We start from the raw sequence: 120,101 nt of genomic DNA, 5'->3' as shown, positions 1-120,101 counted from the left end.
ACACCAATTCTAACAGTTTTTATTAATAATGGCTTTTCCAACCTATATGGTTTGGCTCAATTCAAATATCTGATTCGGAAATCATCATATCATAGTCCTATGGTGGTGTATACAAATACGTCTTTCTCCTGGTATGGCATTACCCCATTTCGGTTCTTGAATATGTGGAGCTCGCATGATATGTTTTTGTCGCATGTTAAAGATGCCTAGATCAGGAATAACTCGGCCTCAGGTCTTCTGAAACTTACTATTCGCCTTAAGAGAACTAAAGTTGCATTACGAACATGGAATAAAAATGTCTTTGGGAGAGTGGAAGAAAATTTAAAAGCTCTTGAGGAAAGGATAGAATATTTAGAATATCAACTAGAAGTAGGTTTTTCTAAAGACGTCGAAATTGATTACTTGACTACTAAGTTGGAGATTCGGGTGTGGGAGAAGAGGGAAGCATCTTGCCTAGGACAAATTGCAAAAAAAAAAAATGGTTGACTGAGGGTGATCAAAACTCTAAATTCTTTCATTTAGTTATCAATCAAAAACGAAATAAGAGTCGTATAGACCGTATGGTTCTAAACTATGGGAGGATATTGGAGGGTGCTGAAGCAATTCATAATGAGGCAACTATTTTTTTCCAAAATTTTCTTTCAGAGTCTTCAGAAGTTGAACCATGCGATCTCTCCGAGTTAATTCAAAAGCAAATTTCATATGTTGATAATAATTTCCTCTACGCCGAACCGACAGAAGAAGAAGTTAAAAGAGTGATGTTATCCATTCCCAAAGAATACAGTCCGGGACCGGATGGATTTCCTCTGAAATTTATAAATCTTGCTGGGACATTGTAAAAAAAGATCTTTTGGATGCGGCAATGGATTTTTTTCAGAGCACTACTCTTTCCAAGTTTTTTTCCTCTTCATTTATTATTTAAATTCCGAAGGTGGATAATCCTTCTGGCTTTGATAAATTCCGGCCTATTAGTTTATGCTCTATGGCTTATAAAATTATTTCCAAGATTATTGGTTTTAGACTAACCGAGGTTGTTGATAAGTTGGTCTCGTATGAACAAGGCTTTTTATTCCTGGGCGAAGTATTTTTGAAAATATTACACTAGCTCAAGAAATGGTTCAGTCTTTGCACAAAAAAATAGTTAGCGGCAATGTGATGATAAAACTTGATATGGCTAAGGCTTATGATATAGTGAATTGGAATTTTCTTGTGGAGGTTCTTAAGGCTTTTGGATTCTCTGAGAGGTTTTGCAAGCTCATTAAAAATTGTGTGGATTCCCCACGATTTTCTGTTTTGATGAACGGAACCTTTAAAGGGTTTTTTCAATCTACGAGAGGCTTATGGCAAGGGGATCCACTCTCTCCTTATTTATTCATCATAATGGAGGAGGTTTTGACAAGGTTGCTTAGGAAAAACTATGAGAATGGTTGGATTGGTAAATTTAATCGTCTGATTAGGATCCCATTGGTTTCGCATTTGCTATATGCGGATGATATTCTTATTTTTGCAAATGGTGGGAAGAGGTCTATTAGAAATTTAGTTTATGCTTTGAAAATGTATGAGAAGTGGTCGGGTCAAAAAATTAGTAAAACTAAGTCAGCGTTATTCCTTTCAAAATACATCATTCCCGATCGGAAGCGTGGTTTATTGAGAATCACGAGTTTCATGGAAAGTAAATTCCCAGTTATATATTTGGGTGCGCCTTTGGTGTCTGGAAAATTATCTTCGAGGACATTGGAGCCTCTTATGGAGAAGATTAGAAAGAAAATTGCAGGGTGGAAATCTAAGCTACTCTCGCAAGGTGGAAAATTAATTTTATTAAGACATGTGTTATCTAGCATGCCTATTCATTTGATGTATGTTATTAAGGTTTTGCAGGTCACATATTCTTACATTAACTCTCTTCTTTCTATTTTTTTATGGGGAGAGGTGAAAGATAAAAGAAAGATTCATTGGCGCTCTTGGGGGAAAATTTGTAAACCTACCTCGGAAGGGGGTCTGGGCCTGAAAGATCTTAAGGAAGTTCAGAAATCTCTTCTTATGAAATTTGCCTTCATATTGCTCACTTCTAACAATTTGTGGGCAGGTTTTTTCATGGCTAAATATTGCAAAAATGATCATTTATTAATAAGGAAAGGGAGACCAAATGACTCTCGGTTTTGGAAATCAATTATGGCCACCATTCCAGAAGTTATGGATAATGTTAAAATTTTGGGGAGAGATGGGAACTCTTCTTTTTGGTTCGACAAGTGGTTGTCATCAGGCCCATTATCTGTGAGCACTGAGGATATTTTGAACAAGAAACTATGTATTAAGGAGTTCTAGTTAAATAATAATTGGAACTCTGATTTAGTATGAGAGTTTGTTGGTGCTGATAAAACAAAGGAAATTTTGCACTAGGTGTCGACGGGTAAAAGTGGGTAGGATATTTTTTTCTAGAAGCCTGCTCCGGACGGTAATTTTTCTACAAAAAAAGCTTGGGAGGCAGTGAGGAGCAAAGGTGATATTTTTTTGTGGAATGACTGGTTTTGGCATTCTTTATTGCCCAGAAAAATCTCAATGTGTTTATGGAGAGTCTGGTTTAGATGCTTGGCTGTAGATGATAGAATTCATGCCAAAAGAATATTGATGGCTTCGGCTTGTGATTGTTGCGTTCAGAAAAGTCAAGAAAACGTTGATCATATCCTTTCTTTAGGTGAGGTGGTTTCAGAGGTTTGGCGTCGGGCTAGTATGGCGTTAGGGATTCCTTTCCAACGATCTCTTCCCTGGAAAAATAAAATGGCAAATTGGTTCCACTACGCTCAAAAATCGTCTATTAAAAGTATTTTAATCTGGCTGATTCCATGTTTGATTACGTGGTACTTCTGGAATCGAAGATGTAAAGCAAGAATGGAAGGAGTTTATCAAAGTGCAGATCAGATGTGGAAAAGTGTTCGATTCTGGGTTAGTTTTATTACTGAGAGCACCAATTCTTTTCAAAAATTGAAGAAGTCGAACATTAGGATTTTGAATGAGTTTCAAATTAAGCATCAGAGAGTTTGCGACAAGCCTGAAAAAATTATTTCGTGGGTTAAACCTCCAGTAGGATGGATAAAACTTAATTGTGATGGGAGTTATAGGGGCAATCCGGGTACGTCAGGAGGTGGAGGAATTATTTGGGATTGTTATGGTATGATAAAAGCGGATTTTTCAAGTTATTTTGGTAATGGTACTAATAATAGTGCGGAATTAAAAGCTATCGGTGAAGGAATTCATTTGTACAAATGTTTGCATTATGTAAATGTGATTATTGAAAGTAACTCACGAATTATAGTTGATTGGTTTCGGAAAGGTAGATGTACTTTGTGGTATTTTTGAGAATTTTGGGAAGAGTTCGTGGCAGAGTTAGAAGGAGTGAATGTCATTGTGATGCATCAATATAGGGAAGGCAATAGGGCGGCTAATTTTCTTACTAAAGAAGGAAAAATTGGAAATAATATAATTTACAAAGAACAACATTTTCTACCACGTTATCTGAAAAATATCCTTCAAATGGATAGACGGGGTCTCGTTGTCGTTCGTCGTTAAATCAACTCTAAAGTTTTGTTTGGTGTATTTCGTTTTTGATGTTGGTTGTTTTTATGTTTTTATCACCTTTATTAGTTATGTTTAGGTTTGGTTGTCATAATTTGGTTAGTTTGTTTTAACTTGTAACCACGGTATTCCTCCGTAAAAAGTGGGGTATATTAATAAGATATAATCTTAGGTGTTGTTCAATCAAAAGCTTTTTCATTAATTGGAAGAGTATGGACAAATTCTGCATTTCGATTTTCAGTCATGCATGGAAAAGCGAGATCATTTTGATTTAATTCTGTCTGATGCAGTGTCTATTTTACAGAGTGAGACAAGTACAACAGCGTGGTCTCTCGGCCAAGATAGACAGAAAGAATGGACCATTAGAGGACTGCTCAAGTCTTTTGAGCCACTTCATATATTCAAGCAGAGATTCGGTGGCCTAAGTAGATAGACGACGAGAAATTTTTGAATTGCAGTGCGCCCACGCGGTTAAGGGTATGGCTAGTGGGAACTCTTATTGTGAAACCTTAGGTTCTAATCTTGAAGTTAAATTTTGATTTGTGTGAATTTAAATAAAATTTAATAAACTTTGTATTCTATTTAATTGGAATTCACTTAAATAAAAAAAATTTAGGGTCCTTTAAATAAAGAATTTTACTTAAGAAAATAAAGAAACCGAAAATAGGAGGAAGTTTATTTTTCATTACATTTTTTTCTCTAATAAATACCATTAAAAATGAAAGTTTATTTTCTTTTTCACTTTCGTTGATAACCAAATAAGAAAATGTAAATTCTTTGATACTTTTATTTTATTTTCCTAATAATATTTAGATTTCAAACAAAGCTTTAAGGGTCCAAACAAGGGAAAAAATTTTGGAGCAGCCTTGTATTAATTTTCCTTATCAATTTTAGATTTTGAATATGGTTTCAATTTCCTATAAATAGTCATTCAAAACACAATTACTCTCATTTTTTTCACTTTTTCTACTCTCTTATTATACTCTTATTATCATATGTTAGAATATTTTCTCTCTTGAATAAAAACGGATTATCAGAATAATTGACCCGTTATCTTATTTTAATGACAACACACAAGTTCGCTAGTTTTTTCCTAAATATAACATTTTACACCAAGTAATGATCATAGAAACACCAAATAAGCTTTAAGGTTTAGCGGTCTTTCCACACTTTTTGGTCAATTTATTAGTTTATTATAGTTATTTTTATCATTTTTCATTAATCTTAAAGCCAAATTTCTTAGCTATTATATAGATTTTTTCAATTGGTTATGCCATTTAAAGTTTATGGTAACAATGTTTCACTATTGATTTCATTCTTTCTGCTAGTTTGTTGCGCTTCTCTTTACATATATATATAAGTTATGTTTCAAAACAATATCTTTTTGTCAGCCCATCACAACATCCCAAAGGGCCACCTCCTATTGGAGGGGGTGAATTTCAATTCACCTCAATCAAGTGGTAAACTTGAAATCAAACAAGGATGTAATACATGAAGTGAGAAATGGATCAAATACATAGTATAGTAGAGTTTCCACCAGTTAACCTGTTTTTGCTCTAGGGAAAGTTAGAATACGTATTTAATATAATACTAGTTCATTGGTTTTTAAGTTACACCTAAGTCCAAAGAAACCAATAGTCAATGGTTTAAGTTCTCAGGTAGGGTTCGGGAGCACAATTATTGCAAAGGGCAGACACTAGCACCCCTTCACAGTTGTCCAGTAAACAATACCTAATTAGCCTACGTTTACTTTGAAATCAGTCGATCAACAGCAAAGCCTAGAAATATTTGATAGGCTCGCGAAGTATGGAAACTACCCTCACTCAAGTTTCTAAAGGCGTGCAAAGACACAACTCTTAATGATCCCCCACAAGGATTTGTTTATTGTGTTTTCTCCATTTAAATGTTGCGTTTATGTAACCTTTAAATATTAGAAGGTCTTGCAAAAGACAAAAATTCCCCTCATTGCCAGTTTCTTAGAGGCATGCGAAAACAGAACTCCTAAGATTAGAGGAAAGTTCATTATGGATGTTGGTTTATCACATCTGAATGACACACTGACACATGTAATGACAAAAGAGACATGCATGAAAATATGCTAAACTAACACACATGCAAACATAACAACAAGTAGACATGCAACACACATATCAAAATGCACACAGTTACATATACAAACATATACGCAAGGCATACAAGAAATGTGTGCACAAAAGTCAGAGAGTCTAATAAAACTAACATCGAATGAAATCGAAATAATTCTACTACACCCTCCTCCTCTCAACAAATGATTAAGAGCTACATAACTTCATTTTATTAAGTTCCTCTTCATAAGGGTGTGCATGCACATACACACATAAGCACACAAGCATACATATCCATAAAAGAAATAGTCATGCAATCAAACATCTAGCAAAATCATGCAATGCAAAAACACCCGAAGTCAAAATATGTTGAAATTTGATCAACAACACACGAGAAAGGTCCTAGAATTTTATTTTATTTTTGAATTTTTCTTTATTTTTTAACATTTTTCTATAATTTTTAATGACTTTTAAAGAAATATTTCCTTATTTTCCCTATTTTGATAATTTATAATTTAATTATTTCTTGCACTTTTTGAATTTTGAAACTCCTAAAATTTCCAGAATTTTTTTTTGTATTTTTTTATTTTAAAAATTTTTATGAATTTTATTGAATTGTTATGGTTTTTTTAGGTTTAAAATATACCTTCAAATAAAAATTAAATTAAATTAAATTAAAATTAAAAAATAAAATAAAAAGGGGGTCAAATGGATCAATCTGATCATACCGAGTCAATAAGGTTCAAGTCGACCCGATCAGCAGGTCATCCGGGTCAACTCAAAGTCAAATGGGTCAACTCGATCGGTCAATTGAGTCAACTAGATCAATGTCAAGTTAACCCAATTAAACTGAGTTTTTTAATCTAAATTTGATTTTAACTAAAATTATTCGAAAACGGTTCAAGTGGATCTTTATTTCCAAAATTGATGCGTCCAAAAAAACGCTAGATGGTTTAGTGTTTTTTAAAGAAAAATGTGACAACCTGAATAATAATGGAATTTAAAGAATAAAGAGAGAGGGAAATAGAAACGGAAACAGAAGGAGGCCATAGTTCACGTTCGTCGACCACATTTCATTTGGGGAATAAAAATAATTTAAAGAAATTGTCTGGACTCGTCGACGAACACAGGGTTTCATCGACGAAGGCTTTAAGGATTTTGTCGATGAACACAGGGCTTCGTCAACGAAGAAATACCAAGAGGGGTTTTGGTACCGACTGAATTTCGTCGATGAAGACTGAATTTCGTCGATGAAGGCTGAATTTCGTCAACGAAATTAACGAGAATTCGTCGACGAAGGATGCGGCTCGTCGACGAAATCCCCTGTCTATATATATATGTAAAAATCCAAAATTTAACTTCATTCTTAAGCAACCTCTCTTCTCTCTCTCTCCTCTTCGGTTTTCTCTCTCTCTCTCTCTCTCTCTCTCTCTCTCTCTTCGATTTTGGGCTAGTTTTACGCCGGATCGAAGATTTGAGGCTACCAGGACACTCCTGGCGAAGTTCTCTACAAGTTTGCCGGAGCGGATCGTTGGGGAAATGAAGTTGGAAATCATCCCTAAGTTGAGGTAAAGTTTTTTAAGCCAAATTTGGTATTGTGGTAATTATAGGGAATGATGTACGTATGAAAATACTTAAGTTTAACACTGGGAATTTTCAGTTTCAGGGTATTGAACAGGAAATCCTACGAGGGTCAGGTTAGGATATTTTAGAGGCTTTCTCAGTAGTCAGGTAAGGGAATAAACTAAAGCAGTCATTTTCATACAAATTATTATTATTTATGAGAAAAGTTATATTTGAAAAAGCATGTATTACAGCTATAGATTACGAAGGAATATGTACGTTTGAGAAAATACTGTTATATATCGAAATGTGTATATATATGTATGTAATGCCAGAAAGTATGATTTTAAAATGTATTGTATGGTTCTATACAGCAAATGTGTGGCATGAATATTATTTTACATAGAAAAAATATTATATTATGATGATGATATGAATGCAGTATGATTTGAGAAATTATGAAAGTATACAGTACATTATGATTCTGACAAATACATGATAAATGATTTACTTTCAGAACGATATTCTGATATGTTTGGCGTAAGGCCGTAATTTATGTTATGTTCGGCGCAAGGCCGTAATTTATGTTATGTTCGGCGCAAGGCCGTAATCTATGATATGTTCGGCGCAAGGGCGTAAATTATGCAATGTTCAGCACAAAGCCGTGATATATGAAATATTTGGCGCAAGGCCATATTTATGCAATTATGAAAGATGCTATATGATCATGTACTATATGTTATCAGAACTCGGATGTTAGTTTAGTTCAGTTTAGGGGCTCGGTACCGTAGCTATGTGTAGATCAGATATCTATGTTCAGACTTGTGCTAACCACCTCACAAGGGGGTGGGAGATGGGTAGTTGATGTGGCTTTCAATGTAGAGTTGTAGACATCCACCTGGCAGTCCGGACCAGGATGCTGCGGACCCATCGTACTTACAGACATATTTGACTCGGCAGTGGTCGGTCAGCCATTGTCGGGTCCCGCCTTCGGGCTGCACAACCCGTCATGGGGGGTAATACATGACATTAGCTAGCTATTCATCCTGGGTATGTTTTCAGTATTATCAGTTGTAACAGATGTTTATTTATGTTATGATTTATTAATAAATGTGAAAGTTTATGAAAATAAAGTATGTTATGATGAATGTTTACTGATAAACGAAATGTACTGTATAAGTATAATTGTATTAAATATTCATGTTGCCACACAGCTGTATTTAGTTTATTTTCCCTTACTGAGAAGTGTCTCACCCCCGAACCTTAAATGATTTTCAGGAAACCTAGAGAGACTGGCGGGTCAGGGCCGCCGTTGAGTGATTGGAGCTTCCCTACTAGAAGGGTAAGCTTTGTACTAGGATCAGTAGATTTTTGTTGTATGGTCCTAGTGTCATTTTGATATTTTGATGGTTGTATATAAGTACAGTATTGGGAGATGTAGTAAACTCTAATATTATCTTTTTGGTATTATGTTTTATGGATGGATGCTTGAGATTTTACGTTTACTGCTGCTTAGGTTTCCGCTGTGATTGACAGGTGTCCCCGTTACCCACGGGTACGGATTGAGATTGTTATTATTTATGTTTCATTTATGTTAAACTACGCGGGATGTTACAAAAAGACACTGGACCATCCAGCGTTTTGGTTTAAAAGACGTTGGATGGTTCAGCGTCTTTTGTTCAAGGTGAGGGTCACCACCAACTAACGCATAGAGATTAAAAAACGCTTACTCAAGTAGTGTTGTTTGCTCACGTAGATCATGTCTACCTCCTTCCTCTTTGTTTTCAATTCGCAAAAGAGGCAGAGAGCGGAAAGATCCGAGAGGGGGGGGGGACGCTAACAGACTGAAGTAGATTTTGTAGGTGAATTGTTAGAATTGATGTATTCCCATGAGGAGGGGTGAATTGAAATTTTAAAATATATTCCTAGTTTTAGCTAATCTAACAGCAATATATTCGCAACCTAGGGCATGTCTATGCAATTCCAAATGCGCAGATAAATAAAACGTACAGCAATTAAATTATGCGCAGCATTCACAATATGACATACACGTGCGATAAATAAATTGCAGAAACATAAAGAACATGCACAATATGTTATCGGGATTCTGCCAACTGTGCCTACGTCCCCCGCCTCTAACTCGCAAACCCAAGGATTCCACTAATGACTCACTCAACGAGTGGAGCGGCACTGGTTACAACTAGGTCAATTCAAGGGGCTGACCTCAACCAACACACCTTACCAGGATGACGCACCTAACTTTCTTAACCGGGTCTAAGTCAATCAAGGACTATTCAACATGACTAATCTCCCTCTTCAGGCATATGCCTGAAATACAACAGATTTGATAAACAATTTTCGCGTACAAGAAAATGCTTCTTATACTAAGTAGATTATGTACCACTAAGTACAGTATAATCAATCAATCAATGCACATCAATAATATAAGAACTATAAACTCGGTGCTGATAATACTACAACTCTCAAGATAACGTTGCTAGTTAATCCAAGTGTGAGAATGTGTTTGCAATCTATCTTTGAAACTATATATAGATATATATCAACCACAAATAGGGTTTCAAAGATTTTCAGAGAATGTAATCAAAATATCTCTAAGAGGATTTTCTCAAGATTCTAACACAAGAGATATTCGAAATCAAGCTGGTTTGAAAAATATTTCACAAAGCACAAGAACCAACCTGTGAATACTTGCAACAATAATGCAAGATTCACAAGCTCAAACGAGTTATCCCAAAATAATATTTATTAATGAAATAATCTGAGATCAACTCAAGCTAACTCTCTAAAAATAATTTCAACAGTAATAAATGAGAGAGTATATTAGTTTTAAAATAATGTATGAAAATAAACAAATATATTCACCCTTCAAGTTGCAACAATAATGCAAATGAAGAGGATACAATAAACGCTCTCTTTATCAAAGATGATTTTGCAAAGAAGAATCAAAGAGAGAGTGCAAAAATTTGCTTGGAATGTTGAGTATATAGAAAAAGGGGCATAAAATATTTGAGAGAAATTTTCCTAATCACTTTTGCTAATTGTCGCGACGTCCCGGAGCGCGTGTGCCTCGGGGTCGGCGAAATAAAAAAAATGTGGTTTAATTTTCAGAGAAAAATTAGAATGGAGTCACCACTAACCTTTTAGTATGGTTAGAATACTTAATTACTACTCAGTTAAGGGTAGGATGGGTCTACGTTAACAAAGTCGGGATCAAGAATTCGGTTACGTGAGAGGAAGGTATGAGCACCCCCTACGCGCTCGTTCTTACAAATGGCACCTAATTAATTATAAAGTTATCTCAAAGTAAATTTGAAAAACCTTTTATGTTACTCCTTTTGTGAATTTACAAAATATACGAGTAAATGAATTAATCATAAAAATATACATAATATATATTCCCTCAGAACTAAAGGTACGTGAAACCTGAAAGCTCGTACCTTTTTATTGCAATCATAAGGATAAAAATTAAGAAAATATTTAAGAAAGTACACTCCCAAAATTTGAAATTGTATATAATTTTTTATAGGAAAATGCTAGTATGGGAGGTTTTAATATATGATAATAGAATAATCAACTAAGGTATCAAACTACCTCAATACATATAATAATAATAATAATAATAATAACAATAACAAGACATATGTACTAAAATATTACAAATACCAACATAGCAAGTAAAATACCAGAATAAATAATGTCATTCATACTAGTCATACTAAAAACAAGTAACACTAAATATATTATATAATAAGCATCATAATAAAGTATATAACCACAATAATACCATAATACTAAATACTAAATTTAACATATAATATAATAAGCATAATAATAAAGTATATAACCACAATAATACCATAATGCTAAATACTAGATATAACATATAATATACTAAGCCTAAAGTATATAACCACAATAACACCATAAACTAAATATATTTAAAAAAAAAAAAAAAAACATACATGGGTGTTATATTATTTTAAAAAAACAAGTGCATGTGCATGTGCCATGTGGGTGTGTGTTGTGTGTCAATGTGTGTCTGAGTGTGCGAATGAGTGCATGCGTGGACGTGCGTGTTCCAGTGTTTGAGTGGTGTGAGGGTGTGTGTTGTGTCATGAATGTGTGTGCAGGGACTCACCATGGGGTGCTGCCGTGGTTGATGGGTTGCTGCTACAAGCTTGGCCTCCGGAGTTGCAAAGGCTCAGGAAGACAGCGTCGGCTATGGCTGTTGGGTGTCGGTGCTGCAGAAGTTGGTGACGATGACAGTGAGGGTGGTTGCCGAAGTTGTTTGCAGCTGTGTGTGTCGGCGTGTCCTGTTCACGGCTGTGCGTGGAGATGGTTGTTGTCTGTCGGATGGTGTTGGAGTGGATGATGTTGATGGTGGTTCTGTACGTGGCTAGAGAAAATGCTGGAGCTGTGTGTGGGGGGTTTGGAACGGTGATGAGAGCGAGACGACGTCGGGCTGTGGTGCTCAGCGCTGGTGGAGGGGGGTCGTCGGAATGGAGTGTTGATCTGGTTGAGTGAGGAGCTGGTGAGGCGGGGTTTGTAGGCGAGGGTGAAAGAGAGATGGAAGATGAGTAGGTCACAGGGGAAAGTTGGTGGTGCCGTGAAGCTTGGATGGAGGCAGGGAGACTGCTGCAGTGAGGGCGTATGGCCGTGGAGGGTTGTGCGAGATGAGAGAGAGAGAGAGAGAGAGAGAGAGAGAGAGAGAGAGAGAGTTGTGGAGAATGAGGGAGATCGCTAGGAGAGGGCAGAGAAGAGTTTGAGGAAGTAGAAGAGAGAGAGACTAAAAGAGAGGGACGATAGGGTTCTTTTGTTTCTTGGCTTCCGCCCTCGCCCCCCTTCTTGTTGTGTGGGTTAGCAAGCCTTTTATAGGTTTTTAACCCTAAAAATAATAGTAATAATAATAATATTAATAATAAAGTAATAATATTAATACTTTTGTGATATTGGGTTCGGGTAAAAATGAGGTGTCTACACTAATCTCTCTTACTAATCCTTGCAAATGAGGGGGTATATATAGACTACCCCATGATTATAGCCATCAAGGACACATAGGGAATTATTATAATTGTTTTAAAACATTTTAACCAAATTAACCCTATTTTATTATTTTAACCGCAGTAAAAATATTAGGGCAACCCGAGAGCACCAGTCGACCAAGGCAAGGTTCGATTGACTGAGTTGTACAAGTTCGGTCGACTGGGCAAGATTTGAACTAACAGTTCGGTCTACTGGAGATAGTGTCCCAAGGATGATTTTCCTTTTTTGCGCGGTTCGGTCGACTGGGAGGTTTTTGAACTAAATTGTTCGGTCGACCGGAGCGTTGGATTCTCACACGTGAGAACTCGGTCAACTAGGGCGTTGGCTTACGTTTTGGGCTCAGTTGACTGTATGGTCAAACGGTTGACTCAGAGGGAGTTCGATCGACCGAGTGACAATGAACTGGTATGGCTCGATCGATTGGGCAGTGGTCAAACTGTTGACCTGGTCCCGGTTCGGTCAATCAAGAGATATTGTACTTGTGCAGTACATTCGACCAAACATGTAACTTAAGTGCATTTCGATTCTATTTAATTATGTAATCACCATTTCCATATGACCATATATATATATATATATATATATATATATATATATGTGTGCATGTATGAGTGCCCTAAGATCATTCTACACCTTCTCTAGGACATCGAAAAAATTCAGTGTCAATCGACCATCTCTAAGGTCTTACTAAGGTCATGATTTTGTGTAGGGACCTAGAGTCGTTCTAAGATCTTTGAGCTTGTAGTTCCTACATGCATGATATGCACCAATTATTACAGACCATTCCTACTTAAATATTATAGACCCGAATTAAACTTAATATAAATTACAACAATGAATATTCAACTAGGGTCTTCATTTTTCTCTCGGTCTCCGAGTGTCATCATATGATATTGCCAAGATAAACCTGCACATCGACTCGGAAAACATTAAATACCTGAGTATTTGTCATAATCAAAACAGGGTATGACCTATAGGGTCAACATGAACCTTGTGTCCGAATTGTACAATCTAAATGTTTTCCCATAAGGTACAAGTAAAAGTTGGGAATGTAGTGTATAAGGAACGGAAATAAGATATGTTCTCCTACATCAAGTTGTTTAAACCTAGTTCTTGTTGTTTGCAATTTGAGTTAAGATTTTGAAATTTGAATTGAAATTTGTATTAGTTTGTAGTAAAAACTAGTATTTTTTATCTTGAATTAGGTTATATTGAAGTCAATTTGGTGATTTTAAGCATCCTTCTGAAACCTCCAAATTGAGATTAGGGTTTTTTTTTTTCATGTCTGAATTTTTCATGTATAAATGATGAATGCATATTAAACTTGTTTAAATAAATGATGAATGCATATGAAATTTTGTGTTTGCTATCATGGAATTATACTATATCATTTGTGTTTTTTAATCTTTTATTTTTGTTACAACAACAAGTTTGTTTATGTGTTGAATTTTTTATTTTTGTGGTAACATTTATAAGAAGAATCAAAATTTATGGTTGTTGGTTGTTATGTTTTAATATTCAAATTTGATTTTTTGTGTTAAATTATTCAGTTTTATAAAAAATTATTAACTATAATTGAAATAAAATGACAAATTATTTGTACAATAAATAAAATAAAAATATTAAACAATATGTTTGTTTGTGTTTTGAATTTTTAATTTTTGTGGTCAAATTTGTAAGAAAAATCTGTTGAAGATTAAAACTAAACTTGACGGCAGCAGCAAAATTTGACTGCGACAACTCCACCAACCCTAGCTCACTATTGTTGAATTGCAGTGGAGAGTAGGCAACCTACCTTCACCAACCAACCTACTTGTTTGAATTTAATCCTATCTACCATTCATCCTTTACTATATATAGATGTGTGTGTGTAATGCAAAATATGTGGCGTAAAGCGGGTGAAAAACCAGTGAGTGAGAGATTTGTATTGAGATTTTCCTCTATAATTTATTTCTAGTTTATTATTGAAATCAATTGAGTGTATTTGTGTGCAATCCTAACTAAGTTTCAATCACAACCAACGGTTGAGTGAGCCCCCTCCACCCATCAGTGGTATCAGAGCTTCAGGTTTGCCAGAATTCGCCAAAAATAGGCGAACAAAGGGGAAATTTGAATTTTCTCCCTTATTTGAAGTTGCCCAAAATCCAAAATTGAGTATACCATTGTCAAATTCGCGTCAAGACAAGTCTAGAGGGGAAAACCACGTCTCAAATGGAATCCCAGGGTCTCTACACACGCTTTCACACACCGCCAACAGATTCAGCGTCAACGACACGCGCCTCACACGCCGGCGAGACTATTTACCAGCGACGTCATGCGTCGTACGCACCCACACATGTTTTCTTCGCCCAACTGACATGATCCGACCTAGAAACCCAATCCGCAACCCAATCCAGCAACTCAGATCCAGATCTGGACCTGTGAGCACAACCCGACCTGGCCAATGGACCCATGTCCAATCACCAACACGCAACATGCCCAGAAGCCGCCATATGGACTAACAGTAAGAACTGATGTTGTTTATCTCCATTAAGAAAAACTTATCTATGTCAAACTAGTCCAGAATTTTTTTTTAGCTAGTTCGGTGATTTTTAAAGTGGTTTGTTGTAACCCAAAACCGGTTCCTAAGATTTTTTTTGACTTTCTAAACACATTGGTGGCATCAGATTTGCTAAAATCAATCTCTATCACTCTATTCTTTTGATATATTAAACTTGATGGCAAACGGTGCTACCCAAGCGGTCATTCCAAAGCTGACACGGGAGAACTATGACAATTGGTCTATTCAAATAAGAGCCCTACTAGGCTCTCAGGATGTCATGAACATCATTGAAGATGGGTACAGAGAAGCCCCATCAAAAGAAGATGAAGCATCTATATCTGATGCTCAAAGAACGATCTTGCAAGCCAATCGAAAGAAGGATTGCAAGGCGAAGTCCATAATCTACTAAGGCCTTGATTAGGTCACATTTGAAATCATCGTCTTTGCCAAGACGTCTAAAGAAGTTTGGGACTCTCTCCATCGAACACACAAAGGTGCAGACAAAGTGAAAAAAATTTGTCTTCTAACATTGCAAGGTGATTTCGAATCTTTAAGAATGAAATCTACTGAATCTATTACTGATTATTATACACGAGTTATGATAGTACCAAATCAATTGAGAAGAAATGGAGAGACTATCAACGACGAGAGAAATTATGAAAAAAAATTTGCGATCTTTGGATCCAAAATTTGATTATATAGCTATGACCATGGAAGAAACAAAAGATTTGGAAATCATATTCATAGAAGAACTTGTGGACTTACTCCAAGCCCATGACCAGAAAGTCAATAGAAGAAGTGATGATAAAGCACTAGAGCAAGCCCTCCAAATGAAATTGTCCCTCACTATAGATAGATACAACAAAGGGGGTAAATCACAATAAGGAAGAGGAGGAGGCCAAGGATCTTGTGGAAAAAATTATGGAAATTTTGAATCTAGAGAAGGCGGTAGAGGTGAAAGAGGCCCCACTAGAGAATGATGCAATCAACAGAACTATGTCCCACGAGGCAAAGTACAAGGAAGAAAAGGGGGATACAATAACCATTTGAATGTAGACAAGAAATGTTCAGTGCTACAATTGCCACAAGTATGGACACTACAGTAATGAGTGTAGAGGTAATCCCCAAAATCACGAAGTAAATGAAAATGCTAACTTTGCAGAAAAGGAGAAAGTCGAAGGAGAATCGTTGATGCTGATGACACACAATTCAACCCACTAGGACCAAAATGTTTGGTACCTTGACTCTGGAGCCAGCAATCACATAACTAAAAGAAAGAACCTATCTAATGAACTTGATGAGAAAGTTCAGGGAGAGATATCATTTGGTGATCTTGTTAAAGTCCCAGTTCGAGGAAGGGGAAGTGTCCTAATCAAAAGGAAGGATAGATACCAGCTTTTATCTCCAACGTGTACTATGTGTCAGCCATGAAGACTAATATATTGAGTCTTAGACAGTTTGTGGAGAAAGGCTACCGAATTAGCCTTAAAGAAAAAGCATAAGGTGATAACAGATGCTCGAGCTAAGCTCATTACTCGAGTACAAATGGAAAAGAATTGAATATTTTCGTTTGCCATTCAACATGATACGCCAAGTTATTTGAGGGCTATCACCAAAGACAAAGACTGGCTATGGCATCTCAAGTACGGACATCTCAACTTTGAAAGTTTGAAACAACTGGGAAGCAAGAAGATGGTGAAAGGCTTACCCAACATCCACCACCCAAATATGATATGTGAAAGTTTTGTTTTGAGCAAGCAACATAGAAACAGCTTTGGAAAGCAAGCCGACTAAAGATCCACCATGCCACTCCAGCTAGTTCACACATACGTGTGTGGTCCACTGATGCCGTTTTCAAATGGACAGAACCGATACTTCCTCACTTTCATTGACGATTACAACAGGAAGACTTGGGTCTACTTCTTGAAAATGAACTTAGAGGTGTTCGAAAAGTTCAAAGAGTTCAAAGCCCTTGTGGAGAAACAGACTGGCTATCGCATCAAATCACTCTGATCAGACCCAAGAGGAGAGTACAAAGATGAAGTTTTCCTAGAATTCCTTAGGCAACAAAGGATTCAAAAACAGTTCACACCGACCTACACTCCCCAATTGAATGGTGTAACTGAGAGGAAGAACCACACGATCCTTAACATAGCCAGGAGCATGTTAAAGGATAAGAATGTGCCCAAGAGTTTTTGGGCAGAAGCAGTATCATATGTAGTTTATTTGCTTAACAGGTGTCTTACGAAGAGTCTTGATACAAAGACGCCACATGAAGCTTGGAGTACTCACAAGCCCAGTGTGAGTTATCTTAGAGTGTTTGGCTCCATAGCCTATGCCAAGATCCCAGAAGCAAGAAGGACAAAGTTGGAAGATAAAGGAGAGAAATATATCTTTATTGGATACGTCGACAACACCATAGGATATCGACTATACAATCCCATCAACAAGAAATTTATTCATAGTAGGGATGTCATTTTTGAAGAAAATGAATCCTGGAAATGGGATCAGGCTTAATCTTCCAAAGATACGGTATTGACGCTTGAAGGAGAAGAACTGACATAAACAAGATAAGTGGCTATTGAGTCATAAATTCCTAAGCTACAAACACCTCGACATGGCTCACCACAGAGCAATGAATCTCCATCACCAATTGAGAGTGAAATCTCAGACATTAGGCCTAAAGAAGCTCGTAATCTAGCTGATCTGTGTGAAACTACAGAACCAATAGAAAAGTATGTTACACTATATTGTCTATTGTTAACCAGCGACCCGGTTAGTTTTGAGGAGGCTAACGAAGAAGACAAATAGAGAAAATAGATGGATGAGGAAATTCAATCCATCAAGAAGAACAAGGCTTGGGAGTTGACAAATCTTCCGAAGGGCCACAAAACTATTGGTGTGAAATGGGTCTACAAAACCAAGAAGAACACTCAAGGAGAAGTTCAGAGATGCAAAGCAATACTTGTCGTCAAGGGCTATAAGCAGAAAGAAAGGATTGATTATGGAGAAATCTTTTCCGCGGTTGCCAGGTTTGAAACTATCAGATTACTAATTTCACTATCAGCACAAAATGGATGGAAAATTTACCAAATGGATGTGAAATTAGCATTTCTGAACGGTTTTCTAGAAGAAGAGATTTATATTTATCAACCACCTGGATATGTGAAGAAAGGAAAAGAAGATAGAGTGTACAAGCTGAAGAAAGCACTCTATGGCTTGAAGCAGGCACCTCGTGCATGGAACATGAAAATTGATGACTATTTCTAGAAGAATAGATTTTAGAAGTGTCCCTACAAGCATGCGCTATACATAAAAATGGAGACAGATGGAAGCATTTTGATAGCTTTCTATATGTTGATGATCTGATCTTCAATGGCAACAATCCAAAGATGTTTGTCGCTTCCAAAAGGAACATGGTCAAAGAGTTCAAAATGACAAATATTGGCCAGATGGCTCATTTCCTTTGCATAGAAGTCGTGCAAAGTGAGAACAGAATTTTCATTTCCCAGAGCCACTATGCAAAAGAAGGACTGAAGAAGTTTGGGATGGACAAATGCAATCTTGTGACAACTCCAGTTGAAATGGGATTGGGATTGAGAAAGAATAAGCAAGGAGATGTTGGCCCCACATATTTCAAGAGTCTAGTTGGAAGCTTGAGGTATTTGATGTGCACTAGACTAGACATACTCTATGGAGTTGGACTTGTTAGTAGGTACATGGAGACTCCTAACCAGTCTCATTTGAATGCAACGAAGAGGATACTCTGCTATGTCAAGGGTACCATCACCGATGGTATGTTCTATTCATCAAGAGATGATTGCAAACTTATCGGCTATTCAGATAGCGATTGGGGAAGAGATCTTGTGAAAGAAAAAACATGATTGGATTCACATTCTTCATGGGAGATACAACGTTTACGTGATCATCAAAGAAGCTTGGTCTAGGCTAGCACTTGCACGGTACCGTTGCTATGTGTCCATGGTCTTCGTGATCATGATATTTGTGTTAACGCCGCTGTACGGAGTGGTGTGAGATTGGATGGTCGATGTGGTTATTAAAGAAGTGTGCTGTGATCGCCCCTGGTGTACGGACCAAGTCACGCAGACCCATCGGACTTACAAACTAGACATTTGACTTGGTAGTGGTCGGCCAACCATTGTCAGGTCCCACCTTCGAGCCACACAACCCAGTCATGTGTGGTTAATACATGACAACAGCCAACTAACCTACCAGGAATGTTTTTATATTATTATTATTATTATTATTATTATATGAGATGAGATATGATTATGAAAATGTAGTATGTTCTGTCATGTTTTGATATATATATATGTTTTCCCAGATTTGATAAACGGTACTGAATATGTTATGTATAGTATATGTTGAACACATAATACTCATGTTGCCACACACTGGTATTAATTTATTTCCCTTACTGAGAGGTGTCTCACCCCTAAATTTCATAAATTTTTCAGGAGCCCCAGATAGAAGAGCGGGAAAAGTCCCGCTGATCTAGAGTTGTTGTTTGCCTTTTTTGAAGGTTGAGTTTTGTAGGAACAGTTAGATTTTTGTGGGAAATATCCCTAGATATGATTTTTGGGATGTATATACTGTAATACAGTGATTGTAGTGACTCTGGTATATTGCGATATATATGGTATTGAGATATTTATGATTGTATAATTCCTGCTACTTAGGCTTCCGTTTGATATTCTGATATATCCCTGGTACCCACGGCTCCAGGTGGATTGTGATATGTTGAGTTGGGATATGAGATTGATGAGATATGTGATATTGATTTTATTAAAAATATATATATGAGGAAAATAAGCAGGTTGTGACATCTAGTGAGATTTTGTTGGCTCTAGGGAAATGTCATTTAATTTTTGCGACTAGCTTTTGGGTTTAGGCAATTCAGTTTTACTTTTAGATCAGTTTTAGTGGTTCTTAAATTTGCAAATTCTTTTTTGACTTTTTTGGAATTTGGATGGAGCTCAGACTTGCTTTGAATTTACCTATGCCAAAGAGAGTTAGGTTCTAAACAAAAACGCCGTAAGCACTTCCCCACCAAGGAAATGCTTTTAGACATTGAAATCTCCCTCCCTTTTGGGTCTACATCATCTACTCACTGTCTCCCAACCTACAAGATGATTTTGCCCCTTTCTCCTTCACTTGACTATAAAAAATCCATCATCAACTTCTAAGCTTTACACACCATCATGCAAGCATCCTAAATAATGACAAATAATACAATGGAATAGAAAATAGCCAAGCTTGAATGCAAGTAACATGACCCCCTAATGTAAAAAACTCTCTTCCACCCATTTAACCACCTAGAAAGTCTTGCATAAGTTGGGTCCAAGAAGAAAATGCAGTAGGATTATTATGACCTAAGGGACCACCAAAGTTGGTAATTGCTACCATAGAAAAAACAAAAAGAAATATGTTACTCTATGCCAAATCCCACAATTCCACTCTTGGAAAAATTGATTCTCAATCCCGAGACTTTCTTGGAAATCTGTAACATGTTTAACACATTAAAAAAGCTGCTTACCTTCTTTAAGGAGAAAGGAACAGTATCATTCACTATTGTGGTTGATGCGTTAAGGTGATGATTGGGAGAGGAATTGATAGAGGTCTCATTGAGAGGACCAAGGTGGGTCATGAGGATTTGCCTAACACATTGAAACTTTAAACCAAGATTTGGGCTCTCCATTCACCAATACCAAAAAACCACATAAAAGATGTTTGTAATCTATGTCCTCCAACACATTCCAAAGCCATTCCTTTCCAAGACCTTTTCCATAATGCTCCAACATGGTCATAAAAGTTTTCGAAATCTAATTCAAAACAATGCCTTTCCTCCTAAAAACCTATTCCACTACCTAATTCGCCACCAAAACCACATGTATGATTTGGAAATTACCAACAAAGGACCCTGATTTTGGGAAATCCTCATCATTAAACTAGCTAATATCTTAGGAAGAACTTTGATCAAAATGTTATAGTTCATACGCGCTTCTTACCAAACTAATGAGCCTAAAATCCCTAACCCAACTAGATAGATCCTTCTTAGGTACAAGGGCAATAAAGTTGAATTAGTACTCGTACTCACTGCTGCCGTGACATCCCGGAGCGCGGGTGCCTTGGGGTTGGCGAAATAAAAATTTTGATTTTCAGGAAAAATATGAATATTGGAGTCGCCACTAACCTTTTAGTGTGGTTAGAATACTTAATTACTATCCAATTAAAGGTAGAATTGGTCTGCGTTACCAAAGCTGAGATCGGGAGTTCAGTTTTGTGAGGGGAAGGTATGAGCAACCCCTATGCTCCAATTCTTACGAACGGTACCTAATTACTTATGAAATTATCCCAAAGTAAATTTAAAAAGTTTTTAAAATTACTTCCTTTTAGCGAATTTTTTGAAATACACAAAAATATATATAATATATATTCCCTCAGAACCAAGGTACGTAAAACTTAAAAAGCTGGTACCCTTTTTATTGCAATCACAGGGATATACACACACGGAAGTAAATTATAATATAAAATAAATATTAATATCATAACATGTAATACAAAATATCAATAGACTCAAGAAACAAAAATACTAAGAATACTTAACATTAGTAATAATAAAAGGTAATAATAATAGTAACAATTATAAAAACGTATTACTATAATGGTAACCTTTTACTAATAATATCGAATTAATAATTTAACCCAATACTATAATAGTAACACATAATAATATGATAATAACACTACATAAATAATTATATTATAATAATTACATAACACGTACTAATAATGATAACATATGATCATAATAACACTGCCTCAATAACAATATCATAGTAATAACATACTACCTTAATGATAATAACACATCCATAATAATAATAATAATAATAATAATAATAATAATAATAATAACACACATTATAATAGTAATAATAAAAAGTAATAATAATAATCTTTATAATCATACACACATCTAATGTCCTATATATACAATCATACCAATATGGAAATAATTAAATCAATATGGAAATAATGTCCTGTAAATCACATAACATGCACACATGGAAAAAAAAAAAGAATAAAGTTATGGAAACCTTTCAAATCAGGGATCTACTATAAAATATACACCTATAATAATAAAAAGACATGCCATAAGATGGAAACCCAAAAAACCAAATATGGAAATAAATCGAATTCTACCAAAATCCTACAAATTAACCTACATTATATGGAAACCCTAAAAACCAATATACAATAATATGGACTTCCTAAAATTAATTCACAAGCTATATGGAAGTGATTAAACCCTAAACATGCAAACCAATCAAAACCCTAAATATAATGCACATAAATATAGACATGAAATAACTACAACATGCAAACAATGATAATATTAAATAAGGTGCAAACAATAGTAGTATGTCTTAAACAATAAAATAACAACGTTAACCACAATAAAATACAATAACAATAAAATACTTACCACCACAAAGAAAAGAAATCCTGATAAGAGACATGTTAGCATAACACATGCAAAAATTTGAGCTTCATCGGATGAGTAATCGCCATCCGATCATCTACATCACGCGGATTGCGCAGGCACAGGTGAACCTACTGCTGTTGTGTGAGTCGGTTGTCCAAGAAATAAAAATAAAATTGTAGCACTCAAAAAATTAATCTGACCAGTAAAAATTAAGAAAAAAGGGTTAGAAACAACTTGGAAAAATTTTAGGTCAATGGGATAAGGAATCATTGTTCAATTGGCTTCATCAAGTCAACTGCGTAGCACTAGCGAACCTGTTGCTACTGCGGTAAGTTGGCTGTTCAGGAAATAAAAATTGAAGCTTAAAAGCTCTAAATAAAAATCCAAATAGCGAAAATTAAAATTAGTGAGTCAGGAACAACCTAATAAAATTTCAATTCGATCGGATAAGAAACCACCGTTCGATTGGCTTCATCAAATTGATTGCGCAGGCACCGATGATGCTGTGTTGTTGTTGCTGCTGCTCCTCCTCCTCTTCCTCCTCTTCTTCTTCTTCCTCTTCCTATGGTCGCGTCCCCTTGTTGTGTTCAACCTCTGTATTCCCACCTCCTCCTTTTGCTTCCTTTGGTTTGTTTTCATAAGCCACAAATACCCAAAAATCCTAAGAGAAACCCTAATCCACGTGGATATGCGGCAGCCCTTGTATTTAACTTACATGGGCTGCATGGCCCATGCAAAAAAAATATTTTTTTATCATTTTATTCCTCAAAAAATAAAGGAAAAGTCCAGTAAAAATGTGAACTTAAATTCCCAGAAGAGAGAACCCGAACTCAAGTTAAAATAAAAACAACTCAAAAAATAAAAAAAATGGACTCGTTTTTTTAGGGATTCAATAAAATACTTAATTGAAAAAACTCGATTTTAAAAAGTAAAAGACTCAATTTTTTAAAATTAAAAGACTTAATTTTAAAAAATATTTATACAAAGATAACTGAGACTCATTTTAAAAATAAGAAGGACTCAATTTAAAAATACCAAGACTCAATTTAAAATAATTGGGACACCTTTTAAAAATAAAAGACCTTAATTTTGAAAATAACCGAGACTCACATTTGAAGTAAACGAGACTCATCAATCGGATCCTTCCATTCTCGGGAATACAAGGTCAACTTTTTATTACGCGGGGTCTTCTCAGAAAGGTCTGTTTAAAATTGGGGTGTCTACAACTACGTCATTGTCAAAAAACTTATTAAGCACTTTTATAGGTCTTCCTTCTAAATTTCCCAACAGTCTTTGACAAAAAGCTAACAGAAATCAATCCAGCTAGTGCTTTATCTTTTTGCATTTTGAATGATGCTCCAACCTCATTTTCTCAAAAGGCCTTGCTAACTAAGCTGCTTTATATACAAAAATGGGGCACCAATCCTCTAAAAGCGAACCTTCTTATTCTAAAGTATTCGTAACAAAGAGGACGCAGAGAGGGAGAAGAGAGGAAGCAGAGAGGAAGAACATAGGGGAGAGAATAGAGAGAGAGAGCTTTGAGAGGGAGAGCTTTGAGAGAGAGATTGGCCAAATGAGGAAAAAACAGAAAAGCAGGTTTAAATATCTCTGGTTTTCAGAGCCACTACGATATGACACGTGGCGTGATCCCCTCCATACACATAAGGTTATGCGTGCTTCTTCGAGAACCGTCCGATATGTGCTTTCTTAGGACGACGAGGATCCCTTCACGTCACCGATCCATGTTTACTCATCCCCTAGCCGTAGGATTTGTACTTTCTCGGGACGACCCGAATCAAAGCCACGTCATCCATCCGTGGGTAACCCAGTCTCCACTGCCGGATCTCTGCCTCCCCACAACGACTACAATGACACCGTGTGAGAAGTCACGTCTGAGTATGCCCCTCCACTTAATCTTTGACGCGTGGAGCATTCCCTTCCACACACGAAAGGGGATGCGTGGCTCTTCGAGAGCCCTCTGATGGGCACCTCATGGCAGCAGGCATGATGATGCCACATAGCCTATCCGGGTCACTTTTGACTCGCCAGTCAACTGCTGACACATGGCCTAGCTCCTGATTTGACCCGGTTCCCATTGAACCAGCCTGCCTCAATGAACCGGTCTCAAATCGGTTTCTCTTATTTTATTTATTATATTATATTATTTAAACATTTAATAATTAAGAGAAAATCATAAAAAGATTTTAAAAAAATCACAGAAATTTTAGAAAAAAAGTAAAAGAAAATTCTAAAAATATTTTTGACTCAATTTTAGTTATTTTACTTAAATTAGTTTTTGTATCATATTATTTAATTACTCGAGATTCGGGAAAATATGGGAAAATTATAAAAATTTTTTTTGAAATTGGAGAAAAATTAAAAAATATATTTTGAGGTCAAAGTTTTGTTTTTGTAAACATTTTGTCTCGAATGAATTCGAAACCCTCTCGAAATTCCTAAGTAGCATTTCTTAGTTAGAAAAATCTTTTAAAATTTTTAAAACTCCAGAAGTTTATTTATTTTTAAATATTTTCTCGTTTTTCGCTTCCCTATGGTTTCAAAGAAAGGGTAGGAGTTTTTTAAAGCTTCCCATGCCCTTCATTATTTTAATAATTAATTTTATACATTCACGTTTTAATTATAATATAAATTACATATATTTCTCTCGGTGTCTGATGCTCAACTAGAGAAGATCGCAGCAGTGTTGCGAGACGTCCCACATCGGAAATATTAGGATAGTTTTGCTTCTTCTTGGAGATATTGACGGTAGCAAACAAATCTTGACCCCTGCGCAAGATTCGCAAGATTGACGCGCGAAAGGGCCCAAATATTTTTCGCCCCGTCGTTTTTCTTTTTTTCTGCTTTTTAATATTTTTTTCAATCAATTGATTGCGTCCTGCTTCCCCTTTGAAAGATCACTCTCCGACTATGTTTTTCTATTTTTGGGTATTTTTGAATGTGATGCAATTCTTGAGCGGGTGGCTTTTTCTTTTCTCTGTAGTTTAGTAGCCTAACCGATGTGTATCTTACGTGTTTGATGAAATGCTTGTGAGAGCCCTTTCATCCGCATGTCCTTCCTGAAAATTTTCCAATTTCCACTGAGCTCAATTTGCGTATGCTTGATGCATCTGTTGTCCGTGGCCTTGCCTATTACAGTGGAATTGTTTTTGAGGTTAGATTTATTGTTTCTACTCTTGTGCTTTATAATTATTAATGAGTGAAGTTCTAAGTTGAAGTTATGAATACAACTTCAATCCACATGCAACTCACTGTTGCGTAATGCCGTGGGGCTGATGACATCCGTTTCTGTGGCCTGGTCCCATATATTGCCCGGGGATAGGTTGATTACACTTTCAAAGCTATTCTCGGGCAGCCTTTGAGGCTTTAAAGATCACAAGTATAGAAGTGTAATTGCATATTTGCATCAGCTAGATGGATATTCTTTCCTTTTAGTGCAATGAATTATTATAGATAGTTTTAGAATTTGTCCAAGCATAGGGCATTATCTTTGCGCTTGGACCAAATGTGTGAACAAATGGATAAGAATACTATCACCATTTTGTGCATGAATAAGTAGCATGTACATGGAATCCAGTGGTAAGTCCTGTGCTGTTGGAATCCAAATCAAATTTTTGTCACTTCCACTAGGTGTATAACCAACCCGACTTTGTCTGCATCACTCATTTTCAACCACCCTTTACCTTATCAATTGGATTGGCACAATTCCTTCTGTGGCAATCACAGATGTTAACTGTACTTCGTGGGCACAATTTGGTTGGTTTCTGGATGGAAAACATCCATGCCTGCTGTGTTGCCTGTGACGGTTTGTCCATCTACCTCCACTGGTGATGGTACTGCCATCCACTACTCTCAATCCAGATCCCAGACTATCTAGCCAAGCTATGCAGGAGCAGCTCCTGCTTGGAGAGATACCGTATTCTCTCACAAGCTGTGTGCATTCACCATGCACATGCTCAATGCCCCCAAATTTCTTATATTTTACACAAGATGGGGAATTATGGAGATATGTTAAGATTTCAAAATTGAAATTAGCTTCTCAAATCACTGATGTATCCACGTTTTGAAAATGTTGTTACTAAACCATCACATGTACATGTTGAGGGGCCTTTTGGAGAATGTGATGGGCAAAATTGATGATTAAAAATTGTTGGGGTTTGTCTTATTAATGACTGAGATAGAAGAGTCCTTGGGTGTTTCGATTGAATATCTTATGCCACACAAGCTTTTTGAAACCTTCTACAAATGTATGCTTCTCAGTCCAAAGCATGGATTAGTAACATTGATTCAACTTGCTTATGGTGTTAAAAGGTGAATTAATTATGCAGGAGTATATTTAAAAGAAGCGTTCACTTGCTGACCAGCTTGCTGCAGCTGGAGAACCTATGTCAGATGCAGACTTGGCTATGCATATTCTTGGCAGGTTGGACACTTACTATGGCCATTTCCATCTATGCGTGAAGACTCGGGTTGATCCTCCCCTTCTTCATGATCACATTGGACTTCTTTCAACAAGAGGCTAGACTTGAGTTGTCCTCTCCTTTAAATATTCAGTCAGCTGCAAACCCCACTGAGATGATTTCTTCCCCAGCACATATTTTGCCTCCATATATTCCTTAACCAAATCTAAAGAAACTTTTTCCATCCTTGAATATGGACTAAATGTATATTTGCTTCATTTATATTAGATTGGGATACTATATGAACTTCTTGTTAGGAAGAATGTTACTTTATTGAAGGACATTGGAGCTTTATATATGTGTACAGGTAATTTCACTAGATTAACTAGTGCTTCTCCAAGAGCTCTTATATTGTAGCCATTGGTGTTGTCACGTGTGAACCATGATGTGGATGATGTTAAATTTTTGAGTGACGAGTCTTTAGCTGGAGTCTATATATATATATAGAGCCGTGAGGGAGCACCTGTGGGTTTCCTCATATTTTCAACCTGTTTAGAAGCATCCTTTGACACCACCTGCATGTGATTTGCATCTTTTTTTCCATGTATAATGTTGATCAGTATATGATTTTTTATTTCAATGGTTCATTGAAGATAGATTAACAATCTGGACCAGTAGTTTGGTTGGACTCTATGATGTTAATAGCTTATATATGGTAGCTTTGCTTTATAATTTCTTTGCATATTGAGTTTTACAATGTGCAGCATAACAAATGTACCTTTTCCTCAATATTAGCAGTGTCATTGCATTGAATATGATACCTGTGGTCATGCATTGCTTCCTTGGTTTATTCATTTTTGTTTTGAACTTTAACAAACATTTCTTGGTTCAGTTATATGACTGAGTTTCTCTCTCTCTCTCTGCCTTCTAGGCTGGTTTTTTCTTTCTTTCTTTCTTCTCCTTTGTTTTTTTTTTATTGTCTTTTTATGTTTTTTGTTTTTTGTTTTTTGTTTTTTGTTTTTTGTTTTTTTCTTGGGTTCACAGTTGCTCAAACATAAGGGAGTTCTGCCTGAACTCAGCCTGGAAGTTGAGAACATTGTGTGTTCACTGGATCCTCATCTTCAAGGAGCAGCAGCTGCCGCTTCTACAATACTTGGGGAGAAGGGGAAAACTGTTGATTTTGTTTTGGAGAAAAAACCACTTAAATGGTACATAAATCTCTCTATTTCAAATGTTTATAGGTTTCTCGGCCAGCTTATTAGTTTCTGATATGCTGTAACTGCATGTATCCTTTTAAATCTTGCTTTTAATGGTGTTCAAACGGGCATCACAGATAAATGCATTCTGGCTGATATTGGTGGGAAGTTCAGAGTGGCGAAGACGTATGGTTGGTGTAAAAATCCTCTCCTCTGAGGAACAATATGAGATCAAACTTGATGAACTGGAGTGATAGATTTGGCTGTTTTAGAGGCTTGTAGTTTGTATATTATTCTTGATGAACTAAAATATTTTCTGGTTTGTTTACATCCCATCTTTTATTTATTGCTTATGTTTTTTCTCATAGAGATGTTGGCAATATAAAATCGAAATTTCCATAGATCTCGTAAGTGCTAGCTCACACGATCAAGATGATCCATACTTCCATTCTGCTTCAATCAATACAACCTTCGCTAGTCTCATTCGGTTCTTCATATTCCATTAGACATGTTTTTACAAGCAGGTTAGTGTGAACTGAGAACTATGTAGACTGGTTGGACCTCTTTCAATTTCCAAATGAAATTTAAATTTGTTATGGGTTTCTTGATGCATATCTTATGAGAAGCTAGATTGACTTTTTTTATAAGTGGTCTTATTTTCCTCAAATGCATTTTGCTCTGTCCTCTACAATGGTTCCTTAATTGGTCCTAGTCTTTGCTTTGCTTGACCATTTGTTTGAACTAAACAGTGTTTTGCCTTTTGTATAGTATTCATCTAAACATAAAAATGATGATTAATGTAATAATTCTTCCCAATTTTGAAATGGTGGTGAATCCTCATTCAGAGGCAATATTTTTACGGTAAATGTCTATGAAGTGGCGCCTGGATCAGCTTTAATTGTATGCAGTTTTGCTGCAAATGCTGCGGCTTAAGTTTCTGTGGTTTAAACACATGCAGCTATAAATTTTTTAAACCAATGGCAGGAATAAGGGAATAAAAAATGCTTTAAGAGACAGGTGCAGGGCAATTTTGGCAGCTTAGTGTTTTTGTTATCTCTTCCTTCTCGATGGTAGATGTTCGATGGGTAGTGACTGGGTGAGCTTTGCTAACATGAAATGTTGAGGTGGATGAGTAGGAGGGATGGAATTGGAAATGAACTTATTATTAAGTTCAAAGTAATAGTGGCCCAATTAGAGAAACTGTCTATGACGGTGTGTCATCTGCATTGAAAACTTAAACCAATGGTTGTACTACGAAGCACCGGATTTCCCCAATAACAATTTCTTTATGGTGCAAAATGTTTGGTATTCATAAACAAAGTATACATAGCCAATTGGTGGGAACATGATGTCTAACGCAACAACAATAAATCCTTAAGTCCTGTTGAGTGGGATTGAATATAAATCCATCTTATTAATTTCGCACGGTCCAAGGGCTTGGGCAATAATCTTTTGGAAGTCAGAGTTGTATCAAAATCAAATCCTTGTTACCCCAGTACCCCGGCTATAGCATTTTATGTTTACTACATTATTACTTTTTGAGTGTTACTTTGATGTAAAAATCAGAGACTAGAGATCAAGGTTTTTTTCCTTCTTTCTTTTTTCCCTGTGTATTTTTTTTTTAAAAGTGACATTGTGATGACTGAAGAGTATATGATTGGGTTTAGTTCTTCCCCTACCCATAGGTTGAACATCTTACAGGTTGCACCATGGTTGGTTGTGCTCCAGCTTTCCGAAAGGCCCTTTTATACCCTCGGAAATTCAAGGTCTCTAGGAAGTCTAGTTTTGGAGGTAGGAAGAATTGGAGTCTCTGAAGTTTATGAGATCCATATGGCTATATTCAATGTTGTTATGACAAAACTTGGCCTGTTTCTGAATCCCCTTGGAAGTTCACATATGTTCAATTAATCTTGTTTGAGTTGTGTGTTAGGGTCCCTCAGAAGTTGGAAAACCTATCCTTATTTGTTGTTTGCTTCATCTCTTTGCTAGTTTCTTTCAAAGCATTGGAGGAGAGACTGCATTAGTTCAATGGATTCTTGTCAACATTCGAAGTTTCTACTTTGCTTGAGATAAAGTTTGGCATGCCACCAATAGAGGCTGTCAATAAACATAATGAGCATGGCTGTTTTAATTACTGGACACTGATTTGTTTGCTTTCTGTATATTTATATAATGTCTTATACACAAATCTATGTTGCATTGCTGGGATTAGTTTAATATTCAGGAAGTTGACCTGGACATTTTTTTGCTTAATTGTCCGGAATACACAATGCACATGTATCAATATTTAACTAGTACACTTAAAACCATACAAGCTGCTGTTCAACCCACTGATGAACCCATCCTACTTGCTGTCATCGTGGCTTTGGTTTGATTTTGGGTCTCTTCCACTTTAGTTTGGTACAAATATTCCCATACACCCGAATCCTACAACAGAACAGGTCCCAGCTTGCAGTAAAAATGGTTTTTTTTTCTGAAGAGCATGTTGCATATTGCTGTGTGCAACAGAAACATTTCCATTATCAGCTCCAAGACATGGATCCTATTTGTTAGATGACAATCCAAGTTACATGTTAGATAAATCCCAAGTCCAGACCTACAGCACCAACCCCTCCACTTTCAACTCCGGCTCGTGTCTTTGATGCACAGAAACCCAAACTCCGATTCCCCATTTACCCAATCGGTCCCATCATTCCCCACTTTGAACCTCCACACAATTCTAAAAACGATTCCAATTCCAATTCCACTCAAAATGAGGCAAACATTTTCCAATGGTTGAATTCCCAACCTAAAAACTCTGTCTTGTACATCTCATTGGGGAGCTTTCTCTCGGTGTTTGATGCTCAACTAGAAGAAATCGCAGCAGGGTTGCCAGATGTCCCACATCGGAAATATTTCGCTAGTTTTGCTTCTTCTTTTACGTGATCGTCCAAGATGAAACTCATCTCCTCGGAGATATTTGAAAACATGGAACGATGCAGGCAGATTATGACCCCTGCGCAAGGTTGACATGTGAATGGGTCCAAATTTTTTTCCCTTCCTCTGTGCTCCCCGCTTTGAAAGATCTACGACTATGTTTTTCTTTTTTCTGCTTTTTTTATATCTTTTTCATCAATTGATTGCATCGTGCTTTCCCTTTGAAAGATCACTCTCTGACTATATTTTTCTTTTTTTGGGTATTTTTGAGTGTGATGCAATTATTGAGCGGGTTGCTTTTTCTTTTCTCTATAGTTTAGTAGCCTAAACAATTTGTATCTTACGTGTTTGATGAAATGCTTGTGAGAGCACTTTCATTCGCATGTCATTTGCAAAGTGGAAAACAGTTCTAGGCATGCAATGCTCTGATTTGATGCTGCATTTTAAGTGGCAAATTATGTGGACTTTATAGGATTTTTATCCCTTGCCCGAAGATTGTTGTTGTGGGAATCCATATACAAAGAAGCTGGCATTTCTTTGTATAAATGAAATGCAAACTGATCGATTGACTCCCACTTGCAGCTTTGATTGTGTAGATTCTTGTTTGTTTCTACTTGAGTGATGTATGGCAAAGTGATTTGTTCTTTGTTTTTTTGAATTGGAAAGAGTTATGATTAATATCTCATTTGTTTTTAAGGATGAGCCCTAATTATACCATATCTCAATTGTAATTTTATTTTTGAATTTAAATGAAGTTGGTTTTTATTCTTTGTTTGGTTTATGAGAAATGGAGGGAAAATAGAAAGAAGCTTACTTTTTCTAGAACGGAAATGAAGCTTGTATATATTCTTGGAGATTTGATTTTTTAGCTTCCCACCCATGGTTCACTAAGCTTAATAGGCTTAGCTAAATTGAGATGAACTGTTCTTTCCTGTTTTTTTTTTTCTTTGTCTGGCTAGGCAAATGAACTGTTCATTCTCTTGAAACTTAATTATCTGAAAAAAGGGTTATAATCATACTTTATTTTTCCTTCTCCTCTTTGGCTCCTTTTCTCATGCCACCAAATAGATCTTACATTCATAGCATGTTCATAGAATAGCGATTTTTTTTTTTTACTACAAAGCAAAAACTTGTTAGGGCGACAAAAAAAATATAGCGTGCAGGGTTTCATGGCTACAAATTAAAGATATTGATGATTTTCTTGGCAAAGGTGTTTCAATGATTCAAATTCTGCTGTTGGTCCTTAATTCGTGTTTTTACTTTTCCCCTTTTGTGAATTTGTAGTTGTTTGGCAGCTTTTATGTTCATTCTTGGTCTAGAATTGTCCTTATTATTCGATGTAGAATTTTTTGTTATGCCTGAGGACATGACCTTTTGCTCATTGCAGAAGGTTTTTTTCTTGGCTGCTGGATTAATATGTATTAGTTTTGCTCAGTTTACTACTATTTCCTTCTTGAGGGGCTCTTTTGGGTACCACATGCTAATAAGCTGCTGATTTCAATTTATCAGTGTAGTTTGTTAAAGGTGGAATTTGAAAGGAAGGTCCTTTTTTTACTTGGGAGGAAAAATGTTAAATGAGTTCTGAAGCACAGATGCATTTCACTTCAATTACTTAGAGGATGTCATAACTCTTATCTCGGAGAATGCTGTCATGAATAATGTTTGTTAGGTTTAGACACAGTGCATTGGCTGCAGCAATTCCCCAAAATCTTAAGGCATACACATGCAAATATGTATGAGTGTTGTTGTGTGTGCACGCACGTGCATATACATACATACGTTCATATTTGTCCGTTTGTTCTCTGATTTATTTGATAGGTGTGGCATCAAACTTTATATGTATTTTATATTTTCCTTCTTGCATGAAGTTGTCCAATTTGCGATGCATTGGCCTCTTATTTATTTATTTATTCATTAAATTATATTTTTACTCTAACCAATGATTATTTGCGTTTTGCTCCTCAATTGCGTTGGCCATTTTGAAAAATAAAATTGTTTTGCTCAAGTAAACATGCTCGTCCGGGTCCTTGTGAGTTCTCTTATACTTTGTGTGCATGGGTTGCGCCCCATTCCCCATTTCTGAAACTCTTTGACTTTTTTACCAATATCAGAGAAATTGACTTCTCTCTCTCTTCAAGTTGAATTTTATTATTTTATGTTTGGAGAGATTTTAATTTTGAATTGGTAATAAATTTGAATAAAATATAATATATAATTAGATTAAAATTTATCTATCTAATCCTATGTTTGGTGAGGTCTTGAATTTGAAGTGGTATTGCATTTGGATAAAATATAGTACAAAATTAAAATTTGTTCAGGTCTAAAATTCATGTTTTCAAACGCTACCTAAATTTACTTAAATTCAAATTTAGGGTTTGAAAGCTATGCTTCTAAAATTGCATTACTAAGTTTCTTCCATTTTCTTTGTTCAAATTTTTTTTTAAGAGAGAGAATGACACATTCATCTAGGGATTAAATGACGTCGTTTTGGAGAGAACAACAGAGAGACCGTCTAGCCATTAGCTGCACCAATCCACTACGCCACACGCTAGTGCTACAGCCATGGCTGCAGGCGCTTCTCTCCTTACCCTTCACCCTCGCCGCCGTTCTTCGCTCCCACCCTCCGCTCTCTCTCCGCCACTGTCGCCCCCACTTCTCTTTCTCTCTTCTCTACCTTTCACCTTTCCCACCCTCTTTTCCCGCAGATATTGCCATCCCAACCACTCTCCTTCCACGAACTCCAGACGCCACTCTTCTGCAACTTTGCCGTTGCCGTCTCCAGCGCCCGCCACGACCTCAAATGCGGACGGCAATGGCGGCTCCGGCCGCTCCGGTGCCCTGTCTTCGCCATTGCTAGCCTTTGATTCTACGCAAAAGATTGACGTTAATTCGCCCAATGGGACCATAGATTCCCCCCCCCCCCCCCCCCCCGAGGAAATGAGACTCTGCAATTGGCTTTTCAATAACTTCAGAGAGGTTGGGTTATTTGGTTCATTCACTCCTTTGTATGTTTTCGTTTTTGATATATTAAGAACTACTTGTTCTCATTTTAATTGATTGTCTGATATGTAGGTTTCGAAGTTTTTTGGGTTTGAGGAGGTTGATTTTCCGGCGCTTGAGTCGGAGGAGCTGTTTATAAAAAAGGCCGGGGAGGAGATTCGATCCCAGGTTAATGCATAATTTCTTCTTTTTTACTTTTTTTTTTCCTTTTTCTTTTTTTTGGGGGGGGGGGGGGGGGGTTAACTAAGCTGTTTTGATGCTGATGGATTGGGAGTCCACGCAAGTTATTGATTTTTAACCAGCTAGTGATTTAGGACAGTCAGGACAGTGAGTTGTGTCGATTACAGCCAGACATGTCTTAAACAGTTCTCAAATGAAAAAGTGGGTTTGTTAGTATGATTGCAGTGCAAAAGTATTGTCAAATTGCTTACTGGATTTCTATGGGAGCTTGTTTGGGACCATGAACAACAGTAGCGCAAGTTATTGTGAGCAAAATGGTACCCAAAAAACTTTGAAAATAAGTGTTTATAAAAGCATTTATGATATGGTGATTCTTACAACTTTACTACAAGTTAAGAGTCAAAAAGGAAAAAAAGAAAAAAACAAAGTTATGGTGAACTCTTAGATATTGATTTGATTTTTTTTTTTTTTTTTGGGTGGATAAAAAAGAAATTCATTAAAGTAAGATAGGGAAAAAACTACAAAAAAATGAGAACAAGATGTCTTCCTATTGAAAAACTTATACAAAAGAATGGCAAATGAGGAGCTTTCCAATCCCTTTGGAAGTCTGACAGAAATTTCGTAAAACATCCCTGAAGCAATCATCCCAATGGAAGCAAGGATAACCACCCTATCCCATAACAAGTATGATGACAGTTGCTCATCCTTGAAAATCCTCACATTCTTTTCCATCCGTAATGTCCATAAAATAGCTTGTGAAGCACAACTCTAGAGAATTCTCTTTTTCTTACTTCTTCCAAAACCCCAAAACTTTGCTAATATGAACTCATCCACTGTTGGTATTGAGGAGAATAAATTTCCTTTGGACATGTCATAAACTTGTCAAAAAGAGAAAAATAAAAAAGATTAGAAGAAAGAGATTATGCATGGAAGTAGGAAATGAGGCATTACCTAAGCATTGTATTGTCATCACCATTGGCCTGCAGGTAGATTATGCAGGCAACATTTCTAGTGGGAATTTGTTGGTTCTTGGGGAATGTTATTTAATTTTTGCGACTGGCTTTTGGGTTTGGGTAGTTCAGTTTTACTTTTAGACAAGTCTTTATTATCACTGAAAGGAAAAAGCAAGCTGCACATCTTTGTTGTCTCAAAAGAAATATTTACACAGAATATCCTAAAATTTAAAACAATAAACTTATTTTTTTTGTTTTTTTTTTGCATTTAAAATGTTGCATTGGTATTAATTTGATCTTTAATTTAGTTCCCAAATTGTCGCATTTCCTTGAAATAGTGGGAATTTACATAGGAAAATCTAATTGCTGATATTTTTAATTGAAAAATATTATAAATGGATCATTAAGAATAAAATTTCAAACTCCTGGAATTTGTTTGTTGTCAAATATTAAAAAAATTTGTACTTTTTCAATGCAGCTATACTCCTTTGAGGATCGTGGAAATCGCCGTGTTGCATTGAGGCCCGGACTCACTCCTTCTTTGGCAAGGCTTGTTATATAGAAAGGGTACTGAAAATCTGATCCTTTGGGATTTAGCCCCTTCCACCTTTTTAATAGTTTATGGTAGCTTCTTCTTTAGATTTATTCTTTGTTCTTTGTTCTCTATGCTTTTCTGATTAAAATTGTAATGTTGAAAGATTTTTGTTCATTTATTTATTCATTTATGATTTTTGTATCCAGGTACAGATGCCAGAATCTGATCTCTATGTTTTTTTCTGTTCAGAAAATCTCTATCCCTGCCATTGAAATGGTTTGCTGTTGGTCAGTGTTGGCGTTATGGGACAATGATGAGGGGAAGGCGTCGTGAGCACTACCAGTGGAACATGGATATTATTGGTGTACCTGAAGTCGCAGTGGGTAGCTTCCAGCCTCTGTGTGTTTGTGAATGATTTTGCTACATGTTTTTCTTATGATTTTTTTTAGCAGAGAAAATTTAATATTAATGGGCACCAAGGATTCCCCCAAAGACAACAAGGGATTACAAAGAAATAATTTCAATAAAATTATGGTAGTTTTATCATTGACAAAATGCTGACATTAACTCCCTCCACAAAAATATAAGAAAATATTTGTTATAAGCCACTTGAAAGATCTTTCCCTTCGTCCTTCGATTTCTTTCCTTCCACATAGGCAAAAAATTTGTAAAGGGGATTAATTCAGTAGTGCATTTACTTACTCTGACAGCCAGAGCACACCTCCAAACGCACAGCTCTCCCACAACAGAATCTGTTCCTGTCTATTTGATCCACACACTGTTTTGAGCACAGTTCCACGGACTCCTTGTCCTACTACACTCTACAAGGAGGTGGTGCAGAGTCTCTACTTTACTTTTGAACAGAAAACATTTATTCGCCAAAGCTATTCCCCTTCTCTGCAGGTTATCCAGTGTCAAATTCTTGTCTCTAGCTGTGAATCAGACTTTGCATGGCCTTAATTTGATTTGAATACAATCAATATATAGAAATGCAAATTTTTTTGCAAGTCTACATAAAAGTTATTGGTTGATGCCTTGAAGATTTTACGAACCATTTTGAACATCCAAGTTTGAGTGGTTCTTAAATTTGCAAATTCTTCTATGACTTTTTTCGAATTTGGATGGAGCTCAGGTTTACTTTGAATTTAATTATGCCAAAGAGAGTCAGGTTCTAAACAAAAATGCTGTAAGCACTTCCCCACCAAGGAAATGCTTTTAGACATTGAAATCTCCCTCCCTTTTAGGTCTACATCTACTCACTGTTTCCCAACCTACGAGATGATTTTGCCACTTTCTCCCTCACTTGACTATAAAAAATCCATCATCAACTTCTGAGCTTTACACACCACCATGCAGGGATCCTAAATAATGACAAATAATGCAGTGGAATAGAAAACAGCCAAGCTTGAATACAATTAACATGACCCCCTAATGTAAAAAACACCCTTCCACCCATCTAACCACCTAGAAATTCTTGCATAAGTTGGGTCCAAGAAGAAAATGCAGTAGGATTATGACCTAAGGGAACACCAAAGTTGATAATTGCTACCATAGCCATTCCTCTCCAAGACCTTTTCCACAAAGCTCCAACATGGTCGTAAAATTTTTCGAAATCTAATTCAAAACAATGCCTTTCCTCCTCCTAACAACCTGTTCGACAACCTAATTCGCCACCAAAACCTCATCTATGGTTTGACAATTACCAACAAAGCACCCTGATTTTGGGAAATCCTGCTCATCATTAAACTAGCTAATATCTTAGGAAGAACTTTGATCAAAATTTTATAGTTCATACGTGCTTCTTACCAAAGTAATGAACCTAAAATCCCTAACCTTACAGATAGATCCTTCTTAGGAACTAGGGTAATAAAGTTGAATTAGTACTCATGTACACTGCATCATTGTCAAAAAACTTATTGAGCACTTTTACAGGTCTTCCTTCTAAGTTTCCCCACAGTCCTTGACAAAAAGCTAACAGAAATCCATCCAGCTAGTGCTTTATCTTTTTGCATTTGAATGATGCTCCAACCTCAATTTCTCAAAAGGCCTTGCTAACTAAGCTGCTTTATCTACAGAAATGGGGCACCAATCGTCTGAAAGAGAACCTTCTTATTCTAAAGTATTCATAACACCTATTTCCTGTAAAATCTCTTTCTCCAGTTCACACATCACCAAAGGCCTCCACATTTCATACTTTTTCCCCTTTCACAAATGCCAACCACCTCATAAAACAAAGCTCTCCCCCCTTCTACTACACAATCACCTGACTACTCTTTAACCAGACCACTAAAAGCAGGATAAATCTCCACATAGTTTGAAATCTAAAATGAGTCAACCGCCTTTCAAAGTGCTGGGGGAATGTGATCAAATGGAGGGGAATTCTTGTGCTTGAAAACTTGTTCATCACTTGTTAAATTTACTCAAACCTGTTCCAAGCCATTTTTTATGAGCATACCAAGCTTCCTAGCTTATTAAATGGTTTGAATAATCTAGGTATCAGGCCAAGCATGAGATGGTCAATAATAAGTGTGCAGTGTCGTTAGTGGTGGAACTTGTGCTACTTATTATCATAGATTGACGTTTTAATTTCAATTTCTTTACGCAGTCATAGACTCAGACACGGGCAGAGGCACAGGCACAGATACTGAGAGGGGAATGTGATTTGCATTATAAGGATGGACAAGAGTAGATTTATATCTTAGGAATGTGGACAGCGGAGTGATGGCTCGCATAAGAAACAATTGGAGAAGGAACACAAGTGGATTTCGAATCATGATTTTTTTCATCAAGTGTTGGCATAGAGCACATTGTCTTTTGCTTTTGTCATGGTTGAACTTACTTGGCAAATTGTGGAGTTGCATAGTGTACGTTCTTTGTAACTTCAACAAGTAAGAGTAGAAATGAGAAGTTAGGGAATTAAAAAGAAGTATGTGGACTGGATTGCATTATGTACTTCATATGGTTGTGTTGGATATAACATTGCATATTCATCTCTCTTGCTAAACTTAACCCTCCATGGTTCGTGTTCTAGGCTGAAGCGGAGCTTATTTCTTCTATTGTCACCTTTTTCAAGTGAATTGGGATCACAGCATCAAATGTTGGCTTTAAAGCTTCTAGTCGAAAGGTGTAAAAAAATGCTCTTCATATTATTTTTGGTTATTAAATTTTCTTTAAAGTCATGTCTGCGTACTTCTGCTTTTTTTTTTTTTTTCTTTTCATGCATTTTGTTGTGCAGAGCTTTTGTATATATTGTAGGTTTCCATATCTTAATAGTTTTATACTCCATTTCATTTTTAAAACTTAAAAAGGTTTCACTTATGAAGCCTATTGAGCTTAACTCTACAAGTTAGTTTCTATGAAATGAGCTATTAACTCTAGTCCTATGACCCTTTCTTTTGGGATCAGCATTTTATGGCACAATTTTGAATTTGAAGACTTATTTATTTTTCAATAATAAAAGTTGTGGTTTTGGGTACCATAATACTCTGACCGAAGGTACTAGTTACAATGTCGTTTAAGTCTGTGAGGTGTGCCTAAGGAGTTAGTTGCTCCCAGTGCCAAGGACTTGTGACTCTCAAGTTGTTTATCCTTTCCACACCAATGGCCTGTGGCATTGGGGTTGAATTTCATACTACTTTATTAATCTGCCAAGAAAAAGAAATTTTAGTTATCCCCTTACCCACCTTTAAAAGAAGGGCACCCAATTTGGGCAAAAGAAGACCTCATCTCATCTACTTGGATGACAAAGCAACAGTTTTCAAGATATGTTGTATATTTTAAAATTTAAACTAAAGGGGCAATGCTCAATAATGGAACTAATAAAGGCGTTTGTACTAATGTTTTAAAAGGCGAAGGTGTAAGGTGAGGCATTTGAACTCCTTAGAGGTGAGGTGTAAGCCTTAAGGCGTTGGGGCGTTAAGCCTTTTGAGAATTTATTTTTTAGGTAAATATATGTTAAGTAAATTATATACATTTAAAATAAAGAAAGAAATTAGGAAAATTAAAAATCTAATGTAAAAAAGAAAAAAACTGCATATACTTTGCAAACTACTTGTTGGTCATTCAAAAATTGCTAACTTGAATACATGACATAAATCATGACAAGAGATAGCTATAGCATTACAAAGTTGAAACTATTTTCGTGATCGAAGATACAACTCTCAGTTATTTTGGAAAGGTTGAGGTTCAAGAGTTTTAGAAATGAACTCATATTATGACATTCCCTTAATAGAAAGATGTAGTTAAAATTTTCTAACCAATTCAAACTTGAGAATCATGATCCCAAAATGCACAAGGCACAAAAGCGTGCCTTTTGTAAAAATGAGTAAGCCTCAGCATGCAATGTGTTAGCATTTTTTTGAATTTGGTATTTTAGATTGAGTCTCAAGGCGTTTTAGGCTTGCCTTGCCTTGACGCGAGCCTCAATTGAGCCTTTTAAAACACTGGCTCGTACTCTTAATCTACAAAGGAACAAACAGCAGATTAGATTGAAAAAGCCAAGCAACTTCCAAGCCAATTCCTGAAGGACAATAATGTGCTTGAAGTTGAGGGAGTTAGTTAGCATTGTTCTTTAGCAGTTTAGCAAAACATTTTCAGGAGAATCAGCGTAATTGAGTAGAACTTGTTTTCCTTTGTTTTGGTTTTTCCTTCCTTTACCCTTATATTTTTTGCATTGCTTGGAGTCTAGCTTGTAGCTATTATCATTCATAAGGCACTTCCTTGTAGCGCCATTGCATAAGAGTATTCATTCATTGTTGACTTTCAACAAGTGAATATAAAAAATCTTCTGTCATTTCTTACTTTTGACTGTCTCTGTGTGTGTGTGGGTGTGTGGCAGATAACAAAGAAAATTTATGAGAAGTTCAAGATTAGACAAAAATTGAGTCCACATAAGATATGCCCCTATCAAAAATAAAATTAAGACTCAATTACTGAAATCAAGGTTCTGTACATGAATTTAAAAAAAAAAAAGTTAGATGTCCACTTAAATAATAACTTGATTGTTGTAGAATTTCTGAAGAAGAGGAATAAGAATCAGAATCATCAAGTCTTTTAAAATTGGAAATTGTGTCCAGTATGATCAAGTCTCATGTCTAAAATAAAGCAACTTGCACTTATCTCTGTTTTCCAACTCCTGCAATATTACACTACCTTCTTTTAATGTGTTCCTTTGCATGTGAATGTGACTTTGTGCCTTCACTTCACCCCTTTGAGAACTATAATCATCATTGTCCCTTTTCTCTTGACCTCTATTAGAATTATTATATTTATTTTTAGTAGCATTTTTTTTTGGGAAATTGGATACTTTTAAAGTTTGATTCTTTATCCCCATTATATTTGCAGGTTCTACAAGAAGTGCTGAGGTGTCACTCCATTCCAGAAAATTTATTTGGCAAAGTTTGCATCACCATAGATAAGGTTTGCTACAAAAGTTCTTTTTCTGTGATTATATGTTGTCCTCTTTTTGCTTACATCCTTGTATACCCCTGGAGTTTTCAGCCTTTTGCAAATGGATCTCTTTCTTGTTTCTTGTGGGTTGCTATTAATCACCTTTTGGAGGCAAATCTTCTTGGATTTAGAAGTTTTTTCCCATAAACCTGTTTACTGCTTGTCAAAGATGTTATAGGAATGCGTCAAAAATGTAGTAAGACGGTCAAGAATGTAGTAGGACTGCAAAAGTTTACTAGATTGTTGCCCATAGCATCGTGGAGTGGGACCCTTTCCTGCTTTCTGTTTGTAACTTTGTTTGGGACTGATATTTGATCAAAACAATTAGCTGCAATATGGTAAGGTATCTGACTTTCTCAACTTTTCTCTTTTTCTGCCGTTGACAGTTTCAAAGCAATCTCAAATCTGGATGAAGCTTGTCCTTTCAACTGTTCTTTCCTCAGACTCCTAATGAAGAACATTTATTTTTTCCTTCCTGAAAATTTTCCAATTTCCAGTGAACTCAATTTGCATATGAGGCAGTTTCTGTATGTTGAAGCAGCAACTTATGCAAGAATTTAATAATGACGGAGATAGAAGAGTGATGGGAAAAATTGTTGATTAAAAATTGTTGGGGTTTGTCTTATTAATGACGATGATAGAAGAGTCCTTGGGTGGTTGGATTGAATATCTTATGCCACACAAGCTTTTTGAAGCCTTCAACAAATGTATGCTTCTCAGTCGAAAGCATGGATTAGTAATATTGATTCAACTTGCTTATGGTGTCAAAAGGTGAATTAATTATGCAGGAGTATATTGATTCAACAAATGTATGTGGTTCTATTGTTTTCCTGTGGATGATTGTGCTTGTGATGTAGTGCTAGTTTTGAATCGAAGATGACTCTGCAAAAGGACCAAACCTGAAGGGATCGTTGATGATAAATGTTACTTTGTTAATAATTGCATGGGAATTGGCATTCTAAACAACTCCATTTTGGCTTTTGGATGCAGCGATGCACAAATGTAACCAGAAAATCATATATAACAAAAGACTGAAAGCAAGCTGCTGTGCTATGTTTATCTTGGAAGCTTTATTCAACATGGAAATATGGAGTCCAAACAGAGGACATCCAACTTATGTTGTCTATGCTTGAAAAATTTTATGAGAAAGATTTGGTTTGTTTGGCTGAATACAACATAAAACAAGCAGTGATAAGAAAAATTCTTGAAGTTCAAATGTGAAATAAATTGGCTTTTGTACTATGCATTAAACTATTATGCAGTGATCTATGGAGAGCTTAAGACTAAGGAAAAGTCTGTGAGTGAAAGGAATGTGGCCATTGTCCAATTCCGTAATTGTTGTGTGGCATCTGTTCATTTTGACCAATCAACCACATTGTTCAATTGTATACCTTTTCTTCCAGTAAGTGAAAATAAGAAAAAGAAAGATTACCAAAAGAAAGATTACCACTGCAGGTGTAGCAATTAGCATAATGAGAAGAAGTAAGAGTGACAGAACTACTGCAGGAAAGAGGTCTCGGTATGGCATAATGGATCACAACGAATTTGATGATTTGTTTACATGGGCACAAAAAGTTTGTGGTATTTGTGATCCTATGTCTATGACATTTTCTCTGCTTCGCTTCGTCTAAGAAAAAATTATTTCTTTCGTTTCAAAGGGAGCGAGAGATTGTAAATAGAGATCAGGCATTGGGAGGCTAATCATTTTATTGTGATCACCAATGGCCTGCAGGTAGATTATGCATGCTACATTTCTAGTGGGAATTTTTTGGCTCTAGGGGAATTTCATTTAATTTTTGCGACTGGCTTTTGGGTTTGGGTAGTTCAGTTTTACTTTTAGACAAGTTTTTATTATCCACTGAAAGGAGAAAGCAATCTGCACATCTTTGTTGTCTCAAAAGAAATCTTTACACAGAATATCCTAAACTTTAAAACAGTAATCTTATTTTTTTGTTTTGTTTTGTTTTTTTTTTTTTTGCCTCTAAAATGTTGTGTTGGTATTAATTTGATCTTGACTTTATTTCCCTAATTGTCGCATTTTCTTGAAATAGTGGGAATTTACATAGTAAAATCTAATTTCCGAAATTTTTAATTGAAAAATATTATAAACGGATCATTAAGTATAAAATTTCAAAGTCCTAGAATTTGTTTGTTATCAAATATAAATTTTTTTGTACTTTTTCAATGCAGCTATACTGCTTTGAGGATCGTGGAAATCGTCGTGTTGCATTAAGGCCCAAACTCACTCATTCTTTGGCAAGGCTTGTTATACTGAAAGGGTACTGAAATTCTGATCCTTTGGGATTTAGCCCCTCCCACCTTTTTAATAGTTTAGGTAGCTTCTTGTGTAGATTTATTCTTTGTTCTTTGTTCTCTTTGCTTTTCTGATTAAAATTGTAACGCTGAAAGATTTTTGTTCATTTATTTATTCATTATGATTTTTGTATCCAGGTACAGATGCCAGAATTTGATCTCCAAGTTTTTTTTCTGTTCAAAAAATCTGTATCCCTGCCATTGAAATGGTTTGCTGTTGGGCAGTGTTGGCGTTATGGGAGAATGACGAGGGGAAGGCGTCATGAGCACTACCTGTGGAACCTTGATATTATTGGTGTGCCTGAAGTCGCGGTGGGTAGCTTCCAGCCTCTGCGTGTTTGCGAATGATTTTGCTACATGTTTTTCGTATGATTTTTTTTAGCAGAGAAAATTTAATATTAATGGGCACCAAGGATTGCCCCAAAGACGAAGAGGGATTACAAAGAAATAATTTCAATAAAATTATGGTAGTTTTATCATTGACAAAATGCTGACATTAACCCCCTCCACAAAAATATAAGAAAATATTTGTTATAAGCCACTTGAAAGATCTTTCCCTTCCTTCTTTGATTTCTTTCCTTCCACACAGGCAAAAAAATTGTAAAGGGGATTAATTCAGCAGTGCATTTACTTACTCTGACAGCCTGAGCACACCTCCCACAATAGAATCTGTTCCTGTTCATTTGATCCACACTGTGTTTAGAGCCCAGTTCCAGAGACTCCTTGTCCTACTAGACTCTACAAGGAGGTGGTGCAGAGTCTCTACTTTACTTTTGAACAGAAAACATTTATTCGCCAAAGCTATTCCCCTTCTTTGCGGGTTATCCAGTGTCAAATTCTTCTCGCTGGCTCTGAATCAGACGTTGCATGGTCTTAATTTGATTTGAATACAATCCATATATAGAAATGCAAATTTGTTTGCAGATCTACATAAAAGTTATTGGTTGACGCCTTGAAGATTTTCAGAACCATTTTGAACTTCAAAGTTTGAGTCGTTCTTAAATTTGCAAATTCTTCTTTGACTTTTTTGGAATTTGGATGGAGCTCAGACTTACTTCGAAATTACTTGTGCCAAAGAGAGTCCGGTTCTAAACAAAAACGCTGTAAGCACTTCCCCACCAAGGAAATGCTTTTAGACATTGAAATCTCCCTCCCTTTTATGTCTGCATCATCTACTCACTGTCTCCCAACGTACAAGATGATTTTCCCCCTTTCTCCCTCACTTGACTATAAAAAATCCATCATCAACTTCTGAGCTTTACACACCATCATGCAGGCGTCCTAAATAATGACAAATAATACAACGGAATAGAAAACAGCCAAGCTTGAATACAAGTAACATGACCCCCTAACGTAAAAAACTCTCTTCTACCCATCTAACCACCTAGAAAGTCTTGCATAAGTTGGGTCCAAGAAGAAAATGCAGTAGGATTATTATGATCTAAGGGAACACCAAAGTTTATAATTTCTACGATAGAAAAAACAAAAAGAAATATGTTACTCTATGCCAAATCCCACAATTCCACTCTTGGAAAAATTGATTCTCAATCCCGAGACTTTCTTAGAAATTTGTAACATGTTTAACACATTAGAAAAGCTGCTCACATTCTTCGAGGAGAAAAGAACAGTATCATTCACTATTGTGGTTGATGCATTAAGTAAATGATTGGGAGAGGAATTGATAGAGATCTCATTGAGAGGACCAAGGTGGGTCATGAGGATTTGCGTTAAACATTGAAGCTTTAAACCAAGATTTGGGCTCTCCATTCACCAATACCAAAAAACCACATAAAAGATGATTGTAATCCATGTCCTCCACCACATTCCAAAGCCATTCCTCTGCATGACCGTTTCCTAAAGCTCCAAAATGGTCATAAAATTTTTTGAAATCTAATTCAAAACGATGCCTTTTCTCCTTCTAACAACCTATTCCACTACCTAGTTCACCACCAAAACCACATGTATGATTTGACAATTAACAACAGAGGACCTTGATTTTGGGAAATCCTGCTCATCAATAAACTAGCTAATATCTTAGGAAGAACTTTGATCAAAATTTTATAGTTCATACGCACTTCTCACCAAACTAATGAGTTGCGAGGGAGCACCTGTGGGTTTCCTTATATTTTCAACCTGTTTAGAAGCATCCTTTGACACCACCTGCATGTGATTTGCATCTTTTTTTTCCATGTATATTGTTGATCAGTATATGATTTTTTATTTCAATGGTCCATTGAAGATAGATTAACAATCTCGACCAGTAGTTTGGTTGGACTCTATGATGTTAATAGCTTATATATGGTAGCTTTGCCTTAAAATTTATTTGCAAATTGAGTTTTACAATGTGCAGCGTAACAAATGTACCTTTTCCTCAATATTAGCTGTGTCATTGCATTGAATATGATACCTGTGGCCATGCATTGCTTCCTTGGTTTATTCATTTTTGTATTGAACTTTAACAAACATTTCTTGGTTCAGTTATATGACTGAGTTTCTCTCTCTCTCTCTGCCTTCTTGGCTGGTTTTTCTTTCTTTCTTTCTTCTCCTTTTTTTTTTTTTTTTATGTTTTTTGTTTTTTGCTTTTTTTTTTTTTTGGGTTCACAGTTGCTCAAAGATAGGGGACTTCTGCCTGAACTCAGCCTGGAAGTTGAGAACATTGTGTGTTCATTGGATCCTCATCTTCAAGGAGCAGCAGCTGCAGCTGCTACAATACTTGGGGAAAAGGGAAAAACTGTTGATCTTGTTTTAGAGAGCAAACCACTTAAAAGGGATATAAGTCTCTCTATTTATAGGTTTCTCGGCCAGCTTATTAGTTTCTGATATGCTGTAACTGCATGTATCCTTTTAAATCTTTTTTTTAATGGTGTTCAAACAGGCATCACAGATAAATGCACGCAGGCTGATATTGGTGGGAAGTTCAGAGTGGCAAAGAGGTATGGTTGGTGTAAAAATCCTCTCCTCCGATGAACAATATGAGATCAAACTTGATGAACTGGAGTGATAGATTTGGCTGTTTTAGAGGCTTGTAGTTTGTATATTATTCTTGATGAACTAAAATATTTTCTGGTTTGTTTACATCCCATCTTTTATTTATTGCTTATGTTTTTTTCTCATAGAGATGTTGGCAATATAAAATCAAAACTTCCATAGATCTTGTAAGTGCTAGCTCACACGATCAAGATGTTCCATATTTCCATTCAGCTTCAATCAATACAACCTTTGCTAGTCTCATTCGGTTCTTCATATTCCATTAGACATGTTTTTACAGGCAGGTAAGTGTGAACAGAAAACTATGTAGACAGGTTGGACCTCTTTCAATTTCCAAATGAAATATAAATTTGTTTTGGGTTCTTGATGCATGTCTCTTATGAGAAGCTAGATTGACAGTTTTTTTAAGTGGTCTTATTTTCCTCAAATGCATTTTGCTCTGTACTGTACAATGGTTCCTTAATTGGTCCTAGTCTTTGCTTTGCTTGACCATTTGTTTGCACTAAACAGTGTTTTGCCTTTTGTATAGTATTCATTTAAGCATAAAAATGATGATTAATGTAATATTTTTACAGTGAATGTCTATGAAGTGGCCCCTGGATCCGCTTTAATTGTATGCAGTTTTGCTGCAAATGCTGCGCCTTAAGTTTCTGTGGTTTAAACACATGCAGCTATCAATTTTTAAACCAATGGCTGAAATAAGCGAATAAAAAATGCTTAAAGAGAAAGGTGCTGGGCAGTTTTGGCAGCTTAGTGTTTTTGTTATCTCTTCCTTCTCGATGGTAGATGTTCGATAGGTAGTGACTGGGTGAGCTTTGCTAACATGAAATGTTGAGGTGGATGAGTAGGAGGGATGGAATTGGAAATGAACTTATTATTAAGTTCAAAGTAATAGTGGCCCAATTAGAGAAACTGTCTATGACAGTGTGTCATCTGCATTGAAAACTTAAACCAATGTTTGTACTACGAAGCACCGGAATTCCCCAATAACAATTTCTTTATGATGCAAAATGTTTGGTATTCATAAACAAAATATACATAGCCAATTGGTGGGAACATGATGCCTAACCCAACAACAGCAAAGCCTTAAGTCCTGTTGAGTGGGATTGAACATAAATCCATCTTATTAATTTCACACGGTCCAAGGGCTAGGGCAATAATCTTTTGGAAGTCAGAGTTGTATCAAAATCAAATCCTTGTTGCCCCAGTACCCCACCTATAGCATTTTATGTTTACTACATTATTAGTTTTTGAGTGTTACTTTGATGTAAAAGTCAGAGACTAGAGGTCAAGGTTTTTTTCCCTCTTTCTTTTTTCCCTGTGTATTTTTTTTTTCTAATTTTAAAAGTGACATTGTGATGACTGAAGAGTATATGATTGGGGTTAGTTCTTCCCCTACCCTTAGGCTGAACATCTTAAAGGTTGCACCATGGTTGGCTGTGCTCCAGCTTTCCGAAAGGCCCTTTTATACCCTCGGAAATTCAAGGTCTCTAGGAAGTCTAGCTTTGGAGGTAGGAAGAATTGGAGTCTTGGAAATTTATGAGATCCATATGGCTATATTCAATGTTGCTATGGCAAAACTTGGCCTGTTTCTGAATACCCCTGGAAGTTCACATAAATTCAATTAATCTTGTTTGAGTTTTGTGTTAGGGTCACTCAAAAGTTGGAAAACCTATTCTTATTTGTTGTTTGCTTCGTCTCTTTGCTAGTTTCTATCAAAGCATTGGCGGAGAGACTGCATTAGTTCAATGGATTCTTGTCAACATTTGAAGTTTCTACTTTGCTTGAGATAATGTTTTCCATGCCATCAATAGAGGCGGTCAAGAAACCTAATGAGCATAGCAGTTTTAATTACTAGACACTGATTGGTTTGCTTTCTGTATAATTATATAATGTCTTATACACAAATCTATGTTGTATTGCTGGGATTAGTTTAATATTCAGGAAGTTGAGCTGGACATATTTTTTGCTTAATTGTCCTGAATACACAACGCACATGTGTCAATATTTAACTAGTACACTTAAAAGCATACAAGCTACTGTTCACCCGTTGATGAACCCATCCTACTTGCTGTCATTGTGGCTTCATTTTTATTTTGGGTCTCTTCCACTTTAGTTTGGTACAAATATTCCCACACACCTGAATTCTACAACAGAACAGGCCCCAACTCTGAGTAAAAATGATTTTTTTCTGAAGTGCGTGTTGCATATTGCTGTGTGCAACAGAAACATTCCAAATATCAGTTCCAAGACATGGATCCTTTTTGTTAGATGACAAACCAAATTACATGTTAGATAAATCCCAAGTCCAGACCTACAGCACCAACCCCTCCACTATCAACTCCGGCTCGTGTCTTTGATGCGCTGAAACCCAAACTCCGATTCCCCATTCCCCCAATCGGTCCCAACATTCCCCACTATGAACCTCCACACAATTATACCAACGATTCCAATTCCAATTCCACCCAAAATGAGGCAAACATTTTCCAATGGTTGAATTCCCAGCCTAAAGACTCTGTCTTGTGCATCTCATTGGGGAGCTTTCTCTCGGTGTCTGATGTTGAACTAGAACAAATCGCAGTAGGGTTGCGAGATGTCCCACATCGGAAATATTACACTAGTTTTGCTTCTTCTTTTACGTGATCATCCAAGGTGAAACTCGTCTCCTCGGACATATTTGAAAACATGGAACGATGCAGGCAGATTATGACCCCTGCCCAAGGTTGATGTGCGAATGGGTCCAAATTTTTTTCCCTTCCTCTGTGCTCCCTCCTTTGAAAGATCTACGACTATGTTTTTCTTTTTTTCTGCTTTTTTGTACTTTTTTCATCAATTGATTGCATCGTGCTTCCCCTTTGAAAGATCACTCTCCGACTATATTTTTATTTTTTTGGGTATTTTTGAATGTGATGCAATTATTGAGCGGGTTGCTTTTTCCTTTCTCTATAGTTTAGTAGCCTAATGATTTGTATCTTACGTGTTTGATGAAATGCTTGTGATAGCCCTTTCATCCGCATGTCATTTACAAAGCGGAATACAGTTCTAGGCATGCATTGCACTGATTTGATGCTGCATTTTTAGTGGCAAATTATGTGGACTTTATAGGATTTTTATCCCTTGCCCGAAGATTGTTGTTGTGGGAATCCATATGCGAAGAAGCTGGCATTTCTTTGTATAAATGAAAAGGAAACTGATCGATTGACTCCCACTTGCAGCTTTGATTGTGTAGACTCTTGTTTGTTTCTACTTGACTGATTTATGGCAAAGTGATATATTCTTTGTTTTGTTTTTTTTTGTTTCTGTTTTGTTTTTTGTTTTGAATTGGAAAGAGTTATGATTAATATCTCCTTTGCTTTTAAGGATGAGCCCTAATTATACCATATCTCAATTGTAATTTTATATTTGAATTTCAATGAAGTTGGTTTTTATTCTTTGTTTGGTTTATTAGAAAAGGAGGAAAATAGAAAGAAGCTTACTTTTTCCAGAAAGGAAATGAGGCATTTATATATTCTTGGAGATTTGATTTTTTAGCTTTTAACACTTCCTAAATTTACTTAAATTCAAATTTAGGGTTTGAAAGTTATGCTTCTAAAATTACATTACTAAGTTTCTTCCATTTTCTTTGTCCAAATTTTTGCGTAAGAGAGAGAGCGACACCTTCACATAGGGATTAAATGACGTCATTTTGGAGAGAACAACAGAGAGACCGTCCAACCATTAGCTGCACCAATCCATTGCGCCACACCCTAGCGCTACAGCCATGGTTGCTGGCGCTTCTCTCCTTATCCTTCACCCTTGCCTAAGGCCTTCCCTCGCTGCCGTTCATCGGTCCCACCATCGATTAGATGAATGCATTAATCATTATTTTTTCAATTTTGTGTATACAAATTTTATTTATTTTTATATATGTTGCAACAATTTATTGACAATCTATGAGAATATTTATGGTAGTCTTTTTATGTGCATGTATTTATTCCAAAATTAGTATGGTTCATGTACAATTCATGTGCCATAAGCGTTATTGTAAGCCTTATACCAGTATATGTAATCATTTATTTTTTTAATAAAATAGTACTCAAAATAGAGTAAAAATTTATATGAGTAGTATGTAAAATTACAAAGATTTTTTTTAAAAAAATTGTTCTATTCTATTGTGCCAAACAAAAGTCATTGACATTAAGTCAAACCTAACCCTTATTTTAATGCTCGTCATTTATTTTTCTATTTCCTTTGGAACTAAAGAAAACTGAACTTGTACTTATACGATGCCTAATGTTTTAGATTTCACGTCAGTCAAGCATCGAGGAGGTCCTATTGATCATATTGGGATGGAGTTGGCTTCAAGCCCACCTTGGATGTATTGTTGTGTAAGGGAATCTTACATTGAGGTATGTTTCACTCTGATGAGGTCAATCGTGGTCATGTGAAGATGGAGTAGACTTCAATCCTAGCGAGATACTGTTTTGGATGTTAATTTGATTTAGAATTGGACCAATGGTACACCTAGTTTCGTTCATAACTTCTATAAGCAAATTAAAAATGTCAATGATTCATTCAACCATATTCTTCCTCAATTTGGTATTTGTTTAATTATTTTTATTTGTTTTCTTTTTTTAGGATAAAAGACATTTATGATGAAACAAAGCAAATAGGAAGCTACTTTGAAGTTTCAAATATCTCACAAGTTTATTTAGGCATTTAACATTCTAGACACTTATGGTCTTTGTTAAATTACCATTATAGACACCTTAATTTTTATCAGGTCATTTTAAGAGATTCTAAGTTAAAATTTTGAAGTTTCGGGTTTGTGCCGATTGATTAGCAGTTCCTGAATCCTTGAGTTGATAGATAGAAGTGAATATTACTTAACAATATCCCAAGTGTACCTAACCAACTCATTCTAAAGTCATACCATTGAAAATTGTAATAAGGTCAGGAATTGCTAAATTGCCTTGCCAAAATTGATTGTTTGAATTTTTATTTCAATTTCGTGTTGGGAGCCCTAAGATTACCCATTTGATCATAGTCTTAAATGCCAAATTACCTTGAGGCCAGTTTGTGGAACCTGAGAGGTGATTAGTTGAAAGCTATTTTTGAAGTTTAATACACAAGCTTTGATGTGGAAAAATGCACTTTATTAGATTAAAAAAAAAGGGCACATGACTTAAGTGGGATTACAGAGGGAGTTGGCAAACTGCTTCGCCAATACATATTGGGAAAAACAAAAAAAATGTGCATGCAGGAAGAGATTACAAACTAAAAGAAATACAGGGAAATACCAAATTCATACAGGGAGATGAAAGAAATACAGGGAAATACCAAACTCTTACGGGAAAGGAAATACATACAGGAAAATACCAAATACAGGGAAAGAAAATGCAGAATATTACAAAATACAAGGAAAATCTTTTTTTTTTTTCAAAAAAAAAAAAAAAAAAAAGGGAGCAAAACCAATCTTTGGCTGCTAACTGGAATAGTTGGAACGTCCATGAAGCCCCTTGTTCACCTAAAAACAAATAAAGAGAAGAGATTCAGTTTGTTAGAGGCTAACTGAAACTTCAGAAAAATAAATAAAAAGGAAAAGCATGCGCAGAAGGAATTTGGTTATGATATTCCCTCTCGGGAATAAAGGAACTGCTCTCTGGTTCCCGTGAGAGGGCGTCTGGGCGCTAAGTGAGCTGCACAGAAAAAAAAAGGGGGGGTATTAGAGAGAGCTCTGTAAAGAGATGGAGGCAATTAGAAAGCAACACATTGTTAGAGAAAAGAAAAAAACATTAGAGAGAATCCAGAAAAGAGGGAGAGCATTAGAGAGAAAAGTTAGCACAAAGCGATTGAAAAAGCAGAGAGCAGTTAGAGGAGGTACAGAGAGTAATTATCAGCAAGGTAGAATCGGGAAGATTGAGAAGCCATTCTCAGACTAACTGCAATAGCTGCAGTGATCCCCCGAGCTCAGAAGCAGAGCCAAGTGGTCCATTCTGAACAGCCCTAACCATGGGAAAAGAAGAACGGAGGAGAGGAAAGGGAAAGGTAAAACTTAAAGCCCTCTACCCTGTCTCTACCATCTACATGATGCCCTGTGTATGCTAACATGGATGCAGGTACCCACATCTCAGCCTCAGATTCGCATTTGAATCAGAGTTGAGGCACCAAGTGTCCCAAACCAGAACCCCGAACTGGGGTTCAAATCCCCTGACTCGAACCCAAACCCGAATTGGGGTTTGAACCTTTGAAACAAACCCCCGAATCAGAGACCTGAGTCCCTACCGAACCCGAACCTGCACCCGAACTTGGGTCAAGCCCTTTAGACTGAATCCCAACTTTCCATCTGAATCACCCAAACCCCAGGCCCAGTTTAGCGTCCGAACCCCAAACCTAGGTTTAAATTCCAAACCCTAGGCCCGTGTTTAATCGTAAAACCCTAGGCCCCATTTAAATTCCAAACCCCAGGCCCATGTTTAATTTTAAAGCCCCAGGCTTGTTTTCTAAATTAACCCTGTGCCCATTTTAAAAATAAAGCCCTGAGGCCCGTTTTAGAAATTAACCATGGGCTCGTTTTAAAAATTAACCATGGGCCCATTTTAAAAATTAACCCTGGGCCTGTTTTCAAATTAACCCAATGCCCGCTTTTAAAAAATTTTAATGCTGGGCCCATTTCTAAATCAACCCAAAGCCCACCTGTGTCAAACTCACTCGGGTTTACCCGAGTCAACACGCCCCAGGGGTTTGACTCACACGAGTCAACCCAGGTTTGACCCATTGGGTTGAGACAAGGTAAGTCGTCTTCGACCCTAATATTGCAACCAAACCCTTAACTAATCTGAGACCCATGATCATCAAAACAACCACATACAGATCACAAATAACATCACACTCAAAGATCATACACATAAAAAATATAATTTTTTTTAAAAAATAAAATAGGAACTTATCTTTTCCTGGTGACCATTTTGGAAGTCGAAAGAGCTTCCCTGAGGTTTATGTGGACCCTCTGTTTCGAAACACCCCCGGGTGTTCGCTGATGCACCATAGTCTCACTGAAGGACCCCAAAGTGATGGATCTGACCTTGAGGGTTTGAGATCTCAGTGAAGCGACCTGTTCGAAGTTAGGGCTTTTGGGACTTCCTCTTTGGAGAAAGTGTTGAGGAGAGTTGAGAAAGGGAAGTAGGAAGCTAGGGTATTCTGTTTGCGAGAGGGAACTGAGACGAGGTAGGGTTTAGAGTTGCAGGAAACCCTAGGGTTTCAGAATGGTGTTGCTCGAGAGCAGAAAAGGGGTTTGACGGTGGAGGTTACGGAGAGGTATGAAACCGTAAGGTTTCATGAGTTGCAGAGCTGGGGAAGAGAACTGAAGTTTGAGAAGAGACACAGAGAGAGAGAGAGAAGAGATGAGTGGGGGGGTTTTGCAGGTAGAACTAGGTCTCTCAGAGGTTTTTGATCAGAGAAGCGAGAATGAGACTCAGGAGTAACTAGGGTTTCATTTGGGAGGGGTTACAGAGAGGAAGCAGAGAGGGAGAAGAGAAGGAAGAGAGGAAGCAGAGAGGAAGAAAAGAGGGGAGAGAGTAGAGAGAGAGAGAGCTTCGTGAGGGAGATTGGAAAAATGAGGAAAAAATAGAAAAGTAGGTTTAAATATGTAGCGCCCCGAACCCGGAGGGCCCGGAGAGCTACTTTGGTGTACTTGTTCTTGTGATAATCTCTGATACCATAACTGTAATGTTAGCGACCTGAACCCAACCAAAGGTCCCCGGTGCCTCTGTTCATACACTCAACATAATACATATGGCGGAAGATAATCAAACCTCGAATTACATTACCAGAGTTCTACACCATCCCAGTTATACATACGTATCTCCATGTCATATATTACATCCCAAAATAAACAAAATACAATAGTCTAGTATCTCACAAACAATTACAGTAACCACGAAAATCTAACTCCAACCTTTTAGCACGCTAGGCTCAATTACATGTAGGACCTAAAATATGAGTTGGATATTGGGGTGAGCCACTTCTCAGTAAGGTGGATTAGGTTATCATCAGTGTGTGGCTAACATGAGTTTTAGTGTGAACAAATACATTCATTTGTTTAACTGTAAGGGAAATAGTGTTTGAAAACAATACTTACACCTATATCATTAAAAATACATAATTTCCTTACACAACATAGTTCGACTCAATATAGCCCATTTTACTTAAATTACATATATGACTAGAGAACCTTCCTTATTGGGCCATCATAAACATCATGTATAAACTCCCATGATCGGGTTGTGCAGTCCGAAGACTGGACCTAGCTTGGCTGATCGACCAAAGTTAAGCCAAAATTCCTTGTCTGTAGTACGATTTTCCTACCGCAGCCTGGTCCGGACTCTAGGGACAGCCCATAACACTTCGCAGGCCAAATCGACTTCCATTACCAACATTTCGTAGTACAGTGTGGCTGCACTAAAATATCATGCTAGCTACGGTACCGTGCTTCCATAAGAACTAGTCCCTCATGGTTCATAAATCATATATATAATTTACATAGTAAAAACTGTAACATGATCTCACATTCATAAATCAGTATAAACTGTCATGTTCTTAAACCTGTATAAAAACCTGTCATATCATAACTCGTCATAAAGCTGGCATATCATAACTCGGCATAAAACTAACATATCATAACTCCAGCATAAAACCGGCATATCATAATTCCACATTATTTTTAACATTTCCTTAGATCAGTTTAAAACCATATCCTTCACTGTATAATACCATAAAAACCAACAAGGTTTCAATATGCAATAATATTAAAAATTCTCATGCCACACAATTTGAGTGATACATCATAATATAATAAACCACCCAGGAAAAAACATACTTTGTTGAAAATAGTAGTATAATCATCTCTAGGGTTTACTTTAACTCAATTATATGATTTATAAGAAAAAGGAGATGATTTACCTACTAACTTTAATTTTTCCTAGATACGTATAACAATCGAAACCAACATTTTCATATACCCGATTCATTTAAAAATCATATAAAGTATTCTTGTAATCATATACTTCGGTTTAATCGGTCCATATTTAAAAAATAATTGACATAAACTAATCCCCTTACATTTTCCTGAAAATATGCCTAAACCGTTCAGAGGAGAAAAACCCTAGCCTTCTTAAACCGGCCGAGGAGCGAGGTCTAACAAGCCGTGAGGAGGGAGAGAGAATTAGAGAGCACGTGTGGAGAGATTCGGGCTCAAGAGAGCGTAAAAGGTTCAGTTTAGGGAAAAAGGGTGAGAGAGAATGAAACCATAGGAGAGAGGAGATAGTTAGAATTAAAATTATAATAAAATTCTAACTCATAAGCCCTCATCCCGTAGGAAACCGTCGACGGTTTGGTCACTTACCAAACCAAAATTCCCGTGTATTTGCTCTTTGCTCTCGGTTGTTTGAAACCGTTAACGGTTTCCTTGAACTTTCTGAAACCGTCGACGATTTGGTCCTATGCCAAACCAATTTCCTTCTTTTCTTTTCCTTGCTCTTTTCTTTCTCTTTTTCTTGGTTCGAGTTCCTACAAAATATCTCTGGTTTTCTGAGCCACTAGGTTACGACGCGTGGTGTGATACCCTTCATACACGCAAGGTTCTGCGTGTTTCTTTAAGAACCGTCCGATGTGTGCTTTCTTAGGACGGCGAGGATTCCTCCACATCATCGATCCATGTTTACTCATCGCTTGGCAGTAGGATCTGTACTTTCTCGGGACGGCACGGATCAAAGCCACATCATCCATCCATTGGTACCCCAGTCTCCACCGTCGGATCTCTGCCTCCCCACAACGGCTACGATGACGCCGTGTCAGAAGTCACGTTTGAGTACGCCCCTCCACTCAATCTTTGATGCGTGGAGCATTCCCTTCCACACACGAAAGGGGCTGCGTGGCTCTTTGAGAGCCCTCCGATCAGCTTCTCATGGCAGCGGGCATGATGATGCCACGTAGCCTATCCAGGTCACTTTTGACTTGGCAGTTGACCGCTAACACGTGGCCTGGCTCCTGATTTGACCCAATTCCCATTGAACCAGCCTGCCTCACCAAACCGGTCTCAAACCGGTTTTTCTTATTTTATTTATTACAGTATATTATTTAAATATTTAATAATTCACAAAAATTCAGAAAAATCACAAAAAAATTTTGAAAAAATTAGAAGAAAATTCTAGAAATATTTTTGACTCAATTTATGTTATTTTCCTTAAGTTAGTTTTTGTATCATATTATTTAATTACTCAAGAATCAGGAAAATATGGGAAAATTATAAATAAAAAAATTTGAAAATTGGAGAAAAATTAAAAAATATATTTTGAGGTCAAAGTTTTGTTTTTGTAAACATTTTGTCTCGAATGAATTCGAAACCCTCTCGAAATTCCTAAGTAGCATTTCTTAGTTAGAAAAATCTTTTAAAATTTTTAAAACTCCAGAAGTTTATTTATTTTTAAATATTTTCTCGTTTTTCGCTTCCCTATGGTTTCAAAGAAAGGGTAGGAGTTTTTTAAAGCTTCCCATGCCCATCATTATTTTAATAATTAATTTTATACATTCACGTTTTAATTATAATATAAATTACATATAAAGACTCCGTCTTGTGGGGAGCTTTCTCTCGGTGTCTGATGCTCAACTAGAGAAGATCGCAGCAGGGTTGCGAGGCGTCCCACATCGGAAATATTAGGATAGTTTTGCTTCTTCTTTTACGTGATTGTCGAGGGTGAGGATCTTCTCCTCGGAGGCATTGGTAAACTTGAAACTGTTCTGAACAAGTCCTGACTCCTGCGCAAGGTTCACGCGCGAATGGCCCCAAATTTTTTTCCCTTTCTCTGTGCTCCCCCCCATTGAAAGATGTACTACTATGTTTTTCTTTTTTTCTGCTTTTTTATATTTTTTTCATCAATTGATTGTGTCGTGTCGTGCTTCCCCTTTGAAAGATCACTCTCCGACTATGTTTTTCTTTTTTTGGGTATTTTTGAATGCGATGCAATTATTGAGCGGGTTGCTTTTTCTTTTCTCTGTAGTTTAGTAGCCTAAACGATGTGTATCTTACGTGTTTGATGAAATGCTCGTGAGAGCCCTTTCATCCGCATGCCATTTACAAAGCCGAAAACAGTTCTAGGCATGCATTGCACTGATTTGATGCTGCGTTTTAAGTGACAAATTATGTGGACTTTATAGGATTTTTATCCCTTGCCAGAAGATTGTTGTTGTGGGAATCCATATACAAAGAAGCTGGCATATTTTTTTTGCATTGCTTGGAGTCTAGTTTGTAGCTATTATCATTCATAAGGCACTTCCTTGTAGCGCCATTACATAAGAGTATTCATTCATTGTTGACTTTCAACAAGTGAATATAAAAAATCTTCTGCCATTCTTTACTTTTGACTGTCTGTGTGTGTGTGTGGGTGTACGGCCGATAACAAAGAAAATTTTTGAGAAGTTCCAGATTAGACAAAAATTGAGTCCACATACGATATGCCCCTATCAAAAATAAAAGTAAGACTCAATTACTGAAATCAAGGCTCTGTACATGAAGGTTCTTTTTATGTCATTATATGTTGTCCTTTTTTTGCTTACATCCTTGTATACCACTGGAGTTTCTCAGCCTTTGGCAAATGGGTCTCTTTCTTGTTTCTTGTGGGTTGCTATTAATCACCTTTTGCGGGCAAATGTTCTTGGATTGAGAAGTTTTTTCCCTTAAACCTGTTTACTGCTCATCAAAGATGTACTAGGAATGCATAAAAAATGTAGTAAGACAGTCAAGAATGTAGGACTGCAAAAGTTTACTAGAGTGTTGTCCATAGCATGGTGGAGTGGGACACTTTCCTGCTTTCTGTTTGCAACTTTGTTTGGGACTACTGATATTTGATCAAAACAATTAGCTGCAATATGGTAAGGTATCTGAATTTCTCAACTATTCTCTTTTTCTGCTGTTGAGAGTTCCAAAGCAATCTCAAATCTGGATGAACCTTGTCCTTTCAACTGTTCTTTCCTCAGACTCCTAATGAAGAACATTTATTTTGTCCTTCCTGAAATTTTCCAATTTCCACTGAGCTCAATTTGCATATGAGACAGTTTCTGTATGTTGAAGCAGCAAAATTATATGCCTGTGATTCTATAAAGACCTAATGGAACCAAAATGAGTTTCTTACACTTAAATTTCTCAAGCTACTTTATTACCCTGAATATTTGATGATGCAGGCCCCTAAACTGGTGCTTAAGTGGATTTCTTAGTTTATGTTTGCATTGTGTTTGCTTTTAGGAATGTTGTAACAATTTATTATTGAGCTATCTATATGTTGCTTGCACATGCTCGTTATGCAGTTGAATGATATGTTTTTCCTCCTTTCTTCCCCCTCCCTTTTTAAAAAGCCGCAACAGATTGAAAAAATTTCAATGGATGAGATCAAGAAAGAGTTGAAGTCTGTTGGGATATAGAAGAGGCTGTTGAGGAGCTCTTGCAAGTCCTTTCCATAAAGTCACGTACAAAATTGGAAGGTCACTTACAGCGATATGAATGAGAGGTTATCAATTGTTGTTCTTCTGCCAAATTATGTACAATATGTGGTTTTCCTCCTAATATTCAAGAAGTATTTCAGATTTATCCTCTGTTACTGAAACTGAATATTAGAAATGATCTCCATATATCTGCTAAAAATTCTTTTGAGTTGATTAAGGTTTAGTTTTTTGTGAGATTGTTGTTATCTTTCGTTGATTCATTTTAAATGAATCGGCTTAGTTTACCTTACAGATAATATATGAAAAGATTGTCATTTTTTATATTTATATCATTTTTGTGGAAATTCAGAGTTGCTTGGAGCTGCAGGGGAAGCTGTTGCTGATTTGAAACAATTATTCTCACTTGGTGAAAAATTTGGTTATTCTGAGGGGATTCAACTTGATGCATCTGTTGTCCGTGGCATTGCCTATTACAGTGGAATTGTTTTTGAGGTTAGATTTATTGTTTCTACTCTTGTGTTTTATAATTATTAATGAGTGAAGTTCTAAGTTGAAGTTATGAATACAACTTCAATCCACATACAACTCACTGTTGCGTAATGCCGTAGGGCTGATGACATCCGTTTCTGTGGTCTGGTGCCATATATTGCCCGGGGATAGGTTGATTACACTTTCAAAGCTATTCTTGGGCAGCCATTGAGGCTTTAAAGATCACAAGTATAGAAGTGTAATTGCATATTTGCGTCAGCTAGATGGATATTCTTTCCTTTTAGAGCAATGAATTATTATAGATAGTTTTAGAATTTGTCCAAGCATAGGGCATTATCTTTGCACTTGGACCAAATGTGTGAACAAATGGATAAGAATACTATCACCATTTTGTGCATGAATAAGTAGCATGTACATGGAATCCAGTGGGAAGTCCTGTGCTGTTGCAATTCTTGATGCCTTGAACATATGCAGCTTTCGCTATACACATTTATGTGCTTTGCTTGGTCTGCATGCAATGATAATAAGGTTTCCAATTTTATAAAATTTAAGACTGAATAAGCGAAAAAGTATATTGCTTCATTATACATGTAGCTATGACAGCTGTTTTCTTCACCACTAGATAATCCCTATGCTACAATACAGTTTGATTTTGATCAGAGCTTGTAGTCTTCTTTTCCTTTCCCGACTGACAATTTATTCCTTAGGGATTTGATAGAGAAGGAAATTTGCGAGCCATTTGTGGTGGTGGGCGATACGATCGGTTACTCTCTACTTTTGGAGGCGATGAAATTCCAGCATGTGGCTTTGGATTTGGTGATGCTGTCATAATAGAAGTAAGTTGATGTTTTTATAACTTAAGTTTGCCTATGTTGAGTAAATTTTAGTTGTTTGAATAAAGTACATGGAGATGGACTTGTACAGACGTAAGGCAGCTCAATTCTTCTGAATAATTTCCTGGAAAACCAACTGAATCAGCTTGGAAGCTTCTGCATGTTTATTTCCCTAAACTTTGAAGCTTGGATAACCATTGCTATGCATCTAGATGTGATCTAATTTATATTAATAAAACCAAGAATGTTTGCGACTTCAGAATGTTTATAAAATTAAATTGCACCTGGAAATGTTTGTTTGGTAATTGATTATCATGAATCTCATTCTTTGAGCTTACCCTGTTGGTGATAAGGCTCCCCACATTCAAATGTTGCTGCCACCACAAAGTTCATTTAAATTCAAGCTGTTTGATATTTTAATATGGAGCTACAGCGAGAGAGGATGTGTTGAGGGGCCTTTTGGATCCACTAATGTATCCACGTTTTGAAAATGTTGTTATTAAACCATCACATGTACATGTTGAGGGGCCTTTTGGAGAATGTGATGGGCAAAATTATGCCACACAAGCTTTTTGAAACCTTCTACAAATGTATGCTTCTCAGTCCAAAGCATGGATTAGTATTATTGATTCAACTTGCTTATGGTGTCAAAAGGTGAATTAATTATGCAGGAGTATATTTAAAAGAAGCATTCACTTGCTGACCAGCTTGCTGCAGCTGGAGAACCTATGTCAGATGCAGACTTGGCTATGCATATTCTTCGCAGGTTGGACACTTACTATGGCCATTTCCATCTATGGGTGAAGACTCGGGTTGATCCTCCCCTTCTTCATGATTGCATTGGACTTCTTTTCAACAAGAGGCTAGACTTGAATTGTCCTCTCCTTTAAATATTCAGTCAGCTGCGAACCCCACTAAGATGATTTCTTCCCCAGCACATATTTTGCCTCCATATATTCCTTAACCAAATCTAAAGAAACTATTTCTGTCCTTGAATATGGACTAAATGTATATTTGCTTCATTTATATTAGATTGGGATACTATATGAACTTCTTGTTAGGTAGAATGTTACTTTATTGAAGGACATTGGAGCTTTATATGTTTACTCAAACTATCATGGGATACTTAGCTTTTTAAGCTTCAAATTGTCATAATCACCCACTCATGTGGCTTCTCCAAGTGCTCCCATATTGTAGCCATTGGTGTTGTCACGTGTGAACCATGATGCGGATGATGTTAAGTTTTTGAGTGATGAGTCTTTAGTTGGAGTCTATATATATATATATATATATATATATATATATATATAGAGTAGCGAGGGAGCACCTGTGGGTTTCCTTTCTTTACTTGGGAGGAAAAATGTTAATGAGTTCTGAAGCACAGATGCATTCCACTTCAATTACCTAGAGGATGTCATAACTCTTATCTCGGAGAATGTTGTGATGAATAATGTTTGTTAGGTTTTGACACAGTGCATTGGCTGCAGCAGTTCCCCAAAATCTTAAGGCATACACATGAAAATATGTACGAGTGTTGTTGCATGTGCACGCACGTGCATATATATACATATGTTCATATTTGTCCCTTTGTTCTTTGATTTATTTGATTGGTGCGGCATCAAACTTTATATGTATTTTATATTTTCCTTCTTGCATGAAGTTGTCTAATTTGCAATGCATTGGCCTCTTATTTATTTATTTATTCATTAAATTATATTTATACATGGTTATTTGCGTTTTGTTCCTCAATTGTGTTGGCCATTTTGAAAAATAAAATTGTTTTGCTCAAGTAAACATGTTGGTCCGGGTCCATGTGAAATCTCTTATACTTTGTGTGCTTGCGCCCCATTCCCCATTTATGAAACTCTTTGACTTTTGTACCTATATCAGAGAAATTGTCTTCTCTCTCTCTCTCTCTCTCTCTCTCTCTCTCTCTCTCTCTCTCTCTCTCTCTCTCTCTCTCTCTCTCTCTCTCCATTGGAGTGTTAAATGTGAGATAATCTATCTTCTATTCTATACTCCTTTTCTTTCTTTTTCTTTAGCTATGATAGTTTGAATTTAAAAACACGTAAATTTGAGAGTTTCATATTCTTTTGACTATAGAAAAGAGAAAAAAAGTTGAATCATGAATGAAGTTGAATTTTATTATTTTATGTTTGGAGAGATTTTAATTTTGAATTGGTACTGAATTTGAATAAAATATAATATATAATTATATTAAAATTTATCTAATCCCATGTTTGGTGAGGTCTTGAATTTGAAGTGGTATTGAATTTGGATAAAATGTAGTACAAAATTACAATTTGTTTAGGTCTAAAATTCATGTTTTCAAACACTAGCTAAATTAACTTAAATTCAAATTTAGGGTTTGAAAACTATGCTTCTAAAATTGCATTACTAAGTTTCTTCCATTTTCTTTGTCCAAATTTTTGCTTAAGAGAGAACGAAAACTTCACGTAGGGATTAAATGACATTGTTTTGGAGAGAACAACAGAGAGACCGTCTAGCCATTATTTGCACCAATCCACTGTGTCACATGCTAGCACTACAGCCATGGCTGCAGGCACTTCTCTCCTTAACCTTCACCCTTGCCTCAGCTCCTCCCTCGCCGCCGTTCTTCGTTCCCACCCTCCGCTCTCTCTCCACCACTATTGGCCCCACTTCTCTTTCTCTCTTCTCTACCTTTCACCTTTCCCACCCCTCCGTTCCAACAGATTTTCCCATCCCAACCGCTCTCCTTCCACGAACTCCAGACACCACTCTTCTGCAACTTTGCCATTGCCATCTCTAGCGCCCGCCACGACCTCTAATGCGGACGGCAATGGCAGCTCCGGCCAGTTCGGTGCCCTCTCTTCGCTATTGCTAGCCTTTGATTCTATGCAAAAGATTGACATGAATTCGTCCAAGGGGACCAGAGATTTTCCTCCCGAGGAAATGCGACTCTGCAATTGCCTTTTCATTAACTTCAGAGAGGTTGAGTTATTTGGTTCATTCACTCCTTTGTGTGTTTTCATTTATTATATATTTAGAACTACTTGTTCTCATTTTAATTGATTGTTTGATATGTAGGTTTCGAAGTTGTTCAGGTTTGAGGAGGTTGATTTTCCAGTGCTTGAGTCGGAGGAGTTATTTATAAGAAAGGCTGCGGAGGAGATTCGAGACTAGGTTAAAGCTTAATTTCTTTTTTTTATTTTTTTTCTTTTGGAGGTTTTAACTAAGATGTTTTGATGCTGATGGATTGGGAGTCCGCGCAAGTTATTGATTTTTAACTAGCTAGTAATTTAGGACAGTCACGACAGTGAGTTGTGTCGATTGAAGCCAGGCACGTCTTAAATAGTTCTCAAATGAAAAAGTGGGTTTGTTAGTATGATTGCAATGTAGAAGTATTGTCAAATTGCTTACTTGAATTCTATAGGAGCTTGTTTGGGACCATAAACAACAATAGCGCAAGTTATTGTGACCAAAATGATACCCAAAAAACTTTGAAAATAAGTGTTTATAAAAGCATTTATGATATGGTGATTCTTACAACTTTACTGCAAGTTAAGAGTCAAAAAGAAAAAAAAATAAAAGTTATGGTGAATTCTTAGATATTGATTAGAAAATTTTTTTTGGTGGATAAAAAGAAACTCATTATAGGAAGATAGGGAAAAAACCACAAAAAAATGAGAACAAGATGTCTTCCAATTTAAAAACTTATACAAAAGAATAGCAAATGAGCAGCTTTCCCATCCCTTCTGAAGTCTCAAAGAAATTTCTTAAAACATGCCTGAAGCAATCATCCCAATGGAAGCAAGGATAACCACCCTATCCCATAACAAGTATTATGACAGTTGCTCATGTTTGAAAATCCTCATTCTTTTCCATCCGTAATGTCCATAAAATAGGTTGTGAAGCACAACTCTGTAGAATTCTCTTTTTCTTACTTATTCTAAAACGCCAAAACTTTGCTAATATGAACTCATCCACTGTTGGTATTGAGGAGAATAAATTTCCTTTGAACATGTCATAAACTTGTCAAAAAGAGAAAAATTAAAGAGTAGAAGAAAGATATTATGCATGGCAGTAGGAAGAGAGGCATTACCTAAGCATTTTATTGTGATTACCAATGGCCTGCAGGTAGATTATGTATGCTACATTTCTAGTGGGATTTTGTTGGCTCTAGGGGAATGTTATTTAATTTTTGCGACTGGCTTTTGGGTTTGGGTAGTTTAGTTTTACTTTTAGACAAGTTTTAGTTGTTCTTAAATTTGCAAATTCTTCTTTGACTTTTTTGGAATTTGGATGGAGCTCAGACTTGCTTTGAATTTACCTATGCCAAAGAGAGTTAGGTTCTAAACAAAAACACCGTAAGCACTTCCCCACCAAGGAAATGCTTTTAGACATTGAAATCTCCCTCCCCTTTAGGTCTACATCATCTACTCACGGTCTCCCAACCTAAAAAATGATTTTGCCCTTTTCTCCCTCACTTGACTATAAAAATCCATCATCAACTTCTAAGCTTTACACACCATCATGCAGGCATCCTAAATAATGACAAATAATACAATGGAACAGAAAACAACCAAGCTTGAATACAAGTAACATGACCCCCTAATGTAAAAAACTCTCTTCCACCCATTTAACCACCTAGAAAGTCTTGCATAAGTTGGGTCCAAGAAGAAAATGCAGTAGGATTATTAGGACCTAAGGGAACACCAAAGTTGATAACTGCTACCATATAAAAAACAAAAAGAAATATGTCACTCTGTGCCAAATCCCACAATTCCACTCTTGGAAAAATTGATTCTCAATCCCCGAGACTTTCTTAGAAATTTTTAACATGTTTAACACATTAAAAAAGCTACTCACATTCTTCAAGGAGAAAAGAACAGTATCGTTCACTATTGTGGTTGATGCATTAAGTAGATGTTTGGGAGAGGAATTGGTAGATGTCTCATTGAGAGAACCAAGGTGGGTCATGAGGATTTGCCCAACACATTGAACCTTTAAACCAAGATTTGGGCTCTCCATTCACCAATACCAAAAAACCACATAAAGGATGTTTGTAATCCATGTCCTCCAACACATTCCAAAGTCATTCCTCTCCAAGACCTTTTCCATAAAGCTCGAACATGGTCATAAAATTTTTCGAAATCTAATTGAAAACAATGCCTTTCCTCCTAAAAACTTGTTCCACTACCTAATTCGCCACCAAAACCACATGTATGATTTGACAATTACCAACAAAGGACCCTAATTTTGGGAAATTTTGGTCATCATTAAACTAGCTTTGGAACTTCATAAATATGCCTAATTACCCCGTGGCACGGGTTGTGCACTGATAAACTCTGACAGGGCCCTATTCGTGTAGGCACTGTCAAGCATCACATATATAGTTCGATTGCCCCACCTGGTCCATTATTTCACCAATGACCCCACACTCCTACAAGCTGACTATCTCGATACCCACACTGATTCATATGTGTGGTTGCACTGTGTGCATCAAGCTATTTAAAGTTTCATATAATCTGGAGTATCTTTCAACTCCGTTAGAGTGCCTTTCAGCTCCTTTAGTAACAAATTGTGGTCCCAATTTATCATATATATAATTTACAATGAAAACATAACAACATGTGCAATTCCAGTAATTTCACAATCGTAATCATGCAATCTTTCATTCATTCATTCTTTCTTTTAAATTGTGGTGTTAACCAACACAAATGCTCTCTGTTCAACCCTTTTTACATATAAAGCTCGGTGATTAACCGACACTTGTTTTCCACATTTTCAGATAACAAAATGGAACTTCAATTCTCATAGTTCATTTACAAGTATAACAATTTAGTATATTCCACTTCATATCATATGTCACACTTGTTTTGTCAAAATCCGCTATATATAGTGTATGACTCAAAAAATACAATTTGGACCACAAACATGGGTATCAAGTAACTCCTACTTTAGGTTTAAAACAAATAAAGTAGTTTTGGAAAGTTTGGAGCATATGTCAAAACCTCATTTTTGCCAAAAATTGTAAAATCGTAAAATCGTAAGAAACAACATTTATACCCGATAAAACTTTGCGAATAAGCAGTCAAAACATGCATAAAGACACAAGCTAACTTTCTAGCGGTTTAGTTTTCTAAAAATATTGATGTAAACAAATCCCCCTACTTTAATCTCGAAAATTGATACACGAACGAATCGATCCAAAACAACGACACTGGATCCTTGAAACCTAAAAACCGAAGAACAATACTTCACTATAATCCCAACTACTACATATCTACCGAACCAAAAAAGAAATATGATCCTTACCTCGATTTTAGGGAAAAACCCGAGAATCCTAAGATAAAAAATCTGATTCGCTATAACTATAGAGATTCTCCTCCTAATCCACGTAGTGATGTCGGATTGTTGATTTCGACAGCAGACGACACGAAATCCTAGAGAGAGAGAGAGAGAGAGAGGGTTAGTTCATGTTCTAGAGAGAGAGAGAGAGAGAGAGAGAGAGAGAGAGAGAGAGAGAGAAAGAGAGAGAGAGAGAGAGAGAATGGAGATAACTTTGCATGGAAGCAATGAATATTCTATTTATAACTAGGTTGACCTGGCTAGCCTCGTCGACGAGCCGAAGAAGGTCGCTCGTGGCCGAGAAAGTGACCTCGTCGACGAGCCTGAGATTTTCGAATCTCTTAAAAACCCTTGGTATCTTCTCGTCAACGAGCCCTTGCATCTTGTTGCTGAGCCATAGAAGAGACTTCGTCAATGAGAAATGAAGCCTCGTCGACGAGCTCTGCTATTTTATCCTTTTTAAATTCGCTTCTCTTTTCTTTATTTATTTTTCGGATTTGGGTCCCTACAATCTCCCCTCCTTATAAGAATTTCGTCCCCAAAATTCGCCAACCGATACCAAGCATACTCTATCTTACGTCGCAGACCTATAGAAAAGTCGGTAGCTACCCACAAGCAGCTCCGGCTCGAATTTATTACCTACCCTCACTTATGGCAGAGGAATACCGTAGTTACAACGTAAAGCTTTGGGAGCTTACAATATACATACAAAACTCTCCCGAAGATCATATCTACTTACTAAACATAATAACATATATACATTCACTAACCTAATTAACTTAACCGTATCTGAACAACTAAGGATACTTCTGACGTATCACAATTTCTAACTCCCATGAAGCTTCTTCCACTCCATTGTTCTGCCACAATACCTTCACCAATGGTATCTCCTTGGTTTGCAGTTGTTGTACCTTTCGGTTTAATATCTACACTAGGACCTCCTCATATGATAAGGCATCACTGATCTCTAGGGGTTCGTAACTCAGCACGTGGGAAGGATCCGACACGTACTTCCTAAGCACTGACCCGTGGAACACGTCATAAACTCTAGATAGTGTTGGGAGTAAAGCCACTCGATAAGCAACCAAACCTATCCTTTCCAAGATCTCAAAAGGCTCGATATAATGAGGACTTAGCTTCCCCTTCTTTCCGAACCTCATGACCCCTTTCATCGAAGCAATATTAAGAAACGCCATACCTCCTATCTCAAAGTCCAGCTCTCATCAATGAGTATCAGCATAACTCTTCTGTTGACTCTGAGTTGTCCTGATTCTCTCCCGGATCAACTCGACCTTTGCAGAGGCCTTCTGAATCAGTTTCAGACCCAGTATTTGATGCTCACCTACCTGATCCCAGTACAACGGAGATCGACACCGACGACCATACAATGCCTTGTAAGGTGCCATCTCTATGCTGGCTTGGTGACTGTTTTATACACAAACTCAACAAGCGGTAGATACCGTATCCAACTTTCACCAAAGTCTAGTACACAAGCCCGCAACATATCCTCTAACGTTTGAATATTACTCTCTGACTGCCCATCCGTCTGCGGGTGGAAATACATACTAAATGTGAGCTGTGATCCCAAGGCAACCTATAAACTCTTCTAGAAACGAGACGTAAAATGGGGATCTCGATCCGAAACTATAAAAATAGGGATACCATGGAGTCGTACTATCTCCTGCACGTACAAATCTGCCAGCCGATTAAGAGAATAGCTGACTCTAATTGGAATGGAATGCCAATCCTTGTCAGCCGATCAACTACAACCCATATGGCATTCTATCCGTGCACCGCTGCAGGTAACCCTGTCACAAAATCCATCGAGATGTGCTCCCACTTCCACCTGGGGATATCAAGTGGCTGAAGTGGTCCTATTGGCCTTTGGTGCTTTGCCTTGACCTGTTGACATGTCAGGCACTGCTCTACGAATTGGGCGATCTCCCTTTTCATGTTCGACCACCAAAAAGATTCTCTCAAATTTCGATACATTTTCGTACTTCCAGGATGTATGGTGTAGAGCGATCGATGCGCCTCCTCTAGAATGACCCGTTTAATCTTAACGTCATCTCGTACACATACCTTGTGATGGAATCTCAAAATCCCATCACCAGAGATACTGAAATCCGACTTTAAACCAGTCTGGACTCCTTCAATAACCTCAACAAGCTCTGGATCCTCCTTTTGCGTTGCTCGGATCCTCTCTTGCAAGGTCAGTTGTACCACCAAGCTAGCAAGAATAGCTTGATGATTTCCTTCCACTACCTCAAAGCCCAACCTTTCCAGGTCCATACAGATCTGATGCTAAACTCCAACAGCTAAGATCGACGCATCCACGGATTTCCGACTCAAAGCATTAGCTACCACTTTGCTTTTCCTAGGTGATAGCTAATGGTACAATAGTAGTCCTTTATCAACTCAAGCCACCTACGTTGCCTCATGTTCAACTCTTTCTGGGTGAAAATATACTTAAGACTTTTGTGATCAGTAAAAATCTCGCATCTTTCACCATACATGTAGTGCCTCTAGATTTTCAATGCAAACACTACAGCTGCCAATTCCATATCATGTGTCTGGTAGTTCTTCTTGTACTATTTGAGTTGACGAGAAGCGTAACCAACCACCTCGCCCAACTGCATTAGAACACAGTCAAGACCCTTCTTAGAGGCGTCACAGTAGATAACAAATCCACCATCCTCAGAAGGAATGGTCAGAATTGGAGCAGTAACCAGTCGTCATTTCAATTCCTAGAAACTCAGCTCGCACTCATCAGTCCAATCATTCCTCACGCTCTTCCTGGTGAGTTGCGTCAAAGAACCTACTAAACTGGAGAACCCTTATATGAATCGTCGACAGTAACTTGCAAGACCCAAAAGCTTCTGACCTCCTAAACATTCTTCGGTCTTGCCCAGTCCACTATTGCCTCTATCTTACTCATATCCATTGATACTCCTTTTTTGGGCACTACGTGCCCTAGAAATGCAATCTCTTCCAGCCAAAACTTGTACTTCTTCAGTTTAGCAAATAACTTATTCTCCCTAAGCATTTGCAGTACCAGTCTCAAATGAACTTCATGCTCTGCAGAACTCCTATAATATACTAGGATGTCATCAATGAATACCACAATGAGCTGATCTAAGTATTCGTGAAATACCCTGTTCATCAGATCCATAAATGTTGTAAGTGCATTAGTTAAACCGAATGGCATAACCATGAATTCGTAATGGCCGTAACGAGTTCGAAAAACTATTTTTAAAACATCCTCCATTTTCACCTTCAACTAGTGATACCCAGATCGTAGATCGATGTTAGAAAATTAGCGTGCCCTGTAGCTGGTCAAATAGATCATTGATCCTGGGTAACGGGTATTTGTTCTTTATCGTTACCTTGTTAAGTTCTCTATAGTCGATGCACATCTTCATCGACCCGTCCTTCTTCTTCACAAATAGCACAGATGCTCCCCAAGGAGAAACACTCGGTCGATTGTACCCCTTATCTAGCAACTCTTGAAGCTTTTCTTTCAACTCTCTCAATTCAGTTGGAGCCATACAATACTAAGCTTTCGATATCAACCCCATACCTGGAGCAAATTCTATAACAAATTCCACTTCACGGTTTGGAGGTAATCCTGGCAAGTCCTCTGGAAACACGCCAGAGAACTCGCCCACTACAGGAATCGCCTCCAATTTACGTTCTTCTGCCAGCGTGTCTTTCATAAACACCAGACACCCTTGGCATCCCTCTCGGATCAATCTGCCAGTCTACAAAGCTGAAAGGATCCGTGGTGTATAACGCACACACGACCCTATAAACTTGAATTCCTGCTCCTCTTGCAAACTCTCCTCTACTATGGTGGCTTTGTCAACTAGAGTAATAAAGTCCTACATATGCTAGATCGCATTCTACTTGCAAATCTCCTTCCTCATGTCCCTCTGAAATTTCTAGGCCTTTATTGTCTCATCAGGAATCATGAATGGAGCAAATCGGGATAGTTCCTAAAAACTGGCAGCGTACTGCTGAACTATCAGCTGCCCTTACTCCAGAGTCATAAAATCCTCCATCTTTGCATTCCTAACAATGGTTGGGAAGTGCCATTCAAAGAATAACTCTTTGAAATGGGCCCACGATAACGCCACTAGAATGGGTCGATGCTCCTCAAGCATCTTCATAGACTTCCACCATCTCTCCACTTTGCCCAACAATTTGAACTTTGCGAAGGCCACTTTCTGCTTCTCGATGCAGTTCAGGACGTCCAGAATCTTCTCAATCTCCCTGATCCAATTCTTAGCTCGAATCAGGTATGCACTTCCATGAAAATAGGAGGCTTTAGTTAGGCGAACTGATCAATAGAACAACCCAACTCAGCCGCAGGACGATCTTGGCCCCTATTCGTCTGAACCACCTTTGCCTCAGGGCCAACTCCCTCACTGCTAGTGCCTCAAACATTGGAAGTATTATCCCTGGATTCCATCCTAAAAAGAAAATGAGAAACTGATCTTAAAATTTTCAATACTCCACATATTGATTACTATCACAATACTACAAAATTCAAGTTCCCAATTCTACATTCCCATTCTAACTCAAATTCTGCCCCCTCTACTTGGAAACAAAATCGTCAATAGATTGTCGTGGTTTTCTAAACCTTTCAATTAATCTAGAAATCCTATACTCTAGTATATTTTAAGTTACATAACCTAGTAACCTAAGCTCTGGGTATACCTCTAGCCAGGCATTATGAATCGCATCACACTTACGACTGGTTAAGGGCTCTGATACTAGCCGTAATGCCTTGGCCCTTTATATGAACCCAGAGTGCTACTACACATACGTTATACCTGTATCTGCTAAACATACATAAACAACTCGCCCAAAACAGGAACAAACAGGTGTATCTCATACATATCTGTATTCATGCACAACGGAAAACATAAACATTCTTATGGAATTCTATTAGACATATACCAGAGTTCTATTTGTATTCCTTCGTACATAAGATCCATACTTAAAAAAAAAACTGTATTACATCCCCTTACATTCAACTAGGCTAACAACCCAATACTGATAAAAAAACTTACGTCTACTAACAAGACTCTATGCGCCAAAGTCCCTCTAGAAGACTAGGACCGACGTCCTATAGGACCTGAAACAAAGGTTGTAAGATTAGGGTGAGACACTTCTCAGTAAGGTGAAAGATATTGCATCAGCACGTGACTACATGAGTTTATTCCAATTAGAAACAGTTGCACAATATCACATTCACAATACTGTACTATAAGAGATATATAAACATAATCCAGCATCATTACAAGTGAGAGTTCCTAAGGTTAGGGTAGGGTACAAGCCCATGCACTATACGATCCCTCCACACGGTACTCAACCCTATGACTTTGCCTATTTTAGTTTTTAAATCATGTATATGAAAATTTAGAACAATAACCAGCTTTGGAACTTCATAAATATGCCTAATTACCCTGTGGCACGGGTTGTGCACTGATAAACTCTGACAGGGTCCTGTTCGTGTAGGCACTGTCAAGCATCACATATATAGTCCGACAGCCCCACCTGGTCCATTATTTCACTAGTGGCCCCACACTCCTGCAAGCCGACTATCTCGATACCTACATGTGTGGTTGCACTGTACCTCCAGTAGCAATGGAACCGCGCCTCAGGCTATTTAAAGCTTCATATAATATGGAGTATCTTTCAAATCCTTTAGAGTGTCTTTCAACTCCTTTAGTAACAAGTTGTGGTCCCAATTTATGATATATATAATTTACAATGAATCCATAACAACTTGTGCAATTCCAGTAATTTCACATTCGTAATCATGCAATCTTTTATGTATTCTTTCTTTTTTTTAAACTATGGTGTTAACTGGCACAAACGCTCTTAGTTCAACCCTTTTTACATATAAAGCTCGGTGATTAACAGGAACCTATTTTCCAAATTTTCAGATAACAAAATGCAACTTCAGTTCTCATAGTTCATTTACAAGTATAACAGTTCAGTATATTCCACTTCATATCATATGTCACGCTTGTTTCGTCAAATCCGCTATATATAGTGTATAACTCAAAAAATACAATTTAGACCGCAAACATGGGTATCAAGCAGCTCCTACTCTAGGTTTAAAACAAATAAAGTAGTTTTGGAAAGTTTGAAGTTCATATGTCAAAACCTCATTTTTGCCAAAAATTGTAAAATCGTAAGAAACATCATTTATGCTCGGTAAAAATTTGCGAATAAGCAGTCAAAACATTCATAAAGACACAAGCTAACTTTCTAGCGGTTTATTTTTCTAAAAATACTGATGTAAACACATCTTCTTACCTTAATCCCGAAAGCCGAAACACGGACGAATTAATCCAAAACCCCGAAATCTAAAAACCGAAGAACAATTCTTCACTATAATCCCAACTACTACATATCTACTGAACCAAAAATGAAATTAGATCCTTATCTCGATTTTAGGAAAAAAAATCCGAGAATCTTCAGATAAAAAATCTAATCGGCTATAACTGTAGAGATTCTCCTCCTAATCCACATAGTGATGTTGGATTGTTGATTTCGGCAATAGACGACACGAAATCCTAAAGAGAGAGAGGGCTGGTTCGTGTTCTAGGGAGAGAGAGAGAGAGAATGGAGATAACTTAGCATGGAAGCAATAAATATTCTATTTATAACTAGGATGACCCAGCTAGCCTCGTCGATGAGTTGAAGTTCTCGTTGGCGAGCCAAAAAAGGTCACCCGTGGCCGAGAAAGTGAGCTCGTCGGCAAGCCTGAGATTTCAGAATCTCTTAAAATCCCTCGGTATCTTCTCGTCGACGAGCCCCTGTGTCTTGTTGCCGAGCCACAAAAGAGATTTCGTCGATGAGAAATGGAGCCTTATTGACGAGCTCCGCTGTTTTATCCTTTTTAATTTCCCTTCTTTTTCTTTATTTATTTTCCGGATTCGAGTCCCTACATTACTACTATTTCCTTCTTGAGGGGCTCTTTTGGATACCACATGCTAATAAGCAGCTGATTTCAATTTATTAGTATAGTTTGTTAAAGGTTGAATTTGAAAGGAAGGTCCTTTGTTTACTTGGGAGGAAAAATGTTAAATGAGTTCTAAAGCACAGATGCATTTCAGTTCAATCACTTAGAAATGTCATAACTCCTATCTTGGAGGATGTTGTCATGAATAATGTTTGTTAGGTTTTGACATAGTGCATTGGCTGCAGCAATTCCCCAAGATCTTAAGGCACACACCTGCAAATATGTATGAGTGTTGTTGTGTGGGCACGCACGCACATATATGCACATACGTTCATATTTGTCTGTTTGTCCTCTTATTTATTTGATAGGTGTGGCATCAAACTTTATATGTATTTTATATTTTCCTTCTTGCATGAAGTTGTCCAATTTGCGATGCATTGGCCTCTTATTTATTTATTCATTAAATTATATTTTTACTACAACCAATGATTATTTGCACTTTGTTCCTCAATTGCGTTGGCCATTTTGAAAAATAAAATTTTTTTTCTTAAGTAAACATGCCGGCCCGGGTCCATGTGAAATCTCTTATACTTTGTGTGCATGGGTTGTGCCCTATTCCCCATTTATGAAACTCTTTGACTTTTGTACCAATATCAGAGAAATTGTCTTCTCTCTCTCTCTCTCTCTCTCTCTCTCTCTCTCTCTCTCTCTCTCTCTCTCTCTTTCTTTCCATTCTATACTCATTTTCTTTCTTTTCTTTAGATATGATAGACATCTCTACTTCTCACAATTTTCTTCTCAACTGGATCATAAAACTTGTATCCAAACTCATTTTGATCGTAGCCAAGGAATATACACTGTCGCGTTTTCTTGTCAAGTTTGTACCTTTCATCTTTTGGAATATGCACAAATGCTTTGCACCCAAAAACACGTAGATGATTATTGGAAACATCCTTACTTGTCCAAACTCGGTCTGGCACATCAAACTGTAGAGGAACACAGGGTGTAAGATTCAACACATGAACAGCGGTGCTCAATGTCTCCCCTCAAAAGGATTTTGGCAATCGGGCTTGTGAAAGCAAACATCTCACTTTCTAAACAAGTGTTCTATTTGTCCTTTCTGCTATGCCATTCAATTGAGGAGTTTTCGGAGGAGTCTTTTGATGCTAAATACCCTGTTGTCTACAATACTCATTATATGGAGTAGAATACTCTACACCGTTATCAGTCTGGATGCACCTCCATTTCTTCCCAGTCTGTCTCTCCACCCGTTTAAGTGAGCATTTTAGTGGTAATCCTTGTGCTTGTTAGCCAAGGTGGGGACATAGGCAATTTTTCGAACCTCGTTAACATTTCTGCGTGTCACTTCTCTTTCCTGCTTTCTAGTGCATATCTTAATTGATTTACTTTACTTGCACTAGATTGTCCATAGGGTTGTGAATATACTGCTGTTAGGATATCGACTTATCACGTTAATTTTAAAAGTACCAATTCACCCCCCCTCTTGGGATCACGGTAAGGCTAATAATTGGTATCAGAGCCACGTAGCATAGACTAATAGTTATTTTGCTAAAGATCTTATATGACTCATAGCTCTGTGACCCTTTTCCCTGAGGGACCATCTTCCACACGACCTCCGATTTTCAGTGGTGTTAATTACACCTTCTGGAAACAGATGATGCACATCTACCTTCAAAATACTGATTTGAAGGTGTAGAGGATCGTCTCTAATGGAAATTATATTCCTATGGAAATAGAGGGTACATCAAGAATTCCTAAAACTGAGGAAGAATATGATGATGATGATGATGATATGAAAGCTGTTAGTTTAAATACCACTACTATGAACATTCTATATTGTAGTCTTGATGTGAATGAGTTTAATAAAATTATGGCATGTGCTACTGCAAAAGAAATCTGTGATAAGTTAGAAGTTACATATGAATGTAGGTGAGTCCATTCAGAGCATGTACACTAGATTCACACACATCATAAACTCACTGCATGCATTAGGTAAGACCTATCCCACATATGAGATGATTAGAAAAATCCTTAGAGACTTGCCTCCTATTTGGGAAGTCAAGGCTAAGGCCATTTCTAAGGGTAGAGACCTTAAGGCCATAACTCTATATGAATTGATAGGTTCCTTGATCACCTATGAATTAGCCATAAATTAGAGACTCAATGAACATAATAAGGCAAATAAAGTGATTGCATTGAAAACCTCACTAAATCATCTAGTGAATGCAGCGAACCTGACACTGATGACGATATGGCAATGCTAACTACAAAATTTAGCAGATTCTTTAGGAAGAATAGAAAGCCATACAAAAAATATAGGGAGTCTGCATCTGAGAAAGGAGAGTCTAGCAAAAGAAAAGAAAAATCAAATGCTCCCATAAGTTACAATTGCAACAAAGTTGGGCACATCAAGCCAGACTGCCCACTACTGAAAAATGAGGCTAAGAGAAAGAAGAAAGTCATGAAGGCAGGCACCTCGTGGGATAAACTAAGCAGTAGTGATTCAGAATCAAACCGCAGTGACTCAGAGGTTGCTAATATGTGCTTGATGGCACATGGTGATGAGATATCGCCTTCTTGCTCATTATCTTCATATTATTCATCTAATGATTATGATTTTGATTGCATGCCTACATTTAGAGAATTACAATATGAATATATTCATGTATCTAAACTATTGAATAAAATGACCAAAGAAAATGATGATTTAAAAAAGAAATGTGAAAATTGGTCAAAATTGTTTGGAATTGCAAAAACCTTTCATGCCTCGATTTTGAAAGAAAAATATGTGACTATTGTTGAGCTTGAAAGGAAATTGGAGGGTAGCCCCAAGATTGTTTTTAAATTCACCGAGGGCAAATGCAATTTTGAAAAACTACTTGGTGCCCAAAGAAATTCTTTAAGGAAAGAGGGTGTAGGTTTTAATGGCGTTGAAAATGTTAGACGACCAAATCTTTACTTGGGACATTTCACACGTGAATCAAAATCTCAAGTCCCACCTAAAGATCCTAAATGTAGAATGAAATGTTTTAAATGCAAACAAATTGGCCATATTCAATTTGATTGTCCACTTAGAAATAAGCGTGTGAAAATTAGAAAAGTGTGGGTAATTAAGGGTGATCCGGTTACTAACCCCCATGGACCCAACAAAATTTGGGGACCAACATCAATTAGTTAGTCTATCTTGCAAGTATGTTTGAGATCGTCCTCCTCCAAGGACAGGTGGTACCTAGATAGCGGGTGCTCATAGCACATGACCGGCGACAAGGAAAAATTTGCGTCAATCATTCCCAAGGATGAAGGATATGTGACATTCGAAGACAACGCAAAGGGACGCATCATCGGCGTAGGTAAGGTTGGTAAGGATCCTTCCCTTATAATTGATAATGTTTTATTAGTTGATGGGCTGAAGCATAATTTATTGAGCATAAGTCAATTGTGTGATAAAGGATATAAGGTATCATTTGAAAATGATAAATGCATAGGTGAAAATAAATCAGATCACAAAGTGCTTTTTACTGCAGATCGTCATGAAAATGTTTACACTACCACTCTTGATAACTTAGCTTCACAACAAGTAACTTGTTTTTCTGCAATCAATGAAGCTAGTTGGTTATGACATAAGTGCTTAAGACTTGCTAGTATGGACTTATTGTCAAAACTATTAAGAAAAGAATTAGTAAAAGGCTTACCTAAAATGTCATTTGTAAAAGACAAAATTTGTGATGCATGTCAAATGGGTAAACAAACAAGATCTAGTTTTAAGAAAAAGAAATTTATATCCACCACTAGACCACTTGAAATGCTTCACTTGGATTTGTTTGGTCCTAATTCTGTGCAAAGTCTTGGTGGTAAATCATATGCTTTTGTCATTGTTGATGACTTTTCTAGATTCACATGAGTGTTATTTCTTTCACATAAAAATGAATCATGTAAACAGTTTACCAAGCTTTGTAGGAGAATTCAAAATGAAAAAGGTTATAAGATAACTCATATAAGAAGTGATAGAGGCACTGAATTTAAGAATGAAGGTATAGAAAATTATTGTAACCACATATCTCAGATAGTATATGGATTCCGTCAAACCGCATCTAGAGAGTTTCCAGACTCCCTAGTATTATGGGTTGAGGGGACCGTTTGACGAGGTAGTTACCAGTTTCAAGCCTTGGAGAGTTTACAGTTTTGGGTTGGACTGAGGATTGACAAAGTATAGTTGACTTACCTGGTAGGCCAACTAGGATTTAATCTCGCCTACGGGCCGCACAACTCTGTCATGAGGAGTTAAATCATTGTAGACACCCCATTTTTTACCGAGGCCCAATATTATTATTATTATTATTATTATTTTTAATATTATTATTATTTTGCTATTATTTTTATTATTATTGTTATTATTATTTTTAAAATATTATTATTATCGCTTTATTATCTTGCTATTGTTATTATTATTATATTACTATTATTATTATTATTATTATTTTTATTATCTTTGCTATTTTTTTAATTTTCATTTATTATTATTTTATTACCATTTTACTATTATCATATTATTATTATTATTATTTATTTTTAAATATTATTGTTATTATTATTCTACCACTATTATTATTATTATTATAATTATAATAATTATTATTATATTTAATTTTTATTATTATTATTGCCCCATTATTTTTATTATCTATGATTATTATTATTTTTCACTATTATTATTATTATTACTACTATTTTCATTATTATTATCATTATTATTGCATATATTGTTACCATAAAAGTATGAAGAGAATAAAAATGAAAAAGGAAAAGAAAAGAAGGATTTTTTAGTGTTGAAAATTTATAAAAAGGGGGGGGCACTGCACACACAACACAGTCGGGGGCGCAGGAAAAACAGAGCAAAAAAAAAAAAAGGGGGCGTCCGGCGCACCTTAACTCACTCTCCCCGGCTCCATCTTCTTCCTCCTTCATCCTCTCTCATCTCCATCTCTGCTCCCTTTCCCAATTTCACTCTGTTCTCTGCCACTCTGCTCTCTGCCGCTCTCTCTCGGCATCCTCCACACAGCCAAGCCGGGGGAAAGCACACAGCCATAAAAAAAAAAAAAAAAAAACCTTTCCTGTGCTCACCTCTCGCACAGCCTCCCTGTCTATCTTCTCTCCCTCTCGCCTCTCTCTCCATTAACAGCAGCAACCCTCCTAGCCACTGCCGCCTAAATCCCGTTCCAGCCATCAACTCTAGCAACGACCCACTGCTCCGACCACCGCTGCAACTCCGGCCAACCATTAGTCTCCTCCGTAGCAGCACCCGAGTCACCTTGCTGTGTTACACAGTCACCCAAGACTCCTAGCTGGCTGTCTCCCATCTTCTTCGGCAATCCATCCACTCCGCCTTCAGTTCCCCTACATCACACCAGTCACAGAACGCCGCGGCAAGACGACGTTACACCAGCTCCGCCGGAGCAGAGCTCTTCGCACAGCCGCACTGCTGCCGCGGCACCATTGCCGAACACTCCATCGTCGCCGTGGCCATCTTCACAGATTGCTGCAAGGAACTTCATACGACACAGCCATCCTCCGGCCATATCCAGCAGCAGCAACTCCGGCAGTATCCCCATGGTTAGTCCCCGGTGAGTCCCTTTCTAAGCACATGTATATTTATGCTTATATATATATATATATATATATATACCATACTAGTATTATTAGTTGTATATTATTGTTAGTAATATTATTATTTATATATTATTAGTAATAATATTATTATCATGTGAATATCATTATTAATAATGTTGTTATATTATTTGTACATTACCATCAATAATATTATTATATGTTTGTATATCATTTTTAATATTTTCATTGTATGGGTTGTATTGTTATTATGTTGATTGTATTAGTGTTATTACCATATTGTTTATGTATTAGTATTAGTAATATTATTATATAGTTGGTTTATTAATATTAGTATTATTATTATATTAATTATATTAGTATTAGTATTACGTAGCTTGTATATTATTATTAATAACATGATTGCGTTATTCTTATACTACTGTTTGTATATCACTATTAGTAAAATTACGGTATTGTTTGGATATTATTATTGGTATTATTATTATATTGATTATCATATTGATTTTATTAGTATTAATATTCTATTGTTTGTATATGGTTGGTATTATTATTACGTGGATTGTATTAGCATTATATTATTTGTACGCTATTACCAGTATTATTATCATATTATGGAAATATTTATGTTATATTATTATAATTTGTATATTGTCATTGCAATATTAGTATATTATTATTAAATGGGAAATTTTCATATTGTATGTTTACTATCTAGGGTTTTCATTATGGTTATATTTTAAGTGTTAATGTTATTATCATTTAATATTTGTGTTGTAAGGATTTTCATTGTTGTATGTATTTGGTGTTTTTGTTATTATTGCATTCATTCAATGTTTAATATTTGTACACTTAGGGTTGTGTATTAATTTTGGCAACCATGTTGTATTGGTATATATTATTTTCAGCAATACCTTGTTTCCATAATTTTATTATTTCTTTACTTTTGCATTGGTTTCCATGTTTTAATTTGAAATTTAGTTTATTTCTTTTATTAATTATTTCCATATGGGTGTAAAGGTATTTATAGGATATTAGGGGTGTGTACCATTAGGAAGATTATTATTATTACCTTTTATTTATAGTGTATTATTATTATTATCATGTGTGAAATTATTACGTTACCATTATGATATTCAGAATATGTATTTATTGTTAATATGTGCGTATTGTTACTATTAATATTATTTATTATTGTCATTATGGGATTACTACTATTAATATTAATATTATTATTTTTATTATTATTATTAGTACCATTATTATTATTTTTATTATTGTTATTTATTATTATTATTGTTATTATTATGTTCATTATTATAATGTATATTATTATTTTATTTTATTATATTTTTGTTATTAAATATTTTTGATTTTTATTATCCCTATGATTTTAATGCTAGGGTATTGGCCTTCGGGCTTCACGTACCTTAAGCTCTGAGAGAATATATATGTATATATTATATTTATTATATTTATTTATTTATTTTTCATGTGTATTTATAACTTCATAAAAGGAGTAATTTAAAAATTTTTTAAATTAACTTAGGGATAATTCTAAATTAATTAGGTACTGTTTGTAAGAACAGGCGCGTAGGGGGTGCTCGTACCTTCCCCTCGCGTAACCGAACTCCCGAGCCTAACTCTGATAACATAGACCGATTCTACCCCTAACGAGGTAGTAATCCTGTGTTCTAACCATACTAAAAGGTTAGTGGCGACTCTGATATACTTATTTTTAATTGAAAATGAAAATTGATTTTTAATTTCGCCACCCGGGGCACACGCGCTCCCGGGACATCGCGACAATCATGATGTACAGTTTTCCAGGGTAAATATTCTAATTATGTATATGTATACAGATTTACAAAACATTAGTAATATAGTATGATATTAGAAGTATGAAAAATAGAAAAAAGAAAAAAAAAAAACTCAAATATTATAGCTATACTTTAAAATATGATAAATGCAAGTTATATTGTATGTTGATTTGCCAGCTTTTGCAGTTTCAGATACTATCTTTATAATTTGTTATAAAACTCAGTCGCCACACACTAGTGATAGCATATTTCCTCTTATTGAGTATTGTCTTACCCCAGTGGTTTAACATTTTTCAGGCGATCCAGTTAGGTGAGCAGATCAGGCTCGCAAATAGAGAGATTTTTTATTTTTCCCTACTTGTAGGGTAAATGTTTTCTGGGGATGATGTGTTTTGAGTAAATGATACTAGGGTGATGTGTAAATAAGTATATATAGTTGGAAACATTGGATTCTGGTATTGTAAATAAAGGTGTATGACTTTATGTTTTCCACTGCATAGGTGTGTCAATTTGTGTACAGGGTTACCTCAGTGCCCACCTGAGGCCTGAGACGTTACAGTAGATATAATATCATTGTACCAATTTCATTGTTGTGCACATATTGTTGTGTTCCCAGGCGTGTCCTGAGGGAGCGGTAATCTAGCTGGTAAGGATTGGTTGTAAAGGTTGATGTCAGCCCTATGCTAATTGACCTGGTTTGTTTAGGTGTTGCTCCACCCGTTTAAGTGAGCATTATAGTGGTAATCATTGTGTTTGTTAGCCAAGGTGGGGACGTAGGCAATTTGCCGAACCTCGATAACATTTCTACGTGTCACTTCTTTTTACTGCTTTCTAGTGCATATCATAATTGATTTACTTTACTTGCACTAGATTGTCCATACAGTTGTGAATATACTCCTATTAGGATACCGACCTAGGGCGTTAATTTTAAAAGTACCAATTCACCCCCTCTTAGGATCACAGTAAAGCAAACATCCTTAAACCATATAATGCAATTTAAGTAATAAAAACTGTTATATAAACTCATTTCGTAATTTAGTATAAAACCTGTTATATAAAAATTTGGCATTCATCATAGCAAACCTCGGCATACAGCCGTTACATCATACCTGACATATAGCCGTTATACCAAAACCCGGCACTTAGCTGTCATATCAATCTTGGCATTCAACCGTCATTTCTAATTTCCACTATTTTAACCATATTTCCAGTGTTTCTATCAAATAGTCCAAATCACATTTTCATGATAATACCACAAAAATACTCAGATTCAATTATGCAGTAAAATATAATTAAATCTCACGCCACGCGATTTATTCAATAATTATAATTTCACCAATTTCCTATAGAATTTTCAAAATATATAATTGGTAAATTTAATTATAACTCAGGTATGATCGATTCCCCATTTTTAAATTTAATCCCCAATATATTTTAAAAACTCAAATATGATCAAATCCCCTCAATTTAATTAAATTCCAAAATATTTTCAAAAAAAAATTTGATTTGATCAAATCCATGGAGTTTAACTTAATTAGAATATATTCCCAAAAATCTCAATGTGATCAAAACCCTGCAGTTTAATTTAAATAAAATTTATTCCCCAAAATATACATATTATAATTCAAAATTATCATTCTCATAAACCTAAATACTCAGAAAATCATTTAATTATTCTTAAAACCAAATACTATAATTTAATTGGGAATATTTTCAAAATAAACTGACATAATCTATTCCCCTTACCTTATCACAGGAGTGGTGCCTACGATGGCCTAACGATGAAATCACCCCGGTTAAAATGTTGGTAACTGGAAATGGAACACAGGGATATTTTTTATTCTTCAATTGGTGCACTTATCGCCGAAGAAATTTAGGTGAGAGAAATACGTTGAGGAGAGAGAGGCGGAGAGACGTTTGAGAGAGAGAGAGAGAGAGAGAGAGAGAGAGAGAGAGAGAGAGAGAGAGAGAGAGAGAGAGCGTGCAACAAATTTTGGAGGGGGGTATCTCACATTACATCACGAAGCTTGAAGCTTCCTGATGCTTCAATTCCTATATATATATATATATATAATATAATTATATTATATTATATTAATATATTATTATATAATATAATATTATATTCTTTAATTAATAATAATAATAATTTAATTAATTAATTAATTAATTTTTATTTTTTTGGAATCATGTAGTGATCATACGGAGATGTTAAGACCAAAGAAAAGCCCATGAGTGATATGAATGTGGCCATTGTGCAATGCCTTAATTGTTGTGTGGCATGTGTTCATTTTGACCAAATCAACCACGTTGTTCAATCGTATACATTTTCTTCCTGTAAGTGAAAATAAGAAAAAGAAAGATTACCACTGCAAGTGTAGTAATTGGAATAATGAGAAGTAAGAATAACAAAACTATTGCAGGAAAGAGGTCTTGGTATGGCGTAAATTTAATGGATCACAACGAATTTGATGGTGCTGGTTAAGGATGAAGACATTAAATAAAGAAGGCGAAGTTATTTTAGTAAATTGTTTAATGAAAACCAAATGGAGGGTTTAAACTTAGAATTGTTAAATAAGGAAAAGACTACAAATATGAGATTTCTTCGCAAAATTAGAGTTAACGAAGTTAAATTTGCACTAAAAAAGATGAAAAATTGGAAAGTTGTGGGACCAGATAACATCCTAATTGAAGTTTGGAAGTGCTTAGGTGATAACGGAATTATATGGTTAACAAATTTATTTAATGTAATTATAAAAACTAAGACAATGCCAGATGAATGGAGGAAAAACACTTTAATATCTATATACAAAAATAAAAGGAGATATTCAAAATTGTAATAACTATCATGGAATTAAACTTATGAGTCATACGATGAAACTATGTGAAAGGGTAGTTGACCAAAGATTTAAGGTTAGAAACGAATGTATCAAAAAATCAATTTGGTTTTATGCCTAGGAGATCTACCACAAAAGTTATATATCTTTTAAGAATATTAATGGAAAAGTTTTGGGAAAAGAAGAGAGACTTGCATATGATATTTATTGACCTTGAGAAAGCATATTGTTGGGAGTCCTAACATGGAGTATATAGTCTAGAGGGGGGCTGAATAGACTCTTTTTGTGGAATACGTATTTTTCTACAAAATAAAAACTCTTGGCAAGATACAAGAAATTATATCACAATATAAATATAAATCATGCACAAGATATAAAATAAAGAGTATAAGGTAGAGAAAGAACAACGCCGGTATTTTTATGTGGTTCGGCACCAAGCCTACGTCCACGCCTTAGCACCAAGCTAAGGATTCCACAATCCACTAAAGATACTCCTTCACCGGAGGAGAAGCCTTACAACTCGAGAACAAATCCCTACACTTGGGAACGAACCCCTACCGCGCTCACCAAGAGCCTTTGCTTCGGTTCACAAAGAACCTTACAACAATGGTTCACAAAGAACCTTACAAGAGATTGGAAATACAATTTAATGCTCCTTAAATGAGCCAATATGAAACACAACCAAATCCTCACTCTATTCTCTCAAGGAATGAATCTTACAAGATAAGTGAGCAAGAGAGGATTGAGCACTTGTGAAGAATAACTAAAATGCAAAATGCAAAGTGCTTAGGTTTTGGATAAAATGATATTTTTCACAAATATGATCAACAATGCTCAAAACCATGTTAATACAAGTCTAAAAGCTTGTATTTATAGCCCAAGAACCTTAGGAGCCGTTAACTAGCCCTTGGGGGAAAGAAAAATATTTTATTTGGCAAACTAGACGTTTTCCGCCCGTTGGGGCGCTTCTGCCCAGAATTCATCGACGAAATCTGAATTTCGTCAATGAGGTCCCTGAATCAGAAAAAGTAATCAACATAAAAGTTGTGAAATTTTGTCTTAGCTTTCCAGGGAAACCAAGATCATCTTATTTGGATTTTTTTAGGAAAAGTTATGCCCAAAATACCGAAAGATGTTCAGGACTCAAGGTTGCACTACGGTAATGACAATTGCTTTGTTTTTCCTTGTCAAAAAGCATATTAGTGACTTAAAACATTCTTGGACAAAAGTATATGAAATATATTGAGTCTAATGAAGATTAAAACTTGTCCAAGTGAGTTTTCCCATAAATATAAGATATCTTGTTTTATGAAAACATATTTGAAAACTTGTTTTGATGTCTTATATGCTTAGTATGTCCTTTATTGAATATACTTGACTTTCTTTGAATTTTTAGGACATTAAACTTGTTTTAACACAATCGGGACTAAGTATAAAAATGTTCTTAAAACTAGGATGTTAAAAACTTGTCCTTTTGAGAACATATTTGAGTTTTAGGATTCATTTGACAAACTATTGTTTTAACTTAGAAAGCCATGAAAGGTGAGTTTGTGTTTATGTCTTTAGTGCAATCCTATAAACTCATGTGTCCTAGTATGCATGTGCTTTGTTCAACTCTTGCTCATAAATCATGCAAGAAATACACTCACAAGAGTTACAAAATGTACTACCTCACACAACCCTTATTACAAATAATTCTACAATTAAGTTTCCTTTGGTTGTGCTTGGGTCATTCCGAGTACGTGTCTATTTGATCTTTCCTTCTTAACGTCTACTCGGTCTGATCTTCGCCTTCAATCCAATAATTCATGTACGAGTACCTATAGTAAACATGATATGCAAAGATAGGAAAACACTAGGAACAACATATAGGTTAATATCATCAAAACACATTAAACAATGATGATGTAGCCACTAAGGCTAACATTCTCCCTATTTTTGATGATGTCTAACCTATTACTAATTTACTTAATCTTTACATTTATATTTATACTAATCATGACTTGATATGCAAAGATAAGCGTACCTAAAACCACTAATGGGTTGTTATCATCAAAACAATGCAATTAAACTCACATAACCTCTAAAGCTAACACATACGATAGGATACCTTGGGAAGTTCTATGGTGGGTTTTAGAAAAAAAGGGTGTATGTTGTAGATATACTGATGTCATTAAGGATATGTACGATGGAGTAATGACTAGTGTAAGGACCATAGATGGAGAAACTAGAGAATTTTCAATCACTATAGGTATACATCAAAGATCTGCTTTGAGTCCTTATATTTTTGCTTTAGTGATGTGTTAGGACCAGAGGAGCCCATGGGTGGGCTTGATACACATAGGTGAACACCAACTTGACCCAAAAGCTTAAGCCTATTGGGTTTTGGGCCCAACCATATATATAAGCACCCATCATCCACTCAAATTTTTCAATGTGGGACAAACTCACAAATGGAATCTCAATAATCTCCCCCTCATTTGTGAGTTCCAACTACTCCCCCCTGAACGGAAACCGTCTCCCATATGGGAATAAGCCCAATTCCCTAACAGTTGCTGAAGTGGGCCTTACCACTGGCACCTTACATGTGTCGTATTGCATTTCACGTGCCTCAGAACGAATCCTACCTCTCACGTCTTGACCCTATTCAGATCTATCCCCAGCCTAGATGATCCTTATTGGCCTCGGCCACACACTTGGTCCTCTAACTATTAGCACATCAGGAGAATTAGTTTCACATCTCGACTTTTACAATATCACTCACCCAGAGTTACAATATTAGAGACAAAGTTAAACTTGATGATGAAGAAATAAATAGCACTTATATATTTGGATACCTTGAAACTATTATGCAAGCTGTATGAGAAATTGAAGATGATGTAATGCATAGAGTTAAAGCGGGTTGGGTAAAATGGAGAAGTGCTTCAAGTGTGCTCTGTGATTGTAGAATACCCTTAAAATTGAAAGGGAAGTTTTATAAGACAGTTATAAGACTAGCTATGCTATATGGATCAGAATGTTGGAGGACAAAGAAACATAATGTGATGACCCTTTTTATTTTTATTTTTTATTTGTTTTATTTTATTTTATTTCTTTTACAAAAAATTACCTCTAATACCATAATAATAATAATAAAGACAACCAAGTCAACTCGGACCAAAAGTGGGGCACAGGGAATACATCTGTCCATACACATACTTTATCTATGCAGCGGAAAACATAACACATTTAAACTTTATTTACAACACCAGAGTACTAAATGTTTCCAAAATATACACATAACCCTAAAAAATAAATCAACTACTATTTCAAGGTTTATACACCCATAATCTTATTTTCCAAAATAAACCCACATACCCTGCACTACAGGGCGACGCATCCTCTATCTTGGAGCTCGTTCTACCTAACGTCCCAAATTTCCTGAAATATTTAAGTTCTATAGGGGTGAGACACCTCTCAGTAAGGATGGAATAAATTATTGTCAGTGTGTAGGAAATGAGTTTTATTACAACAATTATCTATATACTTTTCTTATGCTATCCTTAAATAAATAAGACTTCCATATAACTAAATCGAACTATAAAATTCAAAACACATATATCATTACAGTTTATAATAAACTCACCAACATGTATATATATAATTATAACAACATATCATAGATAGTATGATGCAGTTTAATAACTCTACACTCTACATGTTCCATTCACAACTCACATTCGCTGGGATTGAGGCGTCACATCTTGCGGTCCCCCAATCCAGCCATACATCTCAGGCACTCGCTGAGAAATGTTATGTAACGCCCCAAACCCGCAAAGTGGGGCCCAGAGTGTTATAAGACCAATCATACATCTTTGATACCATTTACGCAGAAGAACTAATTAAACAACCTCAAACAGAATATTAGAGTACTATATACATATATACAAACCCATAAAGGAGTATAACCAAATTCTCCATATTACATAACTAGGAAAAATTTAACACAAAACTTTACATAAACCTATTCTCCTAACCACTCACAAACCACACCCTGCCCTAGAGCTTTCTAAGCTCGATCACCTGAAGGACCTGAAAAGAATAATAAATCACCAGGGTGAGACACCTCTCAGTAAGGAAGTAATAAGCTATAACAGTGTGTGGTAGGAGAGTTTTAATAAAATATAAAATACTTGTCATTTAATAATCATCACTAACCAATAAAACATATACAAACTGTAGTTCACACAAACAAGTCAATATTTATAGCAAAAGTTCTTGAGGATTGGGTGATTACCCTCCCATACAAGTAGCACCCCTCTGCTCTGATACCGTTTGTAACCTTACCCTTTTATTTGGGTGCAGCCACAACGGATACTGATCAGGGCACTCACTTCTCAGTAAGCCCTCAGGCATAGAGTGTTACTTTGCCATAAATATTCATGCAATTGAATTTACACACATCCAATGCTAATCAATTTACAGAGATCCACGTATACAAGCATATCACAACCCATCCACACAGGATACACACAAACTTCATTCACACCCACACAGGGTCCATATCCACATAGTAAAATACAATCCACACAAGGCTCACAAGCACACAGGTTACTACACAAGCTTCCCAACCACACAGGTTACAAATCCACGCACACAACCCCGTTCATAGTAAATCGGTAAAACAAACTCTTCATTCCATTGCCAATATTTTACCCCCTTAATATAAATGCCCATATAACGACCTCCTCATACAACTACCAACGTTATATGACGATTTATATCAGGTACGATATAACAATCTCTTCATACCATTGCCAACGCTATATTGCAATTTACATGAACCATAGAACAATTCACAACCAATTCATGTAAACACATCAATACATTCAAGCTCACTGTATTTATTCATCCAAACCGCATCACAACCAATTAGAATTTGTAACCCAAATAGTAACCATAAGTGAATAGTATTTATAATCAAGCAGTACTCACAACCATTTAATTATGAAAGTTATTTTCATGCCACACGGTTTTTCCCAATATGATATATAATGAAAATGATTTTTGATCCAAACGCCTAAACCATTCAGAAAATTATACATAAGTATTTATAATTGTATACTTGAATTTAACAGGCTTAAAATTTATAAAAAGTTGTTAAAACGTTTTCCCCTTACCTGCTCCTCAAGATTCTACACAAACCGAACAGAAAAACGAGACCCTGTATTTCAAAAAACTCAACTTACTCAAATCTCAAAACAACCCTCATTTAACACTTCTTAGCTTCCATATACTTCAATGTAACAATAAAACTTTAAAATATCTCACTTACCTTGATTTTAGGATGGTGACCCAAAATCCAACTCAACGATCTACTCCGGTAGCTTTACAGAGAATGATCCCACGAACCTCGTGGTGGTTCTAGGTCGTCAAAATAAACCTTAATGGAGTGAGAATCAAAGAGAAGAAGAAGGAGAAACCATAGGGTTTCGTGAGAAGAAGAGAGAAAATCTTGATTTCCTTTGAAAAATGCTCGCAGGATTTTCTTATAACCCCTCTATGTAGAAAACCGTTGACGGTTTTCTGTGCCCTGGGCAAAACTGTTAACTGTTTAGCTATTTAACCCACCCCGTTTTTACCATTTATCTGTTACCGTCCCACAGTAAATTTCGAAAATCATCGCCAATTTTCTACCCTCTCTAGAAAATCGTCACTAGTTTTCTCCTGAACCGGCCAAAATCCATTTTTTTTTCTTCCAAATTTTCTTTTTATTTCCCATTATTTCTTTCTTTTATATTTATTTTATTTTAATTTCCGCATTTGGGTTACTACACGTTACGTCTCGTCGTCCCTCGCAGCAAGCCCTCGGGTTTAATCCCGAGTATCGGGGCATTACGTCTCGCCGTTCCCAAGGATCTCTCTATAATTATTATCATCGGGGTGTTACGTCTCACCGTCCCCTAGGATATTTCTGTACTATTACTTTAACAATACCAGTATTTTCACAATTTCCAATTATTCAGGTAATCATACCAAAACAACATATCAATAAAGTAGTATAAAACCGTCATTTCCATAATTTGGTATTAAATCACATTTCACAATTCAACGTGGAATCTATCATCATAAAATAGTCTAACTGGTTATTCTCATACCACATAGTTTGAGTATAATTATTAATATAAAATTTACCCTGTAAAAAGTATAAATTTTTGCTAATGATATTGTTTACCTTATTTTAGGATTTTCTCAAATACACATTTAATAAATCAACCATAATTTTTATACCCATAAAATTATTCAAAAAACCATAAACATTATTCCAATAATCACATACTATAATTTATTTATCTGAATTTTTAAAAATTATTGACATAATTTATTCCCCTTACCTACTTACTAAGAGGCCTGCTCAAATCCCTAAATCCACGCCACGGCGTTCGAAAATCAAAACCCTGAAATAACATTTTCCTCAGTTCAATCAACATTAACCCTAGAATCATATTCATATAAATATCTTTAGGCCCATACTTCATTTAATCAACGTAATGTCAACATTTAACACCCTTACCTCAGCTTTGGAGTGGTGCCTGGAATGCCTAAATTGAAAATATGTTCCAATTAATTCGCTCAGGATCGCTCCTAGAATCTCGTGGTTTCTTCTAATCATCAATTCGAGCTATAATCGAAGCGAAAATGAAAAGAGAAGGGAGAGCGAGAGAGAGAGAGAGAGAGAGAGAGAGAGAGAGAGAGAGAGAGAGAGAGAGAGAATTTATGTTTTGTTTAACCAAATGAGTTGCAACCCCCCTTAAATTCAACACTTCCAGAAAAAACCGTCGACGGTTTTCCTTGGGGTCTATGAAACCATCAACGGTTTAGTCTTTAACCAAACCATTTTAACTGTTTTACCCTTAACACGACTGCGGTAATTACAAAACCATCGACGGTATTTCAGGTCTCCCACCAAACCGTCGACGATTTGGTTTAAACCAAAGCAAAAATCCTTTTCTTAATTTTTATTTCTCATTAATTAAATTTTCTGAGTCTCTACAGTCCCCCCTCCTTATAAAATTTCATCCTCGAAGTTTTCTGTCTATTACCTGTACCAATCTCTGAGGAAAAATCATTTCAATTTTATTAATTACCCTCACTTATAGCGGAGGAATACCGTGGTTACAAGGGAGGGTTCTGGGAGATTACAATCATTTAAAGAAAATTCTCCCAAAACCATTCATAACCTAAATCCAAAAACACTATCTATCCTACGCTACACTATACAAGTGAAAATACATACATTGTTATTTACTTTTACTTGTACTAGCTCAGCTCTGAGCTTCAATGAATAGATGTGGATATCACTGGCTCATCTATTCTACTAATTCCCACGAAGCCTCCTTAACTACATGATTATGCCATAGTACTTTTACCAATGAAAATCTTTTCGTGCGTAGTTCCTGTTCCTTTCAATCTAAAATATGCATTGTCACTTCTTCATATATCAAAGTATCCCTGAGCTTCAGTGCCTTATAACTAATAACATGAGAGGAATCTAGGACGTATTTTCTTAACATAGATACGTGGAATACGTCATGGATTCTAGACAATGTAGGAGGTAATGCTAACCTATAGGCAACTGGACCCACTCTTTTTAAGATCTCAAATGGTCCAATATACCTAGGGCTGAGCTTACCCTTTTTCCCAAATCTCATAATTCCTTTCAACAGGGCAACTTTCAAGAACACATGATCCCCTGTATCAAACTCCAACTCTCGTCGGTGTGTATTTGTATAACTTTTCTGCCGACTCTCAGCTGCTCTGATTCTGTCTCCGAGAAGTCTAACTTTATCATAAGTCTTTTGTACCAACTCTGGTCCCAAAACTTGCCTCTCACAAGCTTCATCCCAGTACAATGGGGATCGACACCTCCGACCATATAATGTTTCATATGGTGTCATCCCAATGCTAGCCTGACAGGTGTTATTATAAGAAAATTCAACTAGTGGCATGTACTGGATCTAGCTCCCACTGAAGTCTAATGCACAGGCCCGTAGGATATCCTCCAGTATTTGTATCGTTCTCTCTGTCTGTCCATCGATCTGAGGATGGAAAGTTATACTAAATGTCAGCTAAGACCCTATAGCCCTCTGCAAACTCTTCCAAAATTGTGACGTGAACCATGGGTCTCAGTTAGATATAATGGACACGGGCACCCCATGTAATCTCACTATCTCCTCTATATACAGCTCCACCAACCTACTCATAGAGTAGCTGACTCTTGTAGGAAGAAAGGGGGTAGTTTTTGTCAACTGGTCTACGACCACCTAGATGGCATCATGACCATGCAATGCCAGTGGTAATCCCGTGACAAAGTCCATTGAAATGTGCTCCCACTTACATTTAGGAATAAGAAGTGGTTGCAACTATCCTGCCGGTCTCTGTTGCTCAGCTTTCACCTACTGGCATGTCAAACACTGCCCCATGTATTCAGTAATCTCTATCTTCATATTGCTTGACCTAAAAGATTCATAGAGATCCCTATCCATTTTTGTATTTCCCGGGTGCACTGTATACAAGGATCGGTGTGCTTATTCCAGGATAGTCTTTTTAATCTCAACACCTGCAAGCACACAAAATTTGGTATGGAATCTCAAAGCTCTGTCATTTTAAATACTGAATCTTGTTCCCTGACCGCTCTGCACCTTATCCATGATCTTCATCAACTCCACATCTTTCGTCTGAGTAGCCTTAATTCTTTCCTGTAATGTGGGTTGTACAACCAGATTAGCGATAAACGCCCGATGATCACCCTCTACAAGTTCCACCCCGAGACACAAATGAGTGGGTTGCACTTGAATCAAAAAGCACAATAGCTTTATTGCAAAGCACAGAAATAATACCTATAACTACATCTCCTGTGTGCTTGGCATCACTCGGTGTCATAGAATACACCCGTGCTTGGGCTATGTTCCCCTGATGACCACCTCGGGGTGCCTAATTCCCAATCCCATACTGCTACTTCTGAGGTGCATAAATAATTGTCGAGTGACAGTCCCGCACCTAATGCCCTACTACACCGCATTGGTAGCAGACAATTGTTCCATCCCTACACTCGCCCCAATGCTTCTTATGGCATTTGGGACAAGTGGCACTCTGAGAACTCCCCTGAGGGGCTCAAGATCCTGTCTCCTATCGCTGACCCATAAAATTACTGGGCCGCTTCCATGTACTCTGGTTGGAGTTAGACTGAAACGCTTGAGACAAGGGCCTCTTCTTCTAGTTTGCTACTCTTTCCCCCTCTGGCATGCTGGTCTCGACCGCCATGGCCCTGTCCACTAGTTCGGTGAAACTCTGCGTTAGTAACACGACCACCTATGAATGAACACCTTGTCTCAGGCCCCTCTCAAACATCCGAGCCTTCTTCGGCTCATCCGAGACTATATGTGTAGCGAATCAAGACAGTTCCATGCACCTGGATGCATATTACTGTGCAGTCATGGACCCCTGGGTCAGATATAGAAACTCCTCTACCTTCGCCTCTCTGGTGAAAGGAGGTACAGCTTCCTCCTCACACCCGGTTCACAACCCGAACCGTGTTTATAATGAAATCTGAAAATAACACTCAAAACAATGCTTCTAACAAAAGCTTGTGAGTACAATTCAATTTCCTAGTACATTTACATATGATATAACTTGAAGCTCAAGAATGTATGAAAAACGATACAATCGTTTGATGTATGATATGTGTCAACACACATATTCGTATTTAATCAAAACTCTCAAGTGAAAATATATTTGGATTGCTTTGAAGTCCACTAGGGTTCTTGATTCACTTTGTGAAGATGCACAAGTATATTTGAAGTGAGCTATTTAACAAAAATTTGACTTGAGTACAACTCAATCAAAAATTACAAACTTTTCCTTCAAGTTCCAATATTTTAATCGAAGTAGGTTTTTCAATAAGAAACCCAATGAACAATATATATGAATATGTGTTTATGTACTTCTTGAATCGCAAATCAATCAACCAAGCTAACAAGTTTTTCTCAAAACATGATCTTTTCGAAAATCAATTTTTATATGTGAATACACACTCAAGATCAAAACCTCTTTCTAATGATAAACACGTAAAGAGATGAGAGGTTCTTGAAAAGTAATAACTTGACAGATCAAACCTTAATACTGGATTAAAGTTTAGTTGGATGAATGAATGCCCTTTTGATTTCAGTAGAGATTTTCCCAACGAAGATGGAAGAAGATTGAAGTGCAGAAAAACAGCTCTAGGGTTCAAGTCTTGCAATGAGATGTATATCTTTCTTGTTGTGTCTCTTAGCTTGTGTTCTAGGGTTTAGATATATATAATATATATTATATTACCCTTAGAATTAATCTCATCCATTTGATCAATAAGATATTTCGCATGTCTTTTTAATAAAGAACTGATTTTTAGGCTTTCCCACGAGTTCAGGCAACCGAACTTGACTTCAAGCTCTTGAAGTGTCAACTTCAGGCGCTTAAGGTTCCAAGGTCAGGCGATCGAAGAGCCTCGGTCAGGTTCTGTCTTCTCCATTTAATTCTTCAGGTGACTGAACTTAATCTTCAGGCAACCGAAGAAATTTTTTAGGCTACTGAGGTTTGAGTTCAGGCGACCGAAGTCCCCATTTTCTCAAATTTTCATTTCTAAGTAAAAAATCTACTTGGATCCTTTTCTTGGGTCTTTCATAAAACATATTTTTCATGATTTTGAAAACATTTCAAGGTTCATGAGAGTTTCATAATGATGTACATGAAATGCATGAATCCTAAAACCATTCTAAGTTATAATGAGCCTCAAATTAAATCATATGAAAATGTTAATACATGAGTTCTAAACACCCTTTCCCAAGATATTCTTGAACTTTGCCGCTTGCATCTTGATTCCTGTACTCTTTGAGTTCCATGGATCTTGCCAAGATTTGTTAACTTTCCGTGCATGCTTAGTGTAAGTCTTGTTCACAAACTCAATGCACAGATCAAATATCAAGTGATTTGTCATTATTAAAATAAGATTGGACTCATAGAGTCAACAATATCCCCCTTTTTGATGATGAAAAATGCACGAGCAAAAATATATATAATGGGTTACGCCTAACAAGGCTCCCCCTTAATTAATGCATCAAATATTCAATGAATGACAATATGCTCATGTTCATACACAAAGTGTTTATCCTGAATCCAAATGAAATATGAAATATGCTCATAATGAATGTAATATGCTAGATTTCTCCCTTTGAATATCTCACCCTTTGCAAATTAGTTTCACCCTTTGCAGCTTAGTTTTACCAAGACTCTTAGTTTTACCAAGACTCTTTGCTTCCATTTTATTATTTTTTCTTTTCCAGATTTTCTCCCCCTTTTGACATCAACAAAAAGGTGTATAATTTGAATTCAAAGAGCAAGGAAATATGTGCATTTGGAAAACCAAGGAATAAATATTTAATGCTTCCCTCATAATTAGTATACTTCAAAAGTTTCTTATAAAGTTCAGAAGTTTCAAAGTTTTGCAAAATATATAATTAACAATAGAACTTGCAATACACCAACCAGATAACAAAACCTTCAAAATTTCAAAGCTAGAACCAAATACCTAGAAAGACTCATAGTCGCGGCTCACACATACTTTTCCTTTTACATAAACAAAAAATTGATAGTCACAATTTGAAGCATGTGTAGCATACTAAGTAGCACAAAAAAAATCATCTAACATCTATGCATCCTAGTCAGTGTCACTGTCTTCAGCAATTCCTTTTCCTTTGGATTGGTGAGAGCCTTCTCCTTCTTCGTCTTCTTCTTCTTCTTCATCCTCTTCCTCTTCTTCATTGTCCTCTTCCTCGTCATTACCAGCTTTCTCTTTTTCTTCTTCTTCTTCTCCTTCTTCTTCTTCTTCTTCTTCTTCTTTAGATTCCTCAGCTAAATCATCGCTGCGGGATATGGAGCTAGTGTCTATGGGATCACCATGTGAAGAACTAGCGCGTGCCTGCTCAATATGTGTAAGGCGCTGCTCTATAGATTTAAGGCCATCACGCATATCCTGGCTAAAAGATGTGAATTCATTATAGAATGGCATGAACCACGAAGGAGGTTCAGTTACAGATTCTTATGGTTGAGTCCAAGGTGAAATAGGAGGTGCAGTAGCTGCTCTTCGTTGTCTTCCCCTTTTCAAGAACCACTCCTGATTCCGTTTTTCATATCCCATCTGTTTGAGAGTAGTTGAGGTGAAGAGTTCATATCTAGTCCTCTTGATGAACGGGTCTGTCGGTGAGGCAACACTTAATTTTGAAAAAATAAGATTGAGAACTCCACTGTAGGGAAGGGTAATTCAGGATGCATCAAGCTTTGCCCACATCCATTTTATGATAAGGCTGGCTAAATCAAGTTTATTTCCTTTTAATAGACACCACATAACAAAGCAATCGGCATACGAAAGATGGTTGTAGGATCCAGCTTGTGGTAGAATGTTGTTGGTGATAATTTTTTGGAGAATTTGTGCTTTGAGGTTTAGTTGCTTATACAATGGTGAATGCCCAAAGTAGGTTAGTTCATTTTCCATGACCAAAGGCAAAAACTCCTCAGGTGTAAAATTTTGTTGAAGCATCCATGATTGACCTAATGTTGGACATTCAAAATTGCCGGGGGAGACATTCAAAATGGATGCTAAAGATTCAGGAGAAAGCACTATCTTCTTACCCTTCACCTTCGTTGATAAAGAATTTTCTTCAAGAGTCATGCTTGCATAGAACATTTTTATTAAGTTAGGAAAGGTCCCCTTTGCTTGATACTCAATGAAGTTTTTCCAGCCAATGTTTTGAAACAAGGGTAAAATCTCAGGAAATTCAGATTTAAAGAACTGGAGGTCAAGAATCTTACCAAAGATTGGTTCAACGGTAAGGAGTCTGGTCCTATACCGATGTTTAGATTGAGGAGATACCAACCATTGTTCAATACTTAGGTCATCTTTACCAGAGGATGCACCACGACTTGCTGTTTGCTTAGTTCGAGGCATTGTGAGATTTCCTTGAGCAGCAGATTGTTCCTTTCAAACCCTAGAACACGCGTAATCGAACTTGGAGTCTTGAAATAAGATTTTATCAGTGAAGATTGAAAGGGGGTAAGATGTTTGGCACTTCGGGTGAGTGGAGGGTTTAGTTCAGGAGCCTAGAGTATAACTGAAATAGGGTTTCGCGTATTTTAAATAAAAGAAATCCGCGACTTTAGGCACCTGAGAATAAGTGTAGGCGCCTGAAGAATTTCGTAGGTGAAATTTCAACAGGCAGTAGCTGTTCGGTCGCCTGAGGTTTGAGGCTTAGGAACCTGAGGTATATGTAGGTGCCTGAGGATGTCAACTCAGTCAACCGAAGTGCTTCAACTTCTGAATTTTCTTTCTTTCTTTGATTTGAACCTCTCAAACTTATTTCCCTTAATATATAATGCTTCAAGAATTTTCCTTATATCAACAATTTATGCTTAAGTTCAATATTCTCATTCCCAATTCTGTAACATTGTGAACCAAGCTTTTCAACATCAAGTTAGACTAATTTATGCGTGTGTAACATATATCATATCACCACATCACACGTGGTCAAGTAGGCATGTAGTACATAATATCACTATATGATAAGCTTAGATTTTATATTTTCTATATGTCTCATTAAGTTAAGCCTTGTAAAATGGACATCCTACGATTTTGGCCAACGATTCCATCTTCTATTTTATTTATGTGTGAAGTCACTATTTTCTTTTATTTTCCACACTTGTTTGATTTTAACACCTTTCCTTTTAAATGGAAAATCAAATTTAATGTGTCCCTTATTTTTACATAATATGCAGGTGGTGTGAGCATACGGACCGGTGGAGGTGCTAGCATAGAATTTTGATGCTTTAACAAAATACCCCATGTATAGGTTCTTTCTTCTCCTATTTTCAATTCCATTGTAACCTATACCTTCTTTATCTAAGGTCATCTTTTGAGAACCTAAGAGTTTGTCAACCCAGATTTTCCTTTATTTGTCCCTTTTATATTTATTTTCTTTTATTTTTTGGGTTTGGATTTCTACACGGGAGGATGTAGAGACCCGGAAAAAGTAATAATAATGAAAATAATAAAGGAAAAGGGAAAAAGAAAAGAAAAAGAAAGAAAAGAGGAAGGAAGGAAATTTGAAGAGGCAACACAGCAGGGACTTGTCAACGAGTTTCTTGTGCTCGTCGACGAATCCATTGTTCTCGTCGATGAGTATTCTTCTTAGACTCGTCGACGAATCCACTGTTCTAGTCGATGAGTACACGTGAATCAGTAGCCTATAAAAGGGCTCAAAGTCATTTGTTTGCGGAAAAACCTCTCTCCCCTCACTTTCTCTCTCTAGGGTTTGGCCCCTCCTCCATCTCTCTTCAATTTCTTTCTCGATTTCAGCCCGATTCGACAATCTAATGTCACCACGAGGTCTCTGGGCAATTCTCTCCAAATTAATTGTAGCGGATTTGTGATTTGGGGTTCTGGGGCACCACTCCAAAGCAGAGGTAATGGTGTTAATTAAGTCAATTTTATGAGATTTAACTGGTCAATGGAGTGTGCGAGCTTAGGAATGCTAAATAACTATGATTTTGGGGTTGAGCTGATTGAACTTAGGCATGTGCATGCAAGGATTTGTGGGAACGCCACAGGCGTTAGTTTAGAGTACTCACGGGCATGCTCATAGTAAACGAGTAAGGGGATAGGTTATGTCAGGGATTTTCTTGAATTATATATATATGCTTTTCTAAATATTTAAGTATGCAGGAAATGATACTTTTAGCAAAAATTCATATTTTTCTAGGTGGATATAATATTTTAATTTACTTGACAAATTTGTGTGGCATGAGGATGTTTTAGGAATTGAACAAACATGACTTCTTTACCAGTTATGATACGTGATTTATTTATACTGAAATGTGTTTTAAATGATCATTGAATTATACTGAACTTGAGAATGATGGTTTTAATACTGAGATGGGTTTGACTTCTTGTTGAATTATACTGGAATTGGAAATGATGATTTTAATATGAGATGTGATTTAGCTAGCTACCTATTGATTTATGAAAATTGGGATTTTGATACGGTGTTTGTGAAAACTACAATATAGCATTGGCAGGAAATGAGGAGCTCGTTATAGTGTATATTTATGATTTTTATGGAAACCACAATATAACGTTGGCAGGAAATAAGGAGTTCGTTATATTCATCATTATATATATACCAATATAATGTGGGCAGGAAATGAGGAGTTCGTTATATTGATATTATATAACACTGTGTAAATGACAATATATATATAAATTAAGAACCCTGGTAGATGATTGATGTGAAGTGCACAGTACTGTAGCTACAATATTAAAGAAGTGAGTGCAACAACACTAACCTGGGATGGTAGTGTATGTGTTGACAGTTGATTGGGCCTGCGTAGAGTTGTTGACCACCTTGGGTCTAGACCAATTGCGGTAGGCAAATCGTACTACAAACATGGAAATTTGACTTAACCTAGTAGTGGCCAGTGTCAGTTAAGTCCAATCTTCGGGCCACACAACCCTATCATGGGGAGAAGCATGATGTTAGCTAGTGGTACACTATGGGGTAGGTTCTTAATGAAGTATGTGTTCTTTGTTTACATGGAGTCATCTCACCGAGTTTATACATGTTTTGAGAAAAAAATTGTTTTATTAAATTTATATATATGAGTACAGTTTAAACATCTTTTTAGTTGATTTATTGATTAGATAAATATGGTTATTGAATTATAACTCATGTTGACACATACTGATAGTAACCTATCATGTCATACTGAGAGGTGTGTCACCCCTATAGATCTTCAACATTTCAGGAAATCTGGGGCGTCAGATGGAGTGAGCTCCGAGATAGAGGGTACGTCGCCTTGGTGCAGGGTATGTTTGTTTATTTCGAAGGATTAAAGATAGGGATGTGTAAACCTTCAGATATCAATTGATGTAACTTTTGGGATTATGTGTATATTTTGGAGATCTTTAGTACTCTGGTATTTTATATAAAATTTAAATGTGTTATGTTTTCTTCTCCATAGATAAAATATGAATATGGACAAATGCTGACTTAGTTGAATTTAATATTATCATGGTATTAGAGGTATTTTGTCTCGAATGAATTCAAAACCCTCTCAAAATTCCTAAGTAGCATTTCATCCTTAGAAAAATCTTATAAAATTTCAAAAAGCTCTGGGAGTTTTTTTTTTTTTTAAATATTTTCTCGCTTTTCGCTTTCCTGTGATTTTAAAGAAAGGGTAGGAGTTTTTTAAAGCTTCCCATGCCCATCATTATTTTAATAATTAATTTTATACATTCACGTTTTAATTACATATATCTAGTTTTATAAAGTACATATAAAGACTCTGTCTTGTACATCTCATTGGGGAGCTTTCTCTCGGTGTCTAATGCTTAACTAGAGGCGATCGCAGTAGGGTTGCGAGACCTCCCACATCGAAAATATTAGGATAGTTTTGCTTCTTCTTTTACGTGATTGTCCAAAGTGAGGCTCGTCTCCTCGGAGGCATTTAAAATCGTGAAACTGTTCTGAACAATGTTTGTTAGGTTTAGACATAGATGCATTTCACTTCAATTACTTAGAGGATGTCATAACTCGTATCCCGGAGAATGCTGTCATGAATAATGTTTGTTAGGTTTAGACATAGTGCATTGGCTGTAGCAATTCCCCAAAATTTTAAGGCATACACATACACATGCAAATATGTATGAGTGTTGTTGTGTGTGCACGCACGTGCATATATATACATATGTTCATATTTGTTTGTTTGCTCTCTGATTTATTTGATAGGTGTGGCATCAAACTTTATATGTAATTTATATTTTCCTTATTGCATGAAGTCGTCCAATTTGCGATGCATTGGCCTCTTATTTATTTATTTATTCATTAAATTATATTTTTACTCTAACCAATTGTCGCGACGTCCCGGGAGCGCGTGTGCCCCGGGCGGCGAAATTAAAATCAATTTAATATTTTCATAGAAAAACATGGAATGTCAGAGTCGCCACTAACCTTTAGTGTGGTTAGAACACGTGATGACTACCCCGTTAGGGGTAGAATCGGTCTACATTACCAGAGTTAGGCTCGGGAGTTCGGTTACGCGAGGAGAAGGTACGAGCACCCCCTATGCGCCCGTTCTTACGAACGGTACCTAATTAATTTGAAATTATCCCTAAATTAATCTAATAAGTCTTTAAATTACTCCGTTTTGTGAATTTATAAATACTTATGAAAAATAAATAAATAAATAAATATATACATATATATTCCCTCAGAGCTTAGGGTACGTGATGCCCGAAGGTTCATATCCCTGCAATAAAATCATAGGAAAAAAAAAATCAAGAAAATATTTTATGAAAATAACTCCCAAATTTATTTCAAAATTTTATAGGATTTTATAAATACTTTATGATATTTCCAAAATTTCTGGGAGGTTTCGATGTGTGATAATAGGATAATAAACTAAAATACTGAATATAAATATATGACATGAACAAAAATACTACACTATCACAATACACATAATAATAGTGAGAATATTACAAATACCAAAATAAGTAATAAAATACCACAATACTATATATATTAAGTAATCAAATGTCATAATACCATATATACTAAGATACTAAAGATACTATAATAAATATCAACACATATAAACATAATAAAAATATTATAATACTATCACTAATATATTAAAATACTACAAACACCATATATGCTAAGATCCTAAAAATGCTAAAAATACCATAATAAACGATACCCTATATACTAAAACACTAAAAATACAATAATGATAATGCTATAATATAATACCATAATACTAAAATACTAAAAATGCAATAATATTTGAATATAAATATAATAAAATACAAAAAAAAAAAAAACAGCATAATAAATCATACCATATATACTAAAATAATAATAAGAAATACCAAATACAAACATAACAATAATAATAAATAAATAAACCACAATACGTAAATAGCAGCATGCAATAATGGAAACCCTAAAAATACCATAAACAATAACCCTAAGATATATACGCACTCAACATGGCAATATGGTAAAACCCAAGGTATACAATATTAACGCAACAATACTAATAATCCAAAATATACTATACTAATAAAACCATAATGATTATCCAAAATATACAATATTAATGTGAAGTAACTGGAACCCTAATAACTATAGATATGGGATAAACAAAAACACCTATTAATGTGAAAAATAATCTAAACTAAAAATACCCAAACAATATTAATCATGAAATAATCTAAATGCTAAACATAAATAATGGACATAAATATAAATAATAAATTAACTAATATACCAAAGGTAAGAAATATAATAAATAATAAAAGTGAACGTGATAATAAAAAAAAATATAAACTTGATACTTATATAACAAAACAACACCATATATATATATATATATATATATATATATATATATATATATATCTACATAAAAAATACCTAAAGATACCACCTTTTGTAATTTACATAGCCAGGGACTGAGGAGGAGGTCGTGGGGGCTGCAGGAGTCCGTGGTGGCCGCTGCTGCATTGCCGGAGAAAATCGGGTGTGCCGCAGGGGGACTTTAGGTGTGTTTGTGGTCTGCCTGCAAGGATACTTACAGAGGGGGTCGGTGCTGAGGATCTGCTGGTGGAGCAGACGCCCGGGGACGACGATGGTTGCTGTGAGCAGGGGAAGATGGCGATGGCGACGATAACGCTGTTCTGGATCGGAGACGAAGGTGGGTTGCCGGCGGCTGTGGCCGTGGGGGAGCCGACCCGAGTTGGCGTTGGTGCAGAGGGTCGCCGGATTGTGACGAGTGGTGGCTGGGTGCTTCTGTCGCCGGAGCTGCGAAGAAGGTGGTGGTAGTTGTTGCAGGGGTGGTAGCTGGATGATCTTTGATGGCGGTGGAGGTTGGTCGAGAGCTCAGGCGTGGTGTCGATGGTGGCTTGCCTCGGCAGTGGTTGCGGCTGCAGGAGAGCTTGGGAGGTTCGACTGGTGTGGAGATGGAGGTTGGGTTTGGCTGGGCGGTGCTGGTTTGAGGAGATCCACAGTTGCCGGTGGCTGTGGCCGCGGGGGGTGTGGCTGGAACAAGGAGGCCAGGCCACGAGTCGGTGGTGCAGGGCTCGGGAAGAAGATGGCTTTTTTTTTGTGTTTTCTGTGTCTCTGTGCGCTGTGCGCTGCCGGCTGTGTGCAGCCCCCCACTTTTGCTGTGGGAAGGAGCCTTTAAATAGGCTCCAACCCCAAAACCCTAGGCTAAAAAATAAAATAAAATAAAATAAAATAAAATAATAATAATAATAATAATAATAAAGTGGAAATAATAATAATAGTAAAAATATTGAAAAATAATAACAATAATAAATAAAAATAAAAATAAAATAAGGTAATAATAAAGATAATAAAAATACCAATAAAAAAAATAATAATAATAATAATGATATTTAAAAAATAACAAAAACAATGAAAATAAAAATAATAATAGTAATATAATAATAATAACAATAGTAAGATAATAAAGTGATAATAATAATATTTAAAGATAATAATAAAAATAAAAATAATAAAAATAATAATAGCAAAATGATAATAATAATAATAATAATAATAATAATAATAATAATAATAATAGGAAATATAATAATAATGCTACTACTACTAATAATAGTAATAATAGTAAAAATAATAATGATAATAAAGTAATAATAATATTTAGAAATAATAAAAATATTAATAATAATAGTAATTATAGTAAAAATAATAATAACAAAGTAACAATAATAGTATATAAAATAATAATAATATTAATAATAATGGTAATAATAGTAAATATAATAATAACATTGGGCCTGGGTAAAAATGGGTTGTCTACACCAATGATTATTTGCGTTTTGTTCCTCAATTGCGTTGGTCATTTTGAAAAATAAAACTGTTTTGCTCAAGTAAACATGCTGGTCCGAGTCGATGTGAAATTTGTTATACTTTGTGTGCATGGGTTGCGCCCTATTCCCCATTTATGAAACTCTTTGACTTTTTTACCAATATCAGAGAAATTGACTTCTCTATCTCTCTCTCCAAGTTGAATTTTATTATTTTATGTTTGGAGAGATTTTAATTTTGAATTGGTACCAAATTTGAATAAAATATATTATATAATTATATTGAAATTTATCTAATCCTATGTTTGGTGAGGTCTTGAATTTGAAGTGGTATTGGATTTGGATAAAATGTAGTACAAAATTAAAATTTGTTTAGGTCTAAAATTCATGTTTTGAAACGCTACCTAAATTTACTTAAATTTAAATTTAGAGTTTGAAAGCTATGCTTTTAAAATTGCGCATTACTAAGTTTCTTCCATTTTCTTTGTTCAATTTTTTTCTGAAGAGAGAGAACAACACCTTCACGTAGGGATTAAATGACGTCATTTTGGAGAAAACAATAGAGAGACCGTCTAGCCATTAGCTACACCAATCCACTACGCCACATGCCAGTGCTATAGCCATGGCTGCAGGCGCTTCTCTCCTTAACCTTCACCCTCACCTCAAGCCCTCCCTCGCCGCCATTCTTCGCTCCCACCCCCCACTTTCTCTCCACCACTGTCGCCCCCACTTCTCTTTCTCTCATCTCTACCTTTCACCTTTACCACCTCTCTTTTCCCGCAGATATTGCCATCTCAACCACTCTCCTTCCACAAACTCCAGACACCACTCTTCTGCAACTTCGTTGTTGCCGTCTCCAACACCCACCACGACCTCAAATGCAGATGGCAATAGAGGCTCCGGCCGCTCTGGTGCCCTGTCTTCGCCGTTGCTAGCCTTTGATTCTATGCAAAAGATTGACATGAATTCGCCCAATGGGACCAGAGATTCCCCCCCCCCCCCCCCGCGAGGAAATGTGACTTCGCAATTGGCTTTTCAATTACTTTAGAGAGGTTGGGTTATTTGGTTCATTCACCCCTTTGTGTGTTTTCATTTTTGATATATTAAGAACTACTTTCTCTCATTTTAATTGATTGTCTGATATGTGGGTTTTGAAGTTGTTTGGGTTTGAGGAGGTTGATTTTTCGGCGCTTGAGTCGGAGGAGCTGTTTATAAGAAATGTCGGGGAGGAGATTTGAGTCCAGGTTAATGCTTAATTTCTTTTTTTTTTTTTTTTACTTTTTTTTTCTTTTTGTTTTGGGGGATTTAACTAAGCTGTTTTGATGTTGATGGGTTGGGAGTCCACACAAGTTATTGATTTTTAACCAGCTAGTGATTTAGGACAATCACGAAAGTGAGTTGTGTCGATTACAGCCAGGCATGTCTTAAACAGTTCTCAAATGAAAAAAGTGGGTTTGTTAGTATGATTGCAGTGCAAAAGTATTGTCAAATTGCTTACTGGATTTCTATAGGAGCTTGTTTGGAACCATGAACAATAGTAGCGCAAGTTATTGTGAGCAAAATGGTACCCAAAAAACTTTGAAAATAAGTGTTTATAAAAGCATTTATGATATGGTGATTCTTACAACTTTACTGCAAGTTAAGAGTCAAAAAGAAAGAAAAAAGAGAAAAACAAAGTTATGGTGAATTCTTAGATACTGATTAGATTTTTTTTTTTGGGTGGATAGAAAAGAAATTCATTAAAGTAAGATAGGGAAAAAACTACAAAAAAAAATGAGAGCAAGATGTCTTCCTATTGAAAAACTTATACAAAAGAATGGCAAATGAGCAGCTTTCCAATCCCTTCGCAAGTCTAACAGAAATTTTGTAAAACTTCCCTGAAGCAATCATCCCAATGGAAGCAAGGATAACCACCCTATACCATAACAAGTATGATGACAATTGCTCATCCTTGAAAATCCTCACATTCTTTTCCATCTGCAATGTCCCTAAAATAGCTTGGGAAGCACAACTCTAGAGAATTCTCTTTTTCTTACTTCTTCCAAAACCCCAAAACTTTGCTAGTATGAACTCATCCATTGTTGGTATTGAGGAGAATAAATTTCCTTTGAACATGTCATAAACTTGTCAAAAAGAGAAAAATAAAAAAGATTAGAAGAAAGATATTATGCATGGAAGTAGGAAAAGAGGCATTACCTAAGCATTTTATTGTCATCAACATTGGCCTGTGGGTAGACTATGCATGCTACATTTCTAGTGGGAATTTTTTGGTTCTAGGGGAATGTCATTTAATTTTTGGGACTGGCTTTTCGGTTTGGGTAGTTCAGTTTTCCTTTTAGACAAGTTTTTATTATCCACAAAAAGGACAAAGCAATCTACACATCTTTGTTGTGTCAAAAGAAATATTTTCACAGAATATCCTAAAATTTAAAAAATAAACTTATTTTTTTGTTTTTTGTTTTTTGTTTTTTTGTTTTGATTTTTTGCACTTAAAATGTTGCATTGGTATTAATTTGATCTTGACTTTAGTTCCCAAATTGTCGCATTTCCTTGAAATAGTGGGAATTTACATAGGAAAATCTAATTGCTGATATTTTTAATTAAAAAATAATTATAAATGGATCATTACGAATAAAATTTCAAACTCCTGGAATTTGTTTGTTGTCAAATATTAAAAAAAAATTTACTTTTTCAATGCAGCTATACTCCTTTGAGGATCGTGGAAATCGTTATGTTGCATTGAGGCTTGAACTCACTCCTTATTTGGCAAGGCTTGTTATACAAAAAGGGTACTGAAATTCTGATCCTTTGGGATTTAGCCCCTTCCACCTTTTTAATAGTTTATGATAGCTTCTTCTATAGATTTATTCTTTGTTCTTTGTTTTCTTTGCTTTTCTGATTAAAATTGTAATGTTAAAAGATTTTTATTCATTTATTTATTCATTTATGATTTTTGTATCCACGTACAGATGCCAGAATCTGATCTCTATGTTTTTTTCTCTTCAGAAAATCTCTATCCCTGCCATTGAAATGGTTTGCTGTTGGTCAGTGTTCGCGTTATGGGACAATGATGACGGGAAGGAGTCGTGAGCACTACCAGTGGAGCATGGATATTATTGGTGTACCTGAAGTCGTAGTGGGTAGCTTCCAGCCTCTGTGTGTTTGTGAATGATTTTGCTACATGTTTTTCTTATGATTTTTTTTTAGCAGAGAAAATTTAATATTAATGGGCACCAAGGATTCCCCCAAAGGCAAAGAGGGATTACAAAGAAATAATTTCAATAAAATTATGGTAGATTTATCATTGACAAAATGCTGACATTAACCCCCTCCACAAAAATATAAGAAAATATTTGTTATAAGCCACTTGAAAGATCTTTCCCTTCGTCCTTTGATTTCTTTCCTTCCACATAGGCAAAAAAATTGTAAAGGGGATTAATTCAGTAGTGCATTTACTTACTCTGACAGCCAGAGCACACCTCCAAACGCACAGCTCTCCCACAACAGAATCTGTTCCTGTCTATTTGATCCACACACTATTTTGAGCACAATTCCATGGACTCCTTGTCCTACTACACTCTACAAGGAGGTGGTGCAAAGTCTCTACTTTACTTTTAAGCAGAAAACATTTATTCACCAAAGCTATTCCCCTTCTTTGCAGGTTATCCAGTGTCAAATTCTTGTCTCTAGCTGTGAATCAGACTTTGCATGGCCTTAATTTGATTTGAATACAATCAATATATAGAGATGCAAATTTGTTTGCAAGTCTACATAAAAGTTATTGGTTGACGCCTTCAAGATTTTCAAAACCATTTTGAACTTCCAAGTTTGAGTGGTTCTTAAATTTGCAAATTCTTCTTTGACTTTTTTGGAATTTGGATGGAGCTCAGGTTTACTTTGAATTTACTTATGCCAAAGAGAGTCAGGTTCAAAACAAAAACGTTGTAAGCACTTCCCCACCAAGGAATGCTTTTGGACATTGAAATCTCCCTCCCTTTTAGGTCTACATCATCTACTCACTGTCTCCCAACCTAAAAGATGATTTCCCCACTTTCTCCCTCACTTGACTTTAAAAAATCCATCATCAACTTCTGAGCTTTACGCACCACCATGCAGGGATCCTAAATAATGACAAATAATGCAATGGAATAGAAAACGGCCAAGCTTGAATACAATTAACATGACCTCATAATGTAAAAAACACCCTTCCACCTATCTAACCACCTAGAAATTCTTGCATAAGTTGGGTCCAAGAAGAAAATGCAGTAGGATTATGACCTAAGGGAACACCAAAGTTTATAATTGCTACCATAGTCATTCCTCTCCAAGACCTTTTCCATAAAGCTCCAACATGGTCGTAAAATTTTTTGAAATCTAATTCAAAACAATGTCTTTCCTCCTCCTAACAACCTGTTCCACAACCTAATTTGCCACCAAAACCACATGTATGATTTGACAATTACCAACAAAGCACCCTGATTTTGGGAAATCTTGCTCATAATTAAACTAGCTAATATCTTAGGAAGAACTTTGATCAAAATTTTATTGTTCATACACGCTTCTTACCAAACTAATGAACCTAAAATCCCTAACCCTACTAGATAGATCCTTCTTAGGTACAAGGGTAATAAAGTTGAATTAGTACTCATTCTCACCGCATCATTGTCAAAAAACTTATTGAGCACTTTTACAGGTCTTTCTTCCAAATTTCCCAACAGTCCTTGACAAAAAGCTAATAGAAATCCATCCAACTAGTGCTTTATCTTTTTGGATTTGAATGATGCTCCAACCTCAATTTCTCAAAAGTCCTTGCTAACTAAGCTGCTTTATCTACAAAAATGGGGCACCAATGCTCTGAAAGAGAACCTTCTTATTCAAAAGTATTCGTAACACCTATTTCCTATAAAATCTTTTTCTCCCATTTACACATCACCAAAGGCCTCCACATTTCATACTTTTTCCCCTTTCACAAATGCCAACCACCTCATAAAACAAAGCACTCCCCCCTTCTATTACACAATCACCTAACTACTCTTTAACCAGACCACTAAAAGCAGGATAGATCTCCACCTAGTTTAAAATCTAAAATGAGTCAACCGCCTTTCAAAGTGCTGGGGAATGTGATCAAATGGAGGGAAATTCTTGTGCTTGAAAACTGTTTCATCACTTGTTAAATTTAATCAAACCTGTTCCAAGCCATTTTTTATGAGCATACCAAGCTTGCTAAGTTATTAAATGGTTTGAATAATCTAGGTATCAGGCCAACCATGAGATGGTCAAGAATAAGTGTGTAGTGTCCTTATTGGTGGAACTTGTGCTACTTATTATCGCAATACATTTTAATTTCAATTTCTTTACGTAGTCTTGATGAAATATGGGCGGCATGGGAAAAATCACATTTTTCTTTCTTTCTTTTGAGAAGTGACAGCTCCTCCCTTCTCCCCTCTATTTTTATAACTTCCTTTAGGTTTTAACACTAAAGGGTTGGGCTTTGGGCTTTTAATAAACCCCACTTTGCTGCATGCAAAACCATGGAGAGCTGGGCATGCTTTTGAATTAAAGTGTAAGTTGGGCCAATGTAGTGATGTGACCCGCCCATGCAAACCACACAGAATTGGAAGGCTTATGCGTGAAGAAGCTGGGCTTCACCTTGCATGATGTGACCACATAGCTGATCCGTGAACATAGTGAGAGACGAGCTGCGCTTCTCGGGTATGCACTGGATTATTTGGTGAGGCTGCATGAAAACAAAAAAAAAAAAAAAAAGGCTTCAAAAGTAAAGTGAGAAGAGGCCCATGCGACGTGCATAGGCCATGCACGTAGAAGCTTGAAGGGCCAGTCCATGCTTGAAGGCAGGAAGCGCCGTGTATGCGCTGGGAGTTTCTTGGTAAAAGGGTTTTAATTGTTTTTTAAAGCAGCGTTTTAAAAGGAGGTTGTTGTGTTGCTTTTGGAGAGTCATTCATTAGCTAGGTTTTCTTTTTAGCTTTTGAGGAGAGTAGGGTTAGCTTTTGTAGGCCGGGAGTCGTGTAGGGAGCAAAGACAAGAAAAAGGAAAAAAAAATAGCTACACAGCAGCTTTGGTGGAGAACCCAAGCATATCTCACGACCTTACTCTCTTCTCTCATCTCTCTCTCTCTCTCTCTCTCCCATCTTTTGTTTTCTTTTATTTTATTTACTTATATTTCAATAGTTATTTTAATAGCACGTTGAATTTAAATTTTGCTTGAATTAATTTTATTGTTAACTTAAGTTTGTCTTTTTCTTATTTGAAGTCTTGAGCTTGTCTTTTTCTTATTTGAAGTCTTTGTTGGAATTTAAATATTTCTTTAAGGTGTTTTTATTATTAAAGTCTATTTTTTTAGACTTTGTTGGAGTTAAAGCTTGTTTAAGTTTATTTAATATTAAATTTATTTAGCTGAACTTTATTTATTATCTAAAATAGTTGGTTTTTAGTTAGTTGGGATGATTGCAGCTTTATTGTTAAAATATTGTTGACTAGAAATGGAACCCAGGGATATTTTTTGATCTTCAATCAGCACACGTATTGCCGAAAAAATTTAGTAGAGAGAAAAAGGCTGAGGAGAGAGAGGCGGAGAGACGTCTAAGAGAGAGAGAGAGAGAGAGAGAGCGTGCAACAAATTTTGGAGAGGGGTATCTCAGATAGCATCAGGAAGCTTCAAGCTTCCTAATGCTTCAATTCCTATATATATATATATATATATATATATATATATATATATATATATTATAATAATACATTATTATATTATATTATATTAATATATTATTATATTATTTAATTAATACTAATTATTAATTAATTAATTAAATTTATTTTTTTGTTTTTTTGGAATCATGTAGTGATCATACGAAGATGTTAAGACTAAGGAAAAGTCCATGAGTGAATTGAATGTGGCCATTTTGTAATGCCTTAATTGTTGTGTGGCATGTGTTCATTTTGACCAAATCAACCGCGTTGTTATATCGTATACCTTTTCTTCCTGTAAGTGAAAATAGGAAAAAGAAGGATTACCACTGCAGGTGTAGCAATTGGCATGATGAGAAAAAGTAAGAGTAACAAAACTACAGCAGGAAAGAGGTCTTGGTATGACATAAATTTAATGGATCACAGTGAATTTGATGGTGTTGGTCAAGGACGAAGACATTAAAGAAAGAAGGTGAAGTTAATTTAGTAAATTGTTTAATGAAAACCAAATAGAGGGGTTTAAACTTAGAATTGTCAAATGAGGAAAAGACTACAAATATGAGATTTATTCGCAAAATTAGAGTTAACGAAGTTAAGCTTGCACTAAAAAAGATGAAAAATTGGAAAGTTGTGGGACCGGATAACATTCGAATTGAAGTTTGGAAATGCTTAGGTGATAACAGAATTATATGGTTGACTAATTTATTTAATGTAGTTATAAAAACTCAGAAAATGTAAGATGAATGGAGGAAGAACACTTTAATACCAATATACAAAAATAAAGAAGATATTCAAAATTGTAATAACTATCATGGAATTAAACTTATGAGTCATACGATGAAACTATGTGAAAGGGTAGTTGAATCAAGATTGAGATTAGAAACAAAGGTATCAGAAAATCAATTTGGTTTTATGCCTCAGAGATCTACCACAAAAGCTATATATCTTTTGAGAAGATTAATGGAAAAGTTTAGGGAAAAGAAGAGACTTGCATATGATATTTATTGACCTTGAGAAAGCATATGATAGGATACCTTGGGAAGTTTTATGGTAGGTTTTAGAAAAAAAAAAAAGGTGTGTGTTGTAGATATACTGATGTTATTAAGGAAATGTACGATGGAGTAATGACTAGTGTAAGGACCATAGATGGAGAAGCTATAGAATTTCCAATCACTATAGGTGTACATCAAGGATCTGCTTTGAGTCCTTATCTTTTTACTTTAATGATGTGTCAGGAGCGGAGGAGCCTATGGGTGGGCTCAATACACATGGGTGAACACCAACTCTACCCAAAAGCTTAAGCCTATTGGGTGGACCCAACCATGTATATAAGCACCCATCATCCACTAAAATTTTCCAATTTGGGACAAACTCACAAGTGGAATCTCAACATTCTCCCCTTCATTTGTGAGTTCCAACTACTCCCCTTTGAATGTAAACTGTCTCCCATAAGGAAGTAAGCCTAATTCCCCAACAGTTATTGAAGTGGACCTTATCATTGGCTCCACGTTCGTCGTATTTCCTTTTACGTGCCTCCAAACCAATCCTACCTCTCATGTCTTGTGTAATAACCCATAGAATTAAATAGGGTCTCGTCGACGAACACAGGAAATTCGACAACGAGAACATATGAAGGCCTCGTTGACGAGACTGAGAGGGGGTTTTGACAATCTAAAATTCATCGACGAAGGGTTCAGGTTTGTTGATGAACATCTTCAAGGACTCATTGACGAGATGACGTGTCTCGTCGATGAATCCGGATCTATAAATAGTTGGAAACCCAAATTTTCTACAAAAACTTGCGCAGAAAACTCTCTCTCTCTCTCTCTCTCTCTCTCTCTCTCTCTCTCTCTCTCTTCTAAACATCCCTCTCCACTTCTCTCTTCGATCTTAGCTCCATTTCTTGCCGGATTGACCATCTGAGGTCACCACGACGCTCTTGGGAAAGTTCTCTACAAGTCTACCGGAGCAAATCGTTGGTATGAGTGGTTTGAATTCCATCCCAATTTTAGGGTAAGACATTTTATTTAGAATTTGCCCTTCCCATAGTTATATAAAATGTTGTACTCAAAAAAATAATCATATTTTATTCTAGGAGATGTTGTTTTCAGGGTGTTGAGTGGGAAATTCTACGGGTATAGGACCAGTCAAAGTAGGGTGGCTTTTGCAAAAGTCAGGTACAGAAAATATGCTATGCTAAGAGTTTTTGATTATATTAATGTTGTGTGGCCTGAGTAAATATTTACTTGATATAGAATTTATACAGTTTTTCTCAGTATATCATGATTTATAGTATATATAGACATAGACAGATAAGCACATATATTTTTATACAAACAAATATAGAAAAATTCTATTCAATTCATTGTATTACAGTATTTACAGAATGCTATGTTTTCCTAATACCATAACACTCATATTATACAGATAGTTTATACAAATAGATTATACAGTTATAACATCCAAATGCTACAGTTATACTCCGATATTACAGTATATTCAGTACAGAAGCATAGTGTTATGGTTATTTTGGAAACATAATGAAAACAACAAAGATAATTATAGTATATATACTTATACAGTATCAGATCCCTGAGAAAATATTATAGACAGATACAATTTATAGAGCACAATACCGTTGCTATTTACATAATAGAGTGCTACCACATATCTCAGATAGTGCGTGGGTACTGTCAAACCGTGCTCGGAATGGATGCAGCTCCCCAGTTTTAGGTTGAGGGGGCCAGTTTGACGAGGCAGCAATCTAGTTCCAGGAGTAGATGTAGTTTGGCTAGACTAAGGTAGTGTAAAGTACATTGACTTACATAGTAGGCCAAGTAGAGTTAAGTCCCGCCTATGGGCAGCACAACCCTGTCATGAGGGGTCAAATCATGACATACAGATTTCCAAGGAAAAGCACAGATATGTATATGTATACATTTTTACAGCATTTATTAAATATAGTATGATATTAGCAATATGAAGGTTAGAAAGTTTAGATGATACAGTTATATTTTAAGCTACGATAAATGTAAAATATATTTTTACTAATTTACTAGCTTATACAGTTTCAAATGTTATTAATATAGTTATGCAACTTGGTCGCCACACACTAGTAATAACATATTTCCACTTACTGAGCATCGACTCATCCCATTATTTTAATATTTTTTAGGTAAACCAGCTAGGCGAGCAGATCAAGCTCGCAGATATAGAGACCCCTTTGATTGACCTAGATATAGGGTAAGTTTGTGTAGGGAAATTGACTTTTTGGGGAGACAGTACTAGTATATGTAATTATGATATAGGAAAACACAGAATTCTGGTATTGTATGTATATATATGATTATGTGATTTATGTCTTTCTGTTGCATAGGTGTGCCCATTACATACCAATATACTTCAATGTCTATCTAAGGCCTGAGAGATTATAACAAGATTATCAAAATAATTTATTGGTTTAAAAAAAATTGAATAATTTTTGGGAAGTTACATTGTGGTATCAGAGCCTAAGTTGCTAGGTTCTGTAGACTCTAGAGTGCAATGGAAAACCATACCAGAATTTAGAAATGGAATTTTAAGATGAGAAGCATAGTGAGTTAGTGAAAGTGATGATGGGGAATTAGGACAAGAATTTAGGGTTTTGTTCTGTAGTTTGGAGGTAGAGTTTTGAGGTGGTTTCTGTGATTTTCGTGGGGTGACGATTTCAGGAAAACCATAGTAAACTATCGATGATTTCTATTTTCAGGCAGTAGGGCTCGATCTTAAATTAGCAATAAGAGGATAGGAGTAATTTAGATGGTATAATATTATAGGATTTGAATATTCATACAATTCAATATATTGCAAGATGGACCTAGGAGGTAGTAGTGCGCACGCTAGTGGTGATGATGGAGTTAGGCCTTCTGGTGCAGGCGACGAGGATTCAGATGCTGTGCCACACAGTGTGGCTCAGCAAGTTATGGCTGAGGTAGCTCGGAGCTCTAGAGAGCAAGGAGGTCCATCTCCAGCTTAGGGATGTACCATCGAGAAATTTATGAAGATGAACTCGTTGGCATTTTCAGGAGCAGCTGACCCTACAATTGCAGAGAACTGGATGCAGGAGGTAGAGAAGATTCTGATGGTACTTCACTGCATAGATGAGCAGAGGGTTTTGTACGCTACGTATAGACTCGCAGGGAAGGCCAAGAGATGGTGGATGACCACTAGGTTGTTGGAGGAGCAGAGGACGATTACAGTGCCGATGACCTGGGCCCGATTCAAGGAGGTGTTCTTTGATAGATACTATCCTGCCTCAATCATAGAGGCTCAAGTATAGGAGTTCCTGAGCTTGTCCTAGGGATCATTGACTGTTCAGCAGTATGCGGTGAACTTTATCAAGCTTACGCATTTTTGCCCTTATATCATTCCAGATGAAGTTAAGAAGGCTAGAATGCTCGAGAGAAACCTAAGGCGTGATATCTACATACAAGTGGCGGTATTAAGGATACATGATTTTTTAGAACTGGTTGATCAGGCTATTATAGCAAAGGAGAGTTTGCCGAAGGAGACTGAGATACAGAGCCAGAAGAAAAGGACTACACCCTCAAGTTTTCAGGTGGGTCCAAGTCGAGGCCCTTCGAGAGGAGGTAGATCTGGCGGAGGTCAGAGGAAGATGGTAGAGCACGGTGGATTTCAGGGTGGACAACCTCTTACCACTTGTCCCAGGTGTGGACGGAGACACCCAGGTGAGTGCCGGCTAGGGGAGAATGTTTGTAATCACTGTAGGAAGCCCGACCATATAGCTCCATCATTTCAGAAGTCGTTGAATTATGCACCAGCTCCCAGACCATTTCGGGGTGGATACTAGGCGCCCCGCGGAGGTCAGCAAGGGAATACTGCACCGGCGAGGGTCTTTACATTGACGTCGAGTGACGCTGAGACGGCCGGAGACGTAGTCATATGTACCCTTATTGTTTTACCATATAAAGTTATTATTTTATTTGATACAGGTGCCACTCATTCTTTTATATCGACAGGAAATGTAAGAATAGCTGGGGTAGAGACACAACTATTAGATGTAGAACTGTATGTGGATACGTCGATGGGATCTGTGATAAGATGTAGGAAGGTACTTCAGAATTTCCTAGTAAGTATTCAGGTGGGATTACCACCAACTGATGTCATGGTCTTAGATATGCAAGGGTTTGATGTGATATTGGGTATGGACTGGCTAGCTACTCATCACGCTAGCATAGATTGCCATCAGAAAGAACTGATTTTCAAACCCCCCCAAGTGAGCAAGAGTATAGATCTGTGGGATCACGCGTACGTGCCTCGCCACAGCTGGTGTCGACTATTCAAGTGAGAAGACTGCTACGGGATGGTTGCCAAGGGTATGTCACATATATAAAAGAATTTCCAAAAGAAGAATTAAAATAAGTTGATATACAAGTTTAGGAAGAAGGGCAAGTTGAGCCCTGGGTATATTGGCCCTTTTGAGATACTAAAGAGAGTAGGGTCAATTGCCTATAGGCTACCTTTGTCGCCAGCTCTATCTAAAATACGTGACGTGTTTCATATTGCTATGTTAAGGAAATACGTCCCAGACCCATCCCACATAATCAGCTATGCGGGGATAGAGCTTAAAGATTCACTAGCCTATGAGGAAGCACCAATATAGATCTTAGATCAGAAGACACAAGAATTGCACACTAAAGAAATTCAGTTAGTGAAAGTTTTGTGGAGGAACCATGTTATAGAAGAAGCTTCATGGGAACTTGAAGATGAAATAAGACAGAAATACTCACATTTGTTCCAAGAGAATTAATGGTAATCTGGTAAAATGTAAATAGTTAGGTAATGTTTCTTTTGCAGGTACATGTTTTAATTTAGTTAGTAGGTAGTCTTTTAGTTTTGTATATGTAATCTCCCAAAATTTAGACTGTAACCATGGTATTCCTCCCCCATAAGTGAGGGTAAATAATAAAATAAGTAGACCGTTTGCTTATTGGGATGGTAGATTGAAAGGATGGTATTCAACATAGATAGCAAATTTCAAGGACGAAATTTTATAAGGATGGGAGAATGTAATAAGCTAGAGAATTAAACAGGGTCTCATCGATGAACCTAGGGAATTCATCGACGAGAACATATGAAGGCCTCGTCGGCGAGACGTTCCAAAAGGGGGTTTTGATAGTTTGAAATTGGTTGACAAAGGGTTCAGGTTCGGTGACAAACTTATTCAAGGACTCGTCGATGAGATGACGTGTCTCATCGACGAACCTGGATCTATAACTAGCTGAAAACCTAAATTTTTTGTAGAAACTTGCGCAGGAATCTCTCTCTCTCTCTCTCTCTCTCTCTCTCTCTCTCTCTCTCTCTCTCTCTCTCTCTCTCTCTCTCTCTCTCTCTCTCCTCCTAAACGTCCCTCTCCCCTTCTCTCTTTGATCTTGACTCTATTTCTCATCGGATCGACAATCTGAGGCCACCACGATGCTCCTAGGAAAGTTCCCTACAAGTCTACCGAAGTAGATCATTAGTGGGAGTGGTTCAAATTCCATCCCAATTTCAGGGTAAGGCATTTTATTTAGAATTTACCCTTCCCATAATTATATAAAATGTTGTACGTAGTAAAATATTGATATTTTATTTTGGAGATGTTGTTTTCAGGGTGTTGAGCGGGAAACTCTAGGGGTATAGGACCGGTCAAAGTAGGGGGCTTTTGCAGAAGTCAAGTAAGGGAAATATGCTATGTTAGGACTTTTTGATTATATTACCAGAGATTTTATGTATATACATGTATACCAGTTTATTATCCAGTTATTACAGAATAAAATTTTTTTAATGTTGTGTGGCCTGAGTAGATATTTACTTGATATAGAATTTATACAGTTTTCCCCAATATATCATGATTTACAGTATATATAAACATAGATAGATGGACGCAGATATTTTTATATAGATAGATATAGACAGATTCTATTTTGTTCATTATATTATAGTATTTACAAAATGTCATGTTTTCCTAATGCCATAACACTCAGATTATATAGACAGATTTTACAGACAGTTTATACAGATAGATTATATAGTTATAGCATCCAAATGCTACAGTTATATTCAGATATTATAGTATATTCAGTACAGAACTAGAATGTTACGATTATTTTGGAAACATGATGAAAACAGCAAAGATAATTATAGTATATATACTTATATAGTATCAGATCCCTGAGAAAATATTACAGACAGATACAGTTTACAGAGCACGGTACATTTGCTATTTACAGAATAGAGTGCAACCACATATCTTAGATAGTGTGTGGGTACCGTCAAACCGTGCTCAGAGTGGATGCAACTCCCTAGTTTTGGGTCGAGGAGCAGGTTTGATGAGGCAGCAGTCCAGTTCCATGGTTAGGAGTGGATGCAATTTGCCCAGACTAAGGTAGTGTAGAGTACAATGACTTACCTAGTAGGCCAACCAGAGTTAAGTCCCGCCTACGGGCCACACAACCCTGTTATGAAGGGTCAAATCATGACATACAAATTTTCATGGAAAAGCACAGATATGTATATGTATACAGTTTTACAACATTTATTAAATATAGTATGATATTAGTAGTATGAAGGTTAGAAAGTTCAGATGATACAGTTATATTTTAAGCTGTGATAAATGTAAAATATATTTTTACTGATTTACTAGCTTATACAGTTTCAAATGTTTTTACTATAGTTATGCAACTTGATCGCCACACACTAGTAATAGCATATTTCCACTTGCTGAGCATCGACTCATCCCGTTATTTTAATATTTTTCATGTGATACAGCTAGGCGAGCTGATCAGGCTCGCAGATAGAGAGACCCCTTTGATTGCCCTGTATATAAGGTAAGTTTGTGTTGGGAAGTTGAGTTTTTGGGGAGACGGTACTAGTATATGTAATTATGATATGGGAAAACACTGAATTCTGGTATTGTATGTATATATATGATTATGTGATTTATGTTTTTCGGCTGCATAGGTGTGCCCATTACATACAGATATACTTCAGTGCCTAGCAAAGGCTTAAGAGAATATAGCAGGATTATCAGAGTAATTTAATTGTTTAAAAAAATGGAATAATTTTTGGGACGTTAGATCTTGACCCTATTCAGATCCATCCCCATCCTAGATGATCCTTATTGGCCTCAGCCACACACTTGATTCTCCAACTATTAGCACGTCAGGAGAATTAGCTTCACGTCTCAACTTTTACAATGTCACTCACCCAGAGTTACAATATTGGAGACAAAGTTAAACTTGAGATGAATAAATAAATAGCACTTATATATTTTGATACCTTGGATCTATTATGCAAGCTGAATGATAAATTGAAGATGATCTAATGTATAGAGTTAAAGTAGGTTAGGTAAAATGGAGAAATGCTTCAAGTGTGCTCTGTGATTGTAGAATACCCTTAAAATTGAAAGGGAGGTTTTATAGGATAGCTATAAGACTAACTATGCTATATGGATTGGAATGTTGGGGGACAAAGAAAAGATACTCATCTCCTTCAAATTTTAATTCGATTTCATTTAATAATTATTTTATAATTATAATTAATTCTTGGTAGTTTCAATCATTTTTTTAAAAAAAATATCTTCTTTTATAATTATAATTATAATTATAATTTTATAAATTTAACGTATATTTAAGCAATTTAACAAATTATTTTTATTTAGAATATGAAAATAACAAATGAAATGGCTCGTATTCACATTTTTCATCAAATTTTAAGGGAATTTTGATAAAGTAACAAATTAATAATTTATGTACTACAATTATCATATAAAAATGCTTGAATTCACATCTTTTTATTAAAATTTTAAGGAAATATTAATTTATACTAATTTTTTAAATCTTTGGTTTTGTTAAATTTTCTCGTGATTCATAAAAAATTTAAATTTTGAAAAAAAATGTATATTTTTTATTGAAATTTAGTTGAATTTAGTTTTTTCTTTGCTGGGTGGAAAATGAATGAGCTCCAACATGTTTGTTAAAACTTTTTGAGAGGTTGCAGTTTTTTTTTTGAAATTTAGGTGAATTTAGTTTTTTTGTTTAAATTTAGTTTTTTTTTTTCTTTAGCTGGGTAAAAAATGAATGAGAATGATGGCATGCCAAAAGAGATGTAAAATAAACAAGGGAGGGAGAGGGGTGGGTGGTAGTGGCAGTGACGCTGACAAATATGGATTAGAGCAGGGACAGGTCCCGTCTCCATTAACAGTCGTCCCCTTCCTTCTGCTGAGAAATTGGGTGGAAGAAAAAAATCATGTGAAACTTGCTACTTTGTCTAGCGTTTTTATCCCTTTAAATCTCACTGGACCAAGCGAGATTACGTAAGCATCATTCTGGGAAATATTTTCCCGAACAGGGTATTATTTAATATATTATTTTAAAATAATGATCAACCGGGAAAAAAACTCTATGCGGCTGGGTTTCTTGAAGGCTTATGCATGAAGATGCTGGGTTTCGCCTTGCATGACGTGACCACGTAGCTGATCCATGCACAAAGTGAGGGACGATCTAGGCTTCTTGGGTATGCATTGGGTTATTTGGTGAGGCCGCATAAAAAATAAAAAATAAAAAAGGCTTCAAAAGTAAAGTGAGAAGAGGCCCATGCGAGGTGCATGGGCCATGCACGTAGAAGCTTGAAGGGCCAGCCCATGTGTGAAGGCAGGAAGCGCCGTGTATGCGCTGGGGGTTGCTTGGTAAAAGGGTTT

General features: G+C 36.3%; 2 long non-coding RNA genes and 2 pseudogenes across 2 annotated transcripts; 3 read left to right on the top strand and 1 right to left on the bottom strand.

The window, feature by feature from the left end:
* The first annotated feature begins 28,796 nt into the window (after positions 1–28,796).
* Positions 28,797–61,259, top strand: LOC131168611 (histidine--tRNA ligase, chloroplastic/mitochondrial-like; annotated as a pseudogene).
* On the top strand, positions 43,522–46,442 carry LOC131168613 (uncharacterized). Its single transcript, XR_009140360.1, has 2 exons — positions 43,522–43,607; positions 46,171–46,442. It is a non-coding gene; the product is annotated as an uncharacterized LOC131168613 (long non-coding RNA).
* On the bottom strand, positions 51,397–53,888 carry LOC131168612 (uncharacterized). The gene is made up of 2 exons (XR_009140359.1): positions 52,147–53,888; positions 51,397–51,961 (listed from the first exon to the last, which is right to left on the bottom strand). It is a non-coding gene; the product is annotated as an uncharacterized LOC131168612 (long non-coding RNA).
* A 1,373-nt stretch (positions 61,260–62,632) lies between the features above and the next one.
* On the top strand, positions 62,633–106,829 carry LOC131167429 (histidine--tRNA ligase, chloroplastic/mitochondrial-like; annotated as a pseudogene).
* The last annotated feature ends 13,272 nt before the right edge of the window (positions 106,830–120,101 follow it).

This window comes from Malania oleifera, chromosome 11, assembly GCF_029873635.1.
Source record: "Malania oleifera isolate guangnan ecotype guangnan chromosome 11, ASM2987363v1, whole genome shotgun sequence".
Lineage (NCBI taxonomy): Eukaryota > Viridiplantae > Streptophyta > Magnoliopsida > Santalales > Ximeniaceae > Malania > Malania oleifera.
Note: the sequence above shows the minus strand (reverse complement) of the source record. Positions and strands in the feature narration are given on the sequence as shown.